The 144,179-nt window shown below is 41.9% G+C and overlaps 1 protein-coding gene across 1 annotated transcript; it reads left to right on the top strand.

The window, feature by feature from the left end:
- The first annotated feature begins 31,965 nt into the window (after positions 1–31,965).
- vegfc (vascular endothelial growth factor c) lies at positions 31,966–121,471 on the top strand. The gene is made up of 7 exons (XM_034222665.1): positions 31,966–32,378; positions 55,660–55,879; positions 67,245–67,435; positions 79,464–79,603; positions 90,618–90,760; positions 99,551–99,875; positions 120,602–121,471. The coding sequence occupies exons 1-7, from the start codon at positions 32,250–32,252 to the stop codon at positions 120,708–120,710; spliced, it is 1,257 nt and encodes a 418-aa protein (XP_034078556.1). The 5' UTR covers positions 31,966–32,249; the 3' UTR covers positions 120,711–121,471.
- The last annotated feature ends 22,708 nt before the right edge of the window (positions 121,472–144,179 follow it).

Below are 144,179 nucleotides of genomic sequence, written 5' to 3'. Positions count from 1 at the left end.
CAGACCGTGGTCGAGGAAACAGGGGGGGATGACTCTCTGTCTTCTCCCAGGGCAGAAGCAACACGCTTCGGATTCAATAACCCACTTTATGAAATCACTGGAGAGAGGCGAGCCCGTCTTGGGAGGTCGTTGTATTTATTCAGTTCTTCCGTTTCACAAGATACATCACAGACCTATGCTTTTTCCCGCTGCCTTGTTTCATTTCCAGAAAAACATACCGCTCGCTCACTCTCGCTCTTCCATACCCACTCTCACATGCACGCGCCACACCCCTCTCTTAAAGGGGTAGCGATCTCACTCTTCATGACCCTAATGTCATAACACTACCCCCACTCTGGATGGCAATTGCACACAATTCTAATCCAGCACAGTAAATTACATGGTACATTAAAGGGTACAACATTTCAGTGCAGATATATAGCAGTCTTTGTGTGCACATATCACTGTGGAGCATAAGGAAACCCTGAAAAAGGCATTAATATAGCTGAGCTCTAACATAGCAGTCAGAAGGCATTCAAAACTTAAATTCTCCATATAGTGGAGCAGATAAGTGTGATTTTTTGGCAGAATCGTTCAAATGGTGATACAAGCATGAAATTTGGTAGGAACAATCCTTTAGGATCACTCTGCAAGAAAAAAGTGCTAGCCACGTGGATTTTCAACATGGCGGCCATTTTTTCCAAGATGGCCGCCAGGGTATGAAAAAAACAACTTTTAACCATAGAAATGGCCAGAGATGTCGGATTTATTTCATCTTGGTGTCGATTTATAGGTTTTTGACCTTGCTAGAGCTGATTCCTGAGTGTATTGATCGATTTCTTGAACCAATAAATCAATTTTAGGACTTGTGTAACAATAAAGAAGTCAAATGACAACTATTGTGCAGGCTTCGAATACAAGTAAATTGGTTCTCGTTATAGACGGGGAAGGTTAGAATTGCCCCTCCAAAGGACTGCTAATGCCGGGGTGGCAAAGAGGATGAGCTCTCTTTGCCTACTAAATGCCCCAAATGGCAAGCGAAACAAAGCCTCTGGCAGTCAAGCTCCAACCCTAGCCTTCTCGTGGCGGGGGTGTTTCCACAAATAGTGGTGGTGCGAAAGGCGAGTCTCTGGCGCCTGAAAACCAGACAGCTCTGGGCAGATGAAGCTCATTAGCCAGGTAAAGGCAATTCATCTAGGAGATGGAAAACTCCGAAATAAAACCACTTGCGACCGAAATGCAGCCACAAGGATATATAGGACCCAGACATCACAGTGTAACCAGCGATGATGGTGGACACCAGCCAATATCAACTAAACACAGAAAAAGAGAGTGTATGTCATGCAATACCAGGGCACACTGGTGGCATACACTGCTGTGCAACTTAGCATGGGGTTCAATGTCAGCTAAACCGTGGGTTTAGTATCCCAAATGCTATCTAATGAACCCCTCAGATGTTAGATAGGCGCACCTGAACCGACAGGATGTGCCAGCGCGGGAGAGCCGAGCCAAGGATAACGGGGGTTTTACATGTAGTTATCCGGATGGTGTACAGATCGCACGGGATTTAAATGACATTGGATGAACGGTCGGGCTAGGTGTAGGGCAAGTGCATGAACCTAGCTGTATCCCATACATCAATTTGCACTAACGCAAGGTGGTAAAAGGATGAACCCTCGACCTTGCCATTCTTAGTCACAAATGATGGATACTCAAGCAAAATCAAAACCACAAACAAACTGGACGAAATGTTGCCTCTGTCAGAATGATACAGAGGAAAAGTTAATGTCACCACTAAGTTCATTCCAAAGGGAACAGGACTATGCTGGTTATACCAACATTGCAAACAATGTGCCATTGTTTCATGCCATCAATGATATGCCGATTCCACTTAACCCAGCCAGACTAGATGAAGGTGGTGGTATAAAAGAAACACTGATGCGAAACAGAGCAAAATATCACCAAAGCTGTAGATTGTTGTTCAATAACACAAAGCTACAAAGGACACAGAAGAGTGCGACTGCAAGTACTTCTACTGGCAGAGAAGAGAACCGCAGTAAGAGGCAAAGAACATCAGATCCACCAAAAGCGTCATCAGTATGCTTTTTGTGTGAAGAAGAGGCCGAAACATCAACTTTACGACAAGCAATGACAATGCAATTGAATGAAAGACTCAATGAGTGTGCCAGGACTCTGAATGATGGAAAGATCCTCGCAAAGCTCAGTGCCGGCGATGCTGTTGCGCTGGAGTTGAAATATCATCCTGCTTGCCTTGTAGCTGTATACAATCGAGAACGAGCCCATCATAATTTGATTATGCAAGAGCAGAGCTGCAAAAAGCCAGGTAAAGAGTTATACCCCATTGCTTTTTCAGAACTTATCATCTACATCACTGACACCAGAGCTGCCACCGAGGGAACAGATCCAGTTATATTCAGGCTGGCAGATTTAGCTACACTGTACAAGCAGAGATTAGAGCAACTCGGTGTGGACTCTCCGGACGTGAACTCAACAAGGTTAAGGGAACAGTTACTCTCGCGTATTCCAGAGCTTGAAGCGCATCAGAAAGGACGCGATGTCCTGATAGCATTCAAAAATGACATAGGCTCAATTCTTGCTGATGCTAGTAAATATGGTGAAGCTATACACTTAGCTAAAGCTGCTGATATCATACGTAAAGAGATGCTTAATCACAAGACCAAATTCAACAATCAGTTCAAGGAAGGAGCTGGTGAAGAATCCATTCCTCCCTCACTTCTACAGTTTGTGTGTAATATCGAACACGGTGTCGATATTAAGTCACATCTGAAACATGGTGTAGTAAAATCAGACTTAGCTATTGCACAACTGTTGCAGTATAACTGCTACACAAAGTACAGAGATGGATCAGCAATCCACCGGCATTCCAAAGACCGTGAGACACCATTTGCTGTATACATTGGGATGATAGTGTTCGCCAAGACGAGAAAACGACAACTTATTGACAAGCTTCATGAGAATGGTATCAGCATTTCGTATGACAGGGTCTTAGAAATATCTGCCCAGTTAGGCGAATCTGTTGTAAACCAGTATGTGGAAGAAGGAGTTGTGTGTCCACCGGTTCTACGTAAGCGAATTTTCACCACCTCTGCTATGGACAATATTGATCACAATCCAACAGCTAGTACATCCTTCCATGGTACAAGCATTTCAATGTTCCAGCATCCAAGTTCGGATAACAAAGGAGAAGTACATGCCCCACCCAAAGTTGTGGACAGCAGGGCAAAGAAAGTGCCTGAGCTTCCTGAATCGTTCACGAACATCCCACCGGCCTTCTTCAACAAGAAGAATCCTGCACCTCCTTCTGTAGCTGAGGTATCCATGCCAGATCCAAGTATTTTCCACAGAAATCTCACACTGGAGTACGAATGGTTGGAACAAGTTCAACACACTTCAGATGTAGAATATTCTTCCAATATAACGTGGTCGGCCCACCATGCAAGCCAGAACAGGGCCAAGGACATTGAAATCACTATCGCACCGCTGCTTCCTCTTCTACGAGACCAAGCACATAGTGTTGCCACCATAAAGCATGTCATGAACAAAATTAGGGAAACAGTAGCATTCCTCAACCCAGGACAAACACCAGTTATAACTGCAGACCAGCCACTATACGCACTGGCTAAACAGATCCAGTGGCACTGGCCAGATGAATATGGAGAAGACAAGTTTGTGATCATGTTCGGTGGACTACACATAGAAATGACGGCAATGAAATCAATTGGGTCAATACTACAAGACGGTGGATGGACCAGTGCTCTTGTTGAAGCTGGTGTGGCCTCTTCCGGTACGGCAGATTCGTTCCTATCAGCTACCAATGTGACTAGAACTCGCCAAGCACATCAGATCACAGCATGCAGTTTATTCCAACTCATGAAGAAAGCTTACAGTGTCCATCTCAACAGAACATCCAAACAATGATGACAAAGATATCTCCTTTGAAGACTGGTGTGGTGCCCGTAAAAAGGAGAGTCCACAGTTCCAGTTCTGGTCCCTCGTCTTGAACATGGAGCTGACTATTCTCACGTTGATTCGATAATTTAGAGAAGGAAACTTCACACTCTACCGTGAATCACTGTCTGAATTGATACCTTACTTCTTCGCCAACAACAACATCAATTATGCGCGTTGGCTTCCCATTCACCTCAGAGACATGATGTGCCTAGAGAAGCAACACCCAGATGTCGCCAGAGAGTTTCATCAAGGAAACTTTGTCGTTCACAAATCTGACAGGAATTTCTCCGCAATGGCCATTGACCAGGCCCACGAACAGAACAATGCAGTCATCAAAGGTGATGGAGGAGCCATAGGTGTGACGGATGACCCATCAGCTCTCAGAAGGTGGATGGTGGCTGGACCAGAAATCAGTCGTTTAGTTGCCAACTATGAAACAGTATCAGGAATCAAAGATGCAAAGAAAAGCAATCGTCACCATGAACAAACAGAGACAGTTCAGAGGGCATTCTTTGAGAAAGTCAAACAGCTCACAATGGTAATGGAGGAAATGGGTAATCCCTTTGAAGAGGAGTCAGGAGATCTTCTTACGCTCGACACAAAGGACATCGCGGATCCTTCTGCTGCTCAGCTAATTGCGACGCATCACGAGAGAGGGAAAGAAAAGTTCAATTCCTTCATGGCTAATCTACAATGTGAGAATGACTGCTCCTTCTACCAGCCTATCAAAAAGAACAGGATAACCTTCTTCACAAATGAGCCAAAGTCTGCAAGCAAATCCGAGACAAAGTTACTGAAGGAAGACTGCAATTTGTTTTCCCGCCTCTTCATCTCCTGCCAAAACAGACAGTGTGACTTGCAAGAGTTCTTCAAACACGAGAATCAGTCTTTTCCGGCCTCACTCAGTAACAAGGGGAAACTACACACATGTACGAAATCGGATTTAGTGGATGTACTACAAGCCAAAGTTACGCTTCCAGAGACAAAGCCAGAGTCTGACGTACTCATTGTAGATGGAGCTGCGCTGGTAAATACAGTAGCACCACGAACACCAAAGACATTTGAAGAGTATGCCAGAAAGGACATTCTTCCTAAAGTCGAGTACTACAGCACGAAACACAAAAGAACCGACATCATCTTTGATGTGTATCATCAGTCCAGCCTGAAGGCAGAGGCAAGATCTAAACGAGGAAAGGCCATCAGAAGGAGAGTAACAGCGACAAGTAAAACTCCCTCGAATTGGCAGAGCTTCCTTAGAGATAGCACCAACAAAACAGAGCTATTCCATTTCCTTGCCGACAAAGTGGCTGAAATGACAACGGGCAATCCAGTTATCATGACTAAAGGAGAAAATGCCATCACCACCACCAGTGACACCAGCGTTAACCTGGAGGAAGTGGCCCCATGTACCCATGAGGAAGCAGACACGCGAATATTCGTACATGCTCGGCATGCAGCCACCGAGGGATACAAGTCTCTGATGATTGAAGCTAATGACACGGACATTGTAGTTATTGCCATATCCCTTATGCCTTCTCTTGCCGCAACAGGTCTTGAGAAAATGTGGGTTGCATTTGGCAAAGGGGAGCACAGGAGATGGATCCCTATCCACGAACTTGTGTCTGCCATAGGACCAGAGAAAACGAGTGGGATGCTCTTCTTCCATGCCTTCACCGGTTGTGATGTTGTATCATCTTTCAATGGCAAAGGGAAAAAGACAGCATGGCAGACATGGATGTATGCAATGAAGCATCAGTCATCTTCACGAAACTCAGTCAGTGTCCATCAAAGATTGAGGAATCTGATCTGTATGTATGACAGATCAAGTTCAGTTGCGTCTGTGAATGAGGCGAGGCTTGCTCTCTTTGCACGAAAGCAGAGGTCATATGATTTAATTCCACCAACACAAGAAGCACTCAAGGAACATGCCAAGCGAGCTGCATATGAAGCAGGACACATTTGGAGCCAGGCAATAGTCCGCCAGCCAGAGCCTCAGTGTCCGTCCGAGTGGGGTTGGTTCAAAGAAGATGACTCGTGGAAGCTCTTCTGGACTGCCCTTGCTCCCATAGCTAAAAGCTGCCAGGAGTTAACGAAATGTAGATGCAAGACACAATGTAGTGGAAGGTGCAAATGCTTCCATTTCGGACTAAGTTGTACTCCACTATGCAGTTGTTTTTATCAGACCTAGCTAGTCAGAACAATGAACATTGCAGGGCAGAAAAACATTGCAATAGAACTGGGACCGGTTCGTGTTATATTCACCCCAGGCGCATTACGAACGAAGTGCAGATTTTGTTGATGGCATGATACCCCTATCAAATTGCCTTTAGGAAATACTAGAATTTAAAAAAATAATAACGGCAAATTTAAAGTGATAATTCAGCATCAATAACTGGAAGTGCTGAACAAAACAGAAAAAGACAATTTGGGTGAATCTAAACTCGTATATTAAAGTAATACTTTTGCACCTAAAGCCACATATGGCAGGTAAGGGGTTAATACCACATCATACATGTGTTTTGATATCATAATCGGTTTCGCCAGTGTTGAAAACATATAAATCGCCACCATGACCTACTGAATTGGACAGATCTATCCAAAGTTATCAGGAAATGTCACCTATGGGGTGGTCATCTGGCGGCCATCTTGGAAAATGGCCGCCATCTTGGAATTTCAAGTGGCTAGCACTTTTCTCTCATAAAGTGACATAAAATAAATATTCCTGCCAAGTTTCATGCTTGTATCATCATTTGAACGATTGACCTTGTTATCTGCTCCACTAATATGGTTATCAACCTGCTCTCCTCAAGTCTTTTTTTTTCTTTTTATGTATGAACATATGAAACAATAACATTTAGCTTGGACATTAGTAAACAACATAACGGTGTCCATGAACAGTCCTTTAACTGTGGGGCTTATGTCCTCACCCACTCACCATACCAGACAGGTGGTCCTCTGTTGCGGCCCGTCCGTGGCCCTGGAACATGATAGCTCCGACGGTGCTGCTCTGCCACACTACCCCCACTAACCTGAATGTCCTCAGGGGCAGAAGAGTCCGGAGGAGTGGAGGGGACTGAAAGGGCAGCAGTGACAGTTTCCACTTCTGGATCTGACAGGGTGCAGCTGGAGCCTTCCTCAGCTGCGGCGTCAGTGTCGGTGAACAGTTGAGATAGACCCAGGGTAGGATCTGCAGGATCCATGTCCAAGGCAGGGGCCGACACCTCCGTAGGTGTCCATCTCCGGGCGTGCTCCACAGCCCAGGCGTTGTCCAGTGGATCACGGCAGCGGTAGGGTTTCAGCTGATCATGGTGAACCACTTTCACTTTAGTCATCGGGCCTTTCTGGATGCGATACACCAGATCATCCAAGTGTCCCAGAATGAAGTATGGTCCTTCGTACGACGGGAGAAACTTCCTGACTTTGTTTTGGACTCTCCGTGTTCCTTTAATCAGGTACCACACAGCATCACCAATTTGGTACTGTGTGCGACAGCAGTTTTTGTCGTATTGTCTCTTAGCACTTTTAAAGACTCACCAAGGGCCTCTCTGGTGATTTGATGAGCCAGCTCCAGGCGTTGTCGGGTCTGCTGGACATATTCAGGGGCTGAAGGGAGTGTGTCAGAGTCTGGGGGTAGACCAGCTACCAGGTCCACCGGCTCGCTCACTTCCCGGCCAAACATCATGAAGTTGGGGGTGAAACCAGTTGCACTGTGCTTGGTTGCTCTGTAAGCCATAACAGCATAGGGGATCATGAGGTCCCAGTCCCAGTGGCAGCGCTCAGCTGTTGTGGCCAGTATCTTTTGTAGTGTGGCATTAAATCTTTCGACTTGGCCATCAGATTGAGGTCTAACGTAAATTACATGCCAGTGTTTTCTCTTTTCATTTATTTGTTTTTATTTTAAATCGTATAATGTCGGACGTTTTTTCCCATCTGTGAGGAAAATAAATGGGGCTTCGAGCCTCAAAATACTGAAATCTATATTTTTTAAAATCTTTTGTTCCTTCTAATTTGTTATTCTTTTCTAAATAACACACTGTTATTTACTCAACAATAACACACAATTATCCTTGTTTTTATTTATTCGTTTAGTTTTCTATAATCTTGGGCTTTTTAGCATGCTTTTTAGCCTTAAATAAAGTCACCGGAAACAGATGTAGGCCTATTAGGGACATTTCGAGCGATATACACCACAAACCACCCACTGAACAGATTACCCAAGATCCTCAGCTTGAAGCTCGTTGATTGGATGTTTTAGCCGCAATGCATGTTGGGATATGATGTTAATGCGATATGATATCCGAAAACATTTAAAAATAAAATAATACTTTATTCCGAGTGTTCTTGCTTTTCTCTTTGGAAGTCATCACATAACGGCATCGTAATACACGGTTCGGCTGCATTAAATCTGCTGTAGTTCTTTATTTATGGAGCCCTGCTGAGAAGACTTCTGGGCAAACAGGAGAACTGCCGCCAAAACTGAATATGTGACGTGGATCATAAATATATCAACAATTAAACAACATCTTGCATTTCTTTTCACAAAATACGTCTCCTTGCAGTATCAATAGTAATTCGGCTGACTTTTATATTGTGCTTAGTGCGTACGCATGGGTTAGAGTTTGCGTGGAGGACCGCACATTTTCCCGTCAAGTTAGTATTTTATAAATCGCAAACATTGCGTCGAAACTGGCGTACGCCATTTTTTGAGCGTATATCCCTTTATAAATGAGGCTCCTGGAGAGTATAAATAACTTCTCTTCAGAATGTCGTCAGGATATTTTACATGCAATTTTACACATCATGTTTAGGTTAGTTCATTTGTATGAAGGTAGATAATATGGTGCAAAATGCGAGAGCGTGTAAAACCTGAGCTTGTGTGCATACATTTACACGTAATTGTGAACCAAATGTACACTTGTAAAAAATATCCACGTAACTGTGAACCAAATTTGAAGTCACAGAAGAAAAAAAAAAGTTTTGTAGCTTGTAGAAAAAAAGTGAACTTAGTGATGAAATGTTCACTTGCAGAAAAATACATATTTTTAAAATATATTTTCCATTACAACTGCAACTTGGTTATTACAACCTCTCAAATCAGTCATTACAACTTGACGAATCTGCTCTGTGGCAGTATAAATCGACGAATCTGCGGTCTTGACTTTTGCTACACTTCTTGCGATAAATGTGTCGCAAAAGTAATTTTCACCTGTAGATGTGGGGGAGGGAGGGGGGTTGGAGCGAAGGGGCGGAGCTATCAGAACGAGGAGGCTTGGGTCAGTCACACAGTCACAGCCAGTCAGGTCGAACCGGATGACTGCGGGGCTAACGGTTCGTGTCGCTACCGCTGACATGGCGCGTCAATCAACGGTACATTTTGCCCATTACTTTGAATATTATTATTGTGATTGAGGATTAAATCCGCTTTGAAGACCACCGTTTTATATCGTGCAGTTTAGCGGCAAAATAACGTCAGTTAGCCAGCTAACGCTAGCTTTGTTGAGTTTATGCTAGCTAAGCAAGTAGTGGTTGTAGTCTACAGCAGTAATTAATATATTATAGCCTACTGCTTTGGCACTAACGGTTGATAACCGTTTATGAAAATAAAACCAATTGAACTGTACTGAAATAATGACAAGTTTTATAATTGTCTTGGGCTCCTGCTGTGTTTTTAAAGCCTTTGTAAATTATCCATGCTATTTAGCTAACGTCGAAGTAGTGTATGTGAAATCAACCTCACAATAAGATGTGTGTATATTACAATTATTAATGTCATTTTTCAAGATGATTACTTAGATATTACAATATGGTTCGTTGAGCTGGAGTTCATTATTGAGCTTACACGTTAACGTCACAGTCATCTGAAGAACGAACCCAAACCTTGTTGTTTTTATTAATTGTATTACCAAATTGGTATCAAATAAACAGTAAGCATTGGTAACCCAACTTCCAAAGTTACAGTAAAATAAAAAGGACCCTGACTCGGACAATACACAATCCAACATGTTCAACAGAAGAGAATAAGTTATATACTAGATCACCTACACATCAGTGAAGTTGAGGGTTTTTTCCATGCAAAAGGTTACATTTAGATGTTAACAAGCAATATGATTTTGTCAGCTTTCTAATTTAATGTATTGAAGGCAAAGCTATTTAACACATAGTGAGAACTGCTACTATTTATCTCTCAATATTGTCTGTAAAAAACGTGGTAAAAGTTATTCTTTCAGTGAGACAACAGAGCAAGCTTCTACAGTTCCACTACGTTTTGATAACAGTTAAATATTATTTTGATAATAACATATATTTCAATGTTGATGAATTTCATACTGTTCATTCATAATCTGATTACAATTAAATAAATAATTATATCAACAGCCCCTAAACACACCTCTTTCATAAATAACACACTTGTTCTGCAATAATGTTTTATGTTTCCTGTCATTTTTGTTAGGAAAGGACATGCCTGAAAGACACAACATTTTCTCCTTCTCTGAGGGTCAAGAGGAACATCCAAGAGGAACATTAAAGGCTGATGTTATGAGATTTTAAGACCAGTACAGGACATTCACTAAGAAACTACTTATATTGTGAAAACAAAGATCTGTACACCGAATATTTTTGTAGTCTATCAGGACCATAATTTGTTTGTGACGCTGCCTGCACCTCAGAAAAACACAGTCAGCTATTTCCACATCTACACTCCATCAGCTGATTATTTCTATTTGCCTCGCTTTATGAGCTTCACTTGTGCATTGTACCGCAGAGTTTGCAACATCACAAATAAATGGGGCCAATCTTCAGTCAGATGTGAATGTGTAATCTAACATTTTCAGTAAGAATAATGGACAAAAGGAATGCAAATACAATTTATTGAAATGTGAACCAAAAATGTTTTAAATAAAAAGCACATATGGACAGAAGGTGTAAACTAAATTAAATGTATAAGTAAACACATTTAGTCAAATAACGTGACAGACTAGGCCTATGCAGTTGGTATCAGCTCCTCCATCAGGCCTGGTCCTCCTCCATCAGGCCTGGTCCTCCTCCATCAGGCCTGGTCCTCCTCGCTGAGGAAAGACCCTCAGTCCTCTCCAAACCAACAGACAGGACGTCCATCACACGGAGGTTTCTCCCTGAAGTCTCTGCAGCTCTCTGGACACCAGGCTGTCTCAATCCGTCCACACTGAATATGAGAGGGGAAAAATGAAAATAATAAATGCTTTAGACAATAAGAAATATAAAGTTAACTGTTGAGTTACTCAGTTTTTTTAGATTATCAATACTATTACTGTATAACTAATATCTCAGGTTAAGAGGCACATTCAAATAAAGATTGGTCTTTAAATACATTTTGTCTTTTGAATTGTTTATCTAAAGTCAAGGATCTAGAACTGGTACTTGTAGTTTTAATGATACAGTCTGGTTATTATGCTGTTTGGAGGAGGCATCACAGGTAAGAGTACTAACTAGCTACCATCACATGTACCTTAGCTTGACTTACATGTATTAAACGTATAATTAAGTGATATCAAAATATAAATAACTAATGTCATGCAAACATATTAATATTTGCTTGATTCCAGAGTTGAATTTAGCACAATTGCATACAAACGTGAAGGGATTTTAAGATTCTGAGGTCTTCGTTCTAAATAGAAAATAGCATGGATAATTTACAAAGGCTTTAAAAACACAGCAGGAGCCCAAGACAATTATAAAACTTGTCATTATTTCAGTACAGTTCAATTGGTTTTATTTTCATAAACGGTTATCAACCGTTAGTGCCAAAGCAGTAGGCTATAATATATTAATTACTGCTGTAGACTACAACCACTACTTGTTTAGCTAGCATAAACTCAACAAAGCTAGCGTTAGCTGGCTAACTGACATTATTTTACCGCTAAACTGCACGATATAAAACGGTGGTCTTCAAAGCGGATTTAATCCTCAATCACAATAATAATATTCAAAGTAATACTGGGCAAGTAATGGGCAAAACTTACCGTTGATTGACGCGCCATGTCAGCGTACTGGTAGCGACACGAACCGTTAGCGAACAGTTAGCCCCGCAGTCATCCGGTTCGACCTGACTGGCTGTGACTGTGTGACTGACCCAAGCCTCCTCGTTCTGATAGCTCCGCCCCTTCGCTCCAACCCCCCTCCCTCCCCCCACATCTACAGGTGAAAATTACTTTTGCCACACATTTATCGCAAGAAGTGTAGCAAAAGTCAAGACTGCAGATTCGTCGATTTATACTGCCACAGAGCAGATTCGTCAAGTTGTAATGACTGATTTGAGAGGTTGTAATAACCAAGTTACAGTTGTAATGGAAAATATATTTTAAAAATATGTATTTTTCTGAAAGTGAACATTTCATCACTAAGTTCATTTTTTTTCTACAAGCTACAAAACTTTTTTTTTTCTTCTGTGACTTCAAATTTGGTTCACAGTTACGTGGATATTTTATACAAGTGTACATTTGGTTCACAGTTACGTGGATATTTTATACAAGTGTAAATGTATGCACACAAGCTCAGATTTTTTTCTGCAAGTGCTCACATCAGGTTTTACACGCTCTCGCATTTTGCACCATATCTACCTTCATAATTTGGGAATTGTTGTTCAATTTGTGTGGGTTCCAGCGCATGTGGGTATTAGAAGGAATGAGGTAGTGGATCAACTTGCAAAATGTGGTTTGAAAGCAAACCAGATTGATATAATGGTACCCATTGTTAGGGAAATAATTATCATAGACGCCAAGATGTGACATATAGGACAAACCTTGACGTCTGTTTACCTCCTTAAAGGCCCTGTCACACTGTCCCGAAATTGACACCCGATGGACACACGATAAAGGAAATGTTCAAATTCGGCTGTGATCGTAGCTACATCGGGCCATTCGTGAGGGCATCTTAAGCCATCGTATGACCGCCGGTGGAGTTTCTCAGGCTCCGGCAGCAACTTAGTGAGCGGCAACTTCGTAAGGCACTCGTGAGGACATCTTGTCAAATCGTGTCATCTTCGTGTTATCATCGGTGCCATCGGGCATTCGCCCTCACTCTGATCGGGGTGAATGCCCGATGGCACCGATGATAACACGATGCCCTCACGATGGCCTTACGAAGGGAAAAATTGACACACGAATTCAACACGAAAATGAACCTTCGCAAGGTCCTTCGGCAATTTTTTGGCATGCCAAAGATTTTGCCACCGCTCACGAAGTTGCTGCCGGAGCCTGAGAAACTCCACCGGCGGTCATACGAAGGCTTAAGATGCCCTCACGAATGGCCAGATGTTGCTACGATCACAGCCAAATTTGAACATTTCCTTTATCGTGTGTCCATCGGGTTGTTTTATTGCACAACAAAATCATGTAAATATATTATGTAAATAACCCAATTTGTGTTCTGTGAAACTAAAAAGGATATAATATATTATTTTGAAGGACAGTTGACAGGAAGTTGTTGTTGTTATGGAAACAACATTACGGAGAAAACGTAATATTTTCTACATATAACGACGGATAAAGTAAAGAACAAAGTCTGAAGATATCAGTACAGTATCATAGTACTGTAACACAATTGTTTTTGGTACTTTCATTGCAGTTGTATGTCTTAAATGTAATGTAAATGTTGCCTTCGTGTGTGGTTCGGGGCCATCATCGTGCGAAATTCACAATTCCATATTCGTGTGTCCATCGGGTGTCAATTTCGGGACAGTGTGACAGGGCCTTTAAGGACACAGGCTGCTTCAGCCAATAATGTTATTGTTCCCATTCTGTGACCGGTCAATACTGGGTCACAGATGTTCTGTATTGTGGGTACACTGGGACACTTCCTTCTCTGTTGTCTGAGGACTCCAGGGCATGACATATCCAAGGCCATAAGTGGCGGAAGCTGGTAACTTAGTGTGCCCAAACTATCTAAAGCTATCTTATCAAAACATGTTGATGACTCTCTGTGGAACCAGTTAAATGGGCTGGCAAGAGAGAGGCTCTCCAGAATTGACGTGGCAACTCTACCGTGAAGTCAGAACCTCTGGCTCTTGGACTTGTGATGTGAATCCTCCGGCCGTAACTCCAAATAAACCATCAGTGTTTGACATCAAAGCTACTGCTCCTACCGTGTCTCCTTCCTGAGTCTGTGACTCCCACTGCGTTGCTACACAGAAGTTTCCTTTACACCCATCAGTAGAGCAGAAGTCAAATCTGTTACAAAAGTTGTTATCAAGAAACAATGACAAAAGTTATGGGACAGTAACACCAAAGGAAGACATTTATACCAGATACAAAGGGAAGTAGGAACGGCAAGCACTTGGGGGAGTAGTAGAAGAGAACAGAGCATTAACAGCAGGATAACATTGGGTCACTCTGGATTAAATTCAACAATGCATCTGATTGGAAACCATCTAAATGGCAATTGTGATGGTTACCATTAACACATCAACACAATTCATCATGTATTTTTTAGCTGCCCGGATTATAACAGACAAAGACTCATTCTGAAAACTTCACTAGAACAACATAACATCAAGGACATGGATTTCAAGTCAATACACGAAAGTAAATCAAGAAATGAAGTAAACAAGCTGATCTTCAAGTTCCTCAAAAACACTGGTCTGAGGACAAGGATTTAATATGAACATTTAATAAATCAACAGTAGGTGGCAATATATGCTCCAAGTGGAAGCGATTCGCCATTAAAGAAAAAAGAAGAAGTAGTAGAAGAAGAAATAGCTAAAGATACAAACAGGCACAACACTGTAGGCTTGTTTGAGACAAGCGAGACCTGCGCAGTTGCGATCAACGTCTTGCTAGTGCGTTGCATGATGGTTAGTCATTTTGTCCGACTTGCTCTGGAGGCTCGCCTACATGAGACGTTGAAATCTCGCGGGACAAAGACGCCCGCAGCCTTGAGAGCGAGGCGCGGCGAGGCGGCGCAGTTCCTCTCCACGGGCTGCGGAAGCGAAATGCTTGATGGGAAACGACTCGCTGGTATCTCGAGCTGAGCGCTCATTGGTGGTTTTTACCACGTGCTGGTGATGAAACTCTCCAATTGGCTCGGCAAAAGTTTGTTGTTGTTTTGTGTCCGTTTTACGTCGCCACATCCATTCTCATTTTTCATCATTGTTCCATAATGTTTATCATCATGAAATTAATATCCATATATTTTATACTATACTTGCACTGCTTACCGTTTTCATACTTTATATATCTTAGCATAATCATACACACTGTTCATACTGCTCACAGGCTGATATCTAGTGTATTCATACCCCTCACTGTTTATTCATCATTCAATTCATTCTATATGTTATTCTGTAGATTGTGTACATTACTTTTCACTTTACTGCTTGTTGCACCTGGTTAGAAGCTAAACTGCATTTCGTTGTCTCAGTACCTGTAATATGTGCAATAACAATAAAGTTGAATCTAATCTTGAGCAGGAACAAATGTATTTACTTAGTACATATCTGACATTAACGATTAAAGACATGTGTGCATTCTTTATAAATGCAAACCGAGTCAAGCCGACTCCGGAGGTGGCGGTATGCACCTTAAAGTTGTTTGCAATCCGCCAAAAAACGGAGAGAAGAAGAAGAAGAAGACAAAGCCGACTCCGAGCTGTCCGACTTCAGGTGAGCTTTTTGAGACCTCCCCCGGCTGCGATCGGCTATTCTCGTCTACTTTCGAGGCGAGCCGCAACGCATCTCAAACAAGCCTACTTACTCTGTTCTTACTGACATATAACATTTGATTTCACATTTTCGGGAGTTTCAACCGGGTACCGGCCACGGAAAACGGGGACGTTTTGGTCACCCACCCGACCGTGTTTACAGCTAAGCACACACGCTAACATCAAGACTACAAGCTCACTTGGGGTTGAGGCTTTTTTACACGTTGCTTGACTGCCTGCTCACATATCTGATCTAAACATAGTAACGTGTATTAGGGAAAATAATTATTTAAAGTTATTTAATAATTGTGACATTTATTGTACTTTTTGATGGATGAATGATGCTCAAAGTGAGGGGCGTCCTACACTAATAATACAAAGTTATTATTAGTATGATGTGTGTACCTTGTGTGCACCGCCTAGTGGTTAAAGCATGTTATTGAATTATTTTTGTTGAATAATGTGATTTGATGAAACAAATATTAAGAGTACATACTTTCATAGGGGGAAAGTAGAAGGTCAATGATAGAAATATAGAAAATCAAGAAGGTACTGTAAGTGATCTCTACAATAAAACAGTTTAGTGCAGGATGTACAAAGATATTAATATGAGGAGGTGCAAAACAGACAAACTAATTAACCTTTATTAACACATTAAAGAATACTTTAGGTTAAGGTCTTCTTTCAAATAAGAAAAAAGCTTTGGGGGTATCTATCTACAGATAGATATATTAAGCCTGACAAAGTACTTAACGTCTAATATATTGCTTACCTGCAATGTTAACTATGTTGAAGCACTTATTTTAACTGATATTATACACATGAATTATACTCTTATGTATGTAGATAGAATAAGAAATGTGCAGAATATGACAGTTTAATATTGATAGATGTCTTGTAATGCACTGTTGAGGAACCTGTGACCCAAGTTGTTCATTCATTGCATAACTACAGTTGTGTATGTGATATGTCAATAAACCTTAGAAAATCTTGAAATCTTGAAAGGGATGTGCAAAATAGCCATACTATACAGTATTTAATGAACTATTAGTAGAGAATAACGAGTAATGAATATACTTTATAGAGATCTGCAGATAAATGTTTAGTCTTCTCAAGCACCAACTATCAAATATCTCTCCTGATTGTTGGCACTTGACAATCACCTTCCCTGAATTTTACTCAGGTGTAACTAAAGTCTGATTTAAGGGTTGTTTATATTTCACATCATTAATCAGAATCTGCAAAGTAACTAAAATAAATGTAGTGGAGTAAAAATACCAGGTTAACCTCTGAATTGTAGTGGAGTAGAATTACAAAGTAACAATGAGCTGTCATGTGGGTATATATTAATGCTGCTCATTATGGATACAAGCGATTTTCACCCATTTAGTAATTACATGTTTTACATTTGTACACATCAATTTGTTTCCTATCGCCTAAACCTCCAGGGCTGTACACAGTTAACCTAAATAACCTACCTAAATAATCTGTGGAACCTCAGCTTTAATCGGATATCTTGTATTTGCAGCTACGATAAGTAATAAGGGTACTGTTATCTTGAGTTCTGTGCCAAAGTGTGTTAGCATTTTTCGCTCAGGGGTCATTTAGATGCTTCTTATGAGACTTGTGTTTTGTTTTGGTAAAAATTGTTTGTATCGTCAGTTAGCTGAGATTATTTCCGTTAATCTGGTATAACACATTAATAGGTTCTTAAATATTAAGATCCCCTGAGACACAGACCCGGCGCCAGAACAAATCTAAAGGGAGGGCATATTATTTTCATGGGAGGGCACACAAAACCGTCACGTGCTGCGGGCCTGCGGCACAATATCAAACAGCAAGGCCAACAGCAGTGCGTAAAGACGCACACTTAAATACATACACAAATAAAGGGCAACATAGAAACCACTTTTGAAACATGTGTGCGTGGCAGCACAAACACTGGTAAATCACGAGCAAGGCACACTGGTTAAGGATGGCAGCTTCCTCATCGTTGCACTCGGAGAGAAATAGTAGAGACGGAGACGATGAACTGTTTAGCCCGCCTTGGGCATGGTTTATGTTCCTATGCACTGCAGGTGCATCCTTTCGCTCAGCCGAGCTAACTTCGAACATTATTTCGGCCAACTCTGCATCTTTGTGCAGCGTATACTCAAACAGCGATAGGAAGAGCCCACTGCCTGACTCGGACATCCTGTGGAGTGAATCGTGGTCACCTCTGATACCTCATTCACACCAACGGTGTTTCAGGACCGGTTCGGAGCTGGAGCTTGAAAAGCACCGGGTTTTCCTCTTCACACCGCAGCGGAGCAGCCTCTTAGCTCCGGAATCCGGTTCGTTTCAAGCACCAAAAAATTGTCCGGCCAGAGCAAAAGCACCACATACGTCACGCTTACGTCGAGGCGGGGGCAGAGACAGATCAACTCCCGAACAACAACAAAAAGCCCGCGTTTTATCCAGTTTGTACACAACGATGGAGAAACCTAACCAGAGTTTCAGAGTTTCAGTGTTTCTGCCATAGACTGTATATATAAATGTTTCTGCTCATGGTGAAGCAACGTGTCTGCGTGTTAAGGTGGAACCTGATCATTCACGTTGATCACCTCTCATTATAACTCATTATAAATCTATAAAACTATAAATATTAAACTTTACTTCACGTGTTTATTTGAGAACAGCTGTGTTACGTGCCAGGCAGGCTGTACTGGTGTGGTTTTCCTTCCCTCCTGTGTTTCTCTCTTCTCCCTGTCTTCTGCACAGCTAATCAGCAGCTGATCTGCCTGTGCACCTGAGTCTGATGGCTGATTGGATCCTCTCACCCTCAGCTGGCCTATCAGCAGCCAGGGCCGACCATAAAGGAGGCACCCAGGAAGTCTTCTCGCTCTCTCACTCTGGGCCTGTTGCTGATGAAGGAGCCTGCAGTGTTTAGCCACTACATTTCTTTGTATTGTCTGACCTTATTGAAAGTGTGTTGAGAGGTGGAGGAGTTAGGTAAGTCTGGGGTACCCTGTACATTTCTCACCACGTATCTAACTAATGTTTAGACACACTAGGTTAGCGGATTGTTGCCACCCCTGTATATTGTTTTGTCAAAGTCTTTGTAGTTTAGTTAGTGAGGGTTTTTGTTTGAGTTTTGGTTTCAAAGGATAGATGTAGAGATAGGCCTGGTTTTGTTATGCTTGTTTATTTTGTTTGGCGCAATCCTTTGACTCCTCCTCCTCCTCCTCACCAACTAAGGTTTCAGTTACATGTCTGTTCGGTTCTGGGTTAAGAAAATAAACCTTTTGTAAACTGTTACGCTGACTCCCTCATTAATTATTGGTTGTATGTTATTGTCTCCAGGTCCCCTAGACCTTAGCGGGGACGTAACAAATGGGGACTCGTCCGGGATATCTATTTTCCTGAGCTAAAAACAACCAATAATTGAGAAGTCATTGTAGGTGTTGTACATAGGCTGAAAAATGGGGTTTGACTTACAGGACTTTATTGAAAGTCCAAGTGTTGATACGTTGTATTCCTGTCGCAAAGATGACATGTTATGTATTGCAGCTCACTTTAACATTTCAGTAGACAAGTATAAAGTAAAAAAAGAGATAAGAGAGAAAATCCTGCAAAAACTAGAGGAGTTAAAGATTCTGGAAATCCCAAGCATGTCAACTCAGCCTAGGGCTAAAGAGTCTATTGAAGATGATAGGGAAGGTGTATTAGCTACACCTAGAGTTGACAAGTTTAGTCCTGAAGCTCCTCCTGCAACGCTTCCTAGGTTAGAGGCTTTCTCTCCGGGTAGTTTAGGTGCAAGTAGTAATGCCAAACTAAAAGTTCGTCTTGCCCGTCTTCAGCTGGAGGTCCAGGAGAAGGAAATGGTGCGTAGAGCAGACTATGATTACAAACTGCAGATTCGCAAGTTAGAGATAGAAGCTGAGAAAGAAATCACGTTAAAGCGGCTTGAAGTTGATGCCCTGAGAATCTCTTCAGAGCAGACATTTGAGAGGTCAATACCTTCGCATTACAAAAAGTTTTGATGTTAAAAAAACAAAAAAAAAACAGGTGTGCCCTGCTGATGCAAAAATCAGGGCAATTGCCTCCCTCCCAGTGCCAACCACCAGGAGGGAACTTCGCCGCTTCCTAGGAATGGCAGGGTACTATCGCCGTTTCTGCCGAAACTTCTCATCGGTGGCGGACCCACTCACTACGTTGACCAGTCCCTCAAAGCCTTTCGTTTGGTCCGGTGAGTGTCAACAGTCATTTGAGAGCCTAAAAGGTATTCTGTGTTGTACTCCTGTTCTTTCTGCACCAGACTTTTCGAAGCCATTCAAGCTCGAGGTCGATGCCAGTGGATTGTGATCAGTGTATACCTTAATAGGTTTTACACTGGAGCCAAGATACACCTCAAAGTGCTGCAAGGCAAACAATAGAGCTAAAGCTTCTTTTTCAATAGTAGAGTACTTCAACTGATGTTTGTTGAACTTTCGGGAGAAGTAGCTCACGGGGTGATCGATAGCCTGTGCATCTTCTTGTAGAAGAAGATGCACCCAGTAACAGCTCAGAGCTGGTACAACTGCCTGCCACTCGGGAAGAATTCATGGCAGCCCAATTAAGTGATGAAACACTTTCTAAATGTCTCTCTTCTGTTATCAGTCAGGAAGAGGCCAAGTCAAAGAAGATGGCATACATTATGGAAGATGACCTATTAATGCGTCGCTGGATTAGTGATGCCTGTGAGGAGTTGGACTCCTTGGCAATTTATCAGGTTGTTGTGCCAACAGCCTATCGTTCTCAGGTGATGTCCTTGGCTCATGATCATCCGTGGTCGGGTCACATGGGGGTAACAAAAACGTATGAAAGAGTTTTAAAACACTTCTTTTGGCCAGGACTTAAGTCTGATGTAATTCTTTATTGTCGAACATGTCATGTGTGCCAAGTTGTTGGTAAACCGAATCAGGTGATTCACCCTGCTCCTCTCATTCCTATTCCAGTAATGGGAGAGCCATTTGAAAGGGTGATTGTGGATTGTGTGGGACCCTTGCCTAAAACTAAAACTGGAAACCAGTTTCTCTTAACTGTCATGTGTGCTTCCACTAGGTTCCCAGAAGCCATCCCACTACGGAAAATCACTGCTCCGGTCATCACCAAGGCACTTCTGAAGTTTTTCTCCATGTTTGGTCTACCGAAAGTAGTTCAAACAGACCAAGGTACCAACTTCATGTGTAAAACCTGCAGGTCCGCTGCAACTCTGACTACTTTTAAATCCAGGCTGAAGACTTTTCTTTTTGTCGCTGCTTTTAATTGAACTATTCATATCTTAGACTGCACTGTAACTTTTATCCATGTACTTTTTTCTTTTAATGTTTAATTGACAGCACTGTAACTTTTATCCATGTATTTTTTCTTTTAATGTTTATTTTATTAGCTTTTCTTTTTAATGACTGATTTTAAATGCCATTTTCTTAATCTCTTTCATTTTTTGTAAAGCACTTTGAATTGCCTTGTGTTGAAAAGTGCTATATAAATAAACTTGCCTTGCCTTGCCTTGCCTAAAGTGTTTGCCCGGGTACTTGACACCTTAGGTATCAAGCATGTGACATCCAGCCCATATCATCCTGAAAGTCAGGGGGCATTAGAGAGGTTTCACCAGACTATGAAAAGCATGTTAAGAAAACATTGCCACGAGTCTCATAAAGATTGGGATGACTGTGTTCCTTTGGTGTTATTTGCTGCCCGTGAAGCTGTTCAGGAGTCTCTAGGTTTTAGTCCTGCTGAGCTAGTGTTTGGACATGAGGTCAGAGGTCCTTTAAGAGTTCTTAAAGAGCATTTGATCATGCCAACGAAAAAAGTTTGTAGTATCCCGGAGTATGTCGCCAAACTTAAGGATCGTCTACATCGTGCTTGCTCCTTGGCTAGGGAAGCTCTGACTTCTACCCAGGGGAACATGAAAAAATGCTACGACCAAAAGGCGGTAGCGCGCTTGTTTCAGCCAGGTGACAAGGTGTTGGTTCTATTGCCTGTACCTGGGTCTGCTCTGTCTACTAAATTTGCTGGTCCTTATGTTGTAGATAAGAAGCTCGGTGAAACAAACTACGTCATTCAAACACCTGACCGCAGACGTCCTACCAGAGTGTGTCATATCAACATGCTAAAGAAGTACTGCACCAGGGAAGACCAAAGTGTGTCTCCAAAAGCTCACCAGGTGGAGACAACAGTCTCTCCTATGGCTTCAGTTTCAAAAGTGAGCTCAAATGAGGATGAGGATGAGTTGGTGATGCGCAGTGCAACACCACAGGGGGCCAGACTAAGCAATACTGAGGTATTGGCTGATTTGCCCAATTACTTGTCTCACCTTCCTTATATCCAAGGAAGTGAGATACGGAAACTGATATTTGACTTTGCATGTCTTTTTAATGACACTCCCTCACAAACTTCTGTCCTAGCTCATGATGTGGTTTTGACCAACCCCTCGCCCATCAAACAGCGTGCGTACAGGGTTAACCCAGTTAAGAGAGAGGTTATGAAAAGGGAAGTTGAGTATCTACTTAAAAACGGATTTGCAAGGCCTAGTTCCAGTCCCTGGAGTTCCCCTTGTGTGCTAGACACAAAGTCAGATGGAAGTCCCAGATTCTGCACTGACTTTCGCAAAGTTAATGCTGTCACTGTCCCCGATGCACACCCATTACCGCTCATTGATGACTGTATCGATGAAATTGGTCCTGCACAATTTGTCAGTAAGCTGGACATGTTAAAGGGATACTGGCAAGTTCCTTTAACACAGCGTGCTTCTGACATCTCGGCCTTTGTGACACCTGACAGTTTCCTTCAGTATACAGTGATGCCTTTCGGTATGTGTAATGCACCTGCCACCTTTCAGAGGCTTGTAAATCTTGTATTAGGACATGTTCCAAACTGTAAGGCATATCTGGACGACATTGTTGTCTATTCTAATGACTGGTCTAGCCACATGTCTACCTTAAGAGAAGTTTTTAAATGCTTGTCGGCCGCTTCCCTAACGCTTAACCTTGCCAAATGTGAGTTTGGAAAAGGTACCGTTCTCTACCTTGGTCAGCAGGTTGGTCGAGGGCAGGTGTGCCCTGCTGATGCAAAAATCAGGGCAATTGCCTCCCTCCCAGTGCCAACCACCAGGAGGGAACTTCGCCGCTTCCTAGGAATGGCAGGGTACTATCGCCGTTTCTGCAGAAACTTCTCATCGGTGGCGGACCCACTCACTACGTTGACCAGTCCCTCAAAGCCTTTCGTTTGGTCCGGTGAGTGTCAACAGTCATTTGAGAGCCTAAAAGGTATTCTGTGTTGTACTCCTGTTCTTTCTTCACCAGACTTTTCGAAGCCATTCAAGCTCGAGGTCGATGCCAGTGGAGTTGGGACAGGGGCTGTTCTTCTACAAGAAGATGCACAGGCTATCGATCACCCCGTGAGCTACTTCTCCCAAAAGTTCAACAAACATCAGTTGAAGTACTCTACTATTGAAAAAGAAGCTTTAGCTCTATTGTTTGCCTTGCAGCACTTTGAGGTGTATCTTGGCTCCAGTGTAAAACCTATTAAGGTATACACTGATCACAATCCGCTGGTTTTTCTTTCAAGGATGTACAACCACAATCAACGCCTTATGCATTGGTCATTGATTGTCCAGAACTACAACCTTGACATAAGCCATAAAAAGGGCTCCGATAATCTTCTTGCCGATGCACTATCTCGTGCTATGTAAATAGAACATGTTCATTGTAAGGTCCAAACATACTGTTTGGATTTATATGTGTGGGGGTGTTACGTGCCAGGCAGGCTGTACTGGTGTGGTTTTCCTTCCCTCCTGTGTTTCTCTCTTCTCCCTGTCTTCTGCACAGCTAATCAGCAGCTGATCGGTATCTGCCTGTGCACCTGAGTCTGATGGCTGATTGGATCCTCTCACCCTCAGCTGGCCTATCAGCAGCCAGGGCCGACCATAAAGGAGGCACCCAGGAAGTCTTCTCGCTCTCTCACTCTGGGCCTGTTGCTGATGAAGGAGCCTGCAGTGTTTAGCCACTAAATTTCTTTGTATTGTCTGACCTTATTGAAAGTGTGTTGAGAGGTGGAGGAGTTAGGTAAGTCTGGGGTACCCTGTACATTTCTCACCACGTAGCTAACTAATGTTTAGACACACTAGGTTAGCGGATTGTTGCCACCCCTGTATATTGTTTTGTCAAAGTCTTTGTAGTTTAGTTAGTGAGGGTTTTTGTTTGAGTTTTGGTTTCAAAGGATAGATGTAGAGATAGGCCTGGTTTTGTTATGCTTGTTTCTTTTGTTTGGCGCAATCCTTTGACTCCTCCTCCTCCTCACCAACTAAGGTTTCAGTTACATGTCTGTTCGGTTCTGGGTTAAGAAAATAAACCTTTTGTAAACTGTTACGCTGACTCCCTCATTAATTATTGGTTGTATGTTATTGTCTCCAGGTCCCCTAGACCTTAGCGGGGACGTAACAAGCTGTTACATACCTAGGTGAAGGTTACAGTTCATTTAAATGAAAGATACAACGTTACTCCACACTCATGGTTCAGTCCACCTTAAGAAATAAGACCGACCTCAGAAGCAGTTGTGTTTTAAAAAAACCTTTATTGACACGAGTACACTTTTTTACAAGAATATAACTAAACCACAGAAATGACTCCGGAAAAGCTGCAGATAGAGCCATAAGAAATGAATGCAACTGATTTCATCCGCACGGTTTGGCTAAATGAAGCAGGCACGCAAACGGTTACGTCATGATGCAAACGATGACGCAACGATGCATTACCAGTCGGACTCTGGGCGGTGTGAAAAGAGCCAGAGCTAAACCAAATAACTGGTTCTGAACCTGAAAAGCTCTAGCACGGAGCTTGAACCGGAGTTGCGTTGGTGTGAATGAGGTATGAGAGGGAGTTGGTTGACAGCTAAAAAAGCTATAATGTCAACGACAGCTGACACGTAATAACGGTTCCGTGCCAGCTGATCTGCACCAAAGTACTAATTTCCTTATTTGTGTCCTCGCGTATCTGTCTCTCTCCACAAACTCTCACATGAAATGTGTTCTTTTGATGTGGCATGCCTTAGCAGTCCTTAATCAGTCTGTAATGCCAACACACTCTCCCTCCATAATCGTCCAGGAGCGACGTTTGGTCAGTGTCCGTGGCGTGCAGTTGTGACGCTCCTAGGCTTCTTCAGCTTCATAAAGGGACGCAAATAGCTTTCAACTGATTGCAATGTATTCTCATCTGCGACGGGATTTGACGCTCATGGAAGCACGGCATTCGTTTGTGTCGGCTGCCCTTAAAGGCAATGTGAGCGTCCATTCCCATTGGATAACGGAGAATTGTACACCCGGAAGTAAGTATTCCCCTTACTGTCGATTGATTTCACAGTGATATCTGCACTACTCATCGACTAAAAAACACCAAATTATCCTTGTTAATTACACAACATTGATTGGTTTAAATTGTGTGCAATGCTTTTGTATTTTTCCCCTTCGATTCGGAGAAACAAATGTTTTTTCGGAGTAAAGGATGGCAGAAGACACTACACTACCCAGAATCCCCAGCCATCATTTAGGACTACACCATGTGCTCTGTTTGACAAACCCCGTTTTTTTCACCATTCATTCCAATGGCTGGCGTCTATGTCACGTGATCTTCACATTTCTCCCTGCAGAAAAAAAAAACATGGCCGAACTTCGTTTTATTCTCGGTGGAAAATGCCTATTTTAAAGTTAGTTTGGCCATTAAAATGCGTTTTGATGTCATTTGATGCGAGAAATATGAGTTGTTATTTCAGATTATGTGTGCAGTGGATGTACATGTACATGACCTTTAGTTTGCTAGTTATTACGAAGATTACTTCAGGAAATTGCGTCCATAGAACGTTTTCATTGTTACCAAGGTGGTTGCTAGGGACGCTGCTATCAATATTATTTCTGTTATGTTGTGTAACTGTTTAATGGTGTTATCGTTATTGCTACCCCCTTCCCCGTCAATGTATAGTGTTGGTCCACAGCGCAAACGTATTAGTTTAACAAAATCCGCATCTAAAGATACGTTATTTTCCCCTGTGCAATTCCAGTCTCACATCTCACAGCACATCGTCATTAACAAATACCGGAAACAGACCGAAAACATAAAATAAAAAATAAATAATACTTTATTCCGAGTGTGCTTGCTTTTCTCTTTGAAAGTCATCACATAACGGCATTGTAATACACGGTTCGGCTGCATTAAATATTACATATCTGCCGTAGTTCTCTATTTATAGAGCCCTGATGAGAAGACTTCTAGACAAACATGAGGAACTGAAAACGTGACGTGGATCATAAATATATCAACAATTAAACAACATCTTACATTTATTTTCACACAATACGTCTGACTTTTATATTTGATCCAATTGGTAGATAGGCTGTATTTACACCATAACGGTGCACAGCTGATATAAAGGGACACCTAGTGGTTAAAGCATGTTATTGAATTTCATTATTAGATATTAATAGGATCCCTATAAAGTATATTCATTACTCGTTATTCTCTATTAATAGTTAATTAAAGACTGTATATAATGACTATTTTGCACATCCCTTTCAAGATTTTCTAAGGTTTATTGACATAATCATATTCACAAACGGTGTAGTTATGCAATGAATGAAAAACTTGGGTCGCAGGTTCCTCATTACAAGACATCTATCAATATTTGTGCATACCTCCAGCAATGTTAACTATGTTGAAGCACTTATTTTAACTGATATTATACATATGTATTATACTCTTATAAGATGTATGTAGAAATGTCATCTCCGACCTTGTCAGGTATTGAACAATCAATAAATAAAGTACACAGAATTGTTAAATATAAAACACAGAATTTGTGTGATTATACTAAATGATTTACAAATAAACACCACTGCATATTTACAACTGTTACACATGCTGATGTAACGCAAATGTTTCCAACTTGGGATCAATGAAGTATATCTTATCTTAAGATGATCGATGGCTACTGCCATATTTGCAAAATGTGCCTCTGAACCTTGGCAAGTGCATGTTTCAGGCTTATCAATTAATGTAATGTAATGTAATGTTATCAATTAACAACAGGAGGGGTCACAAACATAAGACCAGCTGTTACATAAAGCTCTTCTGACCTTAGCTGGCATCTGGGTATATATTAATGCTGCCCATTATGGGCACAAGCAATTTTCACCCATTTATTAATTATATGTTTTACATTTGAGTGTTTCCTATCCCCTAAACCTCCAGGGATGTACACAGTTTAATACTGGCAACTTCTTATTATGGGAAATACAAAAACGTCTTTTAAAACTACAACTCCCAGTAGAGACGTGCCATAGATAGAGAACATGTTGCGAAACACAATAGCCAGCATGTGTAGTTCTGGGGACGGGGTGGGGGAGGGGGGGACGCGGTGTTTCATGCGAGAAATATGAGTTGTTATTTAAGATTATGTGTGCAGTGGATGTACATGATCTTTAGTTTGCTAGTTATTATGAAGATTACTTCAGGAAATTGTGTCCATTCAACGTTTTCATTGTTACCAAGATGGTTGCTAGGGACGCTGCTATCGATATTATTTCTGTTATGTTGTGTAAAATGGTGTTATCTTTATTGCTACCCCCTTCCCCGTCAATGTATAGTGTTGGTCCACAGTGCAAACGTAGGCCTATTAGTTTAACAAAACCAAAGGTACAAGCTAGACTTTTATTTAGCATCTCAAAACACATCGGACCGGCGGAGACAGGAAGTCCGGCTCACTAAAATGTCCGTGCAGAACAATACCCTGGCCTAACCCATAGATCCGTGGGTGAATAATGTCAATCACCACAATAGATACGTTATTTTCCGTTACCAACACCATTATTAGTGTTGGTCCACTGCTTTTCTCTTTTAAAGTCATCACATAACGGCATTGTAATACACGGTTCGGCTGCATTAAATGTTACATATCTGCTGTAGTTCTCTATTTATAGAGCCTTGATGAGACAAACATGATGAACTGGAAACGTGACATGGATCATAAATATATCAGTAATTAAACAACATCTTACATTTATTTTCACACAATACATCTCCTTGCAGTATCAACACTAATTCGGCTGACTTTTATATTTGATCCAATTGGTAGATAGGCTGTATTTACACCATAAACGTGCACAACTGATATAAAGGGACACCTAGTGGTTAAAGCATGTTTTTGAATTTCATTATTTTTATTATTAGACATGAATAGAATCCCTATAAAGTATGTTCATTACTCGTTATTCTCTACTAATAGTTAATTAAAGACTGTATATAATGACTATTTTGCACATCCCTTTCAAGATTTTCTAAGGTTTATTGACATATTCACAAATGGTGTAGTTATGCAATGAATGTAAAACGTTGTGTATACCTCCAGGAATGTTAACTATGTTGAAGCACTTATTTTAACTGATATTATACATATGTATTATACTCTTATAAGATGTAGATAGTATAAGAAATGTGCAGAATATGACAATTTAATGGTGGAGGTACACAAATATTGAAAGATGTCTTGTGATGCACTGTTGAGGAACCTGTGACCCAAGTTTTTCATCTCCGGCCTTGTCAGGTATTGAACAATCAATAAATAAAGAACAGAGAATTATTAAATATAAAACACAGAATTTGTGTGATTATACTAAATGATTTACAAATAAACACCACTGCATATGTACAACTATACACATGCTGATGTAACGCAAATGTTTCCAACTTGGGATCAATAAAGTATATCTTATCTTAAGCTGATCGATGGCTACTGCCAGATTTGCAAAATGTGCCTCTGAACCTTGACAAGTGCATGTTTCAGGCTTATCAATGAACAACAGGAGGGGTCACAGACATAAGACCAGCTGTTAAATAAAGCTCTTCTGACCTTAGCTGTCGTGTGGGTATATATTAATGCTGCCCATTGGGCACAAGCCATTTTCACCCATTTATTAATTATATTTTTTAAATTTGAGTGTTTCCTATCCCCTAAACCTCCAAAATCAAATCAAATCAAATCAAGTTTTATTTATACAGCACATTTATAAACGATTTTTGGTCGAGCCAAAGTGCTGTACATATAATAAAATTAGCCTACAGTAGAGACACTTTACAGCAAATACAACAGCACAGATTGTTCAGAATATCAGTATGAGAACAACGACACCCTCTGTCCTCCAGGGATGTACACAGTTTAATACTGGCAACTTCTTATTATGGGAAATATGAATACGTCTTTTAAAACTACTATTCCCAGTAGAGACGTGCCAGCATGTGTAGTTCTGGGGACGGGGTGGGGGAGGGGGGGGACGCGGTGGACCCGTTCAAATCCAGTTTTGGACAGTCTGCCGTGGTCCCATCCCATTTCATGGGTATTGTTCTGCACGGACATTTTAGTGAGCCGGACTGCCGGTCTTCGCCTCCCGGGCATGAAGCTGTTTACATGTGTTTTGAGATGCTAAATAAAAGTCTAGCTAATAACTAATAAGTTTGCACTGTGGACCAACACTATACATTGACGGGGAAGGGGGTAGCAATAAAGATAACACCATTTTACACAACATAACAGAAATAATATCGATAGCAGCGTCCCTAGCAACCATCTTGGTAACAATGAAAACGTTGAATGGACACAATTTCCTGAAGTAATCTTCGTAATAACTAGCAAACTAAAGATCATGTACACCCACTGCACACATAATCTTAAATAACAACTCATATTTCTCGCATGAAATGACATCAAAACGCATTTTAATGACCAAACTAACCTTAAAATAGGCATTTTACACCGAGAATAAAACGAAGGTCGGCCATGTTTTTTTTTCTGCAGGGAGAAATTTGAAGATCACGTGACATAGACGCCAGCCATTGGAATGAATGGTGAAAAAAAACGTAGGCATCTTACAATTTCAGAGGCGTTTTTGTAGATATACTACGTCCTACGTTGTGGACCAACGTAGTTATTACACGTTTTTTTTTGTGAGACTGGGTTGGCAAACCCCGTGGCTGAGTTAGCGAGCCCAAGCCTTGACTCATTAAGGCGGCCGCCACCAACGCTGTCCTCCGAGGCACAGCTCCTTGTGCCACCATCACCACCCGCCAGCATCCTCCTCCTCCTCCTCCTCCTCCTCCTCCTCCTCCTCCTCCTCCTCCTCCTCCTCCGTCTCCGTCTCCGTCTCCGTGCCGGTGCCTCCACTACAGACGCTACCTTGCCAGCCATTAGAATGAATGGTGAAAAAAAACGTAGGCATCTTACAATTTCAGAGGTGTTTTTGTAGAAATACTACGTCCTACGTTGTGGACCAACGTAGTTATTACACGTTTTTTTGTGAGACTGGGTTGGGTTTGCCGAGGTCAAGCTTGTGACATTAAGGCGTGCTGCTGCAACGGCAGGTGCAGGGTCGTCAGCAGCACCATCGGCTGCAGTTCTTTCATCGCTATTTCGTTTTAATAAATCCTTAGACCTTTTAAGCCAATTTCTGATGTCCATTTTGTACAATAAACAAATCCAGAATAGGCGGTAGAGTGTGACGCTGTGATTGGTCTAAATGTGGACGAATCACAAAACAGACACATGAATTTATTTGACGCAGCCTGCGATTTTTTTTTTTAGTTACTATCTCACATCACATACATCGTAGCATAAAAGTTCACAGTTTATGTATAATTAACACAATATTTTAAAATGTTATAAATAATAAAAAACGTGTTTATTGGGGGAGGGCAGGAATGTCACATGGGAGGGCCTGGCCCTCCCACGGCGCCGGGCATGCTGAGACACAGTGTCGTGAAAAAAAAAGTAAAGTACCCGCCGGGACCTTGGGGCTTAAGAGGTTAAAAAAACGCAATGTCAGTTTTTTTCAATATTGTGCAGCACTAAATTACAGCCTCGCCTACTGATTTCAAATGTGTGCTCTATAATGATATTTATAAATGACTATTATCATTATTATAAGCAAGACAATAAATTGCAAAGATATGTAGAAAATAAACGTCTTTAAGATACGTTAATAAGAAACGTAACGTGGGAGAAAATATGTTTCTAGAAGATATGTAGAAAATAAACGTATTTGAGATAAGTTCATAACGAACGTAACGTGGGAGAAAATACGTTTCTAGCTAAACGTAATTGAGAATGTAGTTTAGTTCTGTGGGAACGTAATTTTTAGGAGACAGGGTTGCCATAATACATTCTGACGAAAAATACAAATCATTATGAATACAAATAAAATAAAAGAAGCTTCCTGTGAGTTACTACAAGCTATAAAGTAGATTTAAAAAACGTTTTATATAATAAAAGCTCACTGCAGGACGTTGTAGAAATGCGTGTGTGCACCACGACAAAGGAGCCTCATTCACTTTACATTGGCGTGGTTTACGTGGTGCAGACACGTAAATGTAACAAAGTTAGTGACTCCACCATGCAATGCGGTGTTAAGGAGTCGTGGTGGAGTCACGCATTCTGGTGAGATCAGGTTGTCGTTTTAATGCTGCCAATTTGTTGACGGCCTGTGTGTTGATGGGACTTCTCATGCTCCCTAAATGTTTCCCCTGCCTTTCGCCAGTTCTTAAATCCTCCTTTCACAAAAGTCCCATCCCTGATCTTGTCTGCACTGACAAGCTTATTTTCTATAGCAGAGCAACAGAAGAAGCACAACGCATGATCACTCTCTCTTATATAGTGAAGCTTTTTATAGACTGCTTAACACTAAAATGCTAACTCCAAAATAGTAACTAAAAATACAACTTTTGTATTGATTTGTTTAGTGAACTTTTTGGCGTTGCAGTTACAACTCTCCGCCAACAGATGGGGGTGCTGCAGCCCCCTCATCACCCCCCTTCCCGCGTCCCTGACTCCAGGTGGAACTAAAGTCTGATTTAAGACTTGATTATATTTCACATCATTAATCCAAGTCTATAAAGTAAACTAAAGGTATTAAATACATGTAGTGGAGTAAAATGTAGCTCTGAATTGTAGTGGAGTAGAACTACAAAGTAGCATAACATGGAAATACTCAAGTGAAGTAGAAATCCCTCAACATTTTACTTAAGTACAGTACTTGCATACATCTACTCAGTTACTACACTGGTACTGCTTTCACTCAGGAAAAGAGTACTTCTTCCACTGGTCAGAAGGCCTTTCTGCTGTGTTTATGCGATGAAAGAGGTGAAGGGGCATACCCAGTGTCATAAATCACTCTCAGAGGTCAGTGGAGGCTTTTATTTTGAAGGAGGATTGTCCGCTTTCCTGTCATTTTGCGCTTTAACGGTCCCTGACGCGCCAGGCTCCCCTGACCCGGCGGAATGATCTGCCTCCATATGACCGGTGTAGACTGGACCCTGACAGAGAGACAAAGAGAAGGAGGGAGAACGAGATAGAGGGAGAGAGAGTAGGGAGAGAGAGTAGGAGAAAGAGAGAGAGAGAGAAAGATAGAGAGAGAGAGATAGAGAGAGAGAGAGAGAGAGAGAGGTATCCGCGGCAGTTGGAGAGGGGAGCGCAGACGCAGGGGAGTTTTTTTTTAAATATCCCTTTTTATGGTTCTCAGATCATAAACACTTGAGGACTTTATAAACATGCACCTACTGGGAATATCTCTGTTACTGGCTTACCTTCTGTACTCCAACCTCGCCAGCGACTCCAGCCCCAGCGACTACTATGAAGACCCGGAGCCGCCGGAGCCGCCGGAGCAGATTGAGCCACCGGTGAGTGCCTGATCTGGGTCACCTGATCCTGCATCTGGAGACAATATGAAGTATACTCTGCTACTTTACTGTTATGGCAAGGGTGGTACTAACGTGTTATGTTAGGCTAGTGTCCATCACAGCACATTAAAGTGAAAGTCCAGTTACAGAAAGACTTATTTCAACTTTGTTTTGGGAGTATTTGAATTCAAATCCAGCAATAGTTAAAAACAAGCATGGGGAGGTGTATCTACAGAGGTGGAGAAGTACTCAGATCTTGTACTGGAGTAAAAGTAGAAGTACCAGAGTGTAGGAATACTCTATTACAAGTAAAAGTCCTGCATTAAAAATGTTACTCAAGTAAAAGTAGAATAGTATTATCATCAAAATATAGTTAAAGTAGCAAAAATAAAAGTAGTCATTGTGCAGATTGGTCCATTTCAGAATAATATATATGATATGTTTTATAATGATTGATCATGAAAGTGTTCTCAAAGCTGGTAAAGGTGCAGCTAGTTTGAATGACTTTGTATACTGCAGGGTAGCTTGTGGATTTACTCCAGGTGGAACTCAATTATTTTTAAAGAGTTGATTATATTTACCATCATTAATCAAAGTCTGTAAAGTAACTAAAGGTATTAAATAAATATAGTTGAGTAAAAGTAAGTAGTGAACATGAAAACACCTCAAGTATCAAGTATACCAAGTATCACAGCCAATTAAAGTGGAAAGTCAAGGTGTGGGTGACTTTCTTCTTCCCTGTTACATACATTAGGAATAAATTGATCCCAGCCTAATTACACCTTTTTGTTTTTGTTTTGGGGATTCTCTGGCTTAAAATCCAGCAATAGCTATAACAAAAACCTAGGGAGCCGGACCTAGAAATGTAGTTGAGAGTAAAAGCACTTTTTGGCAGAGCAGACCGCCTTCTGAGGCTGGAATTATTACTAATGTATCATAGTGTGCCTTGTGAGACACTTAAACTTAGTTGTAACATACTGCATACAATATCAACCGAAAGTGTGCATCACAAACTGGAGGTGTGGGGAGTGAGGTGGGCATTAAGAAGGCATGTGGGTCCGTCTTTATTAAAGCGCAATACTACATCGCTGGTCATCAGTATGTTGCATAGGCTGCACAATATTTTGATGATCACAGTTCCTTGTTTGTTTAAGTTTAACAAAAAATGTACCCTTTCCTCTGGTCACATGCCAATACTGTTGTCCCATATACTTTAACTAATATTACCAAAGAGAAGCAGAAATGAACTCCCCGCATACTAGCTAGAGCAGGGGTCGTCAACAGGCGGACCGCGGTCCGGATCCGGACCCAGACGCCGACCTATACGGACCCGGACCTATAATCAATACAGTAATAAGGGATTTAAATTTTGACGGGGCGATTCTATTTTCCGGCGCAGACTGAAAACTCATCTCTTTCGACTCCACTTCGAGCGATATAATTATTAACAAAGCACTTATATAATAAAGGACTGGCTTATCTAAAGCCAGTTGAGTAGCACTTGAAATGTTTTAGTTCTATGAAACCTGGTGTACTTATATGATTCTGTTTTCTTCAAGTTTGTATCTTGTTGGGTGAATGCACTTATTGTAAGTCGCTTTGGATAAAAGCGTCAGCTAAATGCAATGTAATGTAATATTTTAACCCCTGCCGACACGGGGCGAAAGAGACGAGTGAGCGATACAGGGAGAGAAACACAGAAGAAGAGACGAGAGAGCGGCAGAGAGAAGCGGAGAGGAAAGTGAGTGAAGAGAATAATTAGCGATACAGGGAGAGAAGACGGGGAGGAGAGTGAACAGGCGTGTTAGCGGCAGACAGGGAGAGACAAATAATTACACATGGCGCTCTCCAAGAAGAGGAAAGTGGACAGTGAGAACAGAGCTTTTAACCCTGAGTGGACTCATTCATATTCATCCTGCCCACTGGGAGCACAGAGCCAGTGTGTCTCATTTGTTCAGAGACCGTGGCGCTCATTAAAAGTGCCAAAATGCCACTATGAGACAAAACACAAAGTGTTTGACCAAACATTCCCTCTCAAGTCAGAACTGAGGTCACAAAAAATAAGCAGTCTCAGAGCCCAATATGATCAGTCCACCAGGATCACAATTAAAACTAAATATGGTTCCTGGGCAGGCTAACCAAGGCTAACCAATGAGCTAACCAAGGCTAACCAATGAGCACCTGCATGTGTATGAGAATGGCCCTGACACCATTTCAGCCCAAATTTTTGTGAGTGATTGACTGCAATATAAGAGGGAAAGAAAGAGAAACTTTAAAACTGTTCAATTGTTATGATGTGTAAAGACTGATATTGTTCTATAATCGGCTGAAACATTTAAGTCATGATGTGAAACGGTTAACAAAGAAAAAGGGAAACTCAAGCTGCTGCTACACTTTATTTTATTTATCTAAAATTAAGCACTTTTAAGATGCACACATTTTCAAAAGCTATTTTATTTATTTTCTCCTATTTTATTTTTAAATGCAGCCCGAGAGGAACATTACACATATCCACAGTATTTACTTTATATCTGTATAGTTCAATGTTAATTGACAATAAATATTGTTGTTTATGAATTGTACTTTCTTTATTTGATTGGCAGTCAGTTGTTGATTACATGCAGACGTTGATAAAGCTACTTCAATATATATCACACCTTTGCATGGGGAGATTTTCTCTAACTGGACCTCGTTGAATTTTAGTTGAATACCCCTGAGCTAGAGGATAGTACCCTGATAATGCAGATTTAACAAACATAGCCACATTTCTTTCTCAGTCTTTTCACACTTTTTCTCACCCTGGTGTGTGTGCGGCTTTGGATGAGGGAAAACAAAAGGCGCATTAGTGACGGTCAGCGCTCAGGACCAAGAGCCAAAGCCAAATCTGTTTGAGTGTGTCTCCTGACGGACTGTAATCATCAGTTCTGGTTTAACCAGTTTTTTCTGCTGAGCCTCTGGATCTGAGAGGTCAAGGACAGAGACACACAAACACAGATTTCATATTATTAACTACCCTATATTGTTTTACACAAAAAAAAAAGCAAAACTGATGTTGAATGGCTTTTACCAAATGGCTCTGTCAAGTTTTTTAATACGAACTTGAGTGATACACCATTGAAACATATTTTCTTTAATGTGCTGCCAGCATGGCAGATTTGACTTGAGCTGAATTGCTATAGAGAGAGTAGTGAACTTTTCCCAGGGGGGAGGATTAGGAAGGAGTGTTTTCAAATTAGCCAGAGAAAAGAGCCAATGAAGGCAGGTGTCACAGGGGTCAAGTGTGTGTGTGTGTGTGTGTGTGTGTGTGTGTGTGTGTGTGTGTGTGTGTGTGCGCACGCGTGCGTGTGTGTGTGTGTGAGGGGGGGTAAGTGCTAAGCAGTAACACACAGGCATTTGATCACAGCAGACTCTTAATTGGGATGATGAGTTTTTCTCTCGGCTCCTGTCCTCCACCTCTAAAGCCCTCAGAGAGGAATTTAAGTAACAACTGATATCAACTGTGGAAGAATACGGTAGTAGGACGGATGCTTCCAAACAACCAATGAATCTGCTTACCACACTTAAAGTGCCTTTTTTCATGCTTCAAATGCATTTTTTCTTCAGCTTTAAGCCAGCTCTGAACTTTTGTTTTTGCTAAGCCTTCCCTTTTTAAGATTATTCATGCACCTAAAAACAGAAACTGAGAAGGGGAGTATGACAGAAATTGATGTTTGCAAAGCCATTTTTAGTGCCGACTTAATATATTCACTTACTGTTTAAGGTCAAAGATCATTATTACAAGGCTTAGTTGAATACTCGATGCTGATAACGTCAGTGTTGTACAGAAAAACTGTTGTTTTTCCTCTGTCAGAAAACTACGGAGCCCCTAAAGGGACATGGAAACAAAATAAATAAAGAGAGAGAAAAACGGATACAGGATAACGGGTAAGTATCTCGTGCGCACGAGAAACTAATCCTTTATTCTGACTTTTTTTTTTTTTTAACTTTTTTTTTTTTTTAGAAAGTTACCGGTGCGCCAAGGAGGGAGTGGAGCGCACATGAGACAACCATTTCATTGCAGACTGTTATGTTTACGTGGGGAAATGACAGTGCATACATTATTTGAGATATATTTCGAACTCAGACTTAATTTTAAGGACATTTCGGCTAGAGGGGTGTGTTTAAAAAACGTAGCAGCCTGCGGTCACTCCAGGAGGCGGCGGGACGTTTAACTCAGACTCTGACCCCTCGATTCCACCGGGTCTGTCTGCGTCGCCGCGGTTTTGGTCCGGCGTCATAGCTTACCGGGCGCGTTTCAGAAGCATTTCAGAAGCGGAGCGTCTTGCCTGCCGGCTCACAGTTTTTGTTGATTTGGGCATATTTCCTGGACAGGCTACTTTGTACAGACAAAGTTAATAATAATTGTAATATTCCAGTTATAAACGACATGAATCAAAGATGTTGGTAAAAAAATGCATTCATCATCATAATTATTCTATATATATAATTTACACAGTGCCTGTAAACCGGAGGAGAATGCTGGCATTTCTCCTCCTACTTGAAAGACTACGGAGGGATAGAGTCTGCAAAATGTGTTTATTTTGGGGATGGGCCGGATGCTCTGACCTTTCCACTTACTGCCCGGCGCCTCTGCAACGCCTCACGTCGCGTCGAAAATAGACTTTCATCCTATTTTGGGCGGAGCCCAGCACAGAGACGCTTCTGGGACGCTTCTGAGCCGTAACACGGCGCGTCTGGTGGAATAGCACCCATTGACTAGAGTGGCCGCGATCTTTGCGAATGCCGCGGCACAACCGCAACGCGGCCGTAACGCGACGCAGACGGACCCGGTGGAATCTAGTGATGAGAAGAGCAGCACCAGGACGCAAAGAGCTTTTACGCACTGCCTACACTGTTTCCCTTCATCCGAACAGCTAAAGAGTGCTCTTTAGAATGCTGAACTGTAATCAACAGCATTCTCACATATGTGTTCCTCTGGTCCAGGTGTGAGAGGGCAGTGTGGATGGTGTGGGCTATGGCGTCGTCTGTGGACTTGTTTGCTCTGTAAGCAAACTGCAGGGGGTCCAGAGAGTCACGGAGGGAGGAGGTGAGGAAGGTTTTGACTAACCGCTCAAAGCACTTCATGATGACGGAGGTGAGTGCTACTGGGCGGTAGTCGTTGAGGCTGGTGATTTTAGTTTTTTTGGGGACAGGAACGATGGTGGAGTGTTTAAAGCATGTGGGGACTACAGACTGCAGCAGGGACCTGTTGAAGATGTCTGTGAACACCTCTGCCAGCTGAACTGCACACACCCTGAGAACACGGCCAGGGATGCCATCAGGTCCAGGAGCCTTGTGTGGGTTAACGGCCTGGTTCAGCAGCTGCACCACCCTCAATCGAAAGGCTTTACAGAGGGTGGTGAAAACTGCACAGAACATCACCAGGACGGAGCTGCCATCCATGGAGGACCTTTACTCCCAGCGGCTCAGGAAGAAAGCCCTCAGGATTATAAAAGACCCCCATCACCCCAGCCACAAACTGTTCTGTCTGCTGCCGTCTGGCAGGCGTTACCGCAGCATCAGGACTAAAACCACCAGACTCAGGGACAGTTATATCTCTCACAGGCTCCGCCCTCTACTGGACTCTATGGGTACTACCCTCTATGCAAGCATTCACCTAGGGCGGTGGTGGCGAAGTCCATAGGGACTTGGCTTGGCAACTGGAAGGTCACCAGTTCAAGTCCCAGAAAGACCAAGTGCTAACGAGGTGTCCCTGAGCAAGGCACCGTTCCCTACACTGCTCCCCGGGCACCGTACATAATGGCAGCCCACTGCTCCTAACACTAGGATCGGTCAAATGCAGAGAAACCGTTTCGTTACATGGTACCTGTACTGTGTAATGACAATAAGTTGAATCTATCTATCTACTGAGACTTCTATAGACGTAGCCGGCCCGGGGCGGGCCTACCTGAATGCGCGCGCATCTCACCGTATAAAAGGAGGCCTCGCCTCCTGACTATCATCCTACACCTCTCTTCAGCGAGCGATATAGGACAGACAGTGCCCTGAATAGAGGGCTCCGCCTGTGCTAATATAACAAGGGTTACAATACGTAACCCAACGTTTCATCCGACAGGCCATAAGACTGTTAAACACCTGAACTTTGAAACAACATCCATAACATTCATCTGGCTGCAATTTAGAAATTATTTATCTAATATGTCATATTCCAATCACTTGTATATAGACTCTTATTGCACTATTTCACTATTTCACTTTTTTACTATTTTTCTTTTTGTATTTACTATTTACTTGCACTATTTCTTTCAGTTTTATGGTGTTGCACTGTTGGAGGAGCCTGTGACCTAAGATTTTCATCATCATAACTACACTGTAGCTATGTTCGTATGATCAATAAAAGCCTTGAACCTTGAACCTTGATTTCGGTCTTGAGGAAATGATTTTGGGGTTCTGATAAGTACTGAAGGCACTGTATGTAACACATCAACCTGAACACTGAATCAACAAAGAATCAGTCCATGTCCCAGCCTCGACCCTCCTTGAATCGTTTAACTTTCTGCCTCTGGCTTGTTATTAAAGAAAAGTCCCCAGTGAACCTCTCTGATGAACCTTGTTCAATGCTATTTGTCTTCCAACTTGTCTTCTACTTTTCCTCCATGTTTTCGTTGGCTTTCCATGTCTCATTTTTCTTTTTGACCTGTGGGATCTGCTCCAGGACAGTTTTTGCTTCATTGCTTATGGTTTTACCAAGGGCAAGCTATATCAACCTACCAATCTTGCATCAAATAGTCTTTTGAAACAGTAGTTGTTAATAATTGTACTTTAGGCAATATTCTGCTTGAAGTTCCAGACAGAGTACTGGCTCTGTATTAGAGCATCTTAAACTCTTCACTGCAGGAGTTTGACAATTTGTTTTCATTGTCCATTGTCGGGTAAATAGAGCAATCTTAAAGTTCATGACTATTTTCAAGCAAGTCAAATCACACCAGGGACAGATTGTGCTAAGCATAACATTGAAAACTCAGTGGTGTCTTGATTCAGAGTGGAAAACATTAACCATGACCTTTTGTGGCAAACTCATGTGTTTTGTACACTTTACCATTCACCCTAACCTCCTCTGTGCATTGTATTGCTCCGGTAGTGAAAGGTCACGTTTCAACCTGAATTGGAATCAAATGTTACCGGTCAATCATATCAAGACTTCATTTGTAGGAGACAGGTTTTATTATTTTGTGGCGTTTTTACCTGCATTAATTGATCTTTTGGCCATTTGTGGGCAGCTGACCATGGCAAACACGACATTGTCATATTATCACCATATAACACATGCTAGCAAACAGCAGCCCTCTGTACATATCCAGCAGACATGGGCCAACATCAGTATTTATTTATAGTTGTGTTTCTGGCAACCTAATAATTGTGAGTCGAGTATGGGAGTAAATCAGTTATTTCCTTTGCGTGCTCTTCTGAGCAGGACAGAAAGAGCGTACAGTCAGTTATGAAAGCTTTGTTGAAACAGTTGACTAACCAAATACTAAAGTTGCAAACAATGAGCTAATAGATGCTAATATGCACAATATAACTGAGAGGAGCTGTAGAGTTAGCTAATTATTTTTTGATTAGTTGATACAAGCTACCATTTTAACATTACATATCATTCATTGGTTATATGAAGATTAGTTGCCAGGGAAGCGTTAGCATGTGTTTCAACATTTTTCCAGTGTTGTTCTTCGCTACTGTTCCTTGTCTGCACTTTGGGCTTTAATTACCCCTTTGCATCTCAGATGACTACTGTATGTTACGTGGAAAATCCAACTTAGTTGGAGGTAACAGGGTTTTTTCATGATTTGTTCTCTTAAGTACTAATTACTTTTACTTGATGGAACTCCACATTACAGTACATCAGTTTCGTACATGATAGCCGTCTTCCTACAACTATGTAGCCATTGGTTTCCACTTCAGTCGTCTAATTAATGAGGTTTGTATTGCAGGTATATAATGGAAAACCAATGGCCACTAAGAAGGTAGGAAAAACACATTCATTAATGTCAAACACAATAGCATGACTTCCAGTAAATATGTCAAAACATGCAACTTTAAAGGTCTTTTTGTAGAACTCTTTTAAAAACTCACGTTTCTACATAAACAAACACTTGTTCACGTTCAGTGTTAGCTTTTCCATCTCAGTGCACAGAAACACTGTTATGTTTCAAGGATGAAAATGTGCATTCGATTTTTTCCCTCCAGTACTACTTTGTATTGTACAAGCTGGAATGAAACAGTCCACTATAACTGTTTTCTCTGAAATGCAATGATTTAAAGTGATAATGGTTTCTAGCTGGGCACTGCAGCTTGCCAAAAAGTTACAACCCTCATTTAATCTGCACATGACCCCTGACTCTGCAGACAGATGGATGTGGTGAAACCCCCGTCAGAATGCCAGCATGTCTCTCTCACACTCGGTTTCTGTTGCTCCATACCTCTTACTTCATCATGATAAGGATGAGGAATAGAGCAATATCAATGCTTTTTCACTTTCTGTAGCCTTTATCCTGACCCAGTCACCACATCATTTCTCATCTCAGTTTCTATTTATACTGCTTACCCCGTCCCTCGCTCTCTATTTCCCTTATGCCTGTCTTTACAGTATCTCTCACCCATATTACACAACCCCCTGGAGTCTGCAGAAGAATGTGGTGTGTAATTATCAATTATTTCCAAGGAACTTTTGTAATTTCTCTTTGGACCGTCCAGCTCAGTCTCTCCGCTCCTCTTGAGTGTTGAGATATGTGACTAAAAATATCACACTGTACAATGTTCCTTCAGATTCAAGTAGGTGGAAATGGTGTGTAGAATAAGGCCTCTTTAAAGGGTCCTTTTGTACATAATTGTCACAGAAGAGATTAGAGGAGCTTGGGTTGATTTATTTTAGTCTGGAGGGAGTAACTCATATTTGTTATCTTGACATCTGTCAGGGTTAAACACTGATCAAACTAATCTAAGCTTATAAAACCCTTTTTCTTCATCCCTCCCCTCTCTTTCCCATGTCCATCTCTCTGAATATATCCTCCCCTGTCTGACCTCACTCCATCAGTTCTCTAACCAATATGTTGTAATAAAAAAATATCAGTTTGATTTATCTATACCTCGAACTATTATATACAAAGTAGGAGTGTATATTCCTTGTTGCACTATATATTCCCTTTTACATTCATACAAATGTTTTTCTTAAAACATTTCTTAATACCCCCCGTGTGATTTAGTCCTTTGAGACTCATTGTTTGCAACTGGTTTTAATGCCAAGCTTTTTGACTCTTGATGCTCTCGGTATGAGAGGCTTATTCAAAGTGTTTTGACATCTGAAGGTAACCTGTTGGTGGAGGACCCTCCAAAGACTGACCTGCAGACCTCACCACTTGACACACTGTGTTTGAGGCTGTGTGCCCTGAATGGAAGGGGGTTGAATGGGAGTGTGAATGTGAGTGAATTGAAGGTGAAAAGGGTCAACGAGGATAGAATGCATAATGAAGTGAGGCTGTCAGAGCTGAGAGGCCAAGAGGCAGCCTTTCTACCCAAAAACATGCAGGTTATCAATTTGTTTTGCTGAAAACATTGCACAGGAAGTTATATATTTTAAGTTGTATTTACATTCCTTCACTCCTAGTAATAACATTTAAGAGTAATGCATAGGCATAGTTTTCATTTTAAATCTGCTCCTGTCTTGACCTACACATGGTACATGCATTCTAAGGTTAAGGTAGTTCATTTATATAGCACATTTCATACACAATGGCAATTCAAAGTGCGTAAAGCACTTACACACAATGAAACAATAACTAAAACAACTGAAAATAAAGCGATTCATAAAAGACAATGAACGTATAAGAAATGATCGTTTTAAACGCTGCAAGTGGTGCAGAAGTTCTGTATAATACCAAATGTTGTTAAATGACCTCTGTAAAAGCTCATTGGTATGAGCTATTGGTGAATAGAAAGGTTTTTAAGGTTTAATAACATAGGATCGATGCATAGACTTCAGATGTTCTGGAAGTTTATTCCAGATCTGTGGAGCATAAATGCTAAAAGCTGCTTCTGTGCGTTTGGTTCTGACCCGGGACAGTGAGTCCCCCCCCCCCCGATGATCCCAGAGCTCTGGGTGGCTGTCAGAGAAAATAGGCTCTTAATAGAAGCATGGATGATATTAACAATGTTTCATTTATGTCTTGGCCTTTAATGAAACATGTAGGCAAGCCAACCATCACTGCTTCCTCAAGAACACTGTTATGGCGCATTTCCACTGCAGGGCCTCGCACGGCTTAGTACGGTATAGTTAGGCCTTGGTAGGCCAGGCTCACTTTATACTGCATTACCATTACAGTTTAGGAACTGGGGCAGTAACTATAGTAACGCAGTGTAGGCAGAGCCGTGATGTCATCTTCAATGTGAACCACAGAAAACCAACATCAGCCGTTAGCTGTTAGCACTCAGAGCTCAAAGCTCCTCATATCTGTTCAGAAACTAGACAAAAGTTAAACAAGTACAAACCACAGACTGTCTGTGTCATGGCGAATACAGTCGCTGCTTTATTTATGTCTGTAGGCCGTTGTTGTGAGTGTGGACGGTCGGAGCATATATAACGTTAGCTTAGCCAAGCTCCATTTAGGAAACACGCATTTTAAAAGGGTTTTCGCCTGCCGTCTGTCTGCAGACTTGTCAAAGCATTAATTCATGGTTTTTACTAACCGGTATCAGTATGTTGTTACTTCGGCATCATTTTGAAACGTGTATTACAATGAAATCACAGTCAAATATGTTCATCTTGTTGTAGTTGCCAGCGATTCTCTCACTAGTTTAGCATACTCAGCTTTAGCTTTATATGCACTTTAGCTTTTAGCTCTGGTGCTAAATCCTCCACTATCGTGTTGTCTCCCTTAAAAGTGAAATCTGACTCATCTGCTGCACGGAGCAGACACTTTTACACAACGTGTTCTGGAAGTAATATGGTCTTTGTTTACATTAGCAAGCATCGCTAACACTCAGAGCTAACCTGGAGAGAGTATGTGTAAAAAAGCAGGAAATAAAAAAAAGAACTCACCTTGTGGTAAACCTGCAAGAAAATAAGCGTTTGAGCTCCATACTGTTTCAGAAATAATCCTTTGGAACATGATATGGTATTTAATCATGGCAGCATTTAGCTGTATCTCGTAGAATTCTGAGCAGGCACAAGCTCCCCCCCCCCCCCAGAATCAGCCATTCTCTAACAGGGCTGGAATAGAGGGATATGAGGGATGTCTAAAATGCATGATCTGTTTGGTATTTTGAGCTAAACACATCATAGACATGTTTTTATATATTATTATATATCTGAGACCCATAATATATGCCCAAAAATAGCATGATAGGAGATCTTTAAGACTTGGCGAAACCTGAAAATGAATTACATTATCATGTTACATTTCAGCCAATATCAATTTATACTTGATAATATAAATCTGTATTTGTAATAGATAAAAGATGATTTATTTTTCATAAAGTTGTATGTATGGTGTGGGTATCTACTGTAAATCCATCCGTCTTAACGTGAACACTTGTAAGTTTGTCTAGACGAGTCCTCTTAGTGCCAGGACTTACAATCAACCAGCAATTATCCTTAGATCAGCTCCATCACAACCCAAACTGTAAATGTAGAACGGCCACCTGACCTGTCCCCAGCTTCAAAGTCTCACACAGTGGGCCACTTCAGACAAAATCAGTTTGGCGTTTTATGCATTTGAGCTTTACTCGGTCACAGCAGTTAGTTTTCTTGGTCTTACTTTGATTTGGTGGATAATCATGCTTAAAGAACGTATAATGTGTCCATTGACCCAGTTACCCCCTTAGGTCTCAACCCACAGCCTCTCTCAATGCTCCTCTGATTGTAATCAGAGAGATCAACGCCAGCACTCGCTTTGTCTGCACTACGGGCATAGTGCTTTCTATTAAAGTACCGGAGCAAACCTATGACACACTCATGTACCGTTGTGGTTAATTTAACAAAGCATGATATTCAGTTAAACGGTGTGCATTGAGCTACGCATGAATGTACTACAGTATCTCAAGACCACAAAGTCTCACTCCCTGCATGTCAAAAACCCACACTTGCCAGAAATGTTCGGCTGGCTAGGGTGTCGAACCGGCTTACTAGGCAGTGGACGCTGCAATTGGGCAGCCTGACCTCAACTCACTTTTGAGGCCTCCATCCACATACACCTTGTTGTTTGTAGCCTGACACTCTCATCAGTATCAGACTGTCTAATGCAGCCTTCAGAGGCTTCTGCCCTTCAGACAGATCAATAGGATCTGTGTGGACAGTGGAAACACAGATTTATATAAGTTGTAGATTTAGTCAGGTTAAATCATAGATACCATTTTGATAGGAGACACATTTTAAGGGCAAGATTCAACCTTTTTAGACAGTATTTGGCCAAATGGTAGCATTGCAGATACGTGAATTTGAGCTCATATTTGCAGTGTTATGCAAACAAATGAAAACATGAGCGTTCATCAGAAAATCAATGTAGTAATAGTGATTCAAATAATCCAATAATCCAATCCTGGTTTCCGATCACTGAATCACCATCCAGTTTGTCATCCCTGTTTTTCTGGTTAGATACAGTTTAGTGATCAGAGACTTTATCGGGCAGAAATAAGAACAGGGATGTCATGCTCCTACATGGAGACACAGCTACTTTCATGAAAAATTGCAACATGCAAGAAACTGCCATCTGGAGCAGTTTGGTGGTTTAATGTGTTGCCGAAGAACACTTCGAAATGTAGACCGCAGGTGCGAGGGATCAAAACAACTGCCCATTGGGTTTTGATGTTTGCGATGATGTTTTGTCCTGATAGTAGTGCTAGAGTAAGGATATGTTAATTATCACCAACAACTGGGAACATATCCACCCAAACTTCCTACAGACGGAGCCGTTAGCTCTCTGCTGATGCAAGAGATGAGGCTCACTGATCTCTTCAGACTGATGGCTGATGTCCCTGTAAGCCACTCACTGTTTACTGTTGTAAGACATTTAAAGTCTGAAGCTGTTCCGCGTTGTAAACATTTCATGATGCAGAGAAGGAAATCAGAGCTTGTTGTTGGAGGTAGCATTCTGTGGTTACACATTGGCTGTGCCGGTGTAAACTGTTTGTGTGTGTGTGTTTGTATGTGTGTCTGTGTGTCAGGGTACACACACGGTCAAATACTTGTTTGTTAAACAAACACACAGCCATGATGAATTTGTAACTCAAACACACAGAGAAAGGGAAGGAAAACACAAACTACTGACTCGCTGAGACCACCAGGCGAGTGGTTTGCTGAGCAGAGAAAAGCCGCAGACACTGACCTCATATGCTTTGAACTAACTGTTACTCTCAGCTTTGATTTCAGAGAAGATTTCAAATGTTCTGTTTCACTTGGACATGAAAACAAGAAGTTTTGAAGAGGTGGCCTAGAAGGTATATTAATGTGAGGTCACCAGTATGAAAGCCCTTACAGAACATGGGGGGTGAAGAATGACAGCCGTGACGCTGTTCAGCATCCAGAAGAGGACATGCAGAGACTCAGGAAGTCAAGCTATAAACACAACATTAACAATAAATCAGTGTATGAAGTTAAAGTGAACAAGAAAGCAATGCACCTAAAGCGGATACTGAGCAATATTAGCATTCATCAGGAGTCGTGATTTTGGTCACATGATGCATATTACAAAACATTACATTTCATAAGTTGACTTTTTTCCAAAGCGACTTACAACAAGTTCAACAAACCGCTATCACACAAACTCCAAATAGTAATAGCATATGGAGTGATACCTTTCAAGTCTAAATTGCACAGTATTGCAGCTATAGTTAAAGTTCTCTGCTTGCCAAGTCAGTTAGTTGGTCCGATAGTGCTTGCAGCTGAATCAGCCAGCCTGCCTGAAAGTGCTACATATAAGTCCAATACTCTGTTTGACATTATGATGTAGTATAACAGGGAAGGCATGACCCTCCCTGCTCTGCCTCTGATTGTCTCACTCTGATATTCTTACATTCTTACACATGACTTGCATGCCTAAACCTAAACTGCTCCACCAACCAAAGCAACTAGTATGCATCCAATGGACCATCCTATGACGTACCTGTGTTTAGGAAAATATGTAAGATTATAAATATAAATTCATCAGATTAACAGCCTGCTTTCATTAAAGGTTGAACTGTTGACGTACTGTACTTTGAACAGCTTAATGCGTACTGTGTAAAGCAAAGTAATAACAATGCAGTGATTTGTATCGGACAGCTTGCTTCATTTAGACCCCTTAAATAAGCATTTGAGAGATCATTGTTAAATATGATTGCATGTTTAATGTGTTTTACAACGCTTATGTGGTGCACATGTTTTAAAATGATGTGTTTTTACCAAACATAAATTCTTTATTTTTGGATAACTTTATTTTTCCACTCATTTTGGTAATTCAGAAATGCTAATAGTGTTAACATGGGAATGAGTTAAACTCCAAATAGAGTTAATACTTACACTCAATAAGGTTATATATAACCAACTCTGCAGAAAGAGTTCAATTAACATTCTGTGTTGAGGTGTTGAATTCCTCTCTGGCAGTTTTCATTTCCGTTGCTGATTTTTCTTTGTACTAGCCAATCAGAGGCAGAGTAGGGCGGGTCATATCCTTGCTGTCATTCTACATTATAAATTATTATTCAGCCACTACTACCCCCCCCCCCCCCCCCCCCTAGAGAAAGAAGGGAGATTCAAATGTAATGGAAGTAGTACATGCAAAATGTCAAACACAATATCCAGCCTGCATATTTTTGGGCAGAAATCATCTCTAATTGGTGGTTAGGGGGTTTGTGTGCACTGTTGTGTGGATTTTGATGTGCATGTAAACACGTTCTTAACAAGTCCGACCGGTCTGATCGGATTTTAGCAGTTTTCTACAGAAACGCTGACCCAAATAACATAACGCGTGGGGATGCCCTTCTGTAGTGCTCAGCAACATTCACGCCAAACAGGAAGCAAATCGGTCAGAGGGTTGGCGGGGTTCTTGATTCTGCAAAACTCAGATACACACACACACACACACACACACACACACACACACACACACACACACACACACACACACACACACACACACACACACACACACACACACACACACACACACACACACACACACACACACACACACACACACACACACACACACACACACACACACACACACACACACACACACACACACACACACACACACACACACACACACACACACACACACACACACACACACACACACACACACACACACACACACACACACACACACACGTCCTACAGTATAGTATGTTGCATATAGGGACGGGTGGCGCAGTGGTCTGTGCATCTGATCATCAGATCAAGGGGGGTGCTGGGGAACTCCAGTTCGAAACCCGCTCCTGCCGCCACTGCGTCAGGCCGTTGTGTCCTTGGACAAGACACTACACCCGGATTTGCTCCTGTGGGTAATGTCCACAGTACATGTATGATACCAATGTGTACTTGTAAAAGCGCCTCGATGACTTCGAGGCGTGAAGATGGACGGTGTGGCGCAGTGCGCTGTGCAATGATCATCAGATCAAGGGGTGAAACCCGCCGCTGCTGCGTCTGTAAAGCCGGTGTGTCCTTGGGCAAGACACTTCACCTGAACTTGCTCCTGTGGGTATTGTCCACAGTGACCATTGCATGTATACAAAATATGTGTATTTGTAAAGTGCTTTGAGCATCTGGAAAAGCGCTATAATAAATGTAAGGAATTATTATTATAGACATTACATACTCTCTGTTAAAGTGTGTTTGAAAGTTTATACCATGTGTTAATATGCATGTCGGATTTTCTTTGATGTGATGTGTGTTTGAGAGTTTTCCACGTCTACTTTGTCTGAGTGTTTTACCATCTGTGTTCAGAGTTCACCTCTAGCTTTGTTGCTCTCCTGATCCGAAACTCCTGATAGTAATTCCGATACAACGCTGGTGTTGTTTGGAGACTAATCACATCACAGATATATCCTACTGGGCTTTACAGTGTAATTCACAAGGTATTAAAAGTGATATGTTTAAATGAAAGCTCTTACCTTGGGACACATATTCACCATGGACTGTCAATTATTGATGGATGTAAAAATATTATCCTGATGAACTTTTTTCTTGTCTTTTTCTTGGCATCGCCCTGTTAATGAAATAAAGACTGTCATGTGGATATGTATAGAATCTAGCTGAATGTTAATTAAATGCAATCCAAGACAGTCCGAACAGTCCGTGACAGAAAGAGAAACATAAAACTAAACACTAAACGGCAGTTGTAGACATGACCTTTGAACAATTGCTTCATGCCGCAGATTTTGAGTGTGTTTTTTTTTTACGATGATTCTTGGCTGAATGAATATACGGTATATAAGTTGAAATGGTGCTCCATGGTCAAACCAGATAAACTCAAAGCACAACATAATTATTTCAATGTATGAGTTCATCTACTGAAATGAGCTAAACACAGCTGCCTCTGAGAGGAGCTGTCCACCATGATTTTGGAAATTGCAGTTTTATGTTAATTAGTGGGTCACCAATACAAAAATGATATGGATTTATCAGATTGGTGAAGTCTTTCATGTCTTTGACGGATTGTCAATCTTGTTTTATTTTCGTTTTTTTCCCCCTCTTGACACCCCTCTGTCTGAGCTTAATGTATCTTTCCAAAAATAACAAAAGTATTTGGCCTGACACACACACACACACACACACACACACACACACACACACACACACACACACACACACACACACACACACACACACACACACACACACACACACACACACACACACACACACACACACACACACACACACACACACACACACACACACACACACACACACACACACACACACACACACACACACACAACACACACACACACACACAACACAGTGGGGCAAAAAAGTATTTAGTCAGCCACCAATTGTGCAAGTTCTCCCACTTAAAAAGATGAGAGATAATTTTCATCCTAGGTATACCTCAACTATGAGAGACCAAATGAAAAAAAAAAATCCAGAAAATCACATTGTCTGATTTTTAAAGAATTTATTTGCAAATGATGGTGGAAAATAAGTATTTGGTCAATAACAAAAGTTCATCTCAATACTTTGTTATATACCCTTTGTTGGCAATGACAGAGGTCAAACGTGTTCTGTAAGTCTTCACAAGGTTTTCACACACTGTTGCTGGTATTTTGGCCCATTCCTCCATGCAGATCTCCTTTAGAGCAGTGATGTTTTGGGGCTGTCGCTGGGCAACACAGACTTTCAACTCCCTCCAAAGATTGTCAATGGGGTTGAGATCTGGAGACTGGCTAGGCCACTCCAGGACCTTGAAATGCTTCTTACGAAGCCACTCCTTCATTGCCCGGGCGGTGTGTTTGGGATCATTATCATGCTGAAAGACCCAGCCACGTTTCATCTTCAATGCCCTTGCTGATGGAAGGAGGTTGTCACTCAAAATCTCACGATACATGGCCCCATTCATTCTTTCCTTTACACGGATCAGTCGTCCTGGTCCCTTTGCAGAAAAACAGCCTCAGAGCATGATGTTTCCACCCCCATGTTTCACAGTAGGTATGGTGTTCTTTGGATGCAACTCAGCATTCTTTCTCCTCCAAACACGTCTAGTTGAGTTCTTACCAAAAAGTTCTATTTTGGTTTCATCTGACCATATGACATTCTCCCAATCCTCTTCTGGATCATCTACATGCTCTCTAGCAAACTTCAGACGGGCCTGGACATGTACTGGCTTAAGCAGGGGGACACGTCTGGCACTGCAGGATTTGAGTCCCTGGCGGCGTAGTGTGTTACTGATGGTAGCCTTTGTTACTTTGGTCCCAGCTCTCTGCAGGTCATTGAGTAGGTCCCCCCGTGTGGTTCTGGGATTTTTGCTCACCGTTCTTGTGATCATTTTGACCCCACGGGGTGAGATCTTGCATGGAGCCCCAGATCGAGGGAGATTATCAGTGGTCTTGTATGTCTTCCATTTTCTAATAATTGCTCCCACAGTTGATTTCTTCACACCAAGCTGCTTACCTATTGCAGATTCAGTCTTCCCAGCCTGGTGCAGGTCTACAATTTTGTTTCTGGTGTCCTTTGACAGCTCTTTGGTCTTGGCCATAGTGGAGTTTGGAGTGTGACTGTTTGAGGTTGTGGACAGGTGTCTTTTATACTGATAACGAGTTCAACCAGGTGCCATTAATACAGTTAACGAGTGGAGGACAGAGGAGGCTCTTAAAGAAGAAGTTACAGGTCTGTGAGAGCCAGAAATCTTGTTTGTTTGTAGGTGATCAAATACTTATTTTACCGAGGAATTTACCAATTAATTCATTAAAAATCCTACAATGTGATTTCCTGGATTCTTTCCCTCATTCTGTCTCTCATAGTTGAAGTGTACCTAGGATGAAAATTACAGGCCTCTCATCTTTTGAAGTGGGAGAACTTGCACAATTGGTGGCTGACTGAATACTTTTTTGCCCCACTGTACTTTGTACATAGAACCTTTGCTCCTTACTCTATTCCCCTATTGTAGCAACTGAGATGGTGATATGCACCATTGCACCTACACAGTAAAACGATTCATTGAAAGCACATTAGTTATAATTTTTATTAGCAGTTCTTATAGGCCGATATTCATGCCACTCAAAGTGTGTGCGTGTAAGTGTGTGAGGCAGTTGGAGGAGGGTGCTTGTGCTGGAGTGGGAGTTAACATAATACACACACTTTTACATTCTTACAAATAGATTTTGATACATGAATAGTTTTGTATAAAAAAGAGGGAATCGGACTGGACTGTAAATGTTTATTTAATAAACAGCCAACCACATAAAAATGATTTGACTGGACTGATCTCAGCAGTTTGATGTTCCACAGCTTCAGTCTGAATGTGGTCACTGCAGTTGTAAAGTATTTATAAAACTGATCTGATGTCAGTCCACTGAGTGTGGTGTTGAGGCAGGAAGCTGGAGTTCCTCTGTCAGGTGGCAGCAGTCCTATTTACAGCTGCTGGGTTCACAAAGCTTTGTTTCAGCTTCTTTGACCTGATAAACGCCTTTTTCCCACGTGAAGGGACAGCGTGAGTGTGTGTGTGAAAACACTATTCCGCACACAAAGAGTAATACACACAAAATCAGGGGAAATGGACACAGGACAGACAGACACACACACACACACACACACACACACACACACACACACACACACACACACACACACACACACACACACACACACACACACACACACACACACACACACACACACACACACACACCACACACACACACACACACACACACACACACACACACACACACACACACACACACACACACACAGGCAAAGGAAACCAAGACAGGACATATTCATGTGCAGACAGAAGCACATACACACATCATGCATGTCTAGAAACACACCAATAAACACATTGTTTCTTGTTGGAAATGTTGTGTGTGTTTGTTTTTTGTCTCTGCAGTGGCTGTATACGACTACAATGTGCTGTTTCAAACTGTGTGTGTGTGTTTGCATCTGGTGTGTGTGTATGTGTGAGAGAGAGACAGCCTTGCTTGCAGCAAATGGTAATATTGTTTCTGTCTGAGTTATTGTGTGTGGATGTTACATTTATCATGAATAGCACAATAGCATTTATCTTATGTATTGAAGCACAGGAAGTGAGATAACATTCATACACTGGTCACAGAAGAAGAATTAGTTGTATTGTGAGTCTGAACATTGGACAGTAGTGCAGCTAGTACAATGACCTGGTTTACAACTGATCTGTATAAATGCAGCTCTTACAGATGGTTTATTAAAGGGTTACAATGAGCAGGTGGATGTAATGGTAGTATCGCTTGATTTGAGATCTTCCTAACATTACATAATCCTCCGGTTAGTCAATAGAGTGGTGCAGTTATGACGTAGTTTTGTGAGCCAACCCGGAAGTTAGCACAGCAAAGGCTCCCTCCACAAAAAGAAATGGGATTTCTCCATTGGATTTCAGTACAGTATGTTGCAGGAAAGAAGATCTGTGGCAAACACATTCATAATATTGAACACATTTGCTTCAGCAGGATAATCCCCACATATTAACACCAAATGCTGTGTCAGGTCAGAAGTAAAGGTTTGCTTGTTCTGAGGTCTGCTCTAAGAAGATGTGATTCAAATAAATGGGGTTATGCCCTTAGGATTCTGAATGCACTTTACAAATTAAATGAACATCATGTATAGAATAAACAATAAGAAATAAACGCGCTGTAGTAGTGCCTGATATTTGCGGGAAAGGAAATGTTTCTTCCTTGGGAAAAAAATGATCTCAATCATAACAACAGATATCTTGGATCAAAATGGTGAACAATCTAATTTATTAAGCATTGTTTAAAATAATTATTTACTAATTTAAGGAAAATCAATTAAACTTTATATTATAGGCAGAGTTGGGTGTAACGCATCACAAAGTAACGCGTTACTGTAATAATATTACTTTTGTCGGTAACGGAGTAGTGTAACGCGTTACTTTTATAATTTAGTAATCACACTACAGTTACTAACATTGCCCCGACACGCGTTACTTCGTTACTTTTATAAAATAATCACACTCACTGACAGACTAGAGGGGTTTCCGCCGCAGGTTTATATACATGTAGGCCTATGTAATCTGCGCGACTTGCGAGACCACATCTCCACGTGCAGTGCTGCATAAACATGGATGAGTCTTTTCATCTGTAAACTCCCTCAACGGGGCCGCTCGCTCTCTTTTGTTGATCGCCCTCTCACGGGTGAACAGTTCAATGTCCCGCTTCATTGTAGGAATTCTGCTATGTCTCTACCACTTTAGTTTGACCATCTCTGTTACTAAGTTATGGAATACTAAATACATAAGTAATTAGATACCTTACCGTTACTGCGCTCATAAAGAATGATAAGAATAATGCGTCTTAACTGGTTTCATTAATTAGTGTCTTGACGTTTCACAGACTGTTAGCTTGTTGTGGTAGGCTGGTAGCCTATTTGAGAGCATATAAAAAGAAATACTTGTGTTATGTCTTCCTTAATGCAATAGTAATTGGGGGTGCAAGTGGAGTCTCGCAGAGGCAAAACTGTGGCGCACTTACACTGTAGGTGCGTCGCAGTCTGCGTGATCTGCCTGTAGGGGCGGGCCGGCCCTGCGAGTAAAGTAACGAGTTACTTTATGTAGAGAGTAACGAAGTAGTGTAATATATTACTTTTTTTTTAAAGTAATATGTAATATGTAATATATTACTTTTTTTTTTAGTAACGACCCCATCTCTGATTATAGGGTATAATTTACATACACTTTTATGGCCTCCAGAATTTGATTCAGTTGGATGCCTGCCTTACAGAATAGAGTGACATTATTTAAAAGAAGGCATGTGTAACCAGTTATGGAAGAAGTACTCAAATCATTGACTAAAAGTATAAATACCATGGCCTAAAATACAGCATATTAATGCATGTTTTACTTTATGCATAATGGCCTATTAAAAAATAAGAATATGAAGTTAATAAGACCAGAAATAGTATTATTTATATATAGTATACTTTAAATAACAATAACAATACTGTGTAGATCAGCAGTGCAGTACTGCATTACACCAAATGAACATATGTGTTTTAATATGTACAAATTAAGTAACTATAAGTGTTACTTGTAATGGAGCTGAGTGCAAAGTCCAATATTTGCCTCTGAATAAGTGCAGTAGAAGTAATTTATATAGCAAAAAATGGAAACTATCAAGTACATATATGTCAAAAAAGTACTGAAGTACAATACTTGAGTAAATGTACTGAGTTGCTTTCCACTACTGTGTGTAACAGACTATGTTCTGGAGACTGAGGCTTCTCTTGCTTCTGCCTGTATTGATGTATTATATACATATACATCGTTTTGCTTAGTTTTGCCTGTATGGTTGTGACTGAAGCTAGAGGGCGCCCACATGATGAGATGCATTTTTAGTCGGACCTGAGGCTAATTGGACAGGAAAGTGATTTAATGAACATATTCATATTACTAACGCTGGGTTGGTTTGATACCCATAAGGGCAAAATGTCTAAACCTATAAAATCAATGCAACGATGATTTCTCTCTTAACCTCTCAACGCTCGCTCACTCTTTAACCTGACTTTTGAGGCTCGTGTCACCTCTCCAGCGACCACACCAGTGGTTAAATATTTGATGTAGATGTTGTACAGTAAGTGGTGCTGCTGTGATGAAAGAAACCCTCCAGACTTGAACTGACAACAATGTATTATGATATCATATCATTGATGATGATGATGATGATCATCATGCACTTCCAACAATCCAACCATTACAATTGGTTGACATTTTTCAGAAGTCTCATGGAGAGCATATATATATATATATATATATATATATATAGCTGAAATATATAGAAAAAAAGGCCTCTAAAATGTGTTTTAGTGAATTCACTCCATTGCTGCTGCTGACTCACACTAACCTCTCTATAGAAGTGACAGCTATTGCTTCACAAAATGCCAGGAATATAAATGGGGCGCTATCTCCATCCTTGTCCTCTCTTACCCTCAGCCACATGATGGACACTTTGCATTACATTAATGCACACTATACACATTGTACACCAAGCTACCTCTTTAATATCTGCATTACTTTCCACTTTTCATACCAACACTGCACATATTTTATTCTATTTTGTCATATTATACTCTACATAGTTTTTGGGTATATCTATATTTCATGTAAAAAAATTGCTCCATATATTAATGTTAAAATAGTTTTTCATAATAGTTTTAGGCAATAAACCTGTTTCTGATTCTGATTTGTGATTGTCATATGCTCATCATGACCCCCAGCTTTCACTGCAGATCAACTTAGTCATGATGCTTCCCTGGCCTCCATGTTTCCTGTTGTACGTCAGCGTGCTTCGTGTGATGTCTTTGGGTCGTTTCAGTACTGTGACCAGTTTTCACTAGAATTGGTATTGGCCATGATAAAAAAAAACAATGTAAACAGTCATTCCAACAATGGGATCTGAACAATGACCATAATAAGTCTGGCAGTGGATGTAGTTTGAGCGATGTGTTCAGGAACAACTGAGTGTTTCTCAGTCATTGGTTGAGTATTGAAGCTGTGTAACAGTACCACAGTGTCTCAGTGTGTGTTGTCTCTTCCAGGACTCGTCCTTGAAGCCAGACATGGAGCAGCAGCTGCGCTCAGCCTCCAGCGTGGACGAGCTGATGAGTCTCATCTATCCTTCGTACTGGACCGCTCTGAAGTGCAGATCCAAACTCTCTGCGGCCTCCAGGGTCTCCCCCCGGGCTCAGAGCCCACTGAGGCCCCCAGCTGAGGAGCCAACCTTCGCTGCTGCCTACCTCAACCTGGATGTTCTGAAAAGTATGTTTTAACTTTATTTAACACTATTTCTTTCTGATTTGAAAATGATAATAATTGGGGAATCACAGCAGCACCTTCTTTAGAGGGCCCTTCATTAAATCATTTAATGAAGAGTGGCCTTTGAGAGATTCAAGTTTGAAATAATGTCACCAAATGTTTGTTTTTCATTAGTTTGCGATATTAGGCAGGCTGTAATGAAATATTTTTTTACGTCATGTCTTTAACTGAGTTAACACCACAATTACATTTATAAATTATATGAAACACTGCCAAACTCTCCAAAACAACACCACATTTAAACATAAGAAAAACCTGTATTTATTTCCCATTGGGCATCATTTTTATCATCTAGCTTAGTAGTAATTATTTGATGGAAACTACACTGTTTTTCACCACATGTAGTCTGAGGCCATGACTTAAAGTGACCTTAAGAACAAATGAAGATTATACTTTAGTTACAAACTATAACCCTGGCTAAATTATTATCAGTTAAATACCTAAAATACTTTGGAGATATTTGCAGTTTTCTAGTTGCACATTCAGGGAGGTTAAAAAGGTATATTTGTGATTCAGGCAAACCTGTGGTGTTACAGATCAGTTTTACATGGCTTATTTCACTGTAAAATCTGGTTAACGTTGTTCTCCAGCTGCATTTATTAACAGGTCCCAGATTGGCAACAAAAGTTTGTGACACTAATTAAGTAAATAATTTCTAGGGCCGGGACTCGATTAAAAAAATTAATCTAATTAATTAGAGGCTTTGTAATTAATTAATCGAAATTAATCGCATTTTTAATCACATATACATATTTGACCTAAGAACAGTGAGAAGCAATTTTTTTCACATGGATTTTAGTATACCATTAGGCGCATTCACACCGCAGTACTTTTCTCACAAAGGTTCATGAGAATTTAGTTCATGAGAACTCTTTGAACCTGGGGGAGGATTAGGCAAATGAAGCCGCTGACGTCACTTCTTCTTCTGCTTTGGGTTTACTAGCAGGCCGCAAACCACTTCACGGCGTATACTGCCGCCCAAAGTCCCCGGCCGGAAGTCCCCGGAGTTGGGGACTGGCTTCAGTAGAAGCTGCTGGGAGTCCCAGCAGCTTCTACTGAAGCCTTCCGAGTAAATCGCCAGAACGCCGACACCTCCTCATCTCCACCGCTCCCATGTTTTATTTTGTGTTGCCATAAGTTAGTCTCTCTGCGTTTCTGCGCTGGGCTAATGCTAATAATGCTAATGCGAGGATAATAAAATGGCGGCTTCACAACACTTTTTGGGAGTTTTACGGGGCGTGGTTTGCAATCCGCCCAGCCAATCAGAAATATAGCTATTTTCTCACAAGAGAGCCGTACGAAAGTCCCTGCTCTCTAGCAGCTCTCTGCTCTCTAGCAGGGACTTTCGTGGGGGTAAAAAGGTTCTCATGAACTCATTTTAGTACCGGCTCTTTTTGGTGTGAACGCGATAAAAGAGGCTAACGTCCACGCTAGCTTCCACGCTAGCTGCTATATGTTTTGCATTGAGGTGATACTTGAGGCTTGATGTGCTGCGGTGATATGCGAATTCCTTTTTGCATAATTTGCACACAACCGTGCTCTTATCGACGCTTCCATCCGTCCGTTTTTTAAAACAACATTTCCCACTGTTGTTCACTGTGGTTTGTTGTTGTCTGAAGTCATGAACGTTAGTTGGTGCTCCAGTATAATCGGTACGCCTGAAACTCATCCAGTGAGAAACGTTCCGCGGTGCAAAAATAAGTGCGATTAAAATGCGTTAATTTTTTTAACGCGTTAATTTTTGTGTAATTAATTAATCTTAATTAACGCGTTAAAGTCCCGGCCCTAATAATTTCACTTACCTAAAAACAACTATTGCCTTGATAAAGAAACTGCTGAATAAATGTCAGAATTGAGATGAGTAAAGAGGTGATATTGAGACGGATGGACATCTGACAACACTGATTTCAAGTTGCAAAAGTTGTCTCTTGACGCAGTTCTTGTTAGCTTTGGGAGGAGGATGTTAAAGTACCAAACGTGTAACCTCCTGTTGCCAGTAGCTGACGCTTAAACAATTTGTGTCAAACCGGCTCCACAGCGCCACCTACAACGCTGCCCCCGTATGTGTGATTGTCCTACATGTAGGAAATCTTGTACGTATATATGTAACACATGGAGAGGATGTACAGTATACCGTAAACCCAACAGGAACTTGGCCACTTTGAATTCTATGTTTTTTTTGGTGCATTTGAGGGTGCCGTAATATAATGATTGATAAAATACATTTAATATTTTCTAGTTTCTGGTTTCTGGTACAACATGTAATCAATCAATCAATGTCAATCAATGTTTATTTATATAGCCCAATATCACAAATGTTACATTTGTCTCAGTGGACTTCACAGTGTGTACAGAATATCAGTATGACAATACGCCACCCTCTGTCCTTAGACCCTCACATCGTACAAGGAAAAACTTCCGGAGAAAACCCACAGTTTAAAGGGAACATGGGAGAAACCTCAGGGAGAGCAACAGAGGAGGGATCCCTCTCCCAGGATGGACAGACGTGCAATAGATGCCGTGTGTAAATTGAAAAGATAATACATTAGCAACATAGGTAGTCCAAATGTTTGGAAATGCATGTGTCTGTAATCAGAAGATGAATCCACGAAGATGCCAACAATCCTGTGGGAGCCATCAGGGAAGTAGTATGGTGAGAGTCAGGCAGGACCTCAGAGATAGGTTCAGCCACGACTCGAAGTCCAGGACTTAATCCAGAACTCAGGATAGAGGATCCAGGACACACGACCACAGCAACAGGATTAGCCTCGACTCAGGATCCCGGCGTAGATATACAGTAGACACAAAAAAGAGATTTGGGGGAAGCTGGGTTAATCGGAACATGAGAGTACACAGGTACCAACAGACAGAAAGACGAAGTAAGGTCCCCCCCCCCCGACAGTCCAAGCCTATAGCAGCTAAACTAACGTGTCTACATACTGTACATGCACTCCCTTAGGATAAGTTGAGGGAAAAGGGTAGCAAGTAAGAAGTAAGAAACAGAGGTGGAGAGGCACACGCAGGGAGAAAGGTCCCCACTGGAACCTTAATTGGAATTGGTGAGAGGTGAGGAGTAGGTCTGTGACTACGTTCCACACTCCCCGGCCGGGCTAGGCGTTCTCTGCAACCTGTTACCCTCTAATAGAACCTCGAGAGGTCAGAGAGGGGAAAGGTTTTGGATAAAGTTTTAAATATAAGATCTAAGTTTTTAGGATTTAAGTGAAAGAGTAAGAACACAAATGTATAGGTGAAGAGGCACAACGTATCTACGTCAATGCACTCTTATTAGATTATTTTATTTTATCACTATAAGCTTTATCAAAAAGGAAGGTCTTAAGCGTACTCTTAAAAACGGATAGGCTGTCTGTCGCCCGAACACAAACTGGAAGCTGATTCCACAAATGTGGAGCTTGATAAGAAAAGGCTCTGGCTCCCATTGTACTTTTAGAGACTCTAGGAACAACCAACAACCCTGCATTCTTGGAACGCAATGCCCTAGTAGGACAGTAGGGTATAATGAGTTCTTTAAGGTAAGATGGCGCCTGCCCATTAAGGGCTTTGTAGGCGAGAAGAAGAATTTTAAATTCTATCCTGTGTTCTATAGGGAGCCAGTGTAAGGCAGCCAGAACAGGAGTAATGTGGTCCCTTTTCCTAACTCTGGTTAGTACACGAGCTGCAGCATTTTGAATCAGCTGAAGCGACTTGACTGACTTCTTGGTACACCCTGATAATAAAGAGTTACAATAATCCAGCCTTGAAGTAACAAATGCATGGACTAGTTTCTCTGCATCGTTTTGAGGCAAGATATGCCTAATTTTGGCAATGTTGCGTAGATGGAAGTAGGCGGTCCTTGAGATTGATTTTATGTGGGCGTTAAAAGATAAATCCTGATCAAATATAACACCAAGATTCCTTACAGTCTCACTGGAAGCCAAATTAATGCCATCCATAATTAGTATATCTTTAGATAGTTTGTTTCGTAGATTCTTTGGGCCGAGTACAATAACTTCAGTTTTAGCCGTGTTTAACATCAAAACGTTTATGGTCATCCACGTTTTTAAGTCCTTAAGGCAGTCTTGAATTGTATTTAGCTGATTGGTTTCATCAGGCTTGATGGATAAATATAGTTGAGTATCATCCGCATAACAGTGGAAATTTACAGAATGATTCCTTATAATTTTGCCTAGCGGAAGCATATATAATGTGAACAAAATAGGTCCAAGCACTGAGCCCTGTGGCACTCCATGGCTAACTTTGGTTTGCATGGAAGATTCATCGTTGACACACACAAACTGAGAGCGTTCAGATAGGTAGGACCTAAACCAGCCTAAAGCAGTTCCCTTAAAACTTGTTAAGCCCCGAGCCTGTTTTTCAGGTCTCAGGCTGACATTCCCAGAACAAATGACCATATCTTCCATTCTAAAAGGGTTAAATTAATAATCTTTTTTCTCAAAGCAAGGTTACACCTGTGAGTTGGATGTAGAAGTGTCAGAATCAATATAGATGTTTTTATTCTAAAGTAAATTCAGATTGAACACAGTAAAAACATGTAAATTATTGTATCCGTCCAAAAATAATAATTACTTATAGTGAAAACTACCCTTGAATGATGGGATGGTAGACTAAAAGCTTTAGGAATCCAATCTACAACATATAATAAGTACCCTGTATCAAGATTGATGCAAAACAAGTTAAATTTGACCTTTTTAGAGAGATTTAGCAAAAAAAACACTTCTGGGGTCATTTGACCTATCTCTGGCCCCCCTTGGTCGATTATGCTGATTGACATCTCTTTCTAACCGTCAGAGCCAATGGAATCGAGGGGGAACTCCCACATACTCCTTATTTTGTAATGTGTGTGTGTGAGACTGCCGCATAGCCAAGACCGGAAGCTGCGATAACTCATAACCATTAACAGCTAACTTTTACTCTCCGATATTTACATAAAAATGGAATTATGGATTATAAATTAAAAAAAATATTACCCAGAAACATTATCAACCTATGGAGTAACCGATTCAGCCACGTTTTTTCTCGTTTTAATGCCATTGAACAAGTCTTTTGATCAGATTGACAGCTACGGTGAGACGACCTCCCGTAAAAGCTCCGTAAAGGTACGTGTTGTGATGTCTGTGTTTGCTTTCCCTGTCGCGAGTTCGGATCACTCAGTGATGATATATATACCTAAATAATCTGTGGAACCTCAGCTTTAATCGGATATCTTGTATGTGCAGCTACGATAAGTAATAAGGGTATCTTTTATCTTGAGTTCTGTGCCAAAGTGCGTTAGCATTTTTCGCTCAGGGGTCATTTAGATGCTTCTTATGAGACTTGTGTTTTGTTTTGGTAAAAATAGTTTGTATCGTCAGTTAGCTGAGATTATTCCCGTTAATCTGGTATAACACATTAATAGATTCTTAAATATTAAGATCCCCTGAAAAGGTACCCGCCGGCGGGGACCTTGGGGCTGCCAACTAAGTGCTCTAGTCTTTGCAATAAGATATCATGGTCGATAGTATCAAATGCAGCACTGAGATCGAGCAAAACAAGAATAGAGACAAGTCCCTTGTCTGAGGCTATTAGAATGTCATTTGTGACTTTAACCAGAGCTGTCTCTGTGCTATGATGTGTTCTAAAACCAGACTGAAAATCTTCAAATAAATCATTGTTTTTTAAGTAATCACACAACTGTTTTGCGAATTTTTGAGAGGAACAGATTAGAAATAGGTCTACAGTTGGCTAAAACCTCTGGATCGAGGTTGTGCTTTTTAAGAAGAGGTTTTATCAGTGCTACTTTGAATGATTGTGGAACATAGCCTGATAATAAAGACATATTCATAATATTTAATAAGGAAGTGCTAATTAATGGAAAAACTTCCTTCAACAGCTTAGTTGGAATTGGGTCTAACATGCACGTTGATGGTTTAGAAGAGAGAATCATTGAATTTAATTGTTCAAGGTTAATGGCTGAAAAGCATTCTAGTTTACTATCTAGTGTAATATTAGAACTTACGTTTCCGGGAGCTGTTTATAACACTATACTGGTCAAAGGCAAGAGGTCATTAATTTTGTTTCTTAGAGTAACAATTTTATCGTTAAAAAGGCACATAAAATCATTACTACTGAGTGCTATGGGAATAGAAGGCTCAATCGAGCTGTGGCTTTCTGTCAGCCTGGCTACAGTGCTGAAAAGAAATCTTGCATTATTCCTATTCTCATCTATTAATGAAGAGTAGTAGGCTGCTCTCGCTTTACGCAGTGCTTTCTTATATTCATTGAGAGTAATATGCCAAATTAAACGAGATTCTTCAAGTTTAGTGGAACGCCATATCCTTTCAAGTTGTCTCGACTTTTGCTTTATTTTGCGGGTTTCGGCATTATGCCATGGAGCTAATCTATGTTGTTTTATTTTCTTCTTTTTCAAAGGAGCAACAGAGTCTAATTTTATTCGCAGCGCATCTGTAGCACTATCAACAACATTATAAATATGGGATGGTGTACATTTTGTATAAGTTTCCTCCCTTACATGCAGACATGCTATCGAGTTAAGTATTGGTGGAATCTCTTCCTTACATTTAGCTATAGCACTAACAGATAGGTTTCTGCTGCAGGAGCTTTTGACTAATGCTTTGTAGTCTAGTAACAGTACTTCAAAAGTTACTAAGAAATGGTCGGATATAGCAGGATTATGCGGTTCGACTAATAGTTGCTCAATTTCAATACCATAAGTCAGAACAAGGTCAAGAGTGTGATTATAGCAGTGGGTTGGTTTATTTACACTCTGACAGAAACCAACAGAATCTAATATAGAGTTAAATGCAACAGTAAGGCTATTTTTATCATCGTCAACATGAATATTAAAGTCACCTACGATAATTACTTTATTACATTACATTACATTGCATTTAGCTGATGCTTTTATCCAAAGCGACTTACAATAACTGCGTTCGACCAACAAAATACAAACTTGAAGAAAACAGAATCATATAAGTACATCAGGTTTCATAGAGCAAAAACATTTCAAGTGCTACTCAACTGGCTATAGATAAGCCAGTCCTTTATTAGTATATAAGTGCTTTGTTAATAGTTCTTTCGCTCGAAGTGGAGTCGAAAGAGATGAGTTTTCAGTCTGCGTCGGAAGATAAGCTATCTGCTGTCCTGATGTCAATGGGGAGCTCATTCCACCATTTTGGAGCCAGGATAGCAAACCCACGTGTTTTTGCTGATGGGAACTTGGGTCCCACTCGCAGTGAGGGTGCAGCGAGCTGTTTGGCTGATGCAGAGCGGAGTGCACGTGCTGGGGTGTACAGTTTAACCATGTCCTGGATGTAGAAAGGGCCAGATCCATTTGCAGCATAGTACGCAAGTACCATTGTCTTGAAGTGGATTCTAGCAGTTACCGGAAGCCAGTGAAGGCAGCGGAGGAGCGGTGTTGTGTGGGAACATTTAGGAAGGTTGAAGACCAGACAAGCAGCTGCATTCTGGATGAGCTGCAGAGGTCGGATGGCACATGCAGGTAGACCAGCCAGGAGGGAGTTGCAGTAGTCTAGGCGTGAGATGACGAGAGCCTGGACCAGAACCTGCGTCGCTTTCTGGGTCAGCTGGGGACGTATCTTCCTGATGTTGTAAAGCGTGTATCTGCAGCAGCGGGTTATAGCAGCGATGTTTGCAGTGAAGGACAGGTTGTTATCTAGGGTCACACCCAGATTCCTTGCAGTCTGAGTCGGGGAAACAATAGAGGTGCTGATGTTGATTGTCAGGTCAAGAGTGGGACAATCTTTTCCCGGAAGGAAAAGCAGTTCAGTCTTGTCAAGGTTGAGCTTGAGATGGTGAGCAGACATCCACTGAGAGATATCTGCTTGACAAGCAGAGATGCGTGCGACGACCTGGGTCTCTGAGCGGGGAAAGGACACAATTAATTGGGTGTCGTCAGCGTAGCAGTGGTATTAAAAACCATGCGGGCTAATGACTGATCCGAGCGAGTTTGTGTACAAGGAGAAGAGGAGGGGACCAATAACAGAGCCCTGAGGGACCCCTGTAGTTAATTGACAAGGGTCGGACTCCGACCCTCTCCAAGTAACCCTGTAGGTGCGGTCTTTGAGGTATGAGGTGATGAGGGAAAGTGCAGAGCCTGAAACTCCAAGTTCTTGGAGAGTGTAAGGGAAACTTCTGTGTAGCAATGCAGTGGGAGTCACCGACTCAGGAAGGAGACACGGTGGAGCAGGAGCTTTGATGTCAAACACTGGAGGTTTATTTGGAGTTACGGCCGGAGGATTCACATCACAAGTCACAGCAGTCCCGGTGACTGCACGGGTGGTTTGCCACGTCAATTCTGGAGTGCCTCTCTCTTGTTAGCCCATTTAACTGGTTTCACAGAGAGTAATCAACATATTTTGATAAGATAGCTTTAGACAGTTGGGCACACTGAGTTACTTGCGTCCGTCACTTATGGCCTCGAAGATGTCATATCTTGGAGTCCATAAGCAACAAAGAAGGAAGTGTCCCAGTGCACCCACAACAACAGACCATCTGTGACCTAGTGTTGACCGGTCACAGAATGGGAACAATATGGCTCAAGCAGCCTATGTCCTTAAAGGAGATAAACAGACGTCAGGGTTGGTCCTGTACGTCATATCTAAGAGTCTAGGACAATTATTTCCCTAACAGCTATGTAGCAGCTATGTTTGCAGTGAAGGACAGGTTGTTATCTAGGGTCACACCCAGATTCCTTGCAGTCTGAGTCGGGGAAACAATAGAGGTGCCGATGTTGATTGTCAGGTCAAGAGTGGGACAATCTTTTCCCGGAAGGAAAAGCAGTTCAGTTTTGTCAAGGTTGAGCTTGAGGTGATGAGCAGACATCCACTGAGAGATGTCTGCTTGACAAGCAGAGATGCGTGCGACGACCTGGGTCTCTGAGCGGGGAAAGGACACAATTAATTGGGTGTCGTCAGCGTAGCAGTGGTAAGAAAAACCATGCGGGCTAATGACTGATCCGAGCGAGTTTGTGTACAAGGAGAAGAGGAGGGGACCAAGAACAGAGCCCTGAGGGACCCCTGTAGTTAATTGACAAGGGTCGGACTCCGACCCTCTCCAAGTAACCCTGTAGGTGCGGTCTTTCAGGTATGAGGTGATGAGGGAAAGTGCAGAGCCTGAAACTCCAAGTTCTTGGAGAGTGCGAAGGAGGATCTGATGATTCACTGTGTCAAATGCAGCAGACAGGTCCAAAAGGATGATGACAGAGGAGAGGGAGGCTGCTTTAGCCGTGTGCTGTTCCTCAGTGACAGCAAGGAGGGCAGTTTCTGTGGAGTGACCTGCCTTGAAACCAGACTGGTGCGGATCCAGAAGTTTGTTCTGATGGAGATAACAGGAGAGTTGTTTAAAGACAGCGCGTTAAGTGTATTAGACAGGAACGGGAGGAGAGAGACAGGCCTGTAGTTTATAACATCAGATGGGTTGAGAGTGGGTTTCTTTAGGAGAGGGTTTACTCTTGCCTCCTTGAGATTTTTTGGAAAGTGACCAGAAGTTTACTTTATCTGTTTTAAGTACCAAAGTTGATAAAAACTCAGAGAATTCTGATAAGAATTCTGAATAAGGACCTGGTGCACGGTACACTGTAACAAATAAGATTGGCTGCAAAGTTTTCCAGGTCGGATGCGTAAGACTAAAAACGAGACTTTCAAAGGAGCTATAAATTAATTTTGGTTTAGTATTGATAAGTAAACTTGAGTCAAAGATTGCTGCAACTCCACCTCCTCGGCCTTTGCCTCGAGGAATATGAGTATTGATATGGCTGGGTGGAGTGGCCTCATTTATGCTGACATATTCTTCATGTCTCAACCAAGTTTCAGTGAGACAGCATATATCAATATTATAATCTGATATTAAATCATTTACCAATATTGCTTTAGATGCTAGAGATCTTATGTTTAAGAGTCCACATTTAATCTTCCTGTTTTGTTGCACTGTAGTAGTTGTTACATTTACTTTTATTAGGTTATTATGTATGACACCTCTATTAGGTTTTACCTTAAATTGTCCTTGGGCAGACACACACACCGTTAATATTGGGTATTTTATTGGGTTCGGGATTCCTATGGATGACTGCCTAGGAGAGAGCGCAGAGAAGCGTGTAAGACTGCGACTCTGCCTCCTGGTCTCAACTCCAGTTTGTCATGGATTAAGTCCACAAAGCCCTGAAATGTTTGCCGAAATGAGATTTGCACCTTCCAAAGTAGGATGAATGCCGTTTCTCTTAATCAGACCAGGTTTTCCCAAGAAGGCTGTCCAATTATTTACGAAGCCCACATTGTTTGCTGGGCACCACCAAGACAACCAGCGCTGAAATGATGACAAGCGGCTATACATGTCATCATTGATCAGATTGGGGAGGGGACCAGAGAAGATTACGGTGTCCGACGTTGTTTTAGCATAACTACACACCGACTCCACATTAAGTTTGGTGCATTCTGATTGGCGTAAACGAACATCATTACCACTGACGTGAATAACAATCCTACTGTATTTACGTTTATTTTTAGCCAGCAGTTTAAGATGCGCCTCAACGTCGCCCGCTCTGGCCCCCGGAATGCATGTGACTGGAGGCTTCGGTCTCTAAATTCACGTGTCTTATAATAGAGCTACCAATAACCAGAGTTGGCTTCTCAGCGGGTGTCTCGCTGAGTGGGGAATATCTGTTAGATACGTGAACGGGTTGGTGGGGACCTGCGGGTTTCGCGTTATGCCCCTTCTGAACAGTCACCCAGTCTCCTAGCTGTTCGGGAGTTGCCGCGGGACGGCTAGTACGAGCTACCTCTTGCCGGTCTATACCGACTAACATGGGTTTTAATGTAGCTTAGTTACTTTCTAAAATGGCTATGATTCCCGCCTCCAACCTAGCAACTATACTACATTTAACACACGCAGGCATTAATCATATATTCTGTACAGAGTTTGCTGGGAGAGTAAACATTCTGTATTTTTCTGTCATAATCTGCAGGGTATTTTAATCACTTTTTTATTAGGAATAATCCATTTATCATACTGCTGTCGGTTTTGACGGATCATATTGGCTCCATCAAGTCAAGAAGTCAAGAAGTGATTACATACTTATAAATCTGGTCAGATAATAAAACACATTTAAACAAGGGCTTTTTCCTTCTCATCCATGAACAGCAGCTGAGAATAGATCTGTTGCAGGCGGTGGTGGTGCTGACTCTGTGTGTGTGTGTGTGTGTGTGTGTGTGTGTGTGTGTGTGTGTGTGTGTGTGTGTGTGTGTGTGTGTGTGTGTGTGTGTGTGTGTGTGTGCAGGTATAGAGTCGGAGTGGAGGAAGACTCAGTGCATGCCCAGGGAAGTGTGTGTCGACGTGGGCAGGGAGTTCGGGGCTCCCACCAACATCTTCTATAAACCACCCTGTGTGTCCGTCTACAGATGTGGAGGGTGCTGCCACTCTGAAGACAAACAGTGCAGAAACATCTCCACTGGGTACCTCAGCAAAACTGTAAGCCCACTCTTATGCCTTTACAATTTTACAATGTGCTCTGTGTATATGGGATCCATTGCTTAATGGTTGAAGATTGGAACACCCAGAAGTTCACACCTGGAGACTCTTGTTTTAGGTGTACACTCATCCCCTTGAGTTGAGTAAATAGCATGTTTTTTCTCTCAGTACGGGGCTCTTCCTGATGCTATCACATTCACTGATTCATTGTGTTCTTATAAATCACTTTTTTGGGACTGTGAACCCCTCATTAAATCCTGTCAGTGGAATAGTAGGGAAGCTACCTAGCTAGCACCTCCCTCCTTGTAGCATTGAAACCTTCCCCTTAATAATGATAACTTACCAACATCAGCCAGACCTGGGGCATCAGACAAGCTTTGAAATATCTATTTGCCTTCTCTGAGTCATGGCATTCTGTCCCGAAGTTGTCCACTTTGCAGACGTATATGATGTGTAGCCGTTAGCTGAAGGTTAGCTTACAGTCCTATATGTGTGGCATTCAGACAAGCTACTAGCTGCCTATTGACGACACAAAGTCAGGCTTGGGGAGTAACGGATTACATGTAACGAGATAACGTAGTCAGGATACCAAAAAAAGGTAACTTTATTCGATTACAATTACATTAAAAAAAAAGTAATCAGATAACTGTTATATTTAAAATGTAAGTGTATAGATAGACATACTGAATGAGTTTTCTTTATGGTTTACATTAAGGCCACTTTCATTTTTAGGCTTGTAGGCGGAAATATGTTCGAGGCACCTCCAGAAACAAGAAGATACAATAGCAAAGAATGGTTGTTGTATCTCATTCCCTTGCTTAACATGTACTTCTCCTCTTTAAATCTGGCCTTGTCCACACTCCTAAACGCCTCCTCTTTTTCAGCCCCTCCTCTTCAGCCAGAATCAGAACCTTTTCGGTCTGAGTCTAGCTGTGAACAGGGCGATCAGCGGAGCATTTGAACTGATTGAGGTGTGCATTCCATACACCTCAATCGCCTCCTTTAAACAAAGGATTAGTTGTTTTACTGTTTTCAAGCCCAGCTGCTATATTCATTTCCCATGTGTTAACTTTATGAGCTACCACTGGCAGTCTTGGCTGATGATTTCAATCAGAGCAGGAAGGGTACTGTAGCCACAAATGCATGACTGCGTATTTGTGTTTGTAGACCTATGTGAAAATACAATTATTGTTTTCATACTCATGTGTTAGAATGAGTGTCTGTATAAGACTGTACACGTATTAACCTTGTAAGCATCAGAATGGAGGAAGTTAAAGAGAAAAGAGGAAGCTTTGATATGCACTGAACTGAGTGATGGCACGATGGGCTAGGGATCCAACGGTTTATTGACCGATACCAAAACCGATCAAGAAATGTGCTTGTTGACTGCCATTGGTCTATGGACAAATGAAATTATATTCGCCTATGGCAGTGTCCAACATTTCTGTTGCATTCATTTTGCACCGGCTTGACTGTGTTTTGATTATTTGTGGTGAGACTTGGACAACTGCTTACATACTCAGCTGCCAGTTTAAGAAAAACAACTGTGGTTGGTCGTGTCAGCATTGATGAGCCAAAACAGTTAGTACATTCGATCAGATTCAGATGGTGTTGATTGGTTCATTAGTGTCTGATAACACTTTTGTATTGCTGTATTGTCCTTTACAGAAAGAGCCTACAATTAACTAACTTTTAAAAGTAAACACACTTAAAGTCAGCCTTGATTCATAATTCTGTCCCAAACTCGACATAAGGCGCATTCACACCGCAGTACTTTTCGCACAAAGGTTCATCAGAACTTAGTTCATGAGAACTCTTTAGTTTTCATGAACTAAGTACAGATCGCGTTCACACCGGAATAAGTCCCTGGGGGAAGGATTAGGCAAATGAAGCCGCTGACGTCACTTCTTCTTCTTCTGCTTTGGGTTTACTGGCAGGCCGCAAACAACTTCACGGCGTATACTGCCGCCCGGAGTCCCCGGAGTTAGGGACTGGCTTCCCCGAAGCCTTCCGAGTAAATCGCCAGAACGCCGACACCTCCTCATCTCCACCACTCCCATGTTTTATTTTGTGTTGCCATACGTTAGTCTCTCTGCGTTTGTGCGCTGGGCTAATGCTAATGCTAATAATGCTAATGCAAGGATAATAAAATGGCGGCTTCACAACACTTTTTGAGAGTTTTACGGGGCGTGGTTTGCATTCCACCCAGCCAATCAGAAATAGGAACCTTTTTCTCCCACGAAAGTACCTGCTCTCTAGCAGGGACTGAAAAGGGGGTAAAAAGGTTCTCATGAGCACATTTTTGTTCCGGCTCTTTTTGGTGTGAACGCAACATTTCAGAACTATATTGGAACTAAAGTGGGAAAAGTACTGCGGTGTGAACGCGCCTAAAGGTGTTTGAAAGGTTCTTGGAGCGTAGAATGAAGTATGCTATCCTTAAGTTGAGTTAAGAAAGAAGGAGGCCAAGGTGAAGGCTAAGAGGCTTTTGCCTGGCAGCGGTAACAAGGCTGTGGGTGCTGAGCCTCAGTCTTTGTGAGGTTTCACAACACATTCCTTCACTCCACTGGCTTTCACTAACTGCTGTTTTTGGCTGCAACATCAGACTACTGGCCAGAGTTAGACGACCAACATATGCTACTCAGTACATCATTCCAATGATGGCAGACTAGATAGACAATTTACTATTCAACTGAATTGTAATGATTTTCTGAATGTCATTGTAAATAATTTGTTTGAAAATTGATATTTGGAAAGGTGAGGGGTCAAAGTGTTTCTCGAAAGAGCGTTCTGTGGTTGGTTTCGTCATCCTGAGGTTTCATTTTGCAGATTTGCTTTGGCAATGCCTCGAGCAGCTGGCAATGGTTGAAAGGTTTCAACACTTAGCAGGTAATATAAGTTGTTCTAAACTGTTTAATTTACAACTTGGCTGACTGTAAGTATCTTTAAGCATTTATGTCTGTCTGGTTCTCTGCAGAAGGGTTCAGCCTGTGCTGTATTTTCATTCTGCAGTGTGCCATTTTTTCTTCCTGGTTTATTGTGACGTTCATTCTTTCATATTGGTTAAAGTGTTCTGGTTCTGTCATGGTTGGTTGTGTTAAAAGACCTTACCTTTAATACCTTACATATGCTGTATTAGAGATATTATTCACTGCTTCACTGGTAATGGGGCCCAATGTCAGCTGGCCTGTCCCCCCTCCCAACATTCTGTCCCAGAGCAAGATATCTTGACAGCTAATTGCCAGATGGCAGATACATTTTCTGTGTTAAGTCATGGTTCATAGACAATGACTCATGTTTTCTATGACCTTCTTTAGCACCATACACAGGCCAAACAAAGTTTCATTTGTACACCAAAATGATCTGGCACAATGGCATGACTTTAAGAACACTCAAGCCTTCCAGGGATACCCTCCTTCCATGTTTTATGAAACCACCTGCAGCCAAAAAAACTTAACACATTATTAAAGGTAAACTGGCAGCCTACCCCTATAAACTCAAAAAGACAAAGCTTGTCTGATCACAGTAAATAGCAAATGGATAGATGACAGCATTTTCTCAGGGCCAAGTGTTACATCAGCAGGGAGGAGTAAATCCCCCACTTTCACTGATTTTAAGCTGTTTTTATTAGATGCTTTATCATTGCTTCTCCATGCCGGCCTTCAGCAAAGCAGCAACATTTTTAGTATTTTAATTCATTCCATCTGAGTTTGTGGTTTAACATCTGTGAGTACAGGGTCTGTGGCACTGACAACACATCAGCCTCCGACCACAGAAGGGGAGAAGATAATAGACTTTGGTCTCTTCTTGAATTCATTTCCCCCATAACAGCTGTGTGGCAATGCAAAGCACTTCAGTAAAAGAAACACAAATTAACAGTTGCATTTAAAGTACTTCCTGCAGGAGCTCTCCATTCAGCACCACAAATACCAAAACATCTAAGGACCAATGGTGCAAAAAACAGAATTATTTTCTAACGTTTTCTTTTCTCATTGCAGTAATACACTAATTTACCATCTGTCTTTTTTCTGATATGTTATCATCAAAAAGATTAAATCCGTCACACAATTCAGACGCTAAATTCTCCTGCGAGTATTGACCACCCCAATTTAAAATCAAGATGTTCTGTTGGCATTTTGCATTTTCTATATCTCCTGGTGAAAAACCTGAAAAGAAAAAAGAAAAGAAAAAGTGATCTATATAATTGCCAGAGATAAATCGAAGGACAGTGGTGAATGTGGCTGCTTTAAACATATATTATAAATGCATTCAATTTCACACATAGAATATTACATATACAGTACATTGATTGTTGATGTTTTCATTAGGGGTGCACCGAATGGGAAATTCTTGGCCGAAACCGATACCGAAAATAGGAAACAGTTGGCCGAAAACCGAATGCCGAAAGGCCGAAAATGATTAATAGAAATATATATATATAATGTATACATTTTTTACCAATGTTGTTCAGCTACCTGATTATGGAAATAGACATGATTATGGCAAAACTTAACTTAAATAATAATCACTGTTATGGGTCCATAAAACATTTATTCAGCACTTTTGAATGCATACAGTACATTTATATATGTCATGTATTATTGCTAAAAAACATTATATCGCAGTCTTAGTGTCGCCAACTCGTTTCTAATATGCAAAGACAACAAATGCGTCTATGATGTGTTTTCGATCAGACGAGATCTCTCTCTCCCGTCTGTGTGCGAGGGGGCGGGGCAGTTTACACACACGCAGCTGCTACATGCAGCGGAGCACACTGCGGAGATGGCGGAGAGAACGCGCTCCGAGGTGTGGTTAAACTTTACCCGTCTCGATGTGGAGAATACTTGTTACCATAAGTGCAATAAGAGTTTAGCATGTAAGCACGAGCAATTTGTCTAAACATTTAGCAAAAGTGCACCGCATGCAGACGGAGGAATGTACCGGGTTCGACCGTCTTTCTAGCAGCTCTGTAGCCCCATCCACGAGTAACGTTTCCACGTCAGGTGTTATGTATGCTAGCAGCAACACACGGAGTTAACTACATTATACAAACATGGGTTAATGATTAGAGGAAACTGAGTTATTTAGTTTGTTAAAATTTCAGCTATTCTGTTTACAGTCTGTCATCAGATTATTTAATACGATTTGTTAAAGGCTCAGGGCAATCTCGATGACAAAGGTCAATGTTCCCCCCCCCTGTGAGCCAGCCGCGAGCATGGTCGCCGCGTCTTTATTACGTCATCACAACAACACGTTAGGTTACCAACGTAAGCCTGTTTCTGACATTCGGTGATATTTTTTCGGTGCTTTTTCGAAAGCCGAAAGGGCCTTTTTAACCATTTTCGGCCCATCATTTTCGGTGGCCGAATATTCGGTGCATCCCTAGTTTTCATCAATTGATAACTGGCAATCCCTCTGTTAAATCAATCAAAAGGATCAATCACTTTTTAAAATATTTAAACAAGCTTTAGTTTGACAATCTTTTCTTCTGGTCACTTTAACCCTCCGCTGGAAATTGGTCTCTCCAAACATCAAGGCCTGAAAGGAGACATACGTAGCGTTAAGAATGTTGCATGTGCAAACCAAAACATCATTAGAAATGTGTTTTGACAAACTTTTCATCCCCGTGTTGTTCACTGCGATCCCAAGATCTGTGTGTCTGTTCTGTAACCATGGAGCGCTCTATACCAGCTCAAAAACACTGAGGTCAGCCTTAATGATATCCTCATTAAGAAGAGAGCGAGAGAAGTTCAAGCTGTTTGAATAGGAGTCATTGAGACTAATTAGCTTCATTTCATGCTATCCAACTGTGTGATTGAAAGAATGAAGTGGTTCTCAGGGTTTCTGTTCTTTTTTCTAAAGCAGTCTTGTGAAAGTATCTTTATCAGAGCCATGTGAAGACCAAGCCCAGCTCATTATTACTCCTTTTGTTCTTCAAGTGGTCATCCTTCACATTTTCGCTCATTGCTTTCACTTTGAAATGATCATTTCCCCAGTGATTCAGCTTCAAGTTAGACAAGTTGAGGGCTCCTTTTGAGGGTCCTTGTAAAAAGAGTGTATGAAATGGTGTGTTCTTATGATGGACCACTTTTGTTGATGGAATTCTTATTGAAGTCTAGGATAGTTGAACGGCCACAGACATATTAAGTTATTTTCAAATTTGAATGGCACATCCAGCTAACTTGGAGAACATTAAAATATCACATGTAAACCATATAATACTCTAAGAACCAAATTAAACAGATATGACAGGAGCTTAAATTGACCTATTCATCAACAATGTATTTTCGCCAACACCTGCTCTCTTGTCATCAAGCTGGATAAATCAGGACTGCGGAATTCCAACCATTTCAAGGATAGCTACATTATAGTGATAACGAAAACATCCTCAACTGAGTAGGAGCCGCAGGACACAACATCTCCCATGCCGAGCAGTAGCGTGGCGTGGGGAAAAATGTAGGGGAAGCCCATTTTTTGGGTCGGGGGGGTGGTCAATAACGTAACCAGATGAGTGATTACAGCGCCCGGTATCATTTGACACACATTTGTATCACACAGATGCAGGACTTAAACACGCCTGTTATCTAACCGACAGGTCCACACGCACTCTCCAGCTGAAACTCTCTCCTTATTAATTTAAGCATTTTACTTATTAATGTATGCAGACAATCTATGTGATTTTTGGATTTACCGTGCCTCTCAATTGCCCGTGACAGGTTGGCAAGGTCGATGAATCCTGAAGTTGCCCAAGGATTGTTCAGGGAGCACGAATCCTTGTCAAAAAGAAGACATGGCCAGCCAAATAGACGCTGAAGTTTAGCGCTTCCAGTTAACCACTCCGTGCGGACATAATTGTCCTCATTGAACGTCCGATTCTCTCCCTTATTCCTCTGTGTACACACAGCTCGAGTGCGGGCATTGGCCTGTCATCTGATTTAATTTTTAGTTGCTGCTGTAGCGGAAGTTTAGTAAAGTTATGTTTGATTAAGTACGCCAAATCTCCACCCTCCATAATGCTTCATTTGCTTGATAATTTCTAACGGCGGTGATGACAGTTACAGTATTAAAACTGAAGGGAAGCAAGAGGCGGCTGGCTTCCCTTGGCATGGCCCTGACCAATCACAGGTTGGCAGGGGCATCACGTGGGCCTCATCTGATTGGTCAATCCCACCATTCTTTTTCACCAAGGGAAGCCAGATTCGGCTGGCCTCCTCTCGCAACAGTGAGTGCAATCTACTGTTTCACCATAACATCTAGAGGGGCGCTGTTTGTTTCACTCTTTGTAAAATACTCAATGAGAATGGGGGAGAGACGGGCCGGCAGGAACACACAGCAAAGGAGAATTATCGAAACAAAACAAAGTGTTTTTATTTATTTATTTAAATTATAACTACAATCCGAAAAAATAGGGGAAGCCTGGCTTCCCTTGGCCTCCGGGAGAAAACGCCACTGATGCCGAGCGCACACCCAGTTCCAGTAAGAGGGCGCATGGACCTGATGGCTGGCGGCCCAGCTGCTGAGCTCCACACGCCATCAGCCGGCTTCCGAAGAGGCTGGCTAGCTGAACAGCTAGCACCACCAGCGGGTCCTGCCGACCTAGCAGCAGGACCTCTACCCACACCTTCGGAGGACTGCGGGTCCAAGCAGAGGGCTGGTGGCCGAGCAGCGGAGATATACACACCGCCGGCTGGCTTCAGAGGAGGCCGGATGGCTTCCACACCATCGGAGAACTACGGGTCCGCGCCGAGGGCTAGCGGCCTAGCAGCGGAGATTCTCGCACCACCGACTGACTTCAGAAGAGGCCGGCTAGCAAAACAGCTAGCTTTGCGGGAGGATCTCTGTGGGCTCGCGCCGGTGTTGCAGTATAACTTGAGTCATGACAACTGGCGACATTCTATTATTTTCGTCACATGAATCCGGGGCGTGTACATTGAGGACCCATTGTTGACTTACCAGGAAATAAACATGTCGATCGCCTCGTTTGTCGTTTACGTTCATCTTTTGCTATATCTGCCTTCCAAAGATCACTTTGATGCACATTCAGTACCCGTATGTGAGGTCGTGGGGGAGAGGTGGATATCGTGACGCTTACAGGGAGGTATCGAACATTACAAAGTAGGTGACTGTGTGGATGCCTGTTCAAAACATAGCAACTTGAATAAATCATTTAAATTATATATTTGTGTCCGACTTTCATTTGTACATCGTTCTTAATGTGATGTATAGTAGCTTTGATAGCTGTCCATACCTTCAGACATCCTAAAAGTAAAACACAAGTTGTTTATTCACAGCCCGAACGCTCATCGAGATGACTGGATCACTCATGACAAGTTGTGATTAGCTCCGATTAAATTGTGATATAAATGCTGTTGCTATTCTCCAGAGAGCACGTTTTTTTAATGAAATACCTGTATCCCTCTCATCACAACAAGACTCTACACTGTGCAGGAAAAACAATTACATACATGAAAATAGCCTTGATGCATGGGAATGAATCACACAAACTACTATCTTCCGTGGCTATAGTGATATGTCACAGTAACGGTCAACCACAGAAAAGTAAGTCCAGCGGGGCACAAGTTGAATACATATATAACATTTGTACATTGTTCTTAATGTGATATATAGTAGCTTTGATAGCTGTCCATACCTTCAGACAGCCTAAAAGTAAAACACAAGTTGTTTATTCACAGCCCGAAAGCAGCAACGAGATGACTGGATCATCTGCAGTGTTGGGCAAGTTACTTCCAAAATGTAATACAATTACTTATTACTGTCTTTTTTAAGTAATAGCCTATGTTACATTACAATATTACTGTCTCTGAAATGTAATGAGTTACACTACTTTTATATTAGCCTACTTTTGAGTTACTTTACCAAAAGAGCATCAGGACTGTTTGAGGCATATGATAGCTATGTGATTAACATGATAATTCAGCCTCTATGGAGATAGACATATGACAAGCATGCTCATTTCTGACGTGGAGCTAATCTGAACTAAACATTGAAGACTGCTTTCTATTCCTCCATCTTGTGACTGTGTAACTCCCTCTCTTGGATATCAGCATGTGAAGGACACTGTTCAGGAACTAGTTGATGCTCTGTATGTGATGACTACTTCCATTCTTGAGAGGATCACAGATACATGGGTCCTGAGGTTGAAGCTCAAGCCCGTGATGAGTGAGATTGTTCTAACAATTTCCAATAAAGGTTATTCTGAAACATAACTATCACTGTTATCTTTCCTTCTATAACGGTAATGTAGGCCAAGAAAAACTTTGCATTGCATAATATTTAAACTTACATTCAGGCACTATAAATGAAGCCAAAAATATGTCAAGTTGGGGCTTAGCCCACCGAAAAGTGCATAGTTGCAACTTAGGCAGTTAAGCATTTTATATCAGTGGGTCCTCATGGTGCAACACGGAAGGCAGACAGAATTGCTTAGACACAGGTGTCACATGAAATGTAAATGTTCTGGAAAAGTTCCTTATACAGCTTTAGCCTTTTTTATCTCATGAAGTCCCTAAGTGACACACCCTGAACAGTCTGGTGGGTTATGGTCCTTGTCATTTGCTTTTGTGTTCCCATAACAACATGTCCAAGATGTCCATGTGCCAGGCTAACACATGTGACAGAACTAGCTACATTTGGAAAGGTTTTTTGTTGCTAAAGTTAACATTCAAGCCATTTAAGAATAAAAATGCTTACATGCCATTTGTTAAACATTAAGCTGTCTTCGGCTCTTTTCTGCTGTAACACATTTAAATGTCCCCTCTGTGGGACGAATAAAGGTATTCTGATTCTGATTACATTAAACCTGTTGTGGAAACATTTCTTGATTAAATTGATATGAAACAAATGCCATAAATATTGCTGTGACACTGATGTCACATCGGGACTTTAGCCCTAAACATTCACAGTAAACCCGGAGTGACATATATGCACAATCAGTTAATTTAGCTGATTCAATTATATTTAGTTAACATATTCTTTATTCTTCAATTCAAAGTATGTTCAAACAAATGTAAACCAAAAAATCATCCTCATTAATGAAGTTATAAATAAGAGTTACTTTACCATTAAAGCCCAATGTGACACATATGTCACATTTCAGATATTTGACACTAGGGGGGGTTACTTGTCAGAAATGTGTTCTAGGTGGTCTATTTAGTCTAAATGACGTTCCCCTTAATTTCCCCAAAAGTAGAAATGGGTCCGGGTTCTTATGGGTTAAACGTATAGGCTTAAAGGCATAATAGAACTACTGTATTATATGGATTCAACTTGTGCCCCGCTGGACTTACTTTTCTGCAGTTTACCGTTACTGTGACATATCAGTATAGCCACGGAAGATAGTTTGTGTGATTCATTCCCATGCATCAAGGTTATTTTCATGTATGTAATTGTTTTCCTGCACAGTGTAGAGTCTTGTTGTGATGACAGGGATACAGGTATTTCATTAAAAAAAACGGGCTCCCTGGAGAATAGCTACAGCATTTATATCACAATTTAATCGGAACTGATCACAACTTGTCATGAGTGATCCAGTCATGTCGATGAGCGTTCGGGCTGTGAACACATCACCATAGCTTGTGTTTTACTTTTAGGATGTCTGAAGGTATGGGCAGCTATCAGAGCTACTATACATCACATTAAGAACGATGTACAAATGAAAGTCGGACACAAATATATAATTTAAATGATTTATTCAAGTTTGCTATGTTTTGAACAGGCATCCACACAGTCACCTACTTTGTAATGTTCGATACCTCCCTGTAAGCGTCACGATATCCACCTCTCACCCACAACCTCACATACGAGTACTGAATGTGCATCAAAGGGATCTTTGGAAGGCAGATATAGCAAAAGATGAACGTAAACGACAAACGAGGCGATCAACATGTTTATTTCCTGGTAAGTCAACAATGGGTCCTCAATGTACACACCCCGGATTCATGTGACGAAAATAATAGAATGTCGCCAGTTGTTATGACTCAAGTTATACTGCAACACCGGCACAGAGGGAAAGCCTAGAAATCCAGTATTTAAAAAACACCGTTGCACAAACATGTTTCAAACTGTGAATCAAGCCAAAAGAGTGTGGGATCCTCGGTGCAAGCCGAAGGGACTATTCAGTGGACATTTACATTTCCGCAGCATCTGCAATAAACATGAACAGCTAGAACATCTCCTCCTTGAGTATATATCGGAATCTTGGCTAAAACAGTCGTCACCATCTTCTCTTGTGTCTATGTCAGATATAATGTGTTTAGGAAGGACAGACTGAAGGGAAAAGGAGGGGGTGTGTTGCTTTATGTGAGGAATACCTTTACTTGTAGGGAGATTGCACTCCCAGCTAATGTTGAATTTGATTGTGTGGAAATCAAACTTTCTGAGGAAATGTCCCTCACCATGATTTGCCTGTATCGACAACCCACCGCTAAGGTGGATTTCTATGACCAGGTAAAACTCATGCTGAATTCCTGTGACTCCAACAAAGAGCTAATTATTCTAGGAGACTTGAATATCAACTGGAATGACAAACAAAATAGAAAGAGCTTAAAACGGATCATAAACAGAACACTTCCACAAATGACATACCACAAACAAGGAAAAACAGGCATAACACAGGGGGTTAAGAAGTTCAAAAAACAGGAAACAGATCAATTGTGACTGAGAACAGCTATTCCCCAAGAGCCTTGAACAGGCAGCTTAAAGAACCAGTTAGTAGGGACATCTAATTACACACTTTCAGGTTTAATACATTGCAACTTGATCAATTAATGGATGAGAAGACATCCTGTTAACCTCTAGGAGAATAACTGTATTAGCTTTTCTTTACTATTGGTATTTGTACAGATTATAATGGTATTTATAGCTGCCACTGCAGTCATATGCCGCTCTGCTGCTCCCTTGTCACAACACACAGACAGTGCACTGCCAATCCTTCATGCTGCCTGTCAGTCTCTTTTTGCACCCTGTCTTGATTTACCTTGTCTTTTTTTCCTCTTGTTTGCTTTCTATGCAGCTGTTTGAGATCACAGTGCCGATCACCCAAGGCACCAAGCCGGTGACCATCAGTGTTGCCAACCACACCCAGTGCAGCTGCCTGTCCAAACTGGACGTCTACAAACAGGTTCACAGCATCATCCGGAGAGCCCTGCCTGAGTACGTACTCACTGCATCATTGTGCCACACACACACACACACACACACACACACACACACACACACACACACACACACACACACACACAACACACACCACACACACACACACACACACACACACACACACACACACACACACACACACACACACACACACACACACACACACACACCACACACCACACACATCACCACACACCACCACACACACACACACACACACACACACACACACAGACAGAGGTCTTTCTATTGGCAAGCACAGGTATAACGAGTGTTTGTTAGATTCCCTTAATGTCAAAATAGGGTGTTTGCCAGTCAGAGGACAAATGTACGGTGTTGGTGTGTATGTCAGCGTGGCTTTTTAGACTTTGTAACTCCTTCAGATGGATCAAACTGGCCTTGCTCCTCCTTTTGGCACTGCGCACTTGGGATGGGAGTGAAGCCGCCATTCACCATCAAACCATCAAACGTTTCTGTTTTTTCATAATAACTGCTGACAACACAGAGATGCGTGACACCATGAAGGCTTCTCAATTCTCTAACTCCCCTCCTCGACTCCTATCCTCGTGTCTTAGTCCCGCCCACAGGAGATGCGAGCGGAGGAGTCGAGGAGGGGAGCCGAGGAGAGAGGAGGGGAAGCAGCAGGCGGTTAGAGAAATGAGAACTCCTCTCCTCTGAGCGGTCATTTTAAAGAGACGTCCATTAATGATGACATGAGGCACAGCAGCCCTCTGTCTGATGGACAGATGTGTTCATGACGACTTATATATTTACTTTTAATTCATTCACAGTGCGGTATAATGAGACAATAACAGGCTACAGATGCGGACATATACACAAATATATTTATATAAATATATACAATTTCAGAATCAAACAAGTATGAGAGCACTCTCATAATAACGTAACACAATCAGAGACTGGATATATCCCCCCCTCTCTCTGGTCGCTGAAATGGGGAATTGAAATTACGGGCCAAAAGTTGTATTTACAAGTATTAAAAGTAAGCAGAGGACACCAAACCAACTGAGACCCGTCTGTCCGCCGCATAGTAGATGCGGCGGACAGACCAATATCTATTGGAGGCAGTCGCAATTTCTACAGGCTCGCACTTACCTGTTAGCATCTGGCATCTGTTAGCATCTAGCAGCATCTAGCAGCATCTAGCAGCATCTAGCTCTCCTGCTTACAAACTTTTAGCCATCCCTGCTTATACAAGTAGTAGTTTTAGTTGTCTGCGAACTGTGGAGGCCTACTCTCACCTGTCAAGTGCGGCTGTACTGAGGTGTTTTTCCTCCAGAGACGTCGCGAAGAGACGGAGCGGCTCCACCTGTTGCTGCATGCGATCTGCGATTTACAGAGGCCTGCTCGTCGCGAAGAGACGGAACGGCTCCACCTGTTTGCTGCCTGCGATCTGCGATCTACGGAGGCCTGCTCCCACCTGTAGAATACGGCTGTACTGGAGAGGTTTTTGACCCGGAGTCGTCGCGGAGAGACGGAGTGGATCCACGCTTCGGGCTTGGCCTGCTTCCACCGGGCATGTGCTGCTGTGCGGAAGAGGATTTTACCACAGCTGGGGCCTGCTTTCCACCTGTCCTGGTTCTGCTGTTGCATAGGCCTGCTTTCACCCCGGGGATACCACGGAGGGACCGGAGCGCTTCCACGCTGCTGTTTTCGCCTGTCCTTTGCTGCTGTGCTGATTTTGCTCCAGGAACATCGCAGATACTGTGTGCTGGTCTGGGAAAATGGCCCATATCGGGATTCTGCTGTGCCTATTAACTGTTTCGGACTATGAGAAGATTTCTAGTCATTCTGAGAAGACTACTGGATTCACGTCTGTTCTGCCACCCGCAGTGGGCATCCCCTGCAAAGGTTCGGATGTGTTGCTCAAACAATTACCGGTTGCCTTGTCACAGTCAATCTGCTCGACAAAATATGTTTGTCTTTTTTATTTTCCTGCGATGATGGTTCTTCAGGACTGCTTCTTAAGCTCTAAACTTTTCCGGTGTTTCTAAATTAGATGACAATGTATTTGTGTCGTTTAAGAGGAAAAGATGCCTGTTTATTTTGTTGTTATTACTGTCAGGAAATGTACAACCTAACCCTGGTCCGCCCAGTAGTAGTAGTCAGATCGCTACTCCTGCTGATTTTAAAGCTAGGTCTGGGTTGGGTTTCATCCACTTGAATGTGCGCAGTCTGTTAGGTAAACTAGATTTTGTCCGTATCTGGGCAAAATCGACTGACTCTGACGTCATTGTCTTATCAGAAACATGGCTAAACAAATCTATTTTGGCCTCTGACATTGCCTTAAATGGTTTTAATGTGTATCGTACCGACCGGCCTAATAAAGGTGGTGGCGTTGCCATTTATGTTAAGAATAAGTTCAGTGTAACCACATTAGTTTCCAAATCGATCAGTAAGCAATTTGAATTTTTAGCCATAAATATAGAAGTGGCAAAGGGTCAACAGGTCATGGTAGTGAGTTGTTACAGACCCCCCTCAGCTGTCAAAGACTCCTTGTCTTCACTAGCAAATCTTTTATCACAACTAGACTACAAGGAAATAGTGCTTGGAGATTTTAACTGGGACTGGTTAACTGCAGTGTCAGAGGATTTTAAAAACCTTTGTATCTCTTTGAATGTTACTCAGATTGTTGACAGTCCTACTCGCCCAAATATTAAGTCCCCTAATAAATCCTCCCTAATTGATCTCATTTTAACTAATGTTCTCCATAAATATTCATCTGTGGGAGTATTTGCAAATGATCTGAGTGATCACTGTGTTGTAGCCACAATTAGGGACACTAAGGTCCAAAAGGTTAAACCTCGCATTATCATTAAGAGAGACAAAAAACATTTTGTGGAGCAGGGTTTTGTGCATGATCTGTTTGATTTTGATTGGGGTCAAATCGATCTGTGTGCTGATGTGGAAACTGCATGGTCTTATTTTTATCTTGGTTTTATGGAGATCATTGATAGACATGCACCCCTGCGTACATTTAGAGTAAAGGGACGAGACAATCCTTGGTTTTCTGCTGAGCTGTCTAGTCTCCTTCATGAGAGAAACAAGGCCTGGGCAAAGGCTAGGCAATCAGGCTCAGAGGTAGAGTGGCTGCGTTTTAGGCAGCTAAGGAATAGCTTCACTTCAAATGTCAAAAGTGCAAAGTCAAAGTACTATTTGTCAGTTACCACAGAAAACCTAAATAATCCTAGGAAATTTTGGAAAGCAATAAAATCGATATCCACCGGTGAGATCCGTAATGAGCTACCTCCGTGCCTTACCACAGCATCTGGCTCTATATCGGACAGGGCCACTATGTTAAATTGCTTTAATGAGCATTTTGTGTCCTGCGGTTCTATGTTTGATTCTGTGACTAACTCTGCTTCTGTGAACACCCCAATCCGTGACTCTGAACAATGTGGTCTAGAAAACCCTTTCAGTTTTACTCCTTTTACTGTCAATGTTGTTCATGAAGCCTCATCTAAGCTAGATCCTAAGAAACCGGCTGGCCCGGACAACGTAGAACCTTTCTTTTTAAAGATAGCTGCAGACTTACTACTCTTTTTAACCTCTCCCTCAGCACAAATGCAATTCCAAAAGTATGGAAGTCAGCTTATGTCTTGCCTTTGCTAAAAGGAGGGGAGGCAACTATTTTAAATAACTATAGGCCAATCTCTAAATTGTCAGTTCTGGCGAAGGTGCTCGAACGCCTAGTGAGTGAACAGGTAAAGGAGTTTTTATGTAAAAATGATATCCTGTCTAAACATCAGTCAGGCTTCAGAAAGAAACATAGCACCATCACTGCCACAATGAAAGTGGTGAATGACATTACGAGTATTTTAGACAATAAGCAGAGTTGTGCAGCTCTATTTATTGACCTTTCCAAAGCGTTTGATACCGTCGATCATCGCATCTTAAAGCAGAGGCTACTCAGTATCGGCATGTCCAGCCTTGCAGTGGGTTGGTTTGTGAACTACCTCTCTGAAAGGTCCCAATGTGTTCACTTTGATGGGCTGTCTTCTGAGTGGTTAAACATTGCTAATGGTGTTCCCCAAGGTTCTGTTTTAGGTCCACTTTTATTCTCCATATATATCAACAGTTTAGGTGAAAATGTGGATGAATTTACTTTACATTTTTATGCTGATGATACCGTGATGTATTGTGCAGGTCCCTCCATTAAGGAGGCTGGTGTTAAATTACAGGCTGTTTTTAACATTATTCAGACTCAGCTCTCTGAACTAAAGCTTATTTTAAATGTTGATAAAACCAAGGTAATGCTATTTTCAAAAGCTAAAAAGACACCAGAGCCTGTTTTGGATATTGTTACTATGCAAGGACAAGTACTTGAAGTGGTTACCAGTTATAAATACCTAGGTATCTGGCTTGATGATTGTCTTACTTTTAAACTTCATGTCAATAACCTGCTTAAAAAGCTGAGGGTTAGACTAGGTTTATTTTTCAGAAACAAGTCCTGTTTCTCTTTTGAAGCCAGGAAAAGGCTAGTCACTGTGACCTTTTTACCTGTGCTGGACTATGGTGATATGATCTATATGAATGCACCTGCCTATTGCCTGAACAAGTTAGATGCCGCATATCACAGTGCACTGAGATTTGTCACAAATTGTAAAGCACTTACTCATCACTGTACCCTGTATGCCAAGGCAGGTCTGCCATCACTTACTGTAAAGAGGCTCAGTCATTGGTACACGTTTATTTATAAAGCTTTGTTGGGTAAACTCCCGTATTATATCTGCTCTCTGATAACACAGAGAGTTGCAAGCAGCTATTGTCTGAGATCGCATGATGTAGTATTGTTAGATGTGCCAAGAGCAAGGACTGTCTTAGGTAAGACAGCTTTTATGTGCGCAGCTCCATTTGCTTGGAACAGTCTTCAGCAAGAATTGAAACTGAGCAATCTCATTCTTCTGCATGTTTTTAAAGCTAGGCTAAATGAAATGCTCGTTGATACTATAGCCACTTGTAAATGTCTATAACTATGTAAATGTATCCTGTAAATATAATGTATAATGTCCTTTATTGTTTTATGTTTCATGTGGAACCTATATGCTGCAGGTCTCCCTTGAAAAAGAGATCTATGATCTCAATGGGACCAATCTGGTTAAATAAAGGTTTGAAATGAAATGAAAATCTACGCACTGTAAAATAAATAAATAAATTCAATTGATATAGCGCTTCTCATCTGCCAAGACAAATCTCGAAGTGCAACACTGTACAACACACACATCTACACACTGTACCACACACACACCTACACACTGTACAACACACACCTACACACTGTACAACACACACCTACACACTGTACAACACACACCTACAGCTCCTAAAGCATAATCAGGCTACAGCCGTTGTGTATTTTATTATGTGAAGCACTAAATGGTCTTAGACAAAGATCGACTCTTTGTTTGTAGATATCTACTAAACTAAAGCAAAGAAAGAGAGTAGGCCTGTTATACTGAGTGATATATATTATACACACTGCTCTGCTTTCTGCACAGACCTCACAGCTGTTCTCTCTGGAAACATCGCTTCGCGATGAAAGCAGTTAATAAAATAATATCCAGGGGATGCATGCAGAGCTGTGATTGGCTGAGATAAGTCCAGCCGTGCGTCACGACTCTTTGAAACATCTCTGTTGCCGGAAATACATCCACGGAGGACCGTGGAGGACCCATCAATGTATCCTCGGTTAGAGCTCCTCCAGGGAGCCTCCTCGATGCTCGATGCTCGGTCCTCGATGTGCATTTAGAGAAATTAGATGTCCTTCAAGATGGCGCGCTGAAATCCATTTCCGGGTCACTACCGGAGGACCGAGGATTCGAGGAGGGGACATTAGAGAATTGAGAAGCCTTTCATGTCCTTATACTATTGGCTCACAAGCCCTGTAGGCAACAGCACTGGTGGCAACCACACATCCATGGAGAAATGCACTCAGAGGACGCAGATATTGCAGACACTGACCAATCAGAGCACACTGGGCGTTTTCATCAAGCGGGATTACAAAGCAGGACATTTTACAGTGAATAATTTCAGTTGTTTGGGAAATACTAATGTTACCTCAAGCATAAATACTGTATGTTGCATTTCTGAACTGAAGTTTGAGGACATAAGTTTGAAACATATCTTTAATTAGCTGATATTGATTGATGAACAATATATCCTAGAATAGGTACAGGTCTCATCATTTTTCAAATCAGGAGAAGGAGCAGTATGATAAACGATGGGCAGATCATAGTGGAATCCAAGTAGATGTTGTTTAAAGAAATATATATATATATGTGTGTGTGTGTGTGTGTGTGTGTTTAGTACATATCATTGAAATGTAATATCATAAGATGCTCCTCTTATGTGATTGATGAACTTCAGACTTTCATATTCACTTCTCATTAAACTGATATATTATATTTGGTCCCTTTAATATCTACAGTTTCATTCTCCTCACGGACGATTGTGTGGAAGATTTTGTGGTTTAGTTTCTCTACTCTGGAACTTGTAGTGGCTCAAATAATCCACTTCATTGACGTTAATAACCCTTGATGCTGTGTGTGTGTGTGTGTGTGTGTGTGTGTGTGTGTGTGTGTGTGTGTGTGTGTGTGTGTGTGTGTGTGTGTGTCAGCGACGTGCAGTCAGGGGAGGCATACTCCAATGTAACGGAAAAAAAACTAAAACAAAACTAAATAATAATAATAAAATGTCTCCACTGATCTGTGTTGTAAATGTGATTTATGTATGATTCCAATCGCTTTTTATACTCAAAATCGGCAAATGTATACTCCGCTACAACTACATGGGAGCGATGAGAAGTGAGGCAGGGACGAGCTTTGCCTCACGTAACCCCACAGTAACTGGCTGGAGCGCTGGCACTAATTTAGCGCAAGCACTTATTTTGTGCCCGCGCTCCAGCCAGTTTCTGTGTAGTACCCCTCAATGCAGTGCGCAATGCCTCAATGAGCTCAACGTGGGCGGGAGCTCAACCTTTGAGGCACGTGACGTCCCGACTCCCGTGTTGTGTACTTACCCAGTCACTAAAGTAACATATTATATCTTATATTATTAATATATATATAATTCTGATGTCTGTGGTTATTTAAACATTCCATCACATGTCATTTCACCTTCAATTCACGGTTTTCAAAACGTTAGCCACATGCTAATGCTAACCGGAAATTAAGAATTTTCAGAATAAAAGTGTTAAGTTATTAGTTAGTGTGAACTTCCGTTTTTTTCAGAATAAAACTGCTTTAAATTAAAACCCTGTATTTAATTTACGTCATATCAACATTGATTTTAATTTCTTACAGTAGGAGAGGTTTTGGGAGGGGGAAGGAAGATTAGGATTAGGTAAAAAGGTAGGGAGTGGTTAGGGTTAGGATGGGGGGGGGAAGGGAAGGGTTAGATTGAAGGGAGGGAATATAACTGCTACCCGGGAAACAGGATGCAACGCGTAATCTGTGAAGCTCCGCCCACGTTGAGCTCCCGCCCACATCGAGCTCATTGAGGCACTGCGCACTGCAGTGAGGGGCTTCTCGTTTCTGTAGGGGTGAGGTGAGGCACAGATTAGATCTGCCTCATCTCAGATGCGTCACCCCATAGAAACTGGCTGGAGCGCGGGCACTAAGCGCATGCCTGTTACCATCTCACTGTAGGTCACCAATGTAATGTTTGTAGATCCCTTTATTACATGTGTCCTCGCCATCCATAGTCTCTACAGAATTTATTTCACGTATGATATTATTTAGGCTCGCTGGTCTCATCATACATCGGCAATGAGAAAGCATCAGGGGAGGCAGCCATAACCTCTGCCGCACTGAAGGGGGCGCACGTGAGCCCACAGGTTCTTGTTGCTACGGTTATTCTACGCAGACGCAAACAACAAACTAGACTTTTGAAACTAGAGGAAGATAAGGAGGACTTTTACAAAAAAGTAATAGAGATTGTTGTCCAGAAGGATAGCATAGACTTCATCTTCAAGTCAAGGTAAGACCACAATTGTAATGAAAATGGGATCTTACTAAGAGAGACCTCTGTTGAGTTTGTCGATACCTACAAATATATTGGCTTTTGGTTGGACAGTAATCTGAACTTCAAACACCATATTGAAGTTCTAACAAAGAAATTGAAATTCACTCTTGGCTTCCTTTACAGACTTAAATGTTGTTTTTCAACTTCATCCCGTAAAAGGTTGGTCTCTGGCTTATTCCTGTCCCAGCTGGACTACGGTGATACCATCTATAGATGTGCCTGTCCCACTGTTTTGGCCAAACTTGACCCACTCTACCATGCTGCACTGCGTTATATATCAAATGCACCCTATATGACTCATCATTGCAAACTGTATAGCCTAACTGGATGGTCCTCACTTACTATGCGTAGGATGCAGCATTGGTTTTTATTAATGTATAAAGCCATTTTAGGAAAGCTTCCACTGTACATATGTGCCAGATTTGCTCCAGTTTGTGACTCTTACAACCTCAGATCCAGTGCCTGGATACGGGTCCAGGTTCCTGCTGTGCGGACTGAGGCTAGGAAAAGGAGTCTTTTTTATTATGGTCCTTGGTCTTGGAATGACCTTCAATCAAACCTAAAACTGAGGGCACTTGTCCCTATAGCATGTTTTAAATTGAAGTTGTCTGAGGTCCTTACCACTAGCTGCTCTTGTAGTAATAAGTAGTGCACCTTTCTTACTGTCCTAATGTGCACAATGTAGTGACTGCTTTTTTGTCTTTTGTTTTCTTAGTTATGTTCTCTGTATTTTATATGTTTGTGTTATGTGTTATGTGTAACGTTGCTGCCTTCTTGGCCAGGTCAGCATTGCAAATGAGATTCTATCTCAATGCTTTTATCTGGTTAAATAAAGGTTAAATAAATAAAAAATAAGAGCATGGCGCCAGTTGTTGTAGCCAGTTGTGGTGAAGGCATCTGACTTACTTGAACCGAAATGTCTACATGCATAGCAGAAGATGGCATCTTTTTTACAGGAATATTCCAGCCAATCTCTGTTTTGAAACCATGAGCTGCAAAATGAGCGCCTTACCCCACTGTACAGGCGAGTTGGGTACTTTTTTGGGCAGGCTCTGTTTTGCTGAGGTCCTCTGGCACTTGCGGGCCGCCGAGGGGTGTTTGGGGCAACGAAGACGGCTGCGGCTGCTCTGCCTCCGTGGGCGAGCCTCGGGCATTAGTGTCCACGACAGTGGCCGCGGGTAACGTAATGTCCCCATGATCTGAACTGTTGTTGCCTGCAGTAGATGCAGTGTTACTGCTGGCGATAAGGGCTGGTTGTTTTAACCATTTTCTGATGTCCATCACTGACTGCTGTGTAAGCACCTTGCAGATGACGAAAGCGCAGCGGCACAGGTCACGCACACCTGACATAATAACGTTACTTACCGTTTAAATTGACCAAATAAATGCAGCAGACAATGTTATTTAACCACAATTACAATTTATTTTATTTCAACTAAATTCTTCTTCTTATTATTACTACTATGTCATATTTTTCACTTTTTCTTTTTTCACTTTTCATTTTTCAAATGAGGGTGCATAACGACTCAACTGAGGGTGCAATGCACCCTTATGCACCCCCGTAGAACCGGGCCTGTCACAGTAGAGGCAAAACATACTAATATCAACCTTAATATTAGCGTAATCGGGCCCCTTTAATGTCTTGTAACACTCTCACTGACACACTCCCAGGCTCCCCTCTCTCTACTCTTTCTCCAAACAAACAAAACTCCCCTTCCAAACAGTTCCCTCTCCCACCTGAGGGCATTGTGGGAGGCGACAAGTTAACCAGGGAAGAGAGGGACACACTGCATCAGAGAATATAAATCATACATTCCCTTAGATTTAAGTCTTTTTAGCTCAACACTGGAGGTTGTTGTTGACTCTCCACTCAATTAGTGTTACTGCTTAATGGGCTCCATCATTACCCAGGACCTCAAGTGAGCAGAACATCAGCCCCCCCATCCAAAAAGCACACCAGAAATACTTCTTTCCGTGAAGGTTAAGTCTCTCCATGACATCGCTGCAGGCCGGAAAGATTGTCCATCCATCCATCTTCTCCCGCTTATCCGTGGTCGGGTCGCGGGGGTAGCAGTTCCAGCAGAGAGCCGCAAACTTTCTTTTCCCTGGCCACATCAACCAGCTCTGACTGGGGGATCCCAAGGCGCTCCCAGGCCAGCGAAGAGATATAATCCCTCCACCTGGTCCTAGGTCTACCCCTTGGTCTCTTCCCAGCTGGACGTGCCTGGAACACCTCCCTAGGGAGGCTCCCAGGTGGCATCCTAACTAGGTGCCCGAACCACCTCAACTGGCTCCTTTCGACGCGAAGGAGGAGCGGCTCAACTCCGAGTCCCTCCCGGATGACCGAACTTCTCACCTTATCCCTAAGGGAGACACCAGCCACCCTGCGGAGAAAACCCATCTCGGCCGCTTGTATCCGCGATCTCGTTCTTTCGGTCATGACCCATCCTTCATAACCATAGGTGAGGGTAGGAACGAAAATGGCCCGGTAGACAGAGAGCTTTGCCTTCTGGCTCAGCTCCCTTTTCGTCACAACGGTGCGGTAAAGCGACTGCAGTACCGCTCCCGCTGCTCCGATTCTCCGGCCCATCTCACGCTCCATTGTTCCCTCACTCGAGAACAAGACCCCGAGATACTTGAACTCCTTCACTTGGGGTAAGGACTCATTCCCTACTTGGAGTGGACAGTCCATCGGTTTCCTGCTGAGAACCATGAAAGATTGTGGCTAACTAAAATAACATTTGCTCAAATGTTTTCAATTCTTGGAAATAAAGCAATTTCAGAATCAAAAAGTACATATTTATTAATTGACTAGCTATTGGTTGAGGGACTGCACAAAATAGTCCAAATATGTATGATGTGTGATTTTCAATACATTCAGTCAGGAAACCAGCTCTGGAATATTCAGGGTTAACAAACAAAACTGTGTCTATTTTGAATCTCCCTCTCTCTGTCTCTGTTGAAGGTGTCCAGCAGCTAATAGGACTTGTCCTCCTGGTCAGTCTTGGAGCAGCAGGCATTGTCGGTGTTTAGGCGGGACCTCCAGTATGCACCACTACCCCCCGCCTCCACCGCTGCCTCCTCCAAGGCCCTCCCAACAGCATCTTGGTGAGTGTTTGAACACAAGCAGATTTATTAAGCTTTTTTTACAGAACTTTGTAGAGGAAATTAAGTTTGCTTAATTTTTCTGCATTAGAAAAAAATACAGTAAGAAAGTCCAACAGTAGGACTAATGGAAGGGAAATGACCCTCGTCTGCCAACAATATCCAGGCTGTAGTAATAAGCAGAGCTGTTGGAAGCTGTGTGTGTGGTCATGTAAATGCCTCTTTATTTTTGTGAGCCCTAAATAGATGTAGTTAATGATGCAGACAGGAACATAGCATTAACTGTGGAAACACTATGATGAAATATGCATTCCTTAAATCCAGCTCTCATGTGGGATTTTTTTACCCAGCATTTTCTTTTGAAATTACATATTTTACATGTGGTAAAGTGAATTTTCATCATCAACTGAAATTGAGGTTGAGGTACACATGGTGAGAAAGGGAAAGGTCACTGGTAATTTCTGTCTTTCCTCAAAATGGGAGGGTTTTGGCTAGGGATCGACCGATATGGCTTTTTCAAGGCCGATACCGATACCGATTATTAGTAATCAAGGAGATCGATATTTGGAACCGATATACATTTGCAGTAAAATCAGAAAATCTTGGTGTCAAAATGTAGAATAACACAAACTCCAACACAACTCAACACAACTTCTTTGAAATGAATTTAAGCATATATTATGTTTAATTAACTTTTAAACATCTTACAACTGGTTTCCTCTCTGTGCCCTTTTCTTTAGTGCAGTCATCTGCAATGAGTTAGAGAGAGACAAGAAGTGGGGCTGCAGGCTGACATGCTTAACTAACAATAATGCTTAATTTATTATATCAAAACAATGCCTGTCTATCTAGTATAACATCTCAGTAAGCTGCTAGCAACTGTAAAACACTAGTGCTAGCTAATGTTTTGCAAACTATTAAAAGTGAGGCTATTACAGTAGACCTAACGTTAGTCTAGCCTCACTTCTAATATGTTGCTAAACATTTGCTAGATACATGTTGGCTAGCTAATGAGCTTCACATATCAACCTGAAAAACTGCGAGGCTCCACTCGCAGCCCCCCCCCCCCCCCCCCCCGCACCACAGTTACTCCGCTGCGAGACGCTGCACACACCCCCAACTCTGACTGACTTCCCGCGTCCCTGTGTAACTGGGAAACTGATAGAATTGTATGGGCATAGATATGTCTCATAGTTATTTGTGTAAAATAATCAAATGCCTGATCGAAAGTTGTAAATGTTAAAGAGATATTCACAGATCTTTTTTTTATTTGTAAAAATATTTAGCGTATTTGCAGATCCGTTTTACACTTGCACATTTATTTGTGAGTTTGCAATTCTTTTAAATGCATTTGTGGATGGTGTTTTACATTTACAAATCACATATTTACACAAATAATTATTTATTTATTTATTAATTATGAGACATATCTATGCCCATAGAATTGGATCATAAGATCGTGGTGTTTTTGCAACTTCAGCATAGGGGATAGGGATGTTTATTGAACTTCGGTTTAACACATGTATGGCTCTGCCGCTCAGCGCTGCTGCTTGCTTCAGTCTGTGTCTGCGTTCTTTCGCACCTGCCTGTAATCTCAGAAGGTCCTGCCTCTCTGGCTGGCTCTTCAGTAATAGCCTATCAGATAGCACTGTGGGCGGGACATTGCTCGTGTACACAGATACCTCATTCACACCAACGGTGTTTCAGGGCCGGTTCGGAGCTGGAGCTTGAAAAGCACCGGGTTTTCCTCTTCACACCGCAGCGGAGCAGCCTCTTAGCTCCGGAATCCGGTTCGTTTCAAGCACCAAAAAATTGTCCGGCCAGAGCAAAAGCACCGCATACATCACGCTTACGTCGAGGCGGGGGCAGAGGCAGATCAACTCCTGAACAACAACAAAAAGCCCGCGTTTTATCCAGTTTGTACAACGATGGAGAAACTTAACAAGAGTTTCAGAGTTTCAGTGTTTCTGCCATAGACTGTATATATAAAGGTTACTGCTCATGGTGAAGCAACGTGTCTGCGTGTTAAGGTGGAACCTCAGCATTCACGTTGATCACCTCTCATTATAAATCTTTACTTCACGTGTTCATTTGAGAACAGCTATTACATACCTGGGTGAAGGTTACAGTTAATTTAAATGAAAGATACAACGTTACTCCACACTCATGGTTCAGTCCACCTTAAGAAATAAGACCGACCTCGGAAGCAGTTGTGTTTTAAAAAAACCTTTATTGACACGAGTACATTTTTTTATAAGAATATAACTAAACCACAGAAATGACTCCGGAAAAGTTGCAGATAGAGCCATAAGAAATGAATGCAACTGATTTCATCCACGCGGTTTGGCTTTATGAAGCAGACACGCAAACGGTTACGTCATGACGCAAACCATGACGCAACGACGCATTACCAGTCGGACTCTGGGCGGTGTGAAAAGAGCCAGAGCTAAACCGAAGAACTGGTTCTGAACCTGAAAAGCTCTAGCACGGAGCTTGAACCGGAGTTGCGTTGGTGTGAATGAGGTAAGGGTGGTGACTGCAGCCAGAGAAACGGCCGCATCAGAGCCAAAGTTTTATCGGCAATTTGATTTAAAAAAAAGGCCGATACCGATAATCGGTCAAATGCAGATTATCGGTCGACCCCTGGTTTTGGCCAGACATTTTACACAATTCAGTTGTTGCAAGGAAAATTGTTGCTCTCCAACAGCTGCCTTTGTTCTTTATGCAGGTAAATGATCTAAAGGAAAAAGTGTCTGTTGCAACCAATTTAACTTGGAACAAGCGTACTACGAGCAAACCGCACAGAAATATTCTGAATCCAGTAAGTCCATTTTAACCCGAGGCATTTGAACATAATACATTACATTACATTACATTGAATTTAGCTGACGCTTTTATCCAAAGCGACTTACAATAAGTGTATTCGACCAAGAAGACACAACCTTGAAGAAAACAGAATCATATAAGTACATCAGGTTTCATAGAGCAAAAACATTTCAAGTGCTACTCAACTGGCTTTAGATAAGCCAGTCCTTTATTAGTATATAAGTGCTCTGTTAGTAATTCTATCGCTCGAAGTGGAGTCGAAAGAGATGAGTTTTCAGTCTGCGCCGGAAGATGTGTAAGCTTTCTGCTGTCCTGATGTCAATGGGGAGCTCATTCCACCATCTTGGAGCCAGGATAGCAAACCCACGTGTTTTTGCTGATGGGAACTTGGGTCCCCCTCGCAGCGAGGGTGCAGCGAGTCGTTTGGTTGATGCAGAGCGTAGTGCACGCGCTGGGGTGTACAGTTTAACCATGTCCTGGATGTAGGAAGGGCCAGATCCATTCGCAGCATGGTAAGCAAGTACCAGTGTCTTGAAGTGGATTCTAGCAGTTACTGGAAGCCAGTGAAGGGAGCGGAGGAGCGGAGTGGTGTGGGAACATTTAGGAAGGTTGAAGACCAGACGAGCCGCTGCATTCTGGGTGAGCTGCAGAGGTCGGATGGCACATGCAGGTAGACCAGCCAGGAGGGAGTTGCAGTAGTCTAGGCGTGAGATGACGAGAGCCTGGACCAGAACCTGCGTCGCTTTCTGGGTCAGCTGGGGATGTATCTTCCTGATGTTGTAAAGCGTGTATCTGCAGCAGCGGGTTGTAGCAGCGATGTTTGCAGTGAAGGACAGTTTGTTATCTAGGGTCACACCCAGATTCCTTGCAGTCTGAGTCGGGGAAACAACTGAGGTGCCGATGTTGATTGTTAGTTCAAGAGTGGGACAATCTTTTCCCGGAAGGAAAAGCAGTTCAGTCTTGTCAAGGTTGAGCTTGAGGTGGTGAGCAGACATCCACTGAGAGATGTCTGCTAGACAAGCAGAGATGCGTGCGACGACCTGGGTCTCTGAGCGGGGAAAGGACAGAATTAATTGGGTGGTCAGCGTAGCATATACAATTGCTGATCACCACTCTCCTTGATTTTTAAATGGTTTAGTCACATTTGTTACACCTATGGTGTTCCTTGTCCAAATTGACAGCCATAGCAAATGCATTGGTAACCCAAATTACGTTCATCCATCATTGAGTACACACCCACACATGTTCATTTCCAATACATTGTCAGTTTCTATTCTTTGTGTATTCATTTAAGTCATTCATGTAAACCAGTGTTCTGAGACATTGTTTACAGCTTAAAAGGATGTTAAATAAAATGTGGTGATTATTAATGGTTCTTGTAAGAGCAAATATTTGACCGGAAACACCAAGGGGGAGAAATGGACATGACAGAGTAAGTTCAGTATTTTCCAAAACAGAGGATCAGTGTAGCTGCAGTGAGCTCACTCTTACCAAACACTGAGAGGAACGCACTGTTAGGAGAGCCATCTTTTCTGTTGGTCTTTGTGACAGGAGAATGTTCATGTGTTCACCCGCCAGGATTTATGGTCGCAATGTGTGTGTGTGTGTGTGTGTGTGTGTGTGTGTGTGTGTGTGTGTGTGTGTGTGTGTGAGTGTGTGAGAGAGTTCCTGAGTGTGTGTGTATCTGTGTGTATATGTGTGTTTGAGAGGGCCAGTTCCTGAGTGTGTGTTTGGTTATGATACAACTCTGGATTCTGTGTAAACAGATGGAGAACAGCAGAATGTGGAGACTACAGAGGAGCAGATTCCACAGCTACTCACTCATATAAACACACACTTATTCTTGGAAAAACACACACTTACATGGTATGTATTACAGGGCCATTACAAAGTATCTGGGAGAGATATCAGCATGAAGGACACTTGCTGCATTGACAAATCAACAGCAAGCATGCTCTCTGGGATTTTGCCCTCTTTATGCCCCTTTGGTCGATCATACTGCTGGGGCACCCTGATATTTGTATTTTGAGCAATTCATTTAAAGGTCCCCTATTATACTCTTTTTCATCAATATATTATAGGACTCATATATATATAAAACATGTCTCTGAAGTGGTTGGCTCGAAATGCCCAAACAATCCTGCATTGTAGCATCCCATAAACCCCTCTGTTTCAGCCCTGTTTCAAAAGTACTGATTCTCTGTCTTTTACTTTAGATGAAAATAAGGAGCCACTCCCCACGCCCATCTCAGAGATATTTGGTTAAAATAAACACAATAGGCGCTTTCACACCGGAGTACTTTTCCCAGGAATAGTTCCGATAGTTCCTGGGATTTTGCGTTCACACCAAAAAGATCTGGAACTAGAACTTAGTTCTCTGGAACCTTTTCACCCCTTTTCAGTCCCTGCTAGAGAGGTGGTACTTTCCTGGAGAGGAAATGGTTCCAATTTCTGATTGGCTGGGCGAATTGCAAACCACGCCCCGTAAAACTCCGAAAAGTTTTGTGAAGCCGCCATTTTATTTGCTTGCATTAGCATTATTAGCATTAGCCCAGCGCACGCAATAAAACGTGGGAGCGGTGGAGTGATGAGGAGGTGTCAGCGCTTATGGCGATTTACCCGGTACTTCGGGACTTCAGGTGGCAGTATACACCGTGAAGGTGTTTGCGGCCTGCCAGTAAACCCAAAGCAGAAGAAGAAGAAGTGACATCAGCGGCTTCATTTGCCTAATCCTCCCTCAGGGACTTATTCCGGTGTGAACGCAATCTACTAGATAGTTCAGGATTTAAATAAAGACCTCCGGGGAACTAAGTTCCGGGAACTATTCCTGGGAAAAGTACTTGGTGTGAAAGCACCTAATGGTGCTCTAGGAGGAGGTGCAGGTGATAAGGTGTGGGGTGGGGGGGGGGGGGTTGTTACCTTGGTTGGTGATTGGTGATTGGCTAAAGGTAACACAAGCCAAGCAATCTTTATGACATCATATAGTGGGCAAAATCTGATCACCTCATCATCGACAGGTTTTTCTATAAATGGCTCAGGACAAAAAGAGAGCAAATCTTGTTTCCTGAAATGTTTACACATGTTTATGTATAAAAGACATGAAAAAGTGGGTTTTGCATAATAGGTGACCTTTAAGGCATGCATTTTGGAAGAAGTAATTAAGGGAAAAATAAATGATTAACTCAAGGTAGATTTATCAAAGTGTTCATAGCCTTTACACCAGGCATGGGCTATATACGGCCCGTTGGGCTTTTGAATCCGGCCCGCCGAATATTGGTACAAAATTGTCCAAATTATAGTAAAGACCACATTCATTTTGCCTTTTTCCTGCAATACCCGGCATTTCAGTTGATCCCACTAGATGGCGCACTATAGACACAATTGACCTTTGCTGGAGTCGGCAACCCGGCAAGATCTAAGAACCAAATACGTCACGCTTACATTGGAGGAGGTCGAGATTAACCTGAGCAATAACAGTTAATGGCGAGTACAGCAAATACAAGTTGTAACAAGCAGTAGCGCTGAGCAAAGTGACTAGAACGTGACCACACACTTATTAAAAACACTTATATAAAGTCAGGCAACACTAACCAGGCTTAGTGTGATTCTGTTTATTTTTACCTTACTTTAATAACCATCCGTTCACTGTTATTGACCATTGTGGAGAGCAGGCAGACATTTTCCTGATGTTTTGTATTATTGCAGCGATCGGATGGAATCAATACATGGGCTACATGTGGCCATCACAAGTAAAATCATAACGAAAACTACGGCGGTAAAATATGCGTATCGAAAACGGCTTATGCCACAATATCATAGCAACAAGTAGTCAAGATAGTCTGATTAGCTTCGGTTGCTATGCTAACATCACCTGTAGAATGCCAGAGAAACTTTCAGAACAGCGTTGTGATGCCAAACAGCTTTCAGACTAAAACACATTCACTGATGGGGATGGGGGATATTTATCAGCTGCTTGTGTGACAGTCGGACAGTGAATACTTTACTGCCGTGAGTTAACAGTAGAATAAACGAGCAGCACTGCAGCGGTCGGTAAATGCAGCTGAAACACATTAATAAACAATGCACCACAGCACTCTGGAGAAAAGTATAAGGATGGAGAAGTCGTTGACGATGACGCAATAATTCACCTTTGAACCTAATTCACCTTTGAACCTGCATCTGTAACAATGAGTGGACCAAAGCAAATAAAAGTCGACATTGAGTGCAGAGTGTTTAATGAGGAGTGGACAGCTAAATATTTTTTCACCGATCTACTACTGGCCCGGCCCGTCTGACACATTTTAAACTCATAGTGGCCCCCGAGCAAAAAAGTTTGCCCACCCCTGCTCTACACACTAGAGGCTTTTTATCATGCGATCAGTTTGCAGGTCAGTATCTTTTTCAGACTGTTGTGTTACACATATTCTCACACAGAATGCAACTTTGTACAGTATTCTTTTTCGAAACACAGCATTATTTTTCGAAACAAAGTATTTTTTTGGAGCTTTCCCACTGCAAATATAGGCGTCAACCAATCAGGGTTACTTAGAGGCTCCATAATCCAAAACTTTAAAAACGTTATCACTTTTTTCAACCTTGACAAAGGGAGTGAATACCAGATGCATTCCTTCCTGCTTGCCCCATTATAAATAAAAGCCCTACAAAAATACACTGAGTAACTGCAGGACTCAAATCCACTCAATAAAATAGCCTAGAATATTTTAGGCTTTACAACAGTTTACCTCAGGAATGCTCTGGATCAATATAATCCTGTGAGCATCTATTGGTACATTTGAATGAACTGAAGCATACACAACGGCTAGTAATGTAAATGTTGCAAATGCGCATATTTATGCAAATATTTTACAGGAGTATCTTGCATTTTCATGGAAAAAATGGTGTGTAGAGGCTTTAAATTGTGTAGTGAAGAAGTCCCCAGCAGTTCCACTGAAGCTCATTGCATTGATTTAGTTGTAAACATCTGTTAGCACATGCTGCTACGCTGGAGTAGTCACAGCTTGCATTTTGACAGCTATAAACTGTGTCTTTGTTATCAGTGTTTGTTCTGCAGACACACAGAGCAAGTGTGTGTGTGTGTGTGTGTGTGTGTGTGTGTGTGTGTGTGTGTGTGTGTGTGTGTGTGTGTGTGTGTGTGTGTGTGTGTGTGTGTTTTGAGCAGTCCGAACATCCCTTTGCCGGACCATCTGTTACTCTCTCTGTCAGCTGGAAGACGATTTCCAGTATTAAAAGAGAACATCTGTATTATCCCAGAGAAAGGAGAGAACATCTCAAATTAGAGTTTCATGAAACAGCTGTCACACACAGTGTATAGTTATGTTTTAAATAGTGAACATTTACAACAGACTGAGGTCTAGCAACTAAACTACCAATATGTTTGGTTGCTATGGTGCTAAGTTGTCTTGAATGTGGGTTTGGGTATTTGGTTAAAATGTAAAAAAACAAGATGCTAAGTTTGGTTCTATATTCCTTAAAATAAAACAATATCTAAGACAGTACCATAGTACATATCAGACACATAACACTTTCTGTACTCACATGTTACACATTTAACAATGATACTAATATACAGTTGTTTATGTGGAACTACGATGTGGAACCCTACTGTACGTTTAAATGGAAGGCAACATTAAATAGTACAGTGTGAATATTCTGCTTTAGGTAAATCCACATTTGTTTCTCTATGTGCAATTACTATTGTAAAGTGTTTCATCCTGAACAGTACACATAAAAGTCATTTTTTAAAGCCATAATCAAAAGATAGAACTGACAATTACTATAATTGCATTTTCAAATGTAACCTGTTTATTATATTTACTTCTGTTGTTTGTAATCTGATTGCTTTAACCTGATTACATGTTATCTGTCACAACCCACCCCTGCTAACACTGTAAATCAATGCATCCAGGCATGTAAGATTAACCCCCATCTGTGTGTCTACCTCTGCAGACATACTCTCAGCAGATGTGTGTGGTAAGGATAAGGAGCTGGACGTGGAGACCTGTCAGTGTGTGTGTCGGCGCGGGGATAAGGCTCCAGACTGCAGCCCTAACCGGCACTTTGACAGGAACACCTGCCGGTGTGTGTGCAGCGTGCCACCCTCTCCCTCCTGCCCGCAGAACCACGTCTTCCAGAAGCACACCTGTCAGTGCACCTGCAGCAGGACGTGTCCCCGGCACCAGCCGCTCAACAGAACCAAGTGTTCCTGCGAGTGCAACGAGTCGCCCAACAAGTGTTTCCTCAGAGGAAGGAGGTTTCATCAAAACACATGCAGGTAACGGAGGGTTCAGCTTCATCTGCTGCCACTTCTTACAGGGAGATAAATGGCCCTAAGCCTAAACCTGCTCTCAGGTTGGGTTCGAGATAAGAGATCAACTTGAGGAAAGCACCACCTGCCAACCAATCAGAGCTCAGTGCACAGAGTGCAAAGCTTGACCTCATAATATAGGCTAAGGGAAACAAAGTTGATTGCCAAATGCAGGAAAGAAGGCTGGCAATGCATCGACAAATGTGCAAAATAAAATATCCCTCCCTATCCACAGAAAAATATGACTATTATAACATTTGTGAAAAGCGAGCTTTCTTAAATATCTGCCACAACATAAGTAACCAGAGGAAAGTCATTCAGAGGATTGTGTACAGTGACACCGACCTGTTGCACTTATTATTCATCTCACATCATATATTCACTTATCTGTGTCAGCTTCTTGAGCCGTTTGTGGCCGTGGACCACACCGGAGCTGTGCACTTACATTGCCATTGTATGCAGAAGTGTCATTTTACAGGTTGGATACTTGTATGTATGCAGTGAGAGACAGTGGCGAGCCGTGACTTTTATACCTAGGCCCTCTGACTCCCCCCTAAAAAAAAAGAAGAGTTATTACGTCACAGCGTATACTTCAGCGGAATATCAAAACAACGGCCCGGGGTGCAAAACGCATCAATGACAGCGACTCTACCACACAGAGGGCACCCACAGCCACAAGTAACAATTACAAATGAATGAAATCGGCACGGCGGCCCACATTGAAAATTACTTAGGCCTACCTTTGATGATCAAATCACTTAAAGGTCCCATGTCATGGCCATTTCTACTGATTATAATTCCATTGTTGAGGTCTACTAAAATAGTTTTATATTGTGCAATTTTCCAAACTCACATTGGTTTCTCAGACAGCATCTCTGTATAGTCTGTGTATTCACTCTCTGTCCTAAATGGCTTGTTGGAGCTGCTGCCCCCCTCCCTGTGAGCCCACTGTGCTCTGATTGGTCAGCTCACCCACTCTGTTCTGATGAGTCCACCACCGTTACAGCTGAACATCAGTGATTATGTGTTACAATGGCGTTAGCACCAGAAAATGACACCAGCAATGACAAACAGATGAGAATGCTGCGTGGGGTCTAGGTGCCGTGTTGGGGGTCTGGGTGCCGTGTTGGCGGGACGTCGCAGGGCTCGCTGCTGTGAGGAGCGGACAGTGTGACCCCTAGATTCCACAGGGTCCGTCTGCGCCGTGTTACGGCCGCGGCGTTCACAGCGATCGCGGCCACTCTAGTCAATGGGTGCTATTCCACCAGACGCGCTGCGTTACGGCTTGAAGCGTCCCAGAAGCGTCTCGGCGCAGGGCTCCGCTAAAAAAAGGATGCAAGTCTATTTTCGACGCGAGGCATTGCATAGCGCCGGGCAGGAAGTGGACCGGGTACAGAACAACAACATTTGAAGAAATCTCAAAACTGTCCCATAGATGTCTTCACGGCTGGACTGTTAGCACATGTGAAGTTTGAGCACTTTTTCAACATTTTCATAGGAGTTATAGCGGCATCATGTTTTATGGCGAGGGATGGCATATGGTGAGAACTCAGATTTGGCGTAGAGCTGTTGAGGCATGGACCGGTGATATACAAGTGAAGATTGGGGGACGATTGGACCATGTCGATTGGACTTACAGCGACATCGTGTTTCATGGCGAGTGGTCTGTCGCCATGGCAATGGCATTTGATGACACCCCATAATACGCTTAGATGCGTTGATGGCTGCATTGTTACCAAACCTGTGAAGTTTTGGGCTGTTTGGAGTATTTTCACTGAAGCTATGAGAAAACCGTGTTTCATGGCGAGCATTGTGTTGCCATTAGGGCTGTAACGGTACACGTACCGGTACCGAATAATTTCGGTACGGGTACACGTGTGTACCGAAGTGTACCGAACGAATATAACGTTAAACGTAAAAAATTGAGAACGTGAACAACTTTTTGAATGTAATCACAGGTGCTGCGTCGCAGCATTCAGAGTAATTTGCTCACATTGGGTTCAACGCGTCATAGAGCGACCAAGTCATTTCATTGGATACTATGAGAGCTGGTCACAGGGATGCGTTCAAATTTAGTCAGTAATTTGAGGAACTGTCGAAATGGCAAACGCAGATCAAGTTGAGCTCGAAAATCCTCCAGCATCATTGAAGTCTCCGGTTTGGGAACATTTTGGTTTCGCAGTTACGTACAAGGATGACGGACAAAGACAGGTGGACCGAACCAAAGCTGTTTGTCGGCATTGTTCAACTAAAATTGGTTACGCGGCTGGCAATACATCAAACTTGCACACTCATTTGAAAAGGCATCACCCGAACGTGAATATCACCGGTACCAAAAGAAAAAAGACTGAAGTGCAAACCCAACTCCCACTAGCATGTAAGCCTCCACCACTCGCAACAAGTTCAGACCGAGCCAAAGCTATTACAAATGCTATCTTTATGTTGCCATGTTAGCAAAGTGCTACCTGGCTGTATCTGCTACCTCTGTCCCTAGCGAGAGGGTGTTCTCCACAGCAGGAGACATTGTTAGTGGCAGCAGATCTGCCCTTTCGGCAAGCAATGTGGACAAGTTCATTTTTCTTTAAAAAAACATGAAAATACAATGACAAGCAAGTCCTAATGTCAAACTGGCTGCTTAGGTACTAGTACAGTACAGTTCTAATACAGATTATTTCAGTTAATCGAAATGCTGCACCTTAATGTTTATTTTATTATATTTTGTATTTATTTGAGTGAATACATTATTCACAGTTTAATAATAATTTAAAAAAAACAACAAATATTTTATGTTTTGTGATAATTTTTTCTGCTGTACCGAAAACGTACCGAACCGAACCGTGACCTAAAAACCGAGGTACGTACCGAACCGAAATGTTTGTGAACCGTTACACCCCTAGTTGCTGAAGTTATGAGAAAACCGTGTTTCATGGCGAGCATTGTGTTGCCATGGCAACGGCATTTGAAGAAATCTCAAAACTGTCCCATAGATGTCTTCACGACTGGACTGTTAGCACACAGGTGAAGTTTGAGCACTTTTTGAACATTTTCATAGGAGTTGGGAGGTTACATTACTCTCTCTCTTCTCTTGATCGCCCTCTCTCTCTTCTCTCTCCCTCTTCGTCATATAATGATGACACCCCATAATTGACGTAGAGCTGTTGAGGGCAGGACCATTAACCTCTATCTGAAGTCTGCTGCTCCGAGCATGTCAGTTGGAGTGATGACATCATCGTGTTCCATGACACAGGTGTTTATATTTAAGCTAACGAGGTGTGCAGAGATCACAGGTTTCCATTGTTCTGAATGAGAGATATACTTCTTACATGTGAACGTTTTGTGGAAGAACCGTAACAGATATCTGTGAAATTTCAAAACGTGAAGCATGTCAAGGAAGTTGAGTATCTGAAGTGTAATTTTTATGTACTTTCGGGTTAACAATATGGCCTTTTTGGCAGTTTAACTAAAGGTGTGCGGCTGCTGCCGTGAGGAAATATCTGCCTGAAATTACAATGGGCTTTAATGGAGGCATGTTGAACGTTTTTTTCACTTCATGCCCTCAAGAGGCATTTTGTTTAATTATTTTTTGCTTAATTATTTGTCATTTTTCAAGCTACGAGATGTTTTCCTACGTTTGTCAAGAACAATTATGTCTCAGGAATGTAGGGTTTGGGAATTATGGCAGTTTAAAAAAAATATATGAAGGCAAATTTCAAGATTTTCTACCCTCTAGCTGTGACATCACGCACTCTAGTTACAGCCTGTCCTCCTACAAAAAACGACCATATAGGTCGATTGTTCAGCAGCTAAATACGACCCAGAGTCACGTTTTAAAGTGTAGCACCTCTAGTGGTCGTGTAAGAAACAACATGCTCCTGTCGATTGCAAACGTCCCGGAGGGTCGTTTATTCACAAATAACCCTCTCTGGAAAATCCTAAATGGTAGAATAGTTTGGCCATTAAAATGCTTTTTTATTAGATTTCTAGCTAGAAGTGTATATTGTACTTTTATAATCTACGTCCAGTGGAGGTGTAGGATCTATAGTTTGATAGATATACGAAGATGATTTGAGGTCTCGCCAGGAGAACGTGTACTGTATATGGGGCAGCTTCCATGTAAAGTTAGCGTGGGTGAAAACAGTATTTCCGGTCTCGAAGTTTTCATAATAAAACCAATGATCAAATGATTTAACAGTGATATCTGCAGTACTCATCAACTAAAAAACATCAGTTTATCCTTATTAATTATACGACATTAATTGTTAACTGTTTTCAACCCGTAACTTTTCATGGAAGCTTGCCGCATACCTCAAATCTTCGTAATATCTATCAAACTATAGATCCTACATATCGACTGGACGTGGATTTTAAAAGTACAATATATACTTCTTGCTATAAATCTAATCAAAAAGCGTTTTAATGGCCAAACTATCCTACAATTTAGGATTTTACAGAGAGGGTTATTTGTGAATAAACGACCCTCTGTAACGTTTGCATTCAACGGGAGCACTAGAGGCCGACAACTTTAAAACGTAATTATAGGACGTATTAAGCACTTGAACAAACGACATATTTGGTCGTAATAAGGGCTTGAACAATCGACCCATTTGGTCGTATGAGTTGGAGGACTTGTTGTCTAGTTAATGTTAAAATCTGAAGAAAACCTCTAAAACAAGGTCTGAACAATGTTTAATATCTCTAAAAGTAAGAATCAGATTTAAAAGTTGTTTTACACGAATAATGTCAGATAGATGTGTAACATTTTAAAGTTAGAATGAGGTTTCTCAGTGAAAGTATGAATGAACAGTTAGCAGTTGAAGTCGCATGAAGATTTGTTTGAGTCTGAAGATTTTCTCCATTGACTTCAATGTTAAAAATGTGATGAATTATGGGATGTATCTCTGGAATTATGAAAGTTATGAATGAGAAAAGTAATAGCCTGCGATTCCCGACCGAGCTGAACGTTTTGATGTTTCTGCGATGTTCAATGCGGGAGGAGAAGAGGGCCAAAATCCCGGCGGACTAATAATAATACACTTTTTGTCCGTAAAATAACATATAGTTGGAATGCTGTATCAGCATTCCAACTATATGTTGTGTTCCTCCGGTACTTTTATTTTCTTTGATTTATCCATAGTTCGCTCATCGAGCCGGGGGTCAGGTTATTCGCCTGCAAGAAAAGGCGCTAGTATGGGACCGTAGCAGGATATGACACATATTTTAGTTGACTTTATTTTTTTACGAGTCACCGTATCACCTCAAAATACAAGATACGAAACATTTTCAACCGTGCAACAAAATATAAATAGTCCTACAAATATTTTTTTTTATTTCCTTCTTATTTTTGTCTAAGCTCAAGGGAGCCAGAGTAGAGGGCTTAAAGAGCCGCATACGGGTTGCCGACCCCTGGTCTAGCTAGTAAAAATGCATTGTACATTACTGTGATCATGGCGAGGCATTTCGTAGCTAACATCCTTGCTATATTTCAGTGGTCCATTGGTTGCATCATCCTTAGAGTATAACCCCCCCTCTTCACACACACACACACACACACACACACCCACACACACACACACACACACACACACACACACACACACACACACACACACACACACACACACACACACACGGGCAATGCTAGTAGCTGTGTTATCCAGAGGAAAACACTGGTAGGTAGGTATTGCAGTGAACCGGGTGTGTAATACAAGACCTCAGTGTGCTAATGACTTCTCCTAGCTGTCACTTAACCATTTCCTCTCCCCACACAGAAGGAAACACACACACACACACACATTCATCCCGTCCAGTCTTGCCCCTTTGTGACCTTGTTGGAGAGTGATTTATGAGTATAACACAGCCGTAGGAATCTAGTGTCTGGGAGTGTTTGAAAGAGAACGTGTGTGTCTATTTAAACTCCTCTGTGTATTTCATCATGGGCTCATAGATCTCTTTAAGTAACCATGACTAAATATTCTGTGACACCCGTGCAGCCAGAAAGCAGTGGCAATCCATGCCAGTCCTAGAATCCTTGTGGTGTTGATGAAGTGAGTAAGTGCTCTGTTAGAAAGAACTCCCTCCCTCCAGTTCTTAATGTGTTCTCTGGAATACCATAAATCCACTCCTCATCATTTGATGGAAGGCCTTGACTCTGGGCTTGATTGACCAGATGAGAGCTTTTCAAGGCCAATACTAATGTGTTTAGACAATATGTTATTGGGTTACCAATTCTGATTCACATGACATGTACCGAACAACTTAAAATACAAGTAATCACACTTACTCAATGTTATCCCTGTTCGCTTAACAATTCTCTCAAAAAGGAGTTTAACGCACTGCCTCATGATGTCGAAGAACAATAACTGCATTAGAAGTAAATGTGTAAAAAGGGTCAACATCCTGTTTGGGTGAAAGCTTGGGTGTTTCAGACATGGGCTGTAAACCACGTAGTTCTGAAAGCCTTTGTTTGTGCTGCTATGAAATATAAACCTTAGTCTTAACCTTTGACCTTTAGAACACACAGGAAAGCATTTCGTGTTTGTTTCTACTGAAATCCTGGAGGCTCCTGGGAAACAGAGAATCATAGATGTAGACTATACTTGACAAAATGACTGAATTAAGATAACAATCTTGATTTTCATTCACAGGGGGAAGAAATTACTTTGGATTTAGGTTCAAGTTTGACTACTTTCCAATCAACAAACTGTTGCAATAGATTTTTTTACAATAACTGTGCAATCAGGCCAAGGCCATCATCAGTTAGATGGATCATATGATAGATGTTTTAATCAAAGAGAGTAAAGCGAACTACAGTATTGATCAACAGGTCTTTAATAAATTCAGGCTAAAGACTGATTTTTTATTTTTTTATTTTCTGAAATCCTTTCATGTTAAATGCGGTTTAGGCCAAAGTGTATCCCTACCGACATGAAAAAAAAAGAAAAAAAGAGAACAAAAAGTCGGGATAACGGGTCAGTATCTTGTGCGCACGAGAAACTAACCCGTTATCCCGACTTTTTTTTGTTTTGTTTTTGAGAAAGTTACCGGTGTGCCAAGTAGGAAGTGGAGCGCACAGAAGACAACCATTTCATTGCAGACTGCATGTTTATGTGGGGAAATGACAGTGCATACATTATTTGATATTTGTTTAAGCACAGGATTGGCAAAACAGGAGAGTCTGTAGTCTGCTGTGATCTATGAATTAATGTCTGTGACTCTCAGGCCCCGGCCACACGAGGACGATAACGGTAAAACGCATACGCAATCGCAAAAAAGGCTTCCGTCCACACGCAATAGACACCGGAAAGTTTCTGTCCGTTTCTCAATCGCGAGGATGCTGGCTTGGTAGTCGCGTACTTCCAAGTCACTTCCTTCAGAAACGAAGCCACTGGCCATTTCTCAATCGCGAGGATGCTTGCTTGGTAGCACATGTCTTCCGAGTCACTTCCTTCAGAAGCTAGGCAAGAATCCTTCCTGGCATTCGGAAATCGAAGAGTGGAACAGGCTATCAAGTGTGCAGGTGTGCGTCATATGCAGTGGCGGATTTAGGATTGTAGGAGATCCGGGGCTTAGCCCAGGAGTTGTTGGGGGGGGGAGTGCAGGGGTAAAGTGCTATTTTTTTACAAGTGGGGGGTGGATCGAACATCCTTTAGGGGGGTCGTTGCCTCATTTAGGGGGGTGCGGGGGCATGCTCCCCCGGGAAGATTTTTTTTTAAATATTGAAGTTAAAAGCATCAATCTGGTGCACTTTGAGAGCAACATTAACCCTACCTTAATAATACCTTAAAGGGGACATATCATGCTATATTTTAACAATATATTGTAGGGCCATACCTATATAAAGTATATAAATAGTTTTTTTTTCAAAATATCAAACAGATCCTGCATTTTAGCCATGCCTCATTTCGCTCCATTTGCTCTTTCCAGCCCTGTTTTTGCAGGGGGCTGATTCTGTGAGCTGCACCACGCCCCCCTGCAGGAGAGGGGAGCGTGCTTTGAGATCAGCTGCTGGGCTGCAGCGGGGAGAAGAGGGGGAGAAAAAGAGATCTCCGTCCTCCGTGTTTTATTCTTATATCATTATATAGTCATTATTCATTTGTTTTAAAGCTCAATAAATAACAAAGAAGACCTTTGACCGGCACTTTTCAAATTTTGTCCGGAAGATTTAAAGTTTAACGGACATGTTGACCGGCGAAAAAAAATCGAACTGAAACTCTGCCGCACGGTCCCCTCGTTCCTTGGAAGAGGCGGAGAGGTGGGTGTTTGTCATCTGCTGGTGGACTACCAGAGAGAATTACAGCGACGGAGGGATTGCATTGAATTACAGCAGCGGGAGCAAACGCTTTGCCTCGGGGAGGGAGAAAAGGAGCCACAGCGGAGAATAAACAGAAGGGCAACCATGCGCGGGAAGTCTTCTTCACTGCTTTTGTGGCAGACTACAGCGCAGGGGTAGATATTAAGGGTCGGTGGAATTGTATTATCACTGGCCCCACCATTGTAACCACTGGCCCGGAGCATTCATCCAAAAAAAATCGACTAATAATGAAGAAAATTAACACATTTGTTGCAATAGTAATTTATGCACAAACTACATTACAACTTGTACTACAACATTTGAATCATCAGTTCTTCCTAATTTTCCTCAATTGTTCATATTTGGTTTATTAAAATAATGATATTGTGGTCATTGCTAAATAATGTCTGCTATTATTATGAGTATTATTATTTGTATAATGCGCTTTCTGCCTTCCTGTCATTAGGAGTTAGACATGTAATGGCTATAGATTAGATTAGAACCTTCATTATCCTAAACTGCTGGGACATTTCCCTATAGCCAATACCTTTATATTGTCTACTCTTCACTTACTTGTCAGCATAGGTCGGCATTGATGTGCAGAGCCGACAGAAGATCTTGTTTATAATGGCATCATATTGAGAGGTGCAGCCAGTGACGCATCCTAAAACCAGGAAGTAAGCTGCTGGTTCCCTCCACAGAAAACAATGGGATTTCTCCACAGGGTTTTGGAAACTAGCTGGAAATAAGGTCTGTGGAAAACAAACCTGTTTAATAAATGCACGTTTTGTTCAGCCGGATAATATCCACATGTCTACCCTACTTTTATAATTTTCGAATCTTAAATCTAATCGATAGATTATAAAAGGGTTTTAGGATGCGTCACTGCACCACTAGAAGCCAACTCCATCGATCAAGCTGAAACTTTCTCCCCCTCTTCTTCTCATGCTCCCTGTCACTCTCCTTTAACTCCTGCGGTGACTTTCTTTTATTTGAAGATTGTTTTTTGCCCGGCGCTTGGCCGGTTACCGCTGGTATTAAAAACATTTTTGGCGAATGGTTAGGTGGCGCGATACTCTGTAGTGAAGGAGCGCGCTGCCGCTCACGGGAGCCTGCTCGAGCTGTGCTCCGCAGCAAACAGCTGTTTGCTTTCCACCCAACAACGACAACCGACTCACGAAACGCTATGTTGTAGCGTTAATAAACAAAACAATTTAACTAAATTGCTAGTCCAATACCACAGGACCATTTATTTTTTTAAAGCAATATTTTTAGTGGCCCGAGTGGGCAAGTGGAAAGTACATTATGCTGGCCCGGGGTATCTAAATAGTGCTTCCGGGCCAGCGGGCCATTTATAATGTCGAGCCCTGCTACAGTGCCACTTACAGGCCTGGCATATGTACTACAGCGTCTCCAGCGCAATGGCCGGCCGTGGCCCAACCCCACATTCCCCTGATAGGTGGAGAATTGACCACTAAGCGGAGCACCACTTCTGTGACGTAGAAAATAATTCAAATCTGGATCAGTCTGTATCAGATCCGTTGCAGCCCCGTTTTTAGAGATTTGGGTAGAGAGGAAAAGAGAGAGGGTTGTGTTTTCTGACACTTGGTGAGTTCCCTGGAACACCGGGGACACATATTCATGTATAAAAGACGTACAAAAGTGCATTTTGCATGATAGGTCCCCTTTAAAGCGGACAAAAGGCACTTATTCATTAACACCCTTTAATGAAGCAAACTAATGCCTTAACTCACTCAAATACAGTCGTTTACTTATTTCAGTGAAACGAATGTGCGTAGAGTTTTAAAGGATGCGGATAGTCTCACCTTGATTCTGGGGCATTGCTTAATATCGTTTTATAGATCTATTCTCATCCACCATCTTTGTTTGTGACGTAAAGAGTGTAAGAGTCACGTTTCTGACTGTTGCCTGTCAGTTCCGTTGCTATGGTTCCGTTGTTATTAGGGGTGTAACGGTATCCGTATTCGTCCCGTACCGTCACGGTTCGGACGTCACGGTTCGGCACATGCAGTCACACGACGAATACGCCTTTTTTTTACCAGTGGGAAAAAAGTCTGTCATTCAGGGCAGTATCCACTACACTATTTATAATCCAGGGGGCGGTATTGTGCCTAAAAGCTGTTTGTCAGCCGCCCTTAAACAACAAATGAAGAACAAGAAGAAACACAACAACAAAACCAACAAAATACAAGAAGAAGAACAGTTAGTATGGCGATTTCAGATAACACACAGGAGCTAGAACCCACCTGCTTCTTTTAAATCAGCTGTGTGGGAACATTTCGGGTTCCCTGTAGACTACAATTACGATGGAGTGTGTGAGTGGTGGATCGGACGAGGACGGTGTGTCGGCGTGGTTCCACAGCGGTGCGGTATGCTAATGGCAACACACGCCAAACATACTAAATCATATCAGAAGGCATCACCCAGATTTGCCAATCACCGGAGCCCGGCAAAAGACAACAGCAGTTCAACAGCTGATCCCCGCTGTTTTTAAGAAGCCAATAGACATGAAAGCCGTGAGACCAACATAAATAACAGAAGCTTTTGGCTTATTATTTATGATGTAATATTTTCAAGACATTATTTTTAGTTTTACAGCTTGATGAAACCTTTTTGTTTGACATCAGCTATTATAGATAATATGGCCATCTGAGTGTGTGTGGTACTGTTTGTGGTTTGTTTTTAACTGTTTAATACAGTTAATTATTCAAAATGTCAGAGTTCCTTATTTTTAAACTGAATTGCACTACTGTTCAAAAATAAATAACAACAAACCTGGAATTATGCATTTGGGACTTTTTTTTGCTTTTTCTTGTTGTACCGAACCCGTACCGAACCGTGACCCCCAAACCGAGGTACGAACCGAACCGTGACTTCTGTGAACCGTTACACCCCTAGTTGTTATGGTTCCGTTGTTATGTGTACTGAAACGAGAGCCGGTATAATTCCACGCGCGAAAACAAAATAAAAATTGGAATACGTTATTTTACTGTCTTAAAAGTAGTAGGGTTAACGTTACATCTTAGAATAATTTTTAGTCATGTTCTGTATACATACTAACATATAAGGGTATTGACTTAGTGTGGTTTATCTTTTTGTCGCTGCTTTTAATTGAAACTGAGCTGTTGTGTTCATCAGTAAAGTGGAACTTGTGTGAACTATTCATATCTTAAACTGCACTGTAACTTTTTATTCATGTATTTTTCTTTTAATGTTTCTTTTATTACCTTTTACTGTTTTTAAATGCCTTTGTCTGAATGTCTTTCATTTTTGTAAAGCACCTTGAATTGCCTTGTGTTGAAAGGTGCTATATAAATAAACTTGCCTTGCCTTGCCTTGGTTACTCCATGTTAACTAGCTATAAGATTAACGTTACAGTACATCACTCTTTTTCACTTCTTAGTCAGCCAGAGTGCAGATATCACCATTAGATTCACAAACCTGAAACATCATCCATTTCTTCACTGCTGGTGATGATATTGTTGTCAGCTGCTGATACTGCTGCTGCTGCAGCTTGTGGCGCCTGCTTCGATGAAAATAACTTTCTAATATCCATAACTTTATAAGCTATTACTATTAGCTTAAAACTAGTCAGGCACTAGGAAGGATCACTTCTTCTTCAGGGCAGGGAAGGCTACACAGTACGCAGGCTAATGTCCCGCAGCGGCTGCCTCTCTGGTGGACTCCGGTACTGCACATTACTCCCGAGACATTTTCAACAAAAAAAAAAATATTTAAAAAAAAAATTGTTTTAAGTGAAACATCCGGGGCTTTTCAGAAAACATCCGGGGCTTGAGCCCAGGTAGCCACCCCCTAGCGCCGCCACTGGTCATATGAGAGGCCCCGCCATACATTTTCCGCCACAGATTTGGGGAAATTGGTCCGTGCGCAAAGCATTGTGGGGATTTGAAGGACGCGAAGTCTACCCATGTGCAGTCTCGAAATTACCCCCAAACCAAGGACGCGGCCTCGGTGGAATTCCAAGTATGCTGGAGATACAATAGTCCTTCGGCGGCACTCGATGACGTAGCATCCTTGAAATTTTGGCTTGGAAGCCAGTTTCCTTGCGATTGAGAAACGGCCACTATGCTTCCAAGCCACGGCTTCGGAAAACGGAGAAGAATGAAACAGACTAACAAGTGTGCCACTCTCTCTAACGGTTTCAACATAAACTGTACCGAAAATAAATACCTCACAATGTCTATCTAATTATGAACTTGCTTTACTTTCACGGAACACATTTTTGGTGATAACAAACAAATGTAACAAAGTAACATATTTAGTATCCTTGAAATATTGGCTTGGAAGCCAGTATCCTCGAGATTGAGAAACGGCCTCTGTCCACACGAGACAGCTCCGTTTAGCTCCAACCGCTGGAGAAGCTACAGTACATATGCAGAGCCTGTACGTGGTGCTGTAACTTCCTCCACAAAAGCAGCGAAGAAGCATGGTTGTCATGGTTGCCCTTCTGTTTATTCTCCGCGGTGGGGGCCGAGGGAACCGGGCAGAGTTTTTCGCCAGTCAACGTGTATTCAAGTTTAAATCTTCCGGACAAAATTATAAAAGTGCCGGTCAAAGGTCTTCTTTGTTATTTATTGAGCTTTAAAACAAATGAATAACGACTCTATATAATAATAAAATACACGGAGCCTCTCTTTTTTCTCCCTCTCTTCGGACAGCGCCAGTGTCTGTTTCATGCCGCAGCTGATCCAGTAATGAGTGACCCGGCCGACAGTAAAAATAAACATATTTATAACTAGTTTAGGTAGTTTGAGAGGTAATTAAAATAGCTAAGGGTGATGATCTGACTTGAAGTGTGTGTTTTGCTCCATTCACCGCCGCATCACAGCGGGAGGAGCTGCAGGTGAGCAGAGCTGCGTGTCTCCGTCCTGTCAGATTAGACTTCACTCGCGTTTATGTCCATATCGAGAGAAAGATAAATAATCTGAATTCAGTGTGCAGTTTACATTGACGCGGGGGTGAGCAGCAGAGGTGGGGAGAGGCGGGGCTATTGCCTCATCATTATCAGAAAATGATCGTATAGGGCGTACACACGGAGCCGTTTGACCCACCAGAGCGTTGCGTATGCCGTTCTATCCACCTTGGGACCCGTTATCGTTACCGCAGTCGTTTAGTGCCATGTTCTGTCGTCCTAGTGTGGGGGAGTAATCGGGCACTTCAATGTGTGTGTGTGTGTGTGTGTGTGTGTGTGTGTGTGTGTGTGTGTGTGTGTGTGTGTGTGGTTAAAACGTAACAGCCTGCGGTCACTCTTTAGCTGTTCGAATGAAGGTAAACACAGTGTAGGCGGTGCGTAAAAGCTCTTTGAGTTGCAAGTCCCGCTGTCTCCTGGAGTGACCACACACCCCTGGCCGAAATGTCCTTAAAATGAAGTCTGAGTATGAAATATATCTCAAATAATGTATGCCAGGGCCAGTCGATCGCGAGATGTGTCTAAAAATAGAACAACAATATTCTGTTTTATCGTTAATGTCCTATAACATAATCTTCCTGTGCCACAATAATGCATTTGAATGCATTCAAAGCTTTGTGATTGGCGTGACCCCATGTGTGGGGGCGTGGCTGGTGGGCAGTGGGCACTATTTCGCTGACGTTGTCCGTGTCAACAGGAGTGACAGTTGTGTTCACACACAAGACCGCAATTATGGCAGAAGCAAAAAAGCCCAAAATATATAATTTTCACTCCGAGTGGGAGGATGATTCTTTTTTAGTTTATTCCAACTCAAAGTCCATCTGTCTCAATGCAAGCGTGGCTTTACCGAAGAAGGGTAATTTAGAGCGGCATTTCAAAACGGTGCACAAACGCTACGAGACGGAATTCCCTCCTGATTCTGCCTAACCTCTTCTGTTTGATGCGTGCATATGTAACAGAGTTAAACATGTGAATACATAATTATAAGTTTTTCAATGTTTAATTTATAAGAAGTTGTGAATTTTAAGAGATGAGATTGTTTCATTTAATATTTTAAGTTTTGTTTAAACGTGGGAACACCTTCCCGTTGCACGTTTTTGTTTACTTCCGGTATGTATTTTTCACCCTCCGCGGACTGGCCATCTGGAGAATCACAGAACGTCAAGGGCCGGCTCGATTCGCTGACGTTCTTAATGTTTTAAATGGCATCATTGAAGTTGCACCGACAGAGGTCCGCCGTTTCCCAGTTGACAGTTCATCAAATGACAATTAACTAAACCCATTTTTTTTTCATGTCCCTTAGGGGCTCCGTAATCCCAGCATACTTTGGTAGAAAGGTTCAACAGATGGTAATTTACTATATCAGCACACATTCAATTGACATTCTACACCAATATACTGAACAGCTAGGTCAGAACTCTTCAGATCATGCAGTTATATATATTAAACTTCAACCCTTCAAATTACTTGCTTTAAATTGAATTACTTTTTAAACAACTTGCTCCGTGTGTCCGCTTCAACCCTTTTCACCCTGGACCGATAGTACAGTCAGGAGTATACAGTACAGTCGTGAGTTCCTGCTGGACAAGGACATAACAACAAACCACACAATATACGCTACACTGGCAGAGGTACTCAGCGGCCTTGGAATACGCTCACTCTCGAGTGCTACCCCGAAGCTGGACAGGAGACGGCGCGAGAGGAAGCAGAAGAGGGGTATGAGCGGAGGCATCCGGGCTAGGCTAGCAGCTAGCCCACACAGGCCCGCTGGGACAAGTCCCCCCCACATTTTAAAATGATTAGTTTAGACCCCCCACTTTTACCATGTGGAAAGTCCGTGAATCGGTTTCTCCACTCGCCGCTCTCTGTAGAGCGCTGTGTCAGTGCTGCATTATCAAATCCATTCCACTTGCTTATTGAGAGAATGCCCAAATCAATGAAATCCGTACCATGTTTTCACTGCTACTTTGTACCAAGGCAGATTCACATAGCCGTACACATGCTGCACTTTTTGCATAGCTGTGTCTTTAGTTGTAAGCCCAGTGGCGATCTGTTCATCTGTCATATCATACAATAAAGCCATCGAAAATAATAGGATACAGCATTAAAAGTTATTCTGGTTCTTTGTGTGCCATAGCTCGGCTGTGTGTGTGGCACGACGAGCGCATTTTGTGTGAGCGAGAGAGAGTGAACGAGAGAGCGCTAACGTACATAAGGAGTTGTTTCTACAACAAGGAGGAGGAGAGCTCTCTCCTATCAGACACATCTTATAACGTCAGCTCAGGGAGGTGAAGGACTCTGAGTGTTTAGATCGTTGACTTTAGTCTAAGTTATCTCATGTAAACAAGTATTTCCAAGGCACACCTTTGATATGATCATTATACAAAATAAGAGAATAACAGGTATGAAATCATTCCAACTCATACTATAGGACAGTAAAGCAAAAATACAGTTTAAAAGGGGAGTGATTTGTAAAATATGCATAAAGAAAAAGTAAGTCTGTTTTAAACAGTACTGTTTCACATGGGTGGTGTTGAGAGATGTATACATAGATTTAGTCCCTGATTTACCAGATAGATCCATTTAACTTCAACATTTAAAAAAAAATCTTCCCGGGGGAACATGCCCCCGGACCCCCCAAGAGGAGGTGAGACCCACCAACTGCCCACACCCCCCGTCAAATTGTCCCACCCACATTGAGGATGCTTCCTACACCCATGCATATCAATGAATACTATACTACACGTCTACTATAGTAAACTAGGTGCTTACTATCACCTCATTTGTGATTTGTCATCGCTGACTTTCTCAATGGGAGAAGTGACATTTTTTGTTTTGAACAAGAGCAATGATTTTTGGCTCATAGGATGTCAATGCAATCCTAAAACATTGGTAAAGAGAGCTGTCAGTCAGGGAGCAACGAGTGCTACTTTTTATTGAGTTCATGTGTAGGGCTGCACGATTTGGGGAAATAATCTAATTGCAATTTTTCTGACAGATATTGCGATTCGATTTGCGATATCTTTTTTTTATAAATCTTTATATAGTTTTTGCACGGATATCAAACAGACATTTTCAAGACATTACATGTAAAATACTTAGTTTTCCTAGTACAGTTGACAAATACACACAAAACCCATTACCCCGCAATCTCATTCACACAAACATACAAGGAGGGGGGGGGGGGGCAAGGAAATCAAAACAAAAACAAATAAAGTGGAATATTAAATATTATTGCAAAGAAAAAGGGGGGGGGGGTGCTCTGCTGAGAATTAAGTATTGGGTTCTTCATCAATAGTAAGGGTGTCAATGTGGTCCAGAAAAGGCTGCCAGGTATTATGGAAGGTCGTCAGGGAGCCTCTAAGGGAGAACCTAATCCTCTCAAGCCTGACGCAATACAGGATTTTATAAATCCATCTATTATGGGTGGGATGGGAGGAACATATCCATTTAAGGAGAATAATCCTCCTGGCAAGCAGAGTGGTGAATGCATAACTCGTTTTGTGGTAATGGGTGCATTGGGCATCAGAGGAATTCCGAAAAGGGCAGTGAGAGGGCTAGGGTCCACTGTCTCACCTAAGACCTCCCTAAGTGAATCAAATATTGCAGACCAGAACTCTGATAGTTTAGGGCACGACCAAAACATGTGCATGTAGTCAGCCGGAGATTGTTTACATCTATTACATGTGTCAGACTTGTCAGGGTATATCCTGGCCAGCTTAGCGTTAGTGTAATGTACTCTGTGCAGAATCTTGCACTGCAGTAAGCTATGCCTTGCACATATAGAAGAGGTGTGTACCAGGTCTAGTATACGTCCCCACTGATCATCTGACATGTTAATCCCAAGGCCCTGGTCCCATACAACTCTAAGGGAATTTAAGCAAGTAGGATTTATCTTAAAAATGTTATTATATATAATGGAGGTGAGCTTCCTTGAATCGGTCTTAAGTGATAGGAAAGCATCAATTATCGAATCAGGAGGCCGGCCTGGAAATTGGGGGTATTTCTTTTCCACCAAGTGCATGATCTGAAAGAATCGGAACAAGTGAGAACTTGGAAGGTCAAATTTGTTGGCTAAATTTGCAAACGAAGAGAAAACACCACCAGCATAAAGGTCATTAATAGACCGCAGGCCTTTGTCTGACCAAGTCCGGAAGACAGGATCCGAGCACGACGGGAGGAAAAGGTGATTGCGATAGACCGGGGCTAGACCTGATGACGCTTGTAAGCCAAACTGCTTCCTAAACTGACCCCAAATCTTTAAAGTGTTAGTTACAATCGGATTGCGAGCAACTTGTTTAATTGGAAAAGGCAATTGAGAACATACCACCGACCAAAGTGAGAGACCCTAAGAGGAAGCCTCCATCTGGGCCCATCGAGGGTGTTCGCCCTGTGCTAAATTAGTGTTCCAAAAAAGAAGCTTATTAATATTACATGCCCAATTATATTGGCGGAGATTAGGCAGGGCCAGGCCACCTTCAGACTTGGGGAGTTGAAGAACTACTCTTCTGATACGAGCCCTCTTGTTGCACCATAACAAATTATTAATCTGCTGGTCAAGTGCTGAGAAAAAGGATTTATTTATAAATATTGGAAGGTGTTGGAAGGAATATAAGAACCGAGGTAGCACCACAATTTTTATCAAATGAATGCGTCCCATTAAGGAGAAAGGCAAGGAGGACCATCTAGCTAAGTCTGATTTGAAGCGCTCTACTAATGGACTAAGGTTCTTGGCAAAAAGCTCTGTAAACGATTTAGTAATATGGATACCCAGGTATTTGAATCCCTCTGAGACCTTCTTAAAAGGAAAGAGAGCTTGGGGAAGTTTTTCAGCGAGGGTGTTAACAGGGAAATATTCGCTTTTCTGGAGGTTGAGTTTGTAGCCAGATAGCTTCTTAAATTGCTCTAAAATGCTTAGAATTATAGGAAGGGAGGACGATGGTCTGGAAATGTACAGTAAAAGGTCATCTGCATACAAAGAGAGCTTATGCAAAAAACCGAAGCGCGTGATGCCCCTAAATCCTTCCTCACTACGAAGCCATAAGGCTAGAGGCTCGACGGCGAGCGCAAATAATGACGGAGATAGAGGGCAACCCTGCCTGCGAGAGAGCGAGAACAGACCAGACTTAACACCGTTGACGTTAACTGAAGCTACCGGAGATGTATAGAGGAGTTGAATCATGAAACAAAGTCCCTGCTGAAACCAAATTTGTTAAGTACATAGAACAGATATCCCCACTCTACTCTGTCGAATGCCTTTTCCGCATCCAAAGAGAGAACAACTTCAGGGGAACTAGTAGAGGGAGAATAAATAATGTTAAACAGCCTTCTGGTACTTGCGTACCATGCTGCGAATGGATCTGGCCCTTCCTACATCCAGGACATGGTTAAACCGTACACCCCAGCACGTGCACTCCGCTCTGCATCAACCAAACGGCTCGCTGCACCCTCGCTGCGAAGGGGACCCAAGTTCCCATCAGCAAAAACACGTGGGTTTGCTATCCTGGCTCCAAAATGGTGGAATGAGCTCCCCATTGACATCAGGACAGCAGAAAGCTTACACACCTTCCGGCGCAGACTGAAAACTCATCTCTTTCGACTCCACTTCGAGCAATAGAACTATTAACAAAGCACTTATATACTAATAAAAGACTGGCTTATCTAAAGCGAGTTGAGTAGCACTTGAAATGTTTTTGCTCTATGAAACCTGATGTACTTATATGATTCTGTTTTCTTCAAGTTCGTATTTTGTTGGTCGAACGCACTTATTGTAAGTCGCTTTGGATAAAAGCGTCAGCTAAATGCAATGTAATGTAATGGTATTAAAAAATGACTGTCGTCCTGAGATGAAGCCTGTCTGGGTGGGATCGATCAAGCCCGGCATCACCCTCTGGAGACGGCTAGATAGAAATACCTTAGCCATGATCTTAAAGTCTACGTTTAAAAGGGATATCGGCCTATAACTGCCACACAAGAGTGGGTCCTTATCTTTCTTCAACAGTAGAGTGATTGATGCCTCAGACAAAGTAGGTGGTAACTGGTCTTTCAGAAAGGCATCATTGAATACTCTCACCAGGATCGAGGCAAGTACAGAACAAAACGTTTTAAAAAAACTCTGTGGAGTAGCCATCAGGACCAGGCGATTTACCGCTCTGTAAAGATTTGATAGCCTCTGTTACTTCAGAGATGGTTAACGGAGCTCCCAGATCACCAGAACCTCTTCCATCAACTTGGGGATAAGCTAGAGTGTCTAAGGGGTTAGGGTTGTCCCAATCCTGTGGAGAAGACTCTGAGATGTATAATTTAGAATAGTAGTCTGAGAAGATATTACTGATTTCAGCAGGGTCTGTTGTAATATCACCTGTTGGCGACTTCACTCTAGGGATCAACCTGGAGGCACCGGCCACTCACGATTGATATGCAAGCAGTTTGCCTGCCTTATCTCCCTGCTCAAAAAATCGTTGCCTGGTTTGCAGAAGTTGCCTCTCGATCTTACCAGTTGATAACAGATCATATTGAGACTGAAGCTGAAGCCGTTTTTTATACAAAATAGAGGTGGGATTAACCAAGTATTGGCTGTCTAAATTTTGGATATCAGCTGAAATTTCTGTCAATTTGGATTGCTCCGATTTCCTGAAATGTGAGACAAAAGAAATGATCTGCCCACGAAGAAGAACAATTTGATTTGTGTTGCAAGAAAAGCCTTAAATTTGGGTTCGGACAGCAAATGAGGGCTAAATCTCCAGAATTTAGAGGGTGGTCTACCATGGGGAAAATTGATTTCTACAGAAGTGGGTGCATGGTCGGAGATAACTATGCTATGGTATTCACAGGAAAGAACGTTATGTAATAGTTTATCGTCAAGTAAGAAGAAGTCTATCCGTGAGTAAGTGTGGTGGACATGTGAAAAGAAAGAGAAAACTTTACTGGAGGGAAACTTAGTCCTCCACGGGTCCCTCAAGCCCAGCTGGTCGGCGTGACATTTTAAGACTTTGGTCGATTTAGATCTATCAAGCTCTATATCCTTGACCAGATTAAAGTCACCTCCAATTATAATGTAATGCTCATTGAGATTAGGTATAGAAGTAAAGAATTTGGATATGAATTTCCGCCGTGCGGAGGTGTGTCTCTTGTAAAAAGCAGATGTCTCCTCTAAGGTGTTGCAAATGTGAAATTACCTTGTTGGCTTTAGTGATATTGTTCATCCCTTTTAACGTTCCAGGAAATAAACCGGATATTTCCACCACTCACTGACATAGTCCTTTAAGTTGTGGCATAACCTGAGCAGAGAATAAAATAAAAGGGGAGGGGGAGAGAGAAAACTGTGATTAATCTGATTTAAAAATGTTAATCGTTTGACAGCCCTACATTTTTTATAACTGACCTGCTCCAGACTTTGCTGTTATGGTCTTAGTTTTGAAGCTAAATCCTGTTTATTATTTTTCCTTGCAGTTGTCTCAGGCCTCCCTGCGAGGTGAGGAGGCGGCGTTGTGAACCCGGCTTCTCCTTCAGCGAGGAAGTCTGTCGCTGCGTACCGTCCCACTGGAGGCGACTGGACTGATGGCTGCTAACGTGCATATCACAGACTCAACAAATAGAATGAATCACCAATCCTGCTGCTGGTCATGAGTATCCCCTGTGATGGCAGCTAAGTGTGTGGACCCTGATGAAGGTGGGAAACGTCAGAGAGCAGATCTGGGGGGCTCTAGGGATTTGATGCACTGCCTCAACTTATGAGGACGTTTTAAAGGAAGAGCGGCTGAGCGGGCCAGAGAAGGAAGGACTGAAACACTCGACACTTAAAATACTGTTTAAATATTTTTTATATATATTTGGAGGTTTTCTATTAATGATGTCTCAATATTCTTGTGTCAGATATTGATTATATAATTTATTAATGTTATTTTTCAGCCTTTTTTTATTGCAATTTCAATCTTTTTCCATGAAAATACACTGTGGTCCATATTTTTGTATCATGTACAGTAAATATATATAAATGTGTAAAATAAAGTACTGTTACATACTGTAAACAACGTTTGTTCTGGTGCATATTAAAATGTGGTTGTTCTGTTATAAATCCACCTTGGTCTCAGAAAAAAATGTAAAACTGTAAACCGATGAATTGTAAAGTTTTGTAAGGAAGGAATACTACGGTCAAATGTAAAGTGTGCCTTACTTATATTGTAAAGACATGTTGGACTTTTAGAAACACCCAGGTTCTCCTTCTATTGATACAATGTACTCATATATTTAAACTGACATCGGAAGAGTTTTATACTTAAGAGATAAAAGAGGAAAATATTAAAGAACACTCAATTGAGAGAAGCTTGCTGTTTATCTGTCTGTTTGATATATAAGGGTTTAATTAAATTCATAATCTCACATACAGAATGCATTTAATATGTTGAATATGCTGTGGTTTATAAATGTAAAATATATAAAAGGGCTGTTCTTTGAATGGAGCAAGTATTTCTCAAAGATTTAATACAAATAATACTTGACAGTTTATTTTTAAACATCACTGCAGCATTCCCACATTCAGAGGATGCTCGAGTTAAAACTTGTAGGCCTCAAAGACATGTCATGTTGTTTCCTCCTCATTTCCTTCCTGGACATTCTCCAGGAATGAAGCGTCCTCCCTGCGGCTGCACAGCGGCTGAGGACAGATGAAGGTTAACGTCATCCAAATATGAAAACATCCATCAGCTTATAAATTAAACTAAGATGTTCTTCATCTTCAGATTTGTTAACCACACTGATCATTTTGTGTGTCTGTCTTTGTATAACCGAGAATAAAGCTTGGTCCATGTAGTTGGCACATGTTCATGTCAAACATGTTTTAGGTTGATTTAGACTCAGTGAGCATTGTCTCTTGTCTGATAGTGATGTCATTAACTGGATCTGCAGCCAGGGGGGAGAATAGTGACCGGCCTCAGATTTGAGTCTCTCGCAGTAGGGATGAGAGCATCTCCAAGTCTGAAGCCATAGTTCTCTACTGGAGGAAATAGTGGATCATTTAGTTGCTTGGGAGTAATTTACTGCCCAAACAAGAGGGCTCAATATTGTGTTCATGATTAGATGAAGTGTGAGATGGACAGCAGCTACTATAATGTTGTGTTAAAGAGGATACTGGGTCAGATGGACATTTTCTTTTTTCAACAGCCCATTTCCATTTGGGAGAATGAGATCACACAAGCAGCCACACTCAGTTCCCTATGTAGGGTGTCTGGGATCAGCCTTAGAGACAGGGTGAGGAGCTCAGGCAGCTCGGAGTAGAGCTGCTGCCCCTTCTCTTGTGAATTGGCCCGCTGAGAGGCTCAGGTTACCTCCTGGGCCCTCCCATTAGAGTTTCTTCCTGATACGCCCAACTGGTAAATTCCCCGGGGGAACACAAAGAACACACTGGAGAAATTATCTGGTCTGGCCTGGAACACCTCGGGTTCCCCAGATAGACCTGGAAACCTTTGCCAGGGATACGGACATCTGGAATACTCTGCTCAGACTGCTGCCCTCATGACCCGCTCTGGATGGGATGTAATGGAGAGATGGATGGCTGGATTGATGGATGGATGTAACGTGTCTGTGGACTATTATTGCTGCAGTTTGTTGAAGCCAGTATAATGATGGAGGGCACAAAGCCTTTACTGTAGCGTGCTTTTTCCATCAAAGATCTGTGTCTGCACCGGGATTAGAAGAGAATGAAGTTCAGGGGTGGCCTGGGGTCATGTGCTACAGTTAGTGCTCTGCGTGTGATGGCAGTATCAGGGAAGATGTGCAGAGTGGGAGTAGATAGTAATGGTTTTAGCAGCGTTGTGTGTTCTTTTTAGGATTTGGTTCTGTTGGTGACATTGAGCATGGATGGATGGATGACGGGTGGGTGGGTGGATGAGTAGAATTACTATGTGTAATGTAAAAGGGAGTGCTCTTGGTGACAACAGAGATACTGGTCCTCCTCTCTGCTTTGTAATATGTACATGTTAGCAACAAGACTCCAACTGAACTCTAATTCTGCTTCGTGGCTGGATATGAAAATAAGCAACTCTTTACCAACCTGCTCTCAAACGTTATGAGGTGATCACATAGCAGTGTTTTTCTTTAAATATTAAACCATATGTGTCTGGGTTAAACCAAATATGCTGTTTCAGTACATTTTCAAGAAGGGATCGTTTTTAATAATATACCCAACACACTGCACTCCAGGGCGGACTGGGGGGGAAAAGTGGCCCAGGGATTAATTGACAGACAGGCCCACTTAATGCGCGGCATGTATCGGCCGGCCGGCGACGAAAGTATGTTACTTAACAAAAAACCCTATGCATTTAATGTTATTTTGGACCATTATTCATATAGTCATCACATTACCTGAGCCCTTGAGTTGCCTAGAGCAAAATAGTTACAGCATATATTTAGTGATTTTAATGTTAACAGATCATTGATGCAATAACATTTGGACCCAATTTGCCTGACTTGACACATGGAATAAAACATGGGCGTAGGAAGCATCCTCAATGTGGGTGAGACCATTTGACAGGGTGTGTGCAGGTGGTGGACCTCACCTCCTCTAGGGGGGTCCGGGTCCACGCACAGCACCGGCCCACCGGGAAAACTCCCGGTATGCTGCACTCTATTTCTGTCTCTCCCGCAAACACACAAACACACAAACACACAAACACACACACACACGCACACACAGCGATGGACTTCTCTCAGTCCAGTATGTCAATCATTCACACACAACTGTATGTTTTTGGGTGAAAGTATTCTTGCCCTGAGTGCAGCAGAGGGAAGGGTGTGTGTGTGTGTGTGTGTGTGTGTGTGTGTGTGTGTGTGTGTGTGTGTGTGTGTGTGTGTGTGTACACAGGACATGCTGCTCCAGAGGTTGATATACTTTATAATTCACTCCAGATGTAGAATGTTAGCCGCTGAACCAACATCACTTCTCTGGTCGATAATGTGTGTGTGTATATATTTGAATGTGTGCGTCTTTGCGCTTAATGTTAATGTCTCACCAGCAGTCAGACATCAAAATAAACTAAGTTTCAAGTTTCTCACAGACACAGACACACTTGTATTATCTTGCATAAGTTTCAAATTGAAAAATCGTTTTTAATATAAGAATTATAATAACATTTCCAAGTGACTACAAGTTATTTTTGGTAAAGGAAATGTAAATTGGATATAAATTAGATTACGGGTGAGCTTCAAATGTCAGAGTAGAACAAAACTGTTCTCCATCAGGCATGTCAGAGTGCACTGTTATATAAAGTAAGGGGTCCATAGAGGGATCCACACGAATACACACAGACTCTGCTACATGTTACCCAGCATCCTGCTGTAGCATGTAGCCCGAGGCGAGAAACTTTAACCTTAAACTGGAAGGTCAGTGGATCAAAACGAACAAATTGTGAACAAGTGTCCAGGTTCATTTGAGGCACGTTAAACTTGAATACAAACATGATATAATAGTATAGTTGTAACTGCAGTGCTGATCTAAAAACAGGTAGCAAGCATTACTTTTTAACATTATCATTTCAGCAGAAAGCAGTTACAAAATCTGTTTGTTATTGTTCCCATTCATTATAAAGTTTAATATCAAGTTTGCATATAGGATTATTAGATCGAAGTGTAATTCAATATAATGCATTGTACTTCAAATCCTCAGCCTCCAAATGGGCAATACTTTTTTGCCCAGATGATTTATTCTGCCATTCAAATACAATGGAGATTAATTCATTGTTGTTTATGCTCCTGAGAGCATTAATAATGTTGCAATCTTTGAGCCACAAGAGCAACCAATTCAATTCCATTCCCATCCTATTGAACTCAAACAAAAAAAAATGTTTTAGCTTCACCCATTCACACACATTCCTTCAGAGGCTGCCATACAAGGTGGAGTTGCTAAAGGAAACTAACATTCACATTGACAATCAGGATCAACCAAGGTTAAGTATCTCGCCCAAGGACACATAACGTTTTGGCTGCAGGGCCTGGGGATGGAACCCTGGACCATCCATTTGGAGGAAGTCCGTCAACCTCCAGAGCCCCAGCTACAACAGAGAGGGATACAGACAGAACCATTGTGTTTTGAAAGAACCCTGTCTCATTTGAGATGGTCAATCTTAACTATAGACAGAGATTTAGACAAATAAAATTCAGTCTTTAGTAAAGCAGAGTTTAATATGCTCATAAACAGTTAACAGGCCGTCTGTAAAACTACACGCTACAGACGGCTGACTGGAATCTGATGTTGCAAGGTCAGGAGCGCCTTGTGAGAAATAAAAAACACACTGCAGCCTTTAATCCGTTCCAAAAGGGAAAGCCACTCTGACAGAGTCTCTGTTGGAGGTTTACACAGCCTGCTCAATGTTTTTTTTATTTAAAAAGTGATAAGGTGATCAATCATTAACATGAACAATGTTCAAATAGAACAACCTTATATGTTTTACACAACTGGTGTTTCATATCAGGATCTTCTGCTGTGAGGAAATCAAATGTTGTCCAACGTTCCTCTGCTCCCTGAAGGACGTTATTGATCATACATTCATCAAGAAATAGCCAAGTATCTGTAGTGTCCGAGTAAAATGTCCACATCTTGTCAACATTTTGAAGATTTAAAACATTTGAGCAGTGATTTATTACTGCAGTGCAAATTAGATGGACTGCATGTACGTACAGTATGAAGCTGTATTCTAGTCTTTAGAACACAAAGCAGAATTTGTGTTTCAAACACACATGGGAAACCGTGGCTGCGAGGTCGTGCAGTTGTCTTTCGATCAGAAGGTTGCGGGTTCGATCCCAGTTCTTGCAGTCAACATGTCGATGTATCCTTGGGGCGAGACACTTGGCATTCCCTGCCGGGATGTGCGAGTGTGTGTGAGTGTTAGCTTACTTTAACAAATGGCACATTGCTCTGTATGGATGAGGTGTGAATGATGACTCGTAAATAGTGGATAAAGTGCTATATTTGCCATTAAATGCATCATGTCATTTTTACCATATTTACGATACTGCTGGAAGAAGCAACTTTAGGCAAGGCAAGTTTATTTATATTGCACACAAGGCATTCAAAGTGCTTTACAAAAATGAGAAACATTAAGAGCAAGAAATAGTGCAGCGGAAACACATTAGAAAATGGCATATAAAAACAGTCATTAAAAAGCAAAGAGTAAAATAAACATCAAACAAGCTAATATAGAATAACACAGGTATCAAATACATGAATAAAAGTTACAGTGCAGTTTAAGATATTAATAGTTCAATTGAAAGCAGCGGAAACAGAAAAGTCTTCAGCCTGGATTTAAAAGCGTCACAAACGAGCTGAGAACCAAAATGCAACACACGGGAAACCAGGGATAGTTGGTAACCAGCTTTATTGTAGGCAAAGGGCTGGTCGGGGACAAACTGGCAGGCAGTAGGCAAAGGGCTGGTCGGGGACAGGCGAGGGTTCCAGAAGTAAGCAGACGGGAGACGCAGGTACAGGCAGGGTCAGGGAGCAGACAAGGCAAAATAATCCAGGGACAAGCAGAGTCAGGAAACAGGCGAGGCAGGCTGGTCAGGGGCAGACGAGTTTGAAACCGGGAGAGCAATCTGGAAGGTAATGCGGGAAAGACTGGCATGCTGCGAAGTACGATCTGGCACTAAGGCAGGGTCGGCGTCATGGGGGGTCATTCGCGGGCCATGCCCCCCCAAATTAGTCACTGTGCCCCCTCAACGCAGGGTGGGCAAGCCTTGCCACTTTGCCGTTTTAAAAAAAAAAAATCATACAAGTGAAAACGTTTCCACTAAAGGTTTTTTGTGTGAAATACGTCAGAAATAAAGAATACAAATATAAAACACAGCCTGAGCTGTGCTCACTGCTGCTCTCTGATTGGTGTGTTACTTGATCATGACCCCCAACCTTTGTTTTGTTATCATAACGTGGCTGTGTGTTTAGATGAAAGCCCGGTGGCGATCTGTTCATCTGTTACACTGATTATACAGTAAAGCCATCGAAAATAATATACAGTACAGTACAAGTAGCCTACTTCTGGGTCTCTGTTTCATTCAAGCTCGGCTCTGTGTGTGTGTGTGTGTGTGTGTGTGTGTGTGTGTGGCACGAGCGCATTTTGTGAGTGCGCAAGCGGTAATGTGGAATGTTGATGTTAGCATCTGGTTAGCTAGCTATGCTAAAGGATATAAAGAGCTGTTTCTACACCAAGGTGGAGGAGAGTCCTCTCCTGTCAGACTGAGAGGATCTTATAACCTCAGCTCAGTGAGGTAAGTGTAGAGGAAACTTCTGTGTAGCTATGCTGTGGGAGTCACCGACTCAGGAAGGAGACACGGTAGGAGCAGCAGCTTTGATGTCAAACACTGATGGTTTATTTGGAGTTACGGCCGGAGGATTCACATCACAAGTCCAAGAGCCAGAGGTTCTGACTTCACGGTAGAGTTGCCACGTCAATTCTGGAGAGCCTGTCTCTTGCCAGCCCATTTAACTGGTTCCACAGAGAGTCATCAACATGTTTTGATAAGATAGCTTTAGATAGTTTGGGCACACTAAGTTACCAGCTTCCGCCACTTATGGCCTTGCATATGTCATGCCCTGGAGTCCTCAGACAACAGAGAAGGAAGTGTCCCAGTGTACCCACAATACCGACCATCTGTGACCCAGTATTGACCGGTCACAGAATGGGAACAATAACATTATTGGCTGAAACAGCCTGTGTCCTTAAAGGAGGTAAACAGACATCAAGGTTTGTCCTGTATGTCACATCTTGGCGTCTATGATAATTATTTCCATAACAGTAAGGACTCTCAGTGTTTAGATAGTTAACTTTAGTGTAGATTATCTCAGTGGGTCTCAAACGGTTTGGTCACCATTTATGTAAACAAGTATTTGCGAGGAATACCTTTATATGATCATTATAGTTATTAAAGAATAAGAGAATACATAAAAAAACGGCTATGAAATACTATAGGACAGTAACACAAGAATACAGTTTAAAAGGGGAGTGATTAGTAAAATATCCATAAAGAAAAAAGTAAATCTGTGTACAGTTCTGTTTCATATGGATGCTGAGAGATGTAGACTATCCATAGATCTCCTAATGTTGCTCTCAAAGTGCACCAGATTGATGCATTTAACTTCAATATTTTTAAAATAATCTTCCCGGGGGAGCATGCCCCCAGACCCTCCTAGAGGAGGTTTGGATGCCAAAAAAGCCCGAGATTATGGAATTAAACCAATAAATAAAAGCAAGGATAATTGTGTGTTATTGGTGAGTAAATAACAGTGTTATTTTGAAAAGAATAACAAATTAGAAGGAAAAAAAGATTTTTAAAAAATACAGATTTAAGTATCCTGAGGCTCTGAGCCCCATTTATTGTCCTCACAGACGGAAACAAAAGTCCGAAATTATCCGATTTAAAATAAAAACAATAACTGTGGCTTGATATTGAGTAAGAACATGTTTTTATGAACCACACAGCTTCCGGTCTTCCACGACCCGACCGGAGAAAAATACATGCCCAGTAGAAATACATTGCTTTTAAAATCGTGCTGTGCAACACGAAAAAAAAGGGGAAAATCATGTTGGTGAACACGAAATGCCATGAGACTGGGTTGGACGATCAGCTGTGCAGCGTCATCACAAACGGACGTCGCTTCACGTGACGCTCCGGAGGAAAGGACGTCCCATTGCTCTTAAAACTCATTTCCCTGCTTCTCGTGGTTTCCTTGCGTCCCTCCATGCTTCCCTGGTGGGAGGGACTAGACGCAGGGAAACGACCCAAGTGAGGGAAGCAAGGATTTCATTTAACCAACCTGAGACAGGGCCACAGAGACAGTATTAGACCTTGTGGGACAGGGTGGGTCGTTACAAGGAGGGTGCTGTAGCTTTAAAGATTTAAATCACTAGTTTGTACACAATACAACAAACTAGTCAATAAGCAACACACAGGCAAACCAATACTTAGGCAACAAATAGCCGGTAGGCATGGTAAAATACAGCTAAAATCTAAGATCAAGAAAAGGAAAGGCAAAACGGTAGCAAACTAATCCTAAAAATAAATGGAGAAAGGAGATTTGAAATTGTATAAGACTTATATGAATGTCCTTCAATGTACATACAATTAATCTCCTACCTCTGATGCAAACGCACCCACTCAAATATCACCTCACTGGACACCTCCGCAACGGTGATTCTCTACACAGTCTCTGCTGGGGCTGACAAGAAGCCTGTAGTTTACAGGCCACATGTTAACAATTTAGTGGTACACTGAATGTTACAAGTCCTAACAGCAGCTTCACATACCTCGTATAGGGGGAATACACGCCTATCACTATCAGCCAGACAACGATGACTGGAACAAGAACACTCGTAATAGTCACAGCTGATTTGGGTGAGGTGTCAGTGGGCATTTAAAGTGTAGCGGGAGATGCTGAACTACGTGCAGCTGCTGCAGCGTTTTCCTTATATGGAAGGGCCAGCTGACTAAAGAAGTGGGGGGGGGTCTTAAAGGGGCCACGTGAAAAAATGATCTGACAGCTAATCCAGAAAACAGTAGCGCCGGCTACAATCGGATGATGGTAAAGTAGACTAAAAGCTTTAGAAATCAAAGTACAACATATAATAAGCACCCTGTATCAAGATTGATGCAAAACAAGTGACATTTGACCTTTTTAGAGAGGTTTAGCAAAAAAAACTCCACCTCTGAGGTGATTTGGGTGGAAATGGGCGTTTTTACCGGTTCTCTGGAACCCATTGATAGATTATCAACTCGACAGTCTTCATATGGATTGTCTGCAAGGAACTGATTACCTTTCTACTCCAAGTTTGTCCCAGAGTTATCCACGTGATATTAGCTTGTTAGCAACTGAGTGTTTGCATTAATTAATACAGTGAATGGACTCTTAGCCACGTTATAGCTAACTCAGCTGACCTTATTGGCTTCAGTTCGGGGTTTTTCGGCATGAAAACCCTGACGATCTTTATCAGTTTTGCTGCAAATTGGTGACAGTGAGGAGTTTTGGACAATACCAGAGAGCACACCGTCGCTGGACACCTTCCCGCCACCGTTGATCGCCATCTGAGGCTGAGGGATCGGTACAGCTGCAGTTTGGAGTTGAAGATGTAAGGTATCGCTTTGGTTTTATTGCTCATTTCAGTGAAGAAGACAAATAGTTTTGACTTTCAACGCTCTCAAGCATCACATCAGGCCTGCAACGTGAGGGGTTTTATTTCATTTTATTTGCCGGCTTGTGTGTGTGTGTGCTGACTCTGCTGAGTGAGTGTGGGCCCACTGAGTTAAGTGTGAAATTGTATTCAAAGGTGACCTTATAATATTTTGATATGATTAATAATTTCCAGTTAAAGGGATTATTAATCAGACATTATTGAAGGTACATTCTGACTGTGTATTTCCTGTTTGTTCACAAGTATACAGTAAATAATTGAGATCTCTATTTCTAAAACTGAGTCCAGTGTGATATTTGGTGATTTATATCAATAGAGGTATTTAAACTAATGTGTTTAAGGTAAGTGTCATTGTGCTCAACACATTTAAATATACATTTATTTTATATGTCTGTTACGGTTGCTGTTTGTCTGCTCCTTAATCTGCCTGTGAGTGTTTTCAGCTGTGTGTGTGTTTATGCAAATGAGCTGTGTGGTTGCTCCAACATCCTTGGCTGAAGACGGTGATTGGATTGACGACGTCCAATCGCAGCGCACAGCCAGCGCACACCTGCTGGGGAGGAGTACAAAGGCTGCGGACTATCACCACTCTGGAGGCTCTGACATGTGGACAGACGCCTCTTGCTACTTGCTCTAATATAATTCTGTTAACTATGGTTAAACTTGTGTGATTAGTAGTGTCTAGAGTAGCTTAGTTAGAGTGTAGAGTAGTTTAGTTAGTGTTTAGAGTAGATTAGGATTTTGTGACTGTTGCCTTTTAGTTTAGCTGTGTGTTTTGTATATATTCCTGTGTTAGTCTGTACCACTTTTAAAGTGAGGTTTTGTTTTGTTCTTTATTTAGCATATTAGTATTTATTTTCCCTGTATGCCTTTTGAGTCCTCCCTTAGTTTGGTTATCTGTCAACCTGTGCCCTTTTGGCCCTTTTGTTTGTTTCAGGCTGCACGCCTTCCATTTTGTTTACCGCTGCTATTTAAAATAAACCATTTATAATTAATACCAATTCTACTCTGGTCGTGTCGTTTCCCTTTTGTCCCCCTAGCCAATTGGGAACGTAACACGTGGGGTCTCGCGTCTGGGATCAATAACTTAATTCCTGCGGTTATAAGTGGTTTTGTACAGCTAAAAACATTTGGTAAGGTTGTGTGCAGTTTTAGCTGAGTATGGCAACTTTTAATTTGGAGTCGTTTTTAGTCTGTCCTTCACATGAGCAGTTAGTTCAGTGTCGTAGAGACGACTTATATGAGATAGCGCAACATTTCAGTCTCGCAGTGACTAGGCAAACATTAAAAAAAGAGTTAAAGGCTCTGGTGGTGGATGAGTTGGTGAAAAAGGGTTTTCTGGTGTTGCCTGCTCAAGCTGAGTTCACTGTGCCTAATGTCCTTGCTAAGGGAGAGGGTAGTGACAGCAAGGGGAGCGAGCCGTGTAAAGCACCGTCTGCGCCGCCTCGCTATAGTCCACCGTCTCCTGGTAGTCTAGATTCCCGGGAAGGGAGTAGACTCAAGGTCCGTCTCGCCCGGCTCCAGTTGGAAGCTAAGGACAGGCAGCTTCAGTGGGAAGCTAACGACAGGGAGAAAGCCAGGCAGTTTCAGTTGGAACTAAGAACGCTGGAAATCAACAAGGAAGTCAGAATGCGTCAACTGGAGCTAGACTCCGAGCTGCGCGCATCCGATGCTGTTGGCCATGTCGGAGGAAGCCTGTCATCTCCTTCTCATTCACCTGCCTTTGATGTGAGTAAAAACATTTCGCTAGTGCCAACCTTCACTGAGACTGAGTTGGATGCCTATTTTAGCGCATTTGAGTGCATTGCTACAGCGTTGCGGTGGCCGGTTGAAGTTTGGGCTCTGATGGTCACGTGCAAATTATTTGGAAAAGCTCAGGGAGCAGTTGCGGCTCTTACGTTGGAGGACAGTCTAGACTCTAGATTATGCCTTGGTGAAGGTTGCCATTCTCAGAGTATACAAACTCGTTCCCGAAGCTTACCGGCAAGAGTTTAGACACCTTAGGAAGGGTCCTCACCAAACTCATGTGGAGTTGGCCAGAGTAAAAGGGATGTGGTTTGATAAGTGGATTGCCTCATGTAAAGCCACTGATTATTCTTCTCTGAGGGAGTTGATTATGTTGGAGGAATTCAAGAAGTGTTTGCCTGACCGCATTGCTGAGTATGTGAATGAACAAAGGGTAAACTCTCTCTCTGCTGCCGCGGTGTTAGCTGATGAGTATGTGCTGACGCATAAATCTGTGTGTTCCCCGGTCTCTACTGAGAGATCGCGCCATGTATCAGCCGCACCACCTACTGAGCCGTTGAATGTGTCTAATGTAACAAGAGAGGAGAGAGAGTGCTGTTACTGTCACCAACCTGGACATGTCATCGCCAACTGTGCAGCGCTGAAGCGTAAGGAGCAGCGGCAGAATATGTCCCCGCCAAACGGAATTGGCCTGATCACCAATACCCGTGCACAGGCGAGTAAAAGTGTTCCTGATGTCTCGTTAGCTGAGCCTGTGATTGTGCCTGTGTTTTCAGATGAAGCTGTGTCCGAGGACAAGCCAGAAATTGTGGCTACCCCTCCTCCTCGTGAGGATGTCGCGAGACCGGCGCAACACGCCGGCTCAGACAAGCCTCTAGACTTCTCGACGCTCAATCTTGGTGTTGGTGTTAGCTCTACAACATTTTAAGATTCATGTTGGACCCAGCCTTTGGCCAATTGTGATGTCTACATGTTACGATTCATTTATATTCTGCCCCAGCGTGTCCAAGCACAATCAGCGTCTCCTGCACTGGGCTCTGATTGTGCGGGACTATCACAGTAGCAACCCTGTCTCCTAAAAATTACATTCCCACAGAACTAAACTGCATTCTGAATTACGTTTAGCTAGAAACGTATTTACTCCCACGTTACGTTTGTTATGAACGTATCTCAAATACGTTTATTTTCTACATATCTTCTAGAAACATATTTTCTCCCACGTTACGTTTCTTATGAACGTATCTTAAATACGTTTGTTTTCTACATATCTTTGCCATTTATTGTCTTGCTTATAATAATGATAATAGTCATTTATAAATATCATTTTAGAGCACACCTTTGTAATCGACAATCGGGCTCGATATATGGTTACATTAAAATCAGTAGGCGAGGCTGTAATTTCGCCAGCTGTTACTCTCATGAGCGAGGCAGAAAATAATAGTTTTAACATGACAAAAAGCTGCTGTCGTTTATTGCACCTCAAACATTAAAACAAATCCAGAGTTACGTGTTTCTGTACTTCCTCTAAGAAGAAAGGACAATAACAGAAGAGCTCTGTGGCTTCAGGCTTGATCGCTGTTCAAATGACAGCGTTGGTTTCCCCAAAAGTGGGCGGGGCTGTAAAGTGACGTAGATTTTACTATCATCTATTATTCAAAACCATTCTATTTATTCTAATGTAAATTACATGCCAGTGTTTTATCTTTTTATTTATTTGTTTTTATTTTAAATTTTATAATGTCTGACTTTTTTTCCCGTCTGTGAGGAAAATAAATGGGGTTTAGAGCCTCCAAAATACTGAAATCTGTATTTTTTTAAAAAATATTTTCCTTCTAATTTGTTATTCTTTTCTAAATAACACACTGTTATTTACTCAACAATAACACACAATTATCCTTGTTTTTATTTATTCGTTTAATTCTATAATCTTGGGCTTTTTAGCATGCTTTTTAGCTGTAAATAAAGTCACCAGAAACAGACGGGACATTTCGAGATTTAGGATGGCCGAAGACACTACACTACCCATAATCCCCAGCTATCGTTTGGGACTACAGTCCCGTTGACAAACCCCGTGATGTTGGAGTGGCAGTGCGCCAAGGTTACGCCAAGCGTCAAGCTCTTTGAAATGGAACGAAACCACGGCAGACTATTCAAAACTGGACTCGAACGCCCCCCGAGAACTACACATGCTGGCTATTGTGTTTCGCAACATGTTCTCTATGGCACGTATCTACTGGGAATTGTAGTTTTAAAAGACGTTTTTCCCAAAATTTGAAGTTGACAGTATTAAACTGTGTACAGCCCTGGAGGTTTAGGCGACAGGAAACACATTGGTGTGTACACATTTAAAACATGTAATTACTAAATGGGTGAAAATCGCTTGTATCCATAATGGGTAGCATTAATATATATACCCACACGACAGCTCATTGTTACTTTGTAATTCTACTCCACTACAATTCAGAGATTAACCTGGTATTTTTACTCCACTACATTTAGTTTAGTTACTTTGCAGATTCTGATTAATGATGTGAAATATAAACAACCCTTAAAGCAGACTTTAGTTACACCTGAGTAAAATTCAGGGAAGGTGATTGTCAAGTGCCAACAATCAGGAGAGATATTTGATAGTTGGTGCTTGAGAAGACTAAACATTTATCTGCAGATCTCTATAAAGTATATTCATTACTCGTTATTCTCTACTAATAGTTAATTAAAAACGGTATAATGGCTATTTTGCACATCCCTTTCAAGATTTCAAAAGGTGTATTGATCATATACACAACTTGGGTCCGCAGGTTCCTCAACAGCGCATTACAAGACATCTATCAATATGTGTGTATCCTCCACCATTAAACTGTCATATTCTGCACATTTCTTATTCTATCTACATAAGAGTATAATTAATGTGTATAATATCAGTTAAAATAAGTGCTTTAACATTGCAGCAAAGCAATATATTAGACGTTAAGTACTTTGTCAGGCTTAATATATCTATCTGTAGATAGATACCCCCAAAGCTTTTTTCTTATTTGAAAGAAGACCTTAACCTAAAGTATTCTTTAATGTGTTAAAGGTATATATATATATATATATATATATATATATATATATGTGTGCAATTATTAACACACGCAGTTGCATATGTCTCAAAAAGCGTGGGATGTTGGTTATTTTCTCCATCTAGGATGACACCAAAAGCCTCCCAGACGTTGGATTTCGCTCTTGAGGAAGTGTTATCGAAAATGCTGTATTCTCCGCTAGAGAGCTTCACCTCAGCCATTTCGAATGTGGCGCGCACAGCAGCATATTGATGCGCTGCAGAGGTTATGATTATGCGCGGTCCCGCGGGGGAGAGGTCTGAGGATTTTAAACATTAAACTAAATTATTATTATTTTAATATATTTATTATGCAATACCCGCGACCCGACCCGCATCATCTTTGTTTTACCCAGAACCGAACCCGGAAAAAAGCGTTTGAAAAAATACCACCCGCGAATCACCTTTTTTGCGGGTTACCCGTCGGGTACCCGACCCGATGCAGGACTCTGCTAGGCGGTGCACACAAGGTACACAGCATACTAATAATAACTTTGAATTATTAGTGTAGGACACTTATGTATGTATAACATCTGAAGATGTGTAGTTTTATTCATGTTTTTACATAATTTTACAGGATATTGCTATACTATTTCTCATGCTTTACTTCTACACATTAATATCTGATTTGTAAAACATCACAGACAGAAAGGTATATCCGTCATTTAATGGTAAGCTACTGACATTGTGATTCCATAGATGTGTCTCCCATCACCCAAATCCCCTGACTATTCTCTCAACTCAGTATTTACATTCTTATATTCAAAGAAAATCAGTAATATCTTTTAAAACTACAAGTCCTTTTCTATCAGCTCTGCACCGTTATGGTGTAAATATAACCTATCTACCAATTGGATCAAATATAAAAGTCAGCTGAATTACTATTGACACTGCAAGGAGACGTATTTTGTGAAAAGAAATTGAAGATGTTGTTTAATTGTTGATATATTTATGATCCACGTCAAGTATTCAGTTTTGGCGGCAGTTCTCCTGTTTGTCTCTCTCATCAGGGCTCTATAAATAAAGAACTACGGCAGATGTGTAATATTTAATGCAGCCGAACCGTGTATTACAATGCCGTTATGTGATGACTTCCAAAGAGAAAAGCAAGAACACTCTGAATTAGGTATTTTATTTTTCGTTTTCGGATATCATATCTTAACACCATAACCCAGCGTGCATTGCGGCTAAAACATCCAATCAACGAGCTTCAAGCTGAGGATCTTGGGTAATCAGTTCTGTGGGTTTGTGGTGTGTATCGCTCGAAATGTCCCGTCTGTTTCCGGTGACTTTATTTACGGCTAAAAAGCCCAAGATTATAGAATTAAACGAATAAATAAAAACAAGGATAATTGTGTGTTATTTTTGAGTAAATAACAGTGTGTTATTTAGAAAATAATAACAAATTAGTAGGAAAAGATAAAAAAAAATACAGATTTCAGTATTTTGAGGCTCTAAGCCCCATTTATTTTCCTCACAGACGGGAAAAAAAGTCCGACATTATGCGATTTAAAATAAAAACAAATAAATAAAAAGATAAAACACTGGCATGTAATTTACGTTAGAATAAATAGAATGGTTTTGAATAATAGATGAGAGTAAAATCTACGTCACTTTACAGCCCCGCCCACTTTTGGGGAAACCAACGCTGTCATTTGAACGGCGATCAAGCCTGAAGCCACAGAGCTCTTCTTTTACAGTCCTTTCTTCTTAGAGGAAGTACAGAAACACGTAACTCTGGATTTGTTTTAATGTTTGAGGTGCAATAAACGACAGCAGCTTTTTGGCATGTTAAAACTATTATTTTCTGCCTCGCTCATGAGAGGAACAGCTGGCGAAATTACAGCCTCGCCTACTGATTTTAATTTAACCATATATCGAGCCCGATTCTCGATGTGTGCTCTAAAATTGATATTAATATACTTTATTAATTGCCGTGGGGAAATTGTTTCTCTGTATTTGACCCATCCTAGTGTTAGGAGCAGTGTGCTGCCATTTTGAACGGCGCCCGGGGAGCAGTGTAGGGAACGGTGCCTTGCTCGGGGACACCTCGGTCCACCTCGGTAGCACTTGGTCTTGCCGGGACTTGAAATGGTGACCTTCCAGTTGCCAAGCCAAGTCCCTATCGACTTCGCTACCACCGCCCAAAAAATGATATTTATAAATAAATGACTATTATCATTATTATAAGCAAGACAATAAATGGCAAAGATATGTAGAAAATAAACGTATTTAAGATACGTTCATAACGAACGTAACGTGGGAGAAAATATGTTTCTAGAAGATATGTAGAAAATAAACGTATTTGAGATACGTTCATAACAAACGTAACGTGGGAGAAAATAAGTTTCTAGCTAAACGTAATTGAGAATGCAGTTTAGTTCTGTGGGAACGTAATTTTTAGGAGACAGGGTTGCACAGTAGACACCCGTCATTAAACGGTTCAGAGAATGTGTTGGCCGATGCTTGTCCAGGTTGAGTTTGAGATGTTGGTGTGTGTTATTAAAGGTGACATGTCATGCTTTTCCGGTTATTACCCCGTCCCCTTGTGTGTTATGAAGGTTTTTATGCATGTAAACGGTGTGCAGAGTCAAAACCCTCAAAGTACACCATGTAGAGAGTAAAACTCTAAAACAGAAAATACCTCCCCAAAACGCCTCGTTGGAGAAACGTCACTGTCCATTTGATTCTTCCGGGGACATCATGATGTCATGTCGTCCCCAGAACGAAATGGACCAATCCGTGGAGCCGTTATGTTACATCCGCGGAGTCGTTACGTTAAGCCCCCGCTGATTGGTCCAAATTGACCAATCCACGGACTTCCTCACACACTCAGTGCATGCAGCTCTGCTGATCTCTCCTCCCTGGCTGCAGGGCTGATAACAGAGAGTTGGGATCGTGGCGAAATTCTTTTTGCAGACCCATTCTCACAGCGTTTATCAACCTTTTTCTTACTCAATATCAAGCCACACTTATTGTTTTTACTTCGGCTGTGACTTTGTGTGTGCTCAGGGTGAGTTTCGCTGTGTATCGCTAAACAAGGAAATCACACCTCCACGGAGCTTAGCGCGATTCACAACGTCCCGACCAATCGGAGCACACTGGGCTCACAGGGAGGGGGGGGGGCAAGAGCTGCAACGAGCCGTTTAGTGGAGAGAGTGAATACTGCTGAATACACGTACTTCACAGAGATGCTGTATGCGAAACCAATGTGAGTTTGGAAAATTGCACAGTATAAATATATTCTAGTAGACCACAACAATGGAATTATGATCAGTGGAAATGGCCATGACATGTGACCTTTAAGAGTTCGTTAGTGTGTTAGGTTCACCAAAACTGTGGGTTTGGGTTTTAAGGGGGGGGGGTGTTACGGTTGCTGTTTGCCTGTGAGTGTTTTCAGCTGTGTGTGTGTTTATGCAAATGAGCTGTGTGGTTGCTCCAGAGGATGATTCCAAACAATTGGCTAAGGCTATTACCTTGGAGGAACTTAAAGCAGTGGTCCTCAACATGCAAAAGGGTAAAGCGCCTGGGTGGGACGGCATCCCCCCAGAGCTCTATTTGACCTTCTGGGACCTTTTGGGCCCGCTGTTGCTTTCCATGATTGCATTTTCAATAGAACGGGGCAGAGCCGTATAATAGAAGAGTTATGACATCTCCGTTCACTCCAATGGACCACTTTTTTACAGCAATGGCGGATCGTGGAGCCTCTCATTCGTTCCCCGGAAGTTAGCGCCAAGGCTAGCAGAGCGGTAGAGTTGCAGCATAATAACCGTTCGTGACGGACTTTTAAAGGTAAGAAGAAGTTTAAAGATTTATATTGCGGATATTATCAGTACATCTGATTCAAATTAACATGTGTATTAAAGGATGTCAGTGGATTATCCCTAAATCAGTAGATTTAGGGAACGTTTACAGATAACAGATCAAGCTAGGATACCGAATCAAGTTAGCAACACACGTTGAACAACCTTTTAATTGTAAATTCCGTTCTCTTAATGTCTATTTGGTCCAACGTTGTTGAATTAGAGAAGAGGGGCTTCTAAACGGGATTGTATGCGGGGGTGGAGGGAGTTAAATATTAGATAAATATAACTTTGGTGCGTGTAAGAGTGAGTGTTTTTAGCAGAGCCATATTGTGTCCTTGTGATTATGTTGATTATTACCTGCCTGTATAATGTTGCAGCTCAGCTGATTTTGGATTGATGGTAAAGGGAGAGGGACTTAAGTGAGTGTGAAAACACAAGGTAAGTTTAATACTACTGTTTTATATAAGTAAGCATACTAAACATGTATTCTATCACTGTATTATATAAGTAATCTTGTTAGTAACCTACTGTATGGCAGGTGGAGGGGCAGTGATGTTACAGGTGGAGGAGCAAGACTGCAAACTCACAAGACAGAGAAATCAAAGTTTGTTCTCCAGAGAAGAGGTTGATTTCATGTCAATTTTTTATTTCATATTTTCTAAAGATGTGGAAATGGCAACAAAAAGACACGTGAGAGCTGTAACCAAGACAACTGTAACAACATGAGTAGAGAGGCACCAAGGTTTTTCAAGTCCCTCTCAAGTCCCTCTCTTATTCCATTTTGCCAACCCAAACTTCCAGGTACATGACGGGACACCTTGCTTGTTTTTGTTGTTTGCGCTCCTCTGGCTGGTGGAGGGCAGTGATCCCTTCCCTTCTTCCCTCAATCTTTGAGACTAATGTAAGTAGAAGACATGGCACTGTAAATGTTTGAACATTTAAAATATTATACCACTTAAAAATAAGAAATATTACTTTTGTTACTAAGAGTTCATACTTATTATACCTGTGTCACCTTTCACACTATCGCTGTGATCATGAGCTATGGGCTTTGTAGATACAGGTCCCGGGGTGAATCGTGGTGCAGGGGCCCTTCTCTTTTTGACCACAGGGCGATGCACGAAGATGGTGGGTATAGCCTCTGCTCTCAGCCTAGTCTTGCCCTTTTTTGTCTTGACAAACTGGTCTGCATCAAAATGTGCCTGCGGAGTGACTTGAGGTTACTTCACACACAGAACAACTGTGTCTGAATCTTGTCTGCCCACATACATATTCCATAGTGGTTGAATACACAGTATTAGGAAACACTTTATACTTACTGGACATGTTATACTCATTACATACTGTATATAAAATATGACCAAGAATGTGAGACAACTTTATAGAAATTCATATCACATCTGTTACTGATGCCATTTGTCATACTTTGTTAAACTCACAAATAATAAAGTTCTATAACTTCAGTTGGGAACAAAGACCACACCTTATCTCCCCAAGGCAATTTCCCATCCAATAGGTGTGCTATATAGGTGTGTATAACCCTTTCTCCTGTCTGTTACTCCCTCTTTCAGCACAAGAACCAGAGGGGGATTCAATGGAGCCTGAATACCTGCACTGAGACCCTCACCCTGCACCCTGAGTCTCAACTCTCTGTTTTTCAAGCCTTTCCCTGTTTTTTTGTATTAAACAAAACATTAAGCTTTCCCAATGGTGTGGTTTTCGTTTTGTGAAAAAGTGCAAATGCAGTGTTTGTATATAAATCACATATTTTTTTGCTGTTGGTTGTGAAATTGCTCCTGCTTCCTCCGCTCTGTGTCAGTGGGGAAGCTGTACATTCGTACTCCTTTCTCTGAGCGATTGGAGCATCCCCAGGCAGCACAGCAAACCATGGTGGCGACTAGGAGGCAGCACAGCAAACCATGGTGGCGACTAGGAGGCAGCACAGCAAACCATGGTGGCGACTAGGAGGCAGCACAGCAAACCATGGTGGCGACTAGGAGGCAGCACAGCAAACCAGGACAACAAGGAGGAAAAGGCACAGACGAACTGTATGATATGCTATTCAATGTTTATTGAATTCCATGTATTTGCAATGGATGTTCCTAAAACAACACATTTAACATCATCATCATGCTGCTGCTGCTGCTAGTCCTTTGATAGTCACCTGTCCTTTCTGAAAGCCATAAAGATGACATTAGTCATTTAGATAATTTGTGTCCTCAATTACCATGGTTACTGAAACTACCATGAATTTAAGAAAATGTTATACATTAATCTAATCTGAATTTTAAAGCATTACTTTAGATCCCCTCCCTCTAAATATATCAATAAACATTAGAAAGTGATGCTCCTGACTACCATACAAGTTTAAGAAGATAATATTGGTTTTAAAGAATTCAAAGCTATAAATAAACAGCAACAGGCTCTTTAACCAAGGCACTGTTAGCCTAACATGTAAACTCCTTGTTCACACTAATCCTAATATTATCACTTAATATTAGCAAATTCTATTTTATTTTTAAAAATATATTGATGTAAATACATACACATATCGATTTGTTGTATAAATATTGCAAATCAAAACCTTTATTCACTAATAATTACCAAAAATCGTAGTTCTATCTCCTGTTATCAATGCATTCACATTGCCCGCCATGAACTTCCGGGGAACGATCCTCTTCTACATGAACCACGTGACGATAACCGTTTTTGGACTTCCGTTGTCGTAACTCTTCTATTATATGGCTCTGGAACGGGGTAGTTTTGCCAGAGATGTTAATACAGCTCTTATCTCTTTACTTCTAAAAAAGGATAAAGATCCATCTGATTGTAGCAGCTACAGGCCCTTAAGCCTACTTGGTGCCGATCTTAAAATGTACGCGAAGGTCCTGGCTCGTCGCCTACAGAACTTTATGACATCTCTAGTTCACTGTGACCAAACCGTTTTCATGAAAGGTCGCCTAGCCTCGGACAATCTCAGGCGATTGCTGCACATCATTGACGGTAGCAAAGATGATAAAACACCAGCGGCTGTATTATCTCTGGATGCTATGAAGGCTTTTAATAGGCTAGAATGGTCATACCTATTGGCTGTTCTAGAGTCTATGGGATTAGGTAAGGGGTTCATCAATATGACCAAAAGTACAGGCAAAACGATGTCGTCGCTTTTTTTTTTAAGCAAGGTCATCCAGACAGGGCTGCCCCTTGAGTCCAGGGCTCATCGCCCTCTCGCTCGAGCCACTGGCCCAATTTATTAGACAATCACAGGATATTATCCCCATTTCTATCCAAGGCTCGCTTCATCACATTGCCCTGTACGGGGATGATGTACTGATTTTTATGCGGAACCCCTCAACGTCTACAACTCGTCTGCTTAGTGTAATAGAGGAATTTGGCAACCTATCAAGTTTTAAGATTAATTGGCCCAAGAATGCCTTTTTGCCTCTCAACGACGCTGCCAAACCAGCTATTCTCCCTGCAAACATTCCTGTGGTAGAATATTTCAAATATCTTGGTATTGAAATATTCCCAAACCTTAACAAGACTATAAAGAATAATTATACAGACACGTACAAGGTTCTCCAGGACCTCAATAGGTGGTCGAGCCAGCCCAACTCACTACAAGCCAGAGCTTCATTAATTAAAATGAATATACTGCCTAGAGTTCATTTTATCAGTTCAATGCTTCCTTTATCGCCCCCCAATGGTCATTGGCAGAAACTACAGTCGGCAATTTCAAAATGTATTTGAAACAACAAGCGGCCTAGACTCAAAATGTCCACTACTCAACGAAGGAGGCTTGATGGGGGGCTGGCAGTACCACATGTTAAATTGTATTTCTGGTCCTTTTCATTAAGATCTTTGATTAATTGGTTTGACCCCCAAGCTGTGGTTTCATGGCGGGCTTTAGAAGAGAAGTTAGTCTCCCCATGGAGACTTCAGGACATAATTTACACAAACATATCAAACAATGTCAGCTTATGTTCGGCCCTCTGATTACTCATGTAATTCAGACTTGGCTAAATGCACAGAAATTATGCGCTATTCAATGCCCCTGGCATCTCAATTCGCCAATATTTAATAACAACCGATTACTCATAGGGCGGAGGCCTATTAATGATTCCCAATGGGGGAGGAAGGGTCTTCACACCTTGGGAGATATTTACAGTGACAGTGGTCTCCTCTCTTTTCAGGATCTTAAAGGCTGTTATGACCTTCCAGGCACCTCTTTCTTTTTTTATCTACAGCTTTGGACAGCCCTTAAGGCTTATGGGGTCCCGTGGGATCAACAATTAGCACGGCATCCATTCCACATACTCATCACTGATAGGAGAACATCCAGGGGCTTTGTCTCTATGTTTTATACTCACCTACTTGAGTCCTCTTATGGTGACCTTCCCTTAGATAGACTGTGGAGGAAGGATGTCCCAGAATTGAGACCTGATTTTAACTGGGATTCAGTCTGGGCTAACATTCGGCAGGCGTCTCGCAATCTCGACCACCAACAAATCCACCTGAACTATGCGCATAGAACTTACCTGACACCCAGACGGCTGCATATGATGGGTCTTCTGGCAGATGCTCGGTGTACCCTGTGCTCCATGGGGGCTCCTGGTACATTTCTCCATATGTTCTGGGAATGCCCGCCTGTTGCTCGCTTTTGGAACGGGGTCTCCTCTAAGTTGTCCGACATATTTTCTTTGACTGTACCTGTATCTGTGTTTCTTTTAAATTACTTATCTCAGCTGCCGGCTACTGGGTACCAGAAAAGACCTCTCTATGCTGGCCTTACGGCTGCCAAGAAATTGGTTGCTATGAGGTGGAAACAACCCGACAAGCTCTCAGTGACCTGCTGGTTACAAACATTTCTTGACGTAGTCTACATGGAACTGTCCAATGCACTTGGATTGGAGTTAAGGAGTCCAATATCGGTTTATGGGTGTCGACAGCTGAAAAATTGAAGGAGCGGATCTAGCTAACTTAACCGATATATTTGTTTGCAGTCATTGGTCCAGAGAGGTCCTGGAATTGGGGGTGGGAGGGTTTATTTATTTTTAATTTAATTTAAATTATTTGTTTCCTTAGTTTTGTCCTCTTGTCTGATTGTTGTTGTTTGTTTTTCTGTACTTTTTGTAATTTGTGTTGTGATTGTACATTGTAATTTACTAAATGTGTGTGAATAAAAACATTTGATCCATTAAAAA

The sequence above is a fragment of the Gymnodraco acuticeps genome, unplaced genomic scaffold (assembly GCF_902827175.1).
Source record: "Gymnodraco acuticeps unplaced genomic scaffold, fGymAcu1.1, whole genome shotgun sequence".
Classification (NCBI taxonomy): Eukaryota; Metazoa; Chordata; class Actinopteri; order Perciformes; family Bathydraconidae; genus Gymnodraco; species Gymnodraco acuticeps.
The sequence above is the reverse complement of the archived record's forward strand: the minus strand, read 5'-3'. Positions and strand labels throughout refer to the sequence as shown.

Excerpts from the sequence above, each read along its gene's own strand:
- vegfc (XM_034222665.1), top strand. The coding sequence starts at position 32,250 with ATGCACCTACTGGGAATATCTCTGTTACTGGCTTACCTTCTGTACTCC. Across the intron at positions 55,880-67,244 it reads CAACCTGGATGTTCTGAAAA|GTATAGAGTCGGAGTGGAGG; the intron begins GTATGTTTTAAC and ends GTGTGTGTGCAG. Across the intron at positions 79,604-90,617 it reads ATCCGGAGAGCCCTGCCTGA|GTGTCCAGCAGCTAATAGGA; the intron begins GTACGTACTCAC and ends TCTCTGTTGAAG.